General features: G+C 40.7%; 2 protein-coding genes across 6 annotated transcripts in view; both read left to right on the forward strand.

Annotated features, from left to right (window-relative positions):
* The first annotated feature begins 24,148 nt into the window (after positions 1 to 24,148).
* On the forward strand, positions 24,149 to 120,845 carry CHST9 (carbohydrate sulfotransferase 9). 2 transcript variants are annotated; one of them, XM_005433880.3, is made up of 5 exons: positions 24,149 to 24,431; positions 24,541 to 24,651; positions 31,854 to 32,062; positions 97,893 to 97,930; positions 117,011 to 120,845. In XM_005433880.3, exons 3-5 carry the CDS (start codon positions 31,963 to 31,965, stop codon positions 118,106 to 118,108), a joined length of 1,236 nt encoding a protein of 411 aa, XP_005433937.2. In that variant the 5' UTR covers positions 24,149 to 24,431; positions 24,541 to 24,651; positions 31,854 to 31,962; the 3' UTR covers positions 118,109 to 120,845. The 2 variants fall into 2 exon arrangements, with proteins under 2 accessions (XP_005433937.2, XP_027653555.2); XM_027797754.2 differs by having other exon boundaries at positions 24,149 to 24,347.
* A 15,738-nt stretch (positions 120,846 to 136,583) lies between these two features.
* Positions 136,584 to 144,179, forward strand: part of AQP4 (aquaporin 4) — a 13,027-nt gene continuing 5,431 nt past the window's right edge. Inside the window, exons 1-4 of one of the 4 annotated variants that reach the window (XM_005433879.3) lie at positions 136,584 to 136,811; positions 141,058 to 141,472; positions 142,390 to 142,554; positions 142,924 to 143,004. In XM_005433879.3, the coding sequence (XP_005433936.2) occupies positions 136,738 to 136,811; positions 141,058 to 141,472; positions 142,390 to 142,554; positions 142,924 to 143,004 (735 nt within the window). In that variant the 5' untranslated portion in view covers positions 136,584 to 136,737. Of the gene's footprint in view, positions 136,964 to 141,057; positions 141,473 to 142,389; positions 142,555 to 142,923; positions 143,005 to 144,179 lie in introns of all 4 variants that reach the window. The other 3 variants (XM_055706164.1, XM_055706165.1, XM_055706166.1) reach the window with 3 other exon arrangements.

Here is a 144,179-nt window from a genome sequence, read left to right on the forward strand (position 1 = left end):
GTACAACTTCTTTTAAGTTTCCTGGCATTTCCTGCATAGTGGCAACTGCCACATCAGCAGTACTGTAAACCTGGAGTGTTCATGTATTTCTCTGCTCTTCTGACATGCAGCCAAAACCTGAAGAATAAAAATAAAATGTTTAAAACTATAATATTTTTTTTTTACATGATATCCTGGCAAACTCAAACCCAGAATTTTTAATGAAAAAGAACTCATTTCCTCCACAATGCAGAGTATCACATTTACTTTGTCATGAAGGTCTGATTAAAGTTATAGGGTTCAAACTGCTTTTTGAGGAAGTGTTGTGTCTGGAGGCCTAAGGTGGGATTGGATCCTAGGTGTGCTATATGCTGTAAATAAACATTGCAAGTGATAGTTCATCCACTGTGGAGTGAATAAGCAAGGTGGAGATAAACTATTACTATCCCCATGCAGAATTGGAAAGCTGATAAAGGTAATAACTAAATGACTTGCCTCAAGTCACATCAGAGCGAAACTGAACTTCAGTGTCCTGAACCTCATTTCTGCCTCTTAAACATCCTTTCCTTTATCTGCTTACTCCTGCAGTGATGATCCAAACTGTCACATGGAGCCTGACGGATGTACCTTACTGAGGACAGACATTGTGTCGGTGCCCTCAGGAGGAAAGGTGGAAAGGAGCCTCTGAAATGGACCTGCAATGTGCCAGCTGCTCAGAAAAGAGCTCAGGCTGAAAGCTTCATAGGAGCTGTGAGGTGAGGAAAAAAGGAAAAGTTTATACTCAATGGCAGGGGGAAGGAAACTCACTTGATAAATACAAACTCAAGACATATTTAGAAGCTGGGTATGCAAGCTGAACTTTCCCTAGGGCTAATTGCTGTAATGGCATGTTAAATAAATTCTTTCTAAACTTGGCTGTACCACAGGAACACTGTTTAAATAATGAAGTGCTCATGGACATATTCTCAAAAGTATTAGCAGAAACAGGCTTTTATTTAACTTGAATTGTAATGTATGGGGGTTTATTTCCATCCAGTTATTGTGACCATCACAAATCAGGTCATTTTTTTCTCTTAATTTTGGGGCTGCCTCTTTGTTCTGCTGTCCTTGGTAACCATTAACAGAACAGACGCTTCTCTTCTTTGCTTTTTTGCATTGTTCCACAACAGACACAGGAACGTTCTTTGTCCTTTATTGAGCAGTTGGTAACTTCTGGGCCTTTCCTTTTCCATTATGCATATGCTCAAGACAAGGCAAAGCTGCTGGGAAACGGAATGTATTTATGAAACAGTAGTCTCTGTGGCCAAGCCTCTTGAAGAAGAGTACTTCAGCTGATGAGTTAGAACAGCATGTGCCTTAATTAAACCTGAATGATGGCAGCCCATTCTGAGGAAAAGATGAAAGAAAAAACAGAGGAGTAAAGGACATTGCTAAAATCTAAAATTCTTAAATTTGAAAAGTTTCTCTCAGTCTGTGTATATAGAAATGGCTAGATATGGTCACAGATTTCCTGATATGCTTATTGTAACAGAGAAATTACTCTAAAAAGGAATGCAAGGGCTCAAGTGGCTGATCGCATTGGAAAAATGTTTCAGAATGTCATCTAGGGTTTTGACAGTTTCTCCACCCAGTGAGGCTGGAAACATACCAGTATCATCCTTTTTCTGTAGTATTTGGGGCATTTCTGCTTCTTGTCCATTAACTGGGATGAATGACCTCGTAGATGACTAACAGACCACTAAGAAAATTCTGAAATCTTTGTAAAGGTTTCCCTTTTCAAGGAAATTAAAGGAATTATTAACCTAACGAGAACCGTGTCAGTTGCAAAACCAATCCAATAAGAAGAGGTACTTCCCTTCCTGATTCATCCCCATTCCTTCTCACTTCTGTGGTCATTTGTGTTGGCATAAAGAAGTAGAATCACCATTTCAAATATGTAGCACATGAGTGTTCTTTGCAAGAGGTATGAAGCAGAACCTCTCCTGAAATCAGCCTCATGACCAAACATGATGTAACTGAAGTAACCTGGCAGACTTATGTCTTTTAGTGTTCAGAGATGCCTTTTATTCAAGTAATTAAAAGGTAAAATTAGGAATGTATATGTCCACTATTTGAAAAGCTGCATTATATTTGGTGGCTTTTTTTCAGGAAGCATACACATTTTATTTTATTCTGTAGATAAAATATTTCCTTCAAGCATTTTCAGAAGAGAACAGAAATAAAAGTATATGATTCTTCCAAGCCTTAGAATAATGTGTTTACATATGAAGGAATCTATTTCATAGAAATCAATATCTTTTCATTTCATCTGGGGAAGAATAATATTAGACACTTGCTGGTTCTTGGCATTCTTAACACTCTGTTTGCAAAGGGAAACAAAGAATTTTACAGCTGCTTCTAAGACAGCATATTATTAGATCTCAATACTTAACTGAATTTCCTCACAAACATTGATTTGCTGTTGTTATTGTTGTGACTGCATCCAGGTGGCCATATAGTTTGAAAGAAATATGCAATTAAATTAATACCACAAAATTATACTTGGTATATTTGTGTCTGCCTAGGTCTCGGTCTCAAAAGCAAGTAATTTGATTTTTCTTCAGAAATGGAAAACTCAATTTCCTCTTATGAACTCCTTGACTGTTAACAACCCCCAAGTGATAGACAGGGGGGCTGCTTCTAACTGAGAGGCTTGCCAGGGGGGTGGGAAGGGCTCTTCCAGATCTTCAGCATCTGTGAACATCATGGGAGACATCCCTTTTTAGATTCCCCTGCACATTCCAGGAAAGCGCCACAATCACCAGGCATTGTTTGGGCTGGGTTGGGGGTGAGAAGGGAATGTAAGGCAGAGGAGCTGGAGGAAGGTACTGTCCCCCTCGGAATGTCCCCCTCAAAGTGCTTCCCACTGCAGCCCAGGAGTCCAGGCACTCCTCTCTGAGTTGGAGGTTCAGGTCCCTTGATGACATAAGCTCTATTAAGGACTCGAGCCTTTCTGTTCCCCTTCTCCCATGGGGACTGCAGCCAGTGGATAATTGGTTATACATGTACCCTGACCAGAAATTCTTTCCACACTGAAACTGTATAGAAAGTATTGATAAAAGCTTTCTTTCATGGACTGATTTTTCTGACTGAAAAATGACTTCCTCTAAACTTGCCCCGCCATCTCCGTTGTGTATTTGCTGCAGACATGAATACATATACATTTTTGCTTCATTATTATTGGGGATTTCTTTCTGTCAACATTTGTTCTGTGTCTGTTCTGAGAGCAGAATTACAAAGACCATATGATGTGAATAATGAAGTTACCTACCTAGAACACATTGCAAGAACCTGATTTTCAGAACATTGGATGCGCGGTTTCCCAGCATCAGCTGTATTTAGAAGTTTTGTTGTCCAGTTGAGCTTTTAGGCAAGTAGTCACTCCATACATTTCTACACATGTTGCAGCAAGGACATGAATTTTTATTTTCTCTAAATATCCCTGTGGATTTTAATTGTACAGTAGCAGGAATGTGATATTCTTTTTTACAAAAGATTTGTGCTTACACATTAAAACTGATCACAGCCAGCAGAAGACTTGTCCAAGAAAAGAGCATTTAAACCAGGCCTTCGCCCTATGGTCTCTGACAACAGTCTACCTGCGTGTATGGTTACTGCATCTTGTCTTTCACCTGCTAGGGCAGGAGCTCTCTGCTAACACTGAAGGGTGGTGGCAGCAGATCAGCTTTGTGCAAACTCATTTACTTCGTTCTTAATGTGAGGTTATGCCCCTGCTTATAGACCACGCTCTGCAGTGCCACAGCTGGACACTTGGCAGTCTGTGGGCAGGGATGGGTTTCACCAAACAGCTGTGTTGGTTCTACCCTCAGTCATCCACCATGGCGGCAGCTGCAGTTTGTCACCTGGGCTGTTGACAAAAACAGGCTCCATGAACACGGGCAGATCGTATAAGCTGAGGTATCGATGGCTGGGCAGGCAGATGGGCAGGGAGGTTGATCCCTAGTGCTCATGAGTCTGGGCACACAACGACCATGCTTGCAGCTAGTTGGAGCACATCATGTTTCCTGGCAGGGCTTCGACTTGCAGAGTTAACTTTACTCGAGAGAAAACTATGCCAGATTCTGGCCTTTGAAGATTTCGGTAAGCTCCTTTTTCAGGGAAAAAGGGTTGCCAACTGGGATTTTTCATGAGTTGACTGCTTTTCAAAGATCTCTGTAAAAGGGGCTTGGTTAAGGGCATTGCTGGGGGAAACCAATTATAATTTTCAAATATGTTAGGCTTAAATAAACATTTCATTAAAATAAGACCAGCTCTTTCAGCCATTGCCTGTCTTCTCCTGTTTGTAGAGTTGGGGAGTTCTGGGGAATTCCTGATGCTACACATTTTTTGACAATGTCAGCAAACTCTTCAAACTAACCTTCAGTACTTCCTTTCCTTTCTCTTCCCTCCCTCCCAACTCCTCAGATGCTTTATCTTACTTTTTAGTCTCCCAGTTTTCTCTTTTCCCCTATTTCTTGCAACCTCTAATTTTTTTCTAACCTTTCCCTCCTTGGCCAATACTCCATGGTCCCTTTTCCATGTGTTTTTTCCCCAGCCCAAGTGAACCTCACCACAAACCAGGTTATGTCCGCAATAGCCTCTGTGTAACGCTGTGAAGGCATACCCTGAAACATCAGCTTTCAGCTCCTGGGAGTCAGGACATGTATATGTATATGTGACATGCCTTTTCATCCCCTCCTCAAATTTCCATCACTCTTCTTTAAATGTCTGCCTGGTGACGTAACTGGGCTAGCAAGAAACAATGAAAAAAAGAAGACAATTTTGTCGCTTGTTGAGCAGCTCCAAACCACAGCTAGGCAGCCCAGGAAGACCTGTGGGGAGAGGTGAGGTGACAGAGTCAGGGCTGTGGGAGGGGGGCATCGCCTAAGTGACATGCAGCATAGAAAAACCTGTTTTCACTACGGTATCATAATGCTGTATTTATGGCATTATCAGCATTATAACCACAACAGACCATGAAACATTAGATGCTGAGTGTGAATCTTTGCAGTTATTAAAACCTATAAATATAATCAATGAAAGGAAAGGGAAAATATTGGACATATGATGTTTTTCTATCAAAAGCATCCAACTGCTATGAGTTTGTTCCAGGTTTAAAGTTTCCCACCCTCTGACATAATTAGATTTCAAACTGTCAAATTTTTCTTTTCCTTTTTCCCCCCTTTTTCTCAAGGACTACCAATCCTTAGGTTTGCTTTCTTGGTAGGACATGATTAAGGATCATGATACTTCATTGAGATAAAGTTAAACAGTATTATCATGCCTATTTTGCAGAGGGACAAAGAAGGTATTGCGCAGTAGCTGGTGACACTGCTATTAGATGTGCATTAATGCAATAAATTGTAACTATTGTTTACATATCTTCTACAACACAAAAAACACAGCTTAGCAAACATGGCCAGCAAATACACATGCTTACCAACTAGAAACATATAAACAAAGCATAGCTTTAGCCATTCCTATAACTTTTTTAGAGTTATGGCATTATTTGAAAAATAAAAAATAATAATTAAAACTACCCAGTAGAAAGCTCCAATTCTATTTAAAAGAATGTGACTTAATTATCATATACAACTTGTGTCATATGTACATTTCTGCTCAGACTTGTCTTTTTCCTGCTCCATGCAAAAAATAAAACATGACTTTTCTTTGCTGTTTTGAAGTACGCAAAAAGTACAACAAAATCCTGTAAACATTGCTTGTGCACCTTAACTTCTAGGCTTTTCGAACTTCTAAATGTTTGATCTCAAAAACTACTTTACCATTAATCTCAGTGTTCTCTGTCCTTTTACTGTAATTAAAGTTTGGGAGACATTTTGCTTTATATCTGCAGGTATTCTGTAAAGAACTATCACTTTGGCTGCAAGCACGTTTCTCTTCATTTTCAGAGACACACACACGTTTTGTAAAAAACTCAATTTTATGGTAATCTTTTAGCAGATATATGTTTAGCTATAATAAAGAAAAACAAAACACAATACTTTTCATTAATCTTCTCCACACCATGAGACAATGTAACTCCTGTCCCTCTGATGAGGATTAAATTCTTCCATCTGTTAAAATTCAAAATGTAATGTAGTTTAAGACCTCATAAAGAACAAGACATGGAGCATAACTCCTGTTTTTCAGTTTCAAAGGTAAATTGATCTATAATCAATGTGGGGGCTTTAGTCACATTCGCGGCTTTACAATTGAATGAAAGCAATCATTTCAATTTTCTCTGCTTTCCAGACACCATTAAAATACAGATTCAGTGTTCTGTAAATGGAATAAATTTATTTATTATACCTATTAATATACATATGCATTATCTTGAATTGCACATATCGGTTATTACATAGTACGGATGAATCACTAAATACTTAATATATCGAATTAATTTTTCACCTATGGAAAATAATCCAATGCCTGACATTTACCAAACTACAGAAATTTGACACACTAAGCATGTCTAAAAGCGTCTGTTCTGTCTGATCAAATAACTACATTAATGATGCAATCATGTAAAACATCTCATTCTAGTTAAAATTTTCATCATATCTTAATAGACATTTCATATGTCATGTCCATCATTTAGAGGGAATAATTTCCATACAAGCCCTGAATAAAAAAATAATTCTCCTGTATTAGTAGCACAAGTCTTCATCTCATATTATACTCTTCCTGCTACTAGGAATTCACGTATGTGAGTAAAGAATAGCAACCTTACAGTATTTTTAAAACTCAAAATGTCTTCCCCAATGTAAGGAATTAATAGCCAGTGGGAATTGCTGTATTTTAAAATGCGAATAAAGACGTGGAGCTGTATCTGAGGAATTAAGACCTTGTAAGCCATGTGTTTCTGTGATTTTTATAACTTTCAGTTTTGACATAAAAGTTCAGAGAATATTATACCCATCTCTGAGGGCGTGTTTTGTTTAGTTCTTAAGTGTCTGCATCCATATTTCACTTACAGCACTTTTGAAAAATACTGCCTTCAGCAATCTGAGAGCTGAAGCCGCCTTGCAGCCACAGCAGAGGGGCAGCCCCAGCAGCAGCAATGGGAGTTTACTCTGACTACCCCACAACCACATTTCAGTCCTCATCAGTCAGTAGATACCCGCCTCCCCACCCCACAATGTTTTTGATATGTCTTGCAAAGTTGTAAACTACTATAAGTAAGACAAGGCTTTTAGATGGTGAGTACTGTCTTAAGAACTACAAAACTGCCTTTATCTATTAATGGCTCCACTGGTTGCCAAACTGCGCTAAATTCACACTAAATTCTGACTGCTGGCAGTAAAGTATCTCAGCCGATGCTCATACGACTCTAGGATTTTGTCCTTAAAAGAAAAGTTGATGTTGGCTAAGATTTTTGTCTTAGGCATGTGCGGTAGTGGCAGATGTTCTTGGCAATTGTTAAATGAGCTCCAGATGGTAGCTTAGAAGTTTGACCTTAAACATTTTCTAACCTTCAGCTGTAATTTTTAAATGAAAGGATGTGTAGATGCATGACTTGTTCAGTTTTTCTCCTGGATTTAGACTGAAGATAAAATGATGAGGTTCATCAAGAAGATGAATGATGATATTATCTTGTCTTGAATTCATCACAAGTGAAGTTTGACGGAATCATCTGTTCACCATTATCTATAAAAAGATTTTAAGGGGAAAGAAATAGCCCGGTAATTTTGTTCTTTTTAGTCCTCATAGAAACTAAAGAAAACCAATTTTCTGTTTGAATTTTTTATTCATTGTCTGATAAAATTTCATCTATTTATGCAGATTGTTTTCTAGTAGGCTGCTCAGAGTAAACCCTAACTTGATGTGTTTATCCTAACAGAGAACAAACCACTCATCTCTCAGGTTTAAAGAACTCTTTTACTTTCCTCTTGAAAGGTGTTGTACATATTTTTAGATCATTTACTGCTCTTAGTAATCAGCAGATAGCTTACCAGAGATTGTAAGAATCCATGGGAAGCTTTATAATTTAGAAAATAACATCTAAAACATTGAACTCTCCTGCCTACTAGAATTATTCTCTATGTGCAGAGTTAAAGGAGGATAACTCATTGTTCATTTCCTCATTAGAAAAGAAAACAACCAGTCATTGCAGTAAAAATTCCATATGCCTCTTCCAGAATGGGTATGTATAGTAAGTGGGTGATATTGACTGCATGATAGGTATGTGCTGTAAAATCATTCTCTGATTTCAAATTAGTTGGATTTGTCCATTGATTTCTTTCCACCCTAACACACCCACAATTCTACCATTTACACTGAAAATTATACTCTGAGGTCGCATTCCTTCCAGCAGAGAGCAAGTAAAAATCCATCTCAGAAGGGCAGCAGGCACAGGGCAGGAGCTGTGGGAGTCTTTTGGGGGCACAGTGCCAGGGCAGAGCAGTGAGGGCATACTGCAGCTGGGGACAGCACACCGTGCTTCCCTCCCATGGAAATGAAGGTGGTGGGAAAGGATGGGGCTGTGCACATGTCTAACTCCATGGGGCTTGAAATCACAGGGAAGATGCATCCATGAGCAAGACTGCAGGGTACTACTGCATCTGGTAGTTTAGATGTAGCTGTAACAATAAAAACATCAGATACAGCCTGGACCTGTAGACCTGCCTGACTAACCTGATCTCCTTCTATGACAAGGTGACCTGCTTAGTGGATGAGGGAAAGGCTGTGGATATTGTCTACTTAGACTTCGGTAAAGCCTTTGACACCATTTCCCACAGCATTCTCCTGGTGAAAATGCCTGCTCATGGCTTGGATGGGTGTCCTCTTCACTGGGTAAAAAATGGCTGGACGGCCGAGCCAAAGAGTGGTGGTAAATGGAGTCACATCCAGCTGGAGGCTGGTCACAAGTGGTGTTCCCCAGCACTCAGTACTGGGGCCAGTGCTGTTTAGTATCTTTATTAATGATCTGAATGAGGGGGTCGAGTGCACCTCAGTAAGTTTGCAGATGACACCAAGTTGCTGGGGGTAGTGTTGATCTGCTGGAGGTTGGGAAGGCTCTGCAGAGGGATCTGGACAGGCTGTATTGATGCACTGAGGCCAATTGTTTGAGGTGCAACAAGCAGCAGTGCTGGGTCCTGCACTTGGGTCACAACAGCCCCACACAGCGTTACAGGCTTGAGGAAGAGTGGCTGGGAAGCTGCCTGGTGGGAAAGGACCTGGGGATGCTGGTTGACAGCCAGCTGAACCTGAGGCAGCAGTGTGCGCAGGCATTCAAAAAGGCCAACAGCATCCTGGCTTGTATCCAAAACGGTGCAGCCAGCAAGACTAGGGCAGTGACTGTCCCCCTGTGCTCAGCACTGGTGAGGCTGCACCTCGAATGCTGTGTTCAGTTTGGGCCCCTCACTGCAGGAAAGACAATGAGGTGCTGGAGCATGTCCAGAGATGGGCAATGAAGCTCGTGAAGGGTCTAGAGAACAAGTCTTATGAGAAGCAGCTGAGGGAACTGGGGCTGTTTAATCTGGAGAAAAGAAGTCTGAGGGGAGAGACATTATTGCTCTCTACAGCTACCTGAAAGGAGGGTGTAGCCAGGTGGGTGTCAGACTGCTTCCAAGTAAGAAGTGACAGGACAAGAGCAAATGGCCTCAAGTTGCACCGGGAGAGGTTTAGATTGAATATTAGGAAAAATGTCTTCACTGAGAGGCTTGTCAAGCACTGGAGCAGGCTGCCCAGGGAAGTGATTAAGTCACTGTCTTTGGAGGTATTTAAAAGATGTGCAGATATGGCACTTGGGGACATGATTTAGTGGTGGACTTGGCAGTGCTAGGTTAATGATTGTATCTGATGATCTTAAAAGTCTTTTTCAACCAAAATGATTCTGTGATTCTATATCCTACTGCTTCTACCACATTTAGCACCAGAACCGCTGCACCCAAAATAATGATTTTTAGAAGGGAGAAAATGAAGCCTAAAGAAAGCCTGTAAGTAGAATCTGGGCCTTTAGTTGTAAAACACTTCTAGGTCCTTTTGAATGAAAACTTCTCTGGAAATATTGACTTGGAAATATTTAAAGACTGCCATTGATCATATCTTTGCTCTATAGATAATTCAAGAAAATAAGATCTAACAACATATCTTATTAAAGCTGATAAATGTAATCAGCAGCTTTCAGCCTGACTGAATATTGAATGCTCCTTTATATAGCGATAACTCAAAAGAGTAGGGAGCCATGGCCCAAGGTAAATGAAAATAAAATAGTGAGGCCAAAAAGGATTCCCTGAAGTTAATTGTAAAACAGTCGGGCTGCATTATTGATTTATGCAAATGCCTGTTCCCATATGCACATCAGGCAAGCTGAAGGATCTGTCATTGAGGGGGTGACCCTGGGAATAGTCAGAGGGCTTTGGGGAGAGCACCATATGGCTGAAACAGGCACCTCGATGCCCGTTATCCATGCCCCATGGCTTCAGGGCATAAAGGTGGACCTTCAATGCCCAAACAACACCTGGATACATAATCTGTGTCTCTCCACCACGGACACACACATGGGGGCTGCAGCCAAATATTTCCAGAGTGCACAGATCAAAAAGCTGTAATTAAACCTTTTGCTGTTAGTCTTTGCTACACTTCACACATTGCCTGCTTGTTGGTGGGGGACTTTGCCCCATACACGATGTAAGAGGCCCCTTACACAAATACATAACCAGCACCAATATGATTTACCTGTCTTTAACATGCGTCACTCATATTTTGGAGACTGCAGATAGAAGATTTTCTTGACTTTGATGAAATATTTGGAAAGTGATTGAAATTTTGTTCAAAAATACTAACTTGTACAATGAATCTAATCACAGTTTGCTATAGACATATTCATAATTGGGTTCACAGAAACAAAACCAACTGTTCTTTTCTGCCTTTTCTCCCCAGAGACATCATGCAGTGCAGCCCAAGGCCAGCTGACCGCTCCCGGTGAGGGCAGTACGAGTTGAGGGCAAGTTTGGCCTGTGCAGAAGGGAGGAAAAGCAGGTTCTCTCTTTTTCAAGTTGCTATCTAATGGAAGTGTTTATATCAATAGTCATGACAAATTCATTAAGTATAATTTGAAACCAGCCTGGATTCAAAATTGTCCAGAAGCCTGTTAAAATCAATGTAACTATGGAGTGAGTAATTAGAATTCAATCAACAGGGAAAGTTGCTGATTCTTAAGACAGAGAAATCAATATATAGTTTGGCAGAAATCATAAATTGCAATGGCTACATTCAGAAGGCAACCTGTTTTATACTTTTAATATTACTAATTAGTTACAACTTTCACTTGCACACACCCTGTGGGCCTCTACTCAGTGCACATCGGCCCCTCTCTAGCCATACGTAGATTCTTTTTCCCTTAATCACAGAAACTTGGCTCATGATAAGCAATTTTAATGTTCTGATCAGCTTAGGAAAAATGTCGATTTAAAACAAAGAAGCAGACAAAGACAGATTTCTTCATGCAAACGAAAAAATCACTCAGGCAGATCACTTTAACACTTATGTTAATCATTAAGGTAGATACAAAAGTTAGTCTGAAGATGTCATCTCACAAAAATTGTTCTGTTGGTATTTCAGGGATCTGAGGCTCTGAATAAAGAATAAAGCTGCATAAGGTTCTGTCTGATGTGGGCCTAGAGGTGTGGAGACGGCAGCTAAAATGGTTACTGCCTCAAGGTAGGAACTTTGGTGCTTTAAGAGGGTAGAACTTGAGTACAAAGTGTGTAACTTCTGAAGCTGTTAAAATGACCTTCTGAGATTTCAGGGAGAATGTGTTGAGATGTTTGTGTCAAAGCTTCACTGTGAAGCTTTGACACAAACTTTGACACAAGCCTCTATGTTTTATTTTTGTTTTTTTTAAAATAAAAATCTCACTTACAATACAAGCACAGAAAAACTACATGAAATTATATGCAAATCTATTTTACTACCTGGCTTGAGCCACTTCATTAAGGATTAGCATTAACAATTATAATAAAAGCATAGAAAAAAAAGTGAAATCATATATATATATATAGTGCTACCTGTGTTAAGCCATCTCATCAAAGATGAGCATTAACAAATTTAGGAGGCTTTCTGAGCAAAGCCCACCAATTTCAGTTGCTGAAGTTCAGCTCTGGAAAATGAGAGAAAAGCAAGCAAATTACTTTCTGGAAAAAAATAAGTAGGAAAGAGATGAGAGGAGAGAGTGGCATGCAGTATGTTAACCTAAAAAAATGCTAAAGTAATAGATTTTATTTCTGTGATCTGTAGGCCATCCTCAGTTCATCTGCACACAGTCTTGCTTATAAAACAAAAAATCCATTTCTCAATCCTGCAAGCTAAGCTTAGCAGCTACTCCATCTGTTGAGCTACAGCAGCAGGCAGAGGCCGTACTCTCTCGCTGGGTGTTATTTGTGTCCAGGGTACAGTGTAAGGTTGTAATTGCAAGCGGTGACCTCCTTTTCAGCTGCCTGTATGGGGATTTGTACCAGGGACCTCCAGACTGAGACAACATTCTGTAGCTGGGCACTGCCACCATTCTTCTGTTCCCTGGGGACAGGGTGAAAAAGATCAGTGGGTTGCAAGTAGGTCCTGCATTTCTGTCCTGGGCTGGTCAAGTCTTTCTTTTCTTTAGGCCAGAGTTTAAAGCCTCACTTCTTTGAAACTCATCAGTCTCCTATTCAGGTCAACTGCGTGACTAGAGGCTGGTCTGTGCAATCATGGAAGTTATTGCTGATCCCAGGATGCCCTGGTCCGGCATTAAAAGTAAACCATTTTAATAATCTAGTGTAAATCTCAGGTTTGTGCGTGTCTTCAGCTCCATCCTGCAGAGAAGCTCTTAAACTCTTTATGAGTCTCTGCCATTGAATATTATACTAGATAGGCTCAGCTTGCAAAAAGGAAAGTACATTGGCACCAGCCTTTTATTTTTTTTTTTTTATCACTGCTAAATATCAGACTGACAAGACTGATAATATTCCCTGATTACTTCCTTCACGTTTTATTAGAACATGTTCCTGCATTCATTCAGATATTTAATTTCACTATTGATAGCTGCTTCCCAAAACATAAACAATTCTGCCTCGGTTTGAAAAAAGGTTTATATGATATCCGATAATTGCCTTAAGTGACGGCTAGTGCTCAATGCACTCTCCAAGGTTACTGGACTCAAGAGCATTTTCAACTGCTAATTGTTTTTCTTCATGCTTCTTTGTTTTTCCCTTGGTGTGATAATTAATTTCTTCATTCCTTCCTCAGGTTTTCATGTTCACACACTAATTTTCTTCCTTAAGCTCCTGAAATGTTTTTGTGTACCTTAACCTTTGGATAGAGCCACCATCCTCCTGAGCATGCACCCGTTTCTTACACGGGGCTCTGTTAAATGAGGTACCTCTAGAGCTGCCCCACCAGCCTCAGAAGAGTCCCTGCAGATTTACACAGGTATGGCTAAATGTGGCATTAGTTATTTACCAATATAATGCCTTTTCCCTTGCAGTTCCTCCAAGCACATAGCATTTCATTGCTATGTGTAGTGGGAAGCTCTAGGTTTTTTGCACCAGCTTCCTGGCTGGCCACTGTCTTGTCAGAGAGCCTGAAGACCTGTTCCTTCACTGCTGGAGCAAGGGTTTGACAACAGCTAAAGAGAATTTCTAAATAATCATAGCATCAGCAGGACTTACACTCCCTCTGAGACACAGTCCTGGAAGAAACAGATAAAGATCTAGATGTGCTCCAAGGGGAAGAAGCAAGGAATTGCAGTGGCTGTCAGGCTCTGTGGAAATAATGACTCAGCCTCTATGAATATGGAGAAGGGCACTGGCCTGGGAGATGAGTGAGCCACAGCCACCATTACCTTCAGGATGCTCAACCCAAAGCTTTTGGCAGCATTAACATGACGGTTACTCATGATCATGCAGGAGAGCACAGACATGCCAAAACAAGATGCGTTACCTGTGCCCATTGCAAGCTGTTGGCCCGCAACAGAAGCTCCACCTCCCAGCACTGTAAACTGCTACTTCTGCCCTGGCATGCGTTCCCCATAGGTTTTGCAATAGCTGCGAAACACCTGCGAATATTTACACTGATTTACACTGATTTACAATAACACTATATGCAGTGGAAATCAGAAATGTGAAATTTGTTGACCTGCTCTGATCAGCAATTAATATCATCTCAAATTAAAAAGTGTGTTCTCCTGGAATATAGGATATTTCATTATCTTATTTAGAGGAAAAATTTGTGTTATGATGTGTCAGACTTTGTGGGCCTGTCAACTAGAAGAAAGCCATTGTCTAAATATTCAGTCTACCCCTACACCCAAAGCTACTATACATTAAGAGGGTGGAGAACTCATTTTATCTGTTTACTTCAAGATACTAAAGTGCATGCAGTTGATATTGCAGCTTTTCCTGTCAAATTGGTCCATCTTCTGGTCGTGGTGGTAATAGAGGTAATGGTGGCAGTTCTGGCTTTCAAACACTAGAATAGGGGGAAAATAGGGACCTTACTGAAGCAGAAAGTGTGATCATAACAATGCAGAAATGAAAAAAGATGCTCAGGGGCAAATGTTATACCTAAAAGGTGTTGTAACTCACTTATCGAAAATGCCCAGGTTTCATGCTACCATCATATTCTTAAAGGATTCCATTCAGTCCTCTTTGATGGCTTAGAAGTCTGTTTTTCTATATAATGTAATCTTTACAGGCAGCTGCTAGAGAATGCAGCATAATGAAGGCAGGTGCTGAATACAAGATACATTTATGTTGTAAGGTGAATTTCATACATTTTATTTGAAGTTGATCCCTCAATTGCAAACCATGATCTGATGCAGCTAAATGAGAGGCCACATTTTGCTAGTAGGGTGGCAGAATAGAAATCATATCTATAGCCTGCAGCCCCAGAACAGTATTACAGCGCTATGCATGCACTTGTTGGGGACAAGGATACCTGAGCAAACTGCTAACTCATTCACTCTGACCTTGTATAGAGGATACCTTGTCCTTATTTAAAAAAAAAACATGCCCTAAAAGCATATTTGCAGACACTCGGAAAGAAAAGACGATCTGAAAACAAACTGCCCTGTATCTCATCTGCTAAATATCATTTACCTCCTTTACTAAAACATCTCTCCTCTCTTCCTCCCTTCTCTGTCCCCATCCTCAACATGTAAATTGGCAGTTGGTTATAGTAAGACTGGTGATTCGGTGGGACACTGAATTTTTCCATCTTGTTAGTCCCTGCTGATGGTTTTGGGCCAGTCCTCCATAAAATCTGTTGTTTCACAGCTAGCAGCTAGCAGCTGGCTAGTTACTCTGCCTGGAAGAGAGGATGTGGCAGTAATTTTCTGCAGGTCCTGTGGTGTGAGACAAGCAATCGCAGATGAAAACTCTGGAGTGGCCCTGGCTGCAGACACAATAGGAGCCAAGTTTCATGTTGTGGAGCACTGGGCTTCTTGGTTAATAAATCCAAACTGCAGCGAGAGAGTGTATTTGGTTCTGTGTGGTCTATGGACCTCTGACAGTCAACGGGATTTACTAATAATGGTTTCCCCGTGAGTACCTAACATATGGGATATTTTTACAGCAGACAATCCTGAAAATCCTGATTATTTCAGTTTATTTGCTTTTGAAAACATAGCTTGGCAATCAGTGTAATTACACTGACACAAGCAGCAACTGTGTACCTAACACCAGTTTGATGTCTGTGAAAGAGATTAAGGAAAGTAAACAAAAATTTCTGCTACTTTAATTCACTGCTGGAAGTTTTAATTGGTTTCATAAGATCAGCTCTTTTTAGATGACCTGCAAATTTGAAACAAAGGAACATATGGATATATTTATAAATCAAAAGAATATACAAGATCATGTATGTGTGTAGACTTAAACACGTATTGCTTTTAACATATGTGATCAAAAAATAGTTTAAAACAGCTGTGGTTGGAAAATGTGGTCAATGACAACCCACAAATGTTACGTTAAGGATGCTAAGTGTGTACAGGGCCCACATTTCTTGCAGTTTCTTCTCCTGTCTAACATTCAAATAGAGAAAACTTCAGTCTCTACTGGCCAAGAATTTTGCAGTTTGTAAACAACACAATAAATAGTTTTTCTGTGCTTTAGTTCTACAAATACTGTCACATAGTTGCCGTGATGACTGTAAAGCTTTCCTTAACAATACATTTTGTACATAAGCATTTAGCTTTAAAGGAGTAATTACGAAGTAGAGCATTTATTTGTGAAGCAAACAAATGAATAACAAGCTGCTTTGTTAATTTTTTAGCTGTTTTCCCATAGTAATTAAGATAACCCCAAAAATCACAAAACAACAAAAACATTTAAGCTTTCCCATTTCCAAAATTTGATTAAATTCCCCAGCACACATTTTTTAAAAAACACTTAAAAATAAATATAAGCAATCATTCCATTTGCGAAGTCCAGATCAGGTGTGTACTAGCAAAGGCACTTGAGAATATGCCACAGTTCCACTGGTTGTTAGCAAGTGCTTAATTGCGCACATAGATGTTTTCCTGCATAAAGATGAACCTTAAAATTGTTTTAGATTCTCTTATGGGGTGGGGTGATAGATCATATTCCCCTCTCCAGATGTGAAATAACAGTCTCTGTCGATGAAAGCACTGCACAAGTACATTTGCGGAAGTTTATAATCTGTCCCATGTTACTTATCAAGTATTCTTAAATTTCATTCCAAAGACAGAGAGATGGAAAATTATTATACCATCTGGAAAAGGTGAGTTTAGTAGTCGCAAATCTAAAGAAAGCCCTGGCCAGGAGAATGGGTCATTTAAAGCATCCTTGCGAAAACCACTTTTGTTCAGCAGCTTACAATGAGACAAAGACAGAAAGAAGGTGTCCTACACTGAATTCATGAGTAAGATAAATGCTTTGCAGAATTCAAACACAGGGTAAAGTATGATTGCTTCCTATTAAGGAAACTATCTGCTTTGGGTCGTGGTTTCCTTAGTAGGAAGCAATGATTTACCATGTGACAGGTTACCACAAAGAAAGTAGTGAGCTATTCTGTATCCTTTGGGAAAAGAATAAGAAGAAAAGGGCATGAAACCAATGAGGGAAAGCCAGATTGGTTATGAGGAAAAGTTTCCTAAAAATAAAGAAAAATGTTCCTGCAAAACCTAATTACTAGAGAGAAAGTAAGCCAAATGCTGGAGAGCATGGTTTAAATACAGTTGAGCTGAGCTGAGCCAAGGGAAATCAGCAGGAAACCTGTGAGATGTGTTAGGATTTTATGATCCTGGGGCTCCGTCATGGTATTCATTTGCACTTTCTTCTACAGCATTTTGCAGCAGTGGAGCCTGAAGGCAGGAAAAATGGCTGTGGGTATGTGACGGGAGGGAAATCCCATCGGCTAGAGAACTTTCTGCATCACCCCTGTTTCCAGAATAGCTCCAAGCCTAGTTCCCGGCGTGATCTGAAACAGTTCTTCCAGTTCTCCTCCTCTTTGAACAGCCCAACATTAGAGGCATGTTTAGTTTTCCCAGTCTACTCTTCCTTTTAGTGTGTAGTTATGCACTTTTGTGTTTGGAAAGCTTGATTATGTTGTTATGAAGATACAGACTTTAATTGCCCTTTAATTGCCCATGCATGCTGCTGACTCCCAAATCCATCTTGTTTCCCAACCTTAACAAGAGCTTTTAGTATGTGAGGATGTTCCCAGGACGAGGAGCACACATAACTCCAAACAATGATCTGGTTAGGAGGAGGGGTAAAAGAATGAGATCTGCAGCTTTATCCACCCTCCTAGATATCACGCAAAACAGCACCACATGATGGTCAACACCATCAGATACTGCCAACAGATCTAGCTACATTAGCATACTAATTAGACTAAAAGTTTCTAGCTAGAAGAAGATGGTTCACCAAAGCAATCACCATTGTCTCAGAGTAGTATCTTCATCTAAAAACCCAGCTGTGAGAATATTTTTGGCTGAAAACAGGCAATCATAGGCACCTCTTGGTTATGCCCCCTCAAAAGCTATCATTTTTTTCATATGTATCTCAACTACCAGCTACAGGGAAGTGTGTGATGAGCAATGAAATTGCTTCCAAATCTTAGGCTAGCCAGCATGTATTCGGCATCCAGTATGGGATATTTGACCTAATTTTCCATAGACTGCCCCTGTAATAACACCTTGCAGAGGTGCAAAGGCATAGGACAGTACTGACACTTGGCCATATATTACATGATGATCAAACAGTTGGGACTAATGCCTTCACTAGATTTAAAAAAACAAAAAAAAAAACCACAAAAAAACCAAAACCCACAACAAACTGTAGTTCTCATTCTGTCCCTTTCCTACTACATAGTGTCTGGTTGTCAGTCTGCCTTGTCTTTATTCTACTTTCCACCCTCATTTGCCTTAGAATTTCTCAGTAACTTTTTTTTCCTGGCACATATCAATACCATAATGTCATCATTTGCTCAATGTTTGAATCCAGGCTGTCAGAATGGGTTCAAAATATGTCCATTGGTCCTAATAAGCAATGCAAACATTCAACATGTAGTACACCGATGACACTGACTAAGAAAATTCTATACCATTTTATTTCATACAATCCTCCTTTATCTGTGCTTCAGGGCAGCTGCCAGACTGTCATGTCACTGTATTTCTGCTTTTTATTCCAGGTATTTTAGAATAGAAGAGGAACTAGAACACTGGAATCACATATTTAGTGGTATGGTGTCTTGTTTCAACAGATTGTGAATTGCTTTGGAGGCACACTCAGCTTCATGTATCAGTTCATTTCTCTGTCAATTCATATAGACAGCTTGTCAACAGATGTTGAATCAGTGCAGAACTTTCTACCACCAAAGGGGCTGTGGGGAGTAAGAAAATTTTGTTTGTCTCACATTCAGGGGTTGTGTAGAGACCAAAACACAATATCCAGATTTTACTTCTCTGACATTTAGTACTCGTGTAAAAGGTAGTAAAATTGCTCAGAGAGGTGTTGGTGGGGGGGGTTTCAGTCTGCATTATACCTAAGGATGGAGAAAATCTGCTAATGTCCCTTCAGTCAAAATTGAAAGACATGCATGACGATATCCTTCAAGATATGAATGCCTTTAAAGCATTTAAATCAAAAAGTTAAGAAATTCACGATTAAATCTGTGTGAACACCGTGATACTGGTAACAGAAACACCAAAGAAACCATCTCTCAACTAGGCACTCTAGCACTAATAGGCTACCCTTTTCCAGGAGGTGCCATAATCAAGCATTATTTGGCAGAACAAAGACAAGTGTTTCCCCTTCTCCAGAACCAGGTGACGTAGAAATTACAGTGTTATGTAACTTTTACAAACACTGTTCAAAAGACCTGGAAAAACAGACTTCTTTTGGAATTTTCTCATGAAAGTGATGAAGGCTTTCAGAGGACCTTCCTCCTTGCTTTACAAACTCCTTTTCAAAGAAAGCCGTCTGATGCTAGTTAAGGACCTCATTGATTCCTTTGTTGTCTGCTATTCTGTGGCAGGGTAGCAGTCTTCAAATCTCTTTTTTGGACTGAGATGTGACTTTTTGGTGGAAGTGTGACATCCTGATTTTTAGATGGGCTATCCAGGCACAGGACAACTCACATAAGATGAGATCATGAGAAGCCTGTAGTCCAACCTCCAGCACACAACCAGGTCAGCCATTGGGTCAGGCCAGGTTTCTCAGGGTTTTATCCAGTCTTGTCTTGAAAGCCTCCAATTAGAGTCTGCAAAACTGGATATACTTTGATCTAAAATGCAAATGTATCATATAATAGTATGAGAACATACATGCACTTTGCTCTCCCAGTGCTAGGGTGGAGGGAGTAAGAGAAGGAGAGCTAATCTTAACCCTCCCATTTACACCTGTGACTGGAAGCCCTCACCAGCCTTTCAAATATAGAATGAATTCACTGCTTCAGAAAATCAATTTTCAGGATATCCTGAGTCATTTTCTAGTCCTGTGTAGCGCTTGACAGAGTAGTAGCTGCCATTTGAAGCACATTTTAGAATCGGAGTAAGATAAGGCACTAACCTTCAGAAAAAATGCTTGCAGCTTCTGGGGTTTTTGGCCCGTCTTTTGAGACAGCAGCCCATTAGAATAAAATAGCTTCACAGTTAACTCATTGAAGTATATAAGTCGACTTAAAGTTGGGTTTGGTTTTGGAGATTTCTTAAAAACAAAACTTTGTAATAGCTGAAGAACTACACTTTGAATTGCTTAATATTTTTGAATGAGCACACAACTTGCTTAGAAAGGCTTTGATAATTACCCCAGCATGCCAGTTACTAAGTAAATTAATTTTATACTAAGTTGCTAGCAATTTTTTTAAAGAAACAAGCAAATGCCCGGTAGCAATGCTTAGTAGAGGCAAATTTTAGCCTCCAAACTGAGAAAAAGCACATGTTGTAGGTGGTATATTTCTAGCTAATTAGCTGAAAATTAAAAAAGCTCAAGGAAATAAAATGAAACTACTTGCTGAATGGTTTACGCCTTGGAGCAAAAGACACCTTCATAATGATAGAATGCTTTTAATCACCAAAGGTTTGTCTAATTGGCTCTATATTGATATATAACACACAGCACGGAAACTGTGCCAGTGTGGCCCGTCCCAAAATTCACTGCAGTAAATGATAATGGCACTTGGAATGAAATTGCCTAAGCTAAAAAACCCTCTGTAGGTCTAATCCTTCCCTTTGGAAGAGGATCAGGCCAAACAGGCACAGTTTTGTCACAGCTGCTACTTGAATCATGGGGGTTTAATTTTTCTTTAAACGTAAGAATCCCAACTTCTGACTCCTTGAAATGTGTGCATCTGTGTAGGTGGCTGAGCTAGCTTTGCTGTAAACTTTGAAAAATGTCAGATGGAAACCTGGGCTGCATGGAAAATTCAGCGAGAGCAAGAGGGTTTCCTAACAGCTCACTGTAGTGGTACACACTTTCTGTCTCATAGGGGAACGGGCCGAGCGCCAACAGGGGTTTTAGGGCGCTGATGCAGTGCACGCTGGCAGTTCACAAAGGAGCAGTTGCGAGTGCGGGTAGCTGTGACCTATTCTCCACACCAAACTTTCCTCCATGGCTGTCACTGCTAAGCTGAGATGAAAATCTACATAGAAAATGTGCTTAAAAGAGCCTGAATTGGTTTTACTGTAGAGTAAAGGTGGTTTTATCCCAGCGAATTGACCTGCAGGTTTTGGCAGGTTTCAGTTTCAATTCATGTCCTGTTATCTTTCTTCTCTAACTGCACTGACTACTCCTGTTACTGTGAGGAGGCATCACCACATGGCTGAAGTCTCACATGCCTTCAGAAGATGACTCTGCTACATTAACCATTGAGCTGCTTATGTAGCAGAAGTCGTAGGAAACATGCAGAAACCTGCCAAGAATAGGGTTTCTGATGCAGGCGCTGGCTCCATACCAGCCTCGCTGACACAGACAGACTGCCGCCACCTTTTCGTAACTCATTTCTTTTTTGCTACATGTCAGGCCTCAAAAGGTGCTGATTACATTTACGTAGTTGTTTAGCTTTCTAATCCAGTGTCTAATTTCACCTGCATGTTGAATTTTTAAACTCGCAAAGATTCTTAAATCCATAGCTGGAACCTGTGGTGGAACAAGTATTATATAAGCTAAATGCATGGTCTGTTGTTGGGGTTTTTTTTATTATTATTAAGTTGAAAAATAAGACTTGGCTTTATCCCAAAGCAATTAATTTATTCCTTTAACTGAAAAAAAAATCATCAAGACATCTGATCTTTTCAGTGTTATATATAACTTTAATCAGTTGATGAGTACAGTCTGAGTAGATCAATCTGAAGAAATATGTTTGCAGCATGTACTTATTGAGTAAAATTAAATCTGCAACACTCAGAAGGTTAATCTGTGTATCCTTATTAGAAGCTTCAGTGACCTTCATTACAATCTTCTGATTGTATTACCTCAGGAAACTAAAATTCAGTAGGCATCTTGTTTTTCTCTAAAATCTCACTGGCCAACAGGGACCAACAGATCTGTAATTTAAATACGAGGCTGCATTTTTTTGTTAGGGCATATGGTAATCATAGTATCACATGCCTCCCAGGTTGCCTAGATTGGGAAACATGCTTAAGTCTGTGGAACAGCAAACAACTGGCATATTCTGCTGTTAAACCTATTTCGCTTCTTCCTTCATTCCCCCTATCCCTTTCTTTTTCTACTAGGGAGCCAGACAAGCTACAGGTGTGAGGGATAGTCTTTGCACACCAGAAATTCAGAAGTGGATCCATGATTGGCTTTAAAGGAAAAGGAGGGAAAAGTCTGCTCCCTCGGTCTGTACTAAGCTGCTAGCCTCTATAACGAACTGTGACTAGGGAGATCCTTACGTGAAATAAAAGAGAGAAAATTCATAGCACCACGGTGAGGCTGTATGTCCTCACGCAACCCAAACGAAGCAGGAGTGAGATGGCTTAGCGCTTGGATTGGAAATCCAGAGGGAGCACCACTGCACACAGGTCTTGGCTGCCTATGGCTGCTGCAGCTATGGATCCTGGAGTGCTTTCCAATGAACACATGTTATCTCCAAGGTCTAAGCTCTGGTCAGGGTAATTACACTCTGCTTAGTTAAACCCCCTTGGAAATCAGAGCAGCACACAGCTCTCTGCTCTGAAACAGTCTTGAGCTGGTTGGCGATGCTCAGCTTTATGCCAAAGGTGTTTGTGCTTCGCTGGTTGCAGAAGCGATCCCTGTGTGCTGGCTTAAGAGTGCGTGAGATGATTTGAATCCCGTTAGGGTGAAAGATGTCGTAAAAATGTTAATAGAAAGGCCTTATGCCATAAGTGAGCAATGGGGCAGCGACTCAGGGAGCATTTCAGAAGTGTGTGCTGGGGTAATCCTAGGAACACGGCACGGCAGCCAGACGTCCGAAGGGGAGAGAGCCGGGCAGAAACGACCTGAGCACAGCTCTGGGAAGTCAGAACTCCTTTGTGCTTACCCCACCTCCGCCAGACCTAGGGCTGTTTCTCCAAGGACTTCCTTGAAGAAAGGTAAACGAAGCGATGCGGCCGTTAAGGAGGGGTAATGTCACTTATCTACATGGCCTGTCTACTGTGACAATAAGCCGATAGTGATTGCAAGCACATATGAAGTGCTAATAAGCACCAATTAAACATTCTTCTCTGTCATCCCGTTTCCCGTAGACGACAATAAAGTTTCGACGCTGCCTGTTTTAGTAGCTAATTACAGCTCTGAGTTGCCTCTGCCTGGCAGCTTAGATACACATTTATTTGCGAGCAGAGGGAGAGCCTACCTCTGGGTATGTAACAGCAAACTAAACCTGTTAGCAAAGCGCTTAATCCCAGGGGCGCCGGAGGCAGGGACGGAGCGCGGCTCTGCGCGCAGCCACACGGGCTCCGCCGGCAGCGCCGCCCCAGCGCGGGTCGCCCTCACCTGCGCCGCGGGGCCGCGCCGCCCGGCTCCGGGGGTCCCGCGCTGCCGGTCAGGGCCGAGCCCTCCCCAGCCCGCCCCGCTCCAAAGTTTTGCGGTGAAAGTTTGCGTGCCGGCGCCGCGGCGGAGGCGGCTCCCGGGAGCGGCGGGCAGGTGAGGGGCTGCCGCGGGGCCCCCCACCGGGGCCAGCGGGCGGGGGGCTGCCGTGGGGTCGCCTCCCCGGCTCCGCGAGCAGCGGCTGCCCTAGCTGGCGCCCCGCCGGCACCGCCCAGCCCCCGGGCGCCGGGGGTTTCACCGGCGGCGGCGGGAGGCGGCAGCGGAGGCAGCGCGGCCGCCCCGGTACGTTGATGGCGGATCGCCCCGAGGAGGCGGGGGTGGCGCGGGCCGAGCCGCTGCTTCGCCCGGCCCGGCTCTGCGGCGCGTCCGTGGCAGGGGGGCTCCCAGCCCCGGGGGCGGGCGCCGAGGGTCGGCTCCGCTCGCAGAGGGGCTGCGGCTGGGCTGCGGCTCCCGAGCGTCCCAGAAGTTGAGCTGAGGGGGACGCGGAGCCCCCGGCTGCGGCGCCGTGCGAGGCTGCGCTCCGCGCGCCGACCAACTTTTCTGCTGACTCCTCACCACCCCCCGCCCCCCCCCCGCACATATTCCCCCACCGTCACACAACGGGAATCGGGAATTCAGGGCATGTCTCCAAAATAAAGAAAAATGGCTTGTGTTGCCTGTGCATTTTCCAGCAGCGGACTGAGCGACTGGGGCGGACGGCACGCCTGCTTGGCATGCTGGTAGCACCCCGGTTCACGGCAGGCAATGCACGAGATCGCGTCATTTCACCAACTTAAACGAGGGAAGATCTCGCTTTGACACGGTCCTTTTCAAGAGGGGGAAGAAAGTCTACCTCCAGTCCTGCTAGAAGATTGGGAGCCATCGAGTTGCTGTCTGGTGAGCCCTGTTTCTGTTTAACTGCCCCAAATCCAGGTGACTTCCATGAGGCTGCCCGCAGACCTCCGGCAGTGCTTCAGGCAGGTAAGAGCGCAGCGTGCCAGACCTGGCTGGCTGCTGGGTGCAGTAGGGTCCCCACTCCTGGCTGGGAGCCCTTATGAAAAATAATAACGTTTTTTTTTCCTTTTTGAAGCGAGATGCCCTGCAGCTGCAGAACGAGACCTGTGGTCTTGAAAATTCTGGTAAACTGGTGAAGTTCCAAACCCATCACTTTCAGTACTGGAGTGTTTCCTCTGTCCTCTAAGTAAGCAGAACTTTTCATGATGCTCATGTATTAACTTACTCGTGGGTAGGAGAACTCTGTGTTTATCTGTTGTTAACACAAGCATTGCTTTTGTTTGTTTCTTTATAAAGAATAACTGTTATAACTGCAGCTTTAAATTAACCTACAAGTGGCTGAGGGTTGCTCTGTGGATTAAACTACCGTGGTCTGAAGTTTGATAGAATTTATGGTTGAGGAGCTGAACCAGGTAAGTCATTGTATTTGTTGCATGTTCTCAGAAGCAATGCAGGTGCTATGGACTGCTTTCAGTCGTCAGCTAATACAGTTCCTATAGAAAGATTTAATGGCACCAGAAACCAATATATGCTTCTTCACTAAAATGAGTCTTGTTTACATCCATTGCTTCATTAAAAGGAGTTTTTCCTTTGGATGTATATTGACAGGATAATGAGGAACTAGTGACTTCAATTGATTAAAATGGCCAATCAAATGCAAACCATATTTTCTTTGCCACGTTATTAGTTTTGTAGCATACATGTTGTATGCTATAAAGTGCATTAATGACAAAACATAATTGCTATAACAACATTGTGGTCTGCTGTGTAACAAGGCAGAGTGAAGTAGAAAAACGTTAAATATGTGCAACTTGGCGGGGTGGGAAGTTACTTTGTTGATGTTGATGTTTGGAATTTCCTGAATGCTCTTGAAATTTTAAATTTTTGAGCTCTGTTTTTTTAGAGGGGCTTTGTTGTTTCAGGATTTTCAGTGGATGAGTGGAGGATGCTCACTTTGTTTAAAAACCTCCCTCCTTTGACAAGAAATCCATATGTATTTCCTACAAAATATCTCATTAGTTTTGTCGTACGGAACTCTAACAAAATTCTCAAAACTTGATTTGCAGAGTTGGTAGTTAGTAATCTTCTGTTATTGCCAGTGATAAAAGTTGGGCAGGCCAGATGGTGTCTTCCATTACACTTTGACACAACCTTTTCATACGCAGCTCTTCAGGTGAGGAAGTTGCCGAGGTGTCAGCAGGAGCGATGTACCGGTGGGCATGGATGCTGGGTATCTCCCTTTATGGCAGCAGGCACTGAAATACTGTTTGTCAGGGGGTGAGACAGAAACTCGTTGATACGCTGCCCTGTCTGTACTCAGCTTCTGTAGTGAGGCCTGCCAGATTGTTAACCATTCCCCCTTCCCCCAGTCCCCCAGTAGATTCCTATGGACAAGAAGGTCTATGGTATGGGAATTTTGGTTTGTTTGTTTTGTGTTTTAAAATTACTTTATTTTTTTTATTTGCTCAGCAGCACTGAGTTTGGTTATCTTGATTTGGTTACACACTTAATTCAGAGTTCTGTAATGTAAAGATTTTGACTTCACCATCCATAATACTCAGCATGACTTACTGGAGAGAGAAAATGGCAAATACTGTATGTTTATTCCTAGCAAACACTGGAATAAGCCAGAACAAAGAGTAGCACTGCCTGATATGAGGAACTGTGCAAGCTTTGTTAAGAGCTGGAGCTGTGCCTTGTGCTAGTTGTTGTGAAGCCAGAAAGTTGAGATGTGGACAGTGGAAAGGTGATCCTGGAGGATCACCTACGCGTGAAGTAGGACACAAGCTAACAGATGAGAAGTGAAGGGAGGAGGGGGAGCATTGAAGATATCCTTGCCTCCTTCTGCTGACTGAGCTGAAAGTAGCCTGGACCAGTGTTCAGCAGGACATTCCTCGGTGTGAAGTTTTCTTGCTGTGAAGGCATCATAAAATATAGTGCTTCTTGGGGAAAGAAAGGAAGGAGGGAAGAAAAAAAATACGTGTGGGGTTGAAGTAGCTTTCTATGTCCTTTTTCCCATTTTGCTTTCATTAATTCAGTTGTGTCTAAGGAGATGCTGAGTGGGTGGGAATTTGTGGTAACCCACAGTAATATGAATGCTTTAACCATTGTAAAGAGCATCTGTTTTTTTCATCAGTATTCTGCCGGCTAATCACTCATGTTGATCATCTGGGTTTTTTTCAGGTGAAAGAAAAAAAGGTGGAGGGGAATTTAAAAGGTTTCTAAATAGTTTGAGGCAATCTAATGTTTTCCTTTTATGTTTTTGATTTTGGAACTAGGTGGTGGTGAAGGTAATAGTGGCAAGGAAATCTTAGGTTAGCCAAACATACGGCAAGCAGATGTCACTAGTCTTGTGTGGTCTGGAATAGGAAGAAGCCAGGAATGGTACCTGAGTGCTGGAGGTGCCTCTCCTCAGCTGCAGGTGTATTTGCCTGCCAGGAAAAGAAAGGTGGATGATGTACTGAGATGAGGAAAAGCAGGAGATGCACTCTTCCCCATTTTTGGGTGGCTGTGCTATTTCAGTTGCTTGTGTTGGCCTTGTACAGGAATGTGCCTCTTTGAACTGGACTCAAAACGCAATGGCAAAAATGCAAAGATTTTACAGTAGTGGAATGTGGATGCCTGAAAGTCTTAAATTTGACAACGGTATTAAACAATTTGGCCTCAGAACTGGATGATTGTAAACTTTTCATGTTCCTAAATTTTTGCTGTAAAAAGGTTTGTGGTGTCATCTAAGGCATGTAGTGTTGTTGTCTGCCAGCTTAACTGTTATCCATGATGGATAAGAACAATACGTAGTAATCTCTTTCCAGTACTCTAAAAGACTGGAAATCTTGGGATGCGTGGGTCACTATGACATTTTCTGTGAAGGCGTGAGTTGAAAAGGATGGGACATTGGGGTCCATACTTCTAAAAAGATGGAGTGGGAGGCTGGGCTAAAGTGGGAATGAAGTTCAACATGGGCGAGAAGGACATGGCAGTTTCTTGGACTACATTAGTTTCCCTCTGGCAAGCATCCTATCCAGCAAGATGGTCAAGCTGGCACCCAGTGGAGCCATGTTGCCCAGGATTGGGAGCAAAAGAAGATTTACAGCTTAACTAGGGATGCTGAACCTCTGTCTGGATACAGCTGATCTCTTTTGAAAATACTTAGGTTGAAAGTAATTGCTTGTTGGCTCTTTGTTCACAGCCACAAGAGAGCATTCATCTTGATTGAAGAATATTTGTAGGTATTTCCTCTTTGCCAGGATGCTAGAGAGTGTTATCCATGACTGTTGCTTTTTACTACTAAAAAAGCAAATTTGTCAGTGTTTTGGGACCATTTTTCAAGTTCTACTAGAAGACTCATAGGCACAGACTTTTTTTTAATGTCGCTATCATTTTTTCATATGTGGGTTACAAATCACTATGTTAAATAAATTAAACTACTTATTCAAGCTGAAAGGCCTTTAAAAATCTTATAAGGTAGCAGAATAGCTTCAGATTTTTGGATGGGTTTGATACATTTAGAGTCTAACCTGTGCTAAAATAGGTAGTTGTGATTAAAACTGCTATTACTGTTGTTTAAAACTAATCTTAAAACTTAGCCAAATTATAAACAAAGAATAAAGTTTCATATAAGTTAAATTTAAATAAACTAATTGCAAGGAGCATGAAAACTCTTGATACGAAGGTAATTGTAGTGGCCATGATGGTGGAGTAAATTTAGTGTGTTTGGTAGTTTTTTTAAAAAAAAATGCACCTTGAACTACTGTTTCTTTTCAGGAACTTCTGTCCACTCAAAACTGAAGCTACCATAGCAGAAAACCATCTGTTTTCTTATTCACAGATTAAATTGCTTGAAATTGTTCCTGATTTTACTGTGCATCTGAAAGGTGATGATGCAGGGCTTGTAGGTGTTGCTGCATGCAACCATGATGGTGCTTGGGCAAGGTCACCTGTATATCCTATGACATCGAGCATCAGGGATGCATGCAATGGCTTGTATTGCTAAAGGAAAAACCATCAGCACTGTTCCTTGGGTAAATCTCTTGTGGGATGTAGTTTGAAACCAGAGTTTCCTTACTTCCTCTGGCAGTAAGGTCCCTTTCCTTCTTTTTGGAGCAGTTTTTAGCTGGATGAGCTTTCTGAATGTTACTGTGCAGGTGTGTAAGCCCTCATGGTGGTGGCAAGAGCTGGGCAGTCAGGGATGATGAGAGCAAGTGGCTGAAGACAGCAGCAGTGTCAGCCCACACGTGTTGGAAATGTTTGCGGAGCTGTGCTGTGAGATACTTTGCTATCAGCATCGTCCATATGGCCTGAGAAGGCTTTTCTTGCCCACTCAGGGACACTGGTTTTTGGAAAGGAGGGCTGAAAATGTGAGAGCTTTGTGTAGTCTGAGGCGGAAACAAGTGACAAAACCACAAAAATGGGCTTATTTGGAAGCATGCCACTATTCATGTGCGTGTCTGCATTGCACGCTTTTTTTATGATGAGAAAGTTATGAAACCCAAACAACTTTTCCAAAAGAAACTGATTCCTGCTTTCTAGTACTTGCAATGTAATTAATTTCTTTCAAAGATACTCATTCAGACCTTCACGTCTTATTTATTTGGTTTCCCCCACTCCCCAATCAAGATGCTGTCAGTGTCCTGTTACGTGAACTGCACAGCTTTGGTCTGGTGGAAAACAGAAGAAGTTTGCATTTGTTGGTCCTTTGACTAATGTTCTTGAAACATTGCTTATGCTGGGAAGCTTCTCTCTCATCAGCGGAGTGCTTTCTGAAGTGCATTTGCTGCAGGACTGAAGTTAGGTGCAAAGGCCTAAGTAAACATTTTAGCATAGATAAGGAAGACTGCAAGTCTGAGAATGCTGAGGGCACTGTAGGAAAAGTTGCAAGTGATAGCAGCTAGTGAGGAGCTGGCTGAAAGGAGGCTCCACGACCCACACCCTCACAAAAGGTATTTCACAGAGAATTCCCCGAGCGTTTTCTTTGGTCTTGCCCAGTCTTTGCTGCTTCCTTCCGGTCCTATGCATCGTCACAATAGCAGCAAATGGGTGCAGGTACATGTATATAACACGTAGGAAATTCCATCTCTGCAGAATCAAGGCAGAAAGAACTAGATGGAATAAAGCACCTCCTCACCATCCTTCTGTGTTCCAGGTTCAAGCCAGACACTTCATGACCCATACAGACATGTACTTCAGACAGAACATCTACATTCTGTTAATGTCTAGCTATCTATCTTGTACAAAACAATTACATATAAAATGATTAATATTTAAACTCAGGTTTAGATTTTTTGCGGGCATGTTTGTGCTTCAGCAAAATGTATAGTTTTAATGGCACAGAACTGGAAAAAAACCTTCAAAGTTCTGAGCACAGTTTTTTTGTTCTTGAAACCTTTTGTGTCTTTCTAAGATAGTTACTTTGTTCATTCAACAGCTGCTTTTAATGGGAGTTTCTGCTAAGTTTTGTGTGTATATGTCTTGAGAAACTCAGCAATTACAGGTGTAACAGTGCCGAGTTATTTAAAATACAAACTTATGGAACAGGCAGTACTTGTACCTTTCAGAATAATTGTTAGATACCTGCATTTTATTTTTCGGTTTATTTGGACACTCATGTATGTCAGCTCCTTTCTTTTAACAGATTTCATTCCCAAATATTTTTCAGTAGGCTGCCTTTAAAAGCTTGAGTTTTTCTTTGTATTTTTTGTGGTAGTTACCAGACACTTCTATCAGATATGCCCTTACAAAGGTGTCCATTTATTGTTTTGTAACTCCAGCCAGCAACTAAGTACCATGCAGCTGCTCACATGCTCATTCTCCCCTTCCCTTCCTCCCGTCCCTGGTGGAATGGGGAGGAGAATAGGAAAAAGGTAAAACCCTTGGGTTGAGATAAGAACAGTTTGACAATTGAAATAAAGTAAAATAATAATAACAACAACAATTTATATATATATATACATATATATATAATAACAATAATAAATGAAAAGGAGAGGGGAGAGAGAGGAATAAAACCCAAGGGTAAAAAACCAAGAGATGCTCAATACAGTTGCTCACCACCTGCTGACCAATGTCCAGCCAGTCCCCGAGCAGCGATTGGTGCCTCCTGGCCAACTGCCCCCAGTTTATATACTGAGCAGGATGTTCCCATGGTATGGAATATCCCTTTGGCTAGTTCTGGTCAGCTGTCCTGGCTCTGCTTCCTGCTGGCTTCTTGTGCATCTGCTCACTGGCAGAGCATGGAAACTTGAAAAGTGCTTGACTTAGGGTAAGCACTACTTCACAACAACTGAAACATCAGTGTGTTATCAACATTATTCTCATATTAAATCAAAAACACAGCACTGTACCATCTACTAAGAAGAAAGCTACCTCTATCCAGGTGAAAACAAAACACCATTCTGTTGAATTTTAGCATTTTTTCTTTTGCTGTGCAGGCCAGTTCAACAGCTGCTCTTTAGCTTCTGAGTGAAGTGCTTTCTAAGTGAACATGTTCTGATTCAGGCTAAGGAGCTGGCTTTTTTATGATCTGCAGTGTTTTCTATGTTCTGTTTTTATAAACTGAATTTTGTGGCACTTTGTGGCAGGTGCAGGGTATCAGGTAAATTACTTCATTTTTTCTGGGCCCTCTGCTGTGCAAGGAAGTAATCTTTTTGATAAAGTTTTACATTTCATCTCATTTACATTGAACTTAGTGTCAAGAATTGGATTCTTGACAAATCCTTCCTGTGTTGCAAAATAGCTGAGCAAAACCACGGTCCATTAATTCCCTTTGTGTTGCATTACTGATATCGTCTTAACTGACGTTCCCTAACCCTGCAAAATTCAACTTTCACTCATGTTTGAGGGTAAACATCAGAGTATGACTGCCCAAAGCGTAGCCTGAACCAATGCTGAGGGACTGCAAGCAGAGATGTTGTGTTGTGGGGGTGACTGGAGGTAACCTTCCTCAGGCTCGCAGGGTTGCACGGTCCAGAAGGAGAGGTGCTGGGCTGCCCATCACAGGGGACTGGTAGCACCAGGGTGCAACCCAAACACCTTGGGGGACCTCCAGTTGCTGCTGTAGCTTCTCAGCTGTGATGGTTGGTGGGCAGTGGTGTACTGGTGTGACACCTGGGCATCTCCTTTGGGGTCCCACCTCCCTCAATTACAGCAAAGGGCAATATTTGGCAGCGTGGAGGTTGAATGGTCTCTGCAGCCACTTCAAGAAACACTTCTGCTTGGAATTTGTCCAGGGGCAGAAGGATTGTCGGGTTGTCAAGATTGTGGACAGAAATCTAAGTGCTGAAAGTAATAGCTTGTAAAAGCTCCAGCTTGTATATAGTATGCTGTTTACACAGTCTCTGGTGAAGGATAAAAATGTAACATGAGAACTAGCTCCATCTCTTTTTATTCCAGGTCGGTGTCTCAGGGGAAGATTCTACAGAAGATGCAGGCATGCTGAAAACTTCAGAAAAGTGAGCCATGCATCATTCTGAAAGCTGAAAAGTAGCCCCCTGGTAGGGTCATGAACCTAATACAAGTCTTTGTGTCTGTACTGATGTTTGGGGTAGCTGGTCTACTCCTCTTCATGTATCTGCAAGCTTGGATTGAAGAACAACACACAGGTACAGTAGGTTTTCTTCTTCTTTTTTTTTTTTTTTTTTTTTTTTAATCGCATCCATTATTTAAAAGATGAGTAAAGTCTGTTGAATACATGTGGATAGTTGTGGGGGAGGCCCCCTATCTGGCAGTAGAAGGACACTGGAAACAGATATGTTTCAATTGCTACACTTCATAAGCATTAAGAAATTTGAGCAGCATGAAAAGATGTCCCCAGCTACCTAATTGTATTGTATCAGCTTCACTTCCAAAGGCAAGTATTGCAGAATCATATTGTGTATGTGTGAAGCCATGCAAGTCCAGTTTAGAAATAATTCTGTATGATGATTTTCTGTGGGTTTTGTACATTATATTTGGTGTGGCAAAGCAATTTTTGGAGAATTACTGCTAGGCCTTGTAGACAAAAGTGGTCTTTTGAGCAACGATGCCCATGTGGAATCATCCTGTTCCTTTGTTGTTGTTGTTGTTGAGATAGAGTTAGATACTGGACTTACAAGACTTCTTTTATGTAGCATCAGGGTCGTGTTGCTAGTTTGGGTACATCTGTGTTAGCACTGGCTCAGGATTACACTTGAGCACTTGAGTTGAATTTTTAGTGGTCCCCTTTTACAGTATTTTAGTTTGCGCCACAGATTGATCTACATTCCTTTATGGATGAAACGAAACCAGGCTATTTACCTCAACCTCTAATGGATGCTCAGTTCACAGGACCAGTCTAGAGCTAGTCTGAAGTGATGCCCCCACCCTCCCCGAATGTGTATAGGGTGGATGTCAGTAAGGTCCGTAACACCCACCCACTGTTTTGCTCTGAAGATCTACTTCTGTTGTGCCATGTTACTTGAAGGCATATCAGTGATTTTAGTTGAATACATGTTTTGTCGTGGTGTTTTGGTTTTCTTTGCTTGTTTGTTTTCTAGTGTGTTTCCCACCCCCACCCCCCACCCCCCCCCACCCCGCCTTAACGATACAGAATGTTCCCAACTTGTTAAGAAGTCCTGACTTTTATGGCCTCTTGTCTCTATTGCTCAGCTTCCATTTCCTCTGTAAAACTCTTTATAGTATGTTGAAGAAATAGATCTGTAAAACCACATTAGTCTTCTGGCTTTATTGATCTGTGTGTTTGTTCCGTATGAGCTGCTAGGGTCTGCTATGTTTTAGAGAGCCCTGGTGAGAGGGTGAATCTGGTGCACCATTCCTGCAGTTCTTTCACAATGGCCTCAAGGATTTTTTTCAACTAAGTGTAATGTTCACAGCATTAATTTCAGCTTGTTGATGTTTCTGGGCTGGTCCAAGGTGTTTACAAGGTTGTATTAACAAAACTGTTAGAAGAGGTAGTCCAGACTCCCTTCAGAAAGGTTCTCTTGTAATCTGCTGTTGACACAAGGGTGCTGGCAGAAACCAAGAGGTTGGAGGAGTCTTCCTTAATCTCTACTGTTGTCAGGAATGTTAAGGGCAGATATCTTTGCTTTCAAGGTAGTTCAGGAATGTAGATGGTGACTGTAGATTATTGATTTATTTACTTGCTGACATTCTTCACATTCCTTGCATCTTTTCTTGTGCTGTAATTAACCTTTCTTTCCTTGCAGTGCTCCTTGTTGCTATTTCTCACCATGTTTTTTCCACTCCTTTCTTTCGTCTGTATCTATCTACCATTAAAAAGAAACAGGAAAAATATAATAAAAGGGGAATTAGAATGTACTCTATTCTTTTGGGTAACCAGATGCTTTCTTTGGGGTTCTTTATGTATTGCCATAATCTTCAGGAGAGAGGCTTCTCCTTGTACACATAAGTCATTTCCATGTGAAAAATTTCCATAATAAAATGGAAGCTATCAGAGAATAATAGAGTGGTTAGTGAGCTTAAAGTGTGACTGCTATTTTGAGTGCCCTGAATTTTGGCATTCTCTATAGTCATTAGGTCATGCACATCAGAAAGAGCATGGTGAAAAATCATTGTTTGGTGTCTGCTCTAGCCTCTGCTTTTTCCAATTTAAAATGTAAAGCACCATTCTTTTTTATTTCAAACACCTGTATATCCTCTAAACCTTCTGCAGCTCAGTTCTCTAATGTTCCCCCCTTCATGCTGCTTAGGAGTTGATACGAAATAACCCATATTTGCATATTTGCAATACCCATAACTAAACTGATGTATATTTTGTACTTTTTTTTTTTTTTCCCCTCCCCTTGTCTGCTGTGTTTTTCATTTTGCCATGCTTTGTACACTGTGGCTTTTTTGGGGATGAGCTGTGTCTCGAGAATCCCAAATTGACAAGTATCTTTACAGGATTTTATGTGCTTCTTTAATCCTATCACTAGTCACACAGCTGTAAGACAGCTAGTTTTAATCTGCAAGTGGCTGAGCATGTGATTTGATGTTCTATTAAGAAATGGAAAGTGCGCCTTGTGCTTCTCAACTTCGGTCCTGTGAGCCTGCAGAGACAAGTGTTTGTTGTAGGCAGAACTATTTTTATCTTCCACGGTGCCCTACTCAAGACCTACATCATTGGCATTTGCATTTTGTTGCTGAAGGATGCAAAGCTGGATGTGTTTGCGTTGAGGAAAGTAGTTTTGCACCAGTGAGGTGCTGCTGCTTACCACCCCATTCCTCTGAATAACTGACTTGGAGCCTTTATAAATCACAATCACTGGAAGAGATAGTGTGTTTTACTTGATTGTTGTTTGTAATGTTCATGCTTATTTCTCAGGCTCTCCTAGCTGTGCTGTGAATGATTCCCAATCAGCTGTAGATTTTGTGGGGAATCAGAATTTTGTATGGTAATTTACAATTTCCTTGTTAGTGTTTGTCCTGCTATATTAAAGTCAGACCATTTTTCTTCACATGCACCATCCTCAGTGCCACCTTTTCTCTTTATAGCTGTTCATAATTTTTCGCACTAGACTTAATGCCACTTTTCTTTCCTAGTTTGACCCCTCTCCATCTTTTTGGCTTTCTTCTTTCTGCTTGCTCTTCGCATCTCAGAAATCTCAACTGTGATTTGATTCCTTCGTTTGTCTTATTTTCCACTAGACTTGGTCTTATGTGAGCATTTTTTTTTTCTGATTTACTTTTGCAAACTTTCCTCATCATTCAAATTTATCCAGCCCAGGAACACCTTCCCTAATCCTTCATCCTGTCTCACTACTTCAGATGCTCCCGCAGGCTCAGCAGCTGGATGCACCTCTCAGCGCAGCCATGTCTTCTGCTCCCTCCCATTGTGCTTGGACTCTACAGATTATTTCTAGCCACGTTCATCATCCCTATACCTTAGAAAAGAGAAAATTTTTCATTTAGAGATGCCTAAAAAACCACTGCTGGCTACATGGTGGGCCTCTTGAATGGCTTTTCAGAGATATTAGCAGGCTGAGAGAACAGGCGAGTTTCTTTGTTTGGCTCTGTGCATGGAGTGTATAAAGACAGAATGATATATCCTTACTTAGATGTAGCAAAGCCCTTCTGTTGGGTGTCTTCAGTTCACCTCAGTAGACCAGCAGGGAATGGACTTGTCAAGAATAGTCCAACATGAGTGTCAGCACATACAGACTTCATCTGGCTGAAAACTTCACTGATATCAACATTGATCATGTCATATATATGGAGCACTTCAAGTTCTTCATATATAAATATATGCACTTATATATAAATTCTTATACATAAACGAAGCTTGATGTGAATTGAACTAAATCCTACAGCTTTACTTGACAGTTCTTCATACAGTCTTGCATTCTTCAGTGAAAGCATTAAATATTATGGCACTGATCAATAAGTGCTTACTATTTATGACATGCTTAGTAATTTCTAGCACTGTTAATCTTATATAGGGGAAGCAAACTGCTGGGTCTTCCGAGCTGAGTTTTGTATGAGGATGTTGAGTTTTATACCATGAATCACCTGAATTGGGGGAGTGTGAGGTGCAAAGGACACTTGCATTTTAATCCTGCTGTGTTATAGATGTGAACTGGAGTTTTAAGTTGCAAATTCTAATTCTGTACTTGAAAACTTCTTTTTGGGGGACTGATGTGATTTAGTGTGACCGATCCCTACAAAATAGTCTGAAAATGTCTTTGTCCATAGATGTGTATGCTGGCTTTGTGTGGGGTTTTGTTGTGTGGTGGTGTTTTGGCTTTTTTTCTCTTAAAGTTTATGTTTTCTGTGAAGTATGCCTAGGAAATTCATGATTATGAAGGGCTACTTTGGTGTTCCATGGGGTGCAGTATGGTTGATAATTAATGTGAGGAAGGCTGTACTGCCTCTGTCCTCCCATAGATCTCTGGTTCCTGAGGGTGTGAAAGTCTGCCTCTTTCCCAGCAGCCTTGTGTCTCACCTTAAGGATACTGGTTTGTTCTGCATGCTTTCTCCTTGCTTTGCAGGGTGCCAGTTTTGTAGTAGCCTGTGAGTACCCAGGCATCCTTCAGCAGTCTGTGTCATTTCTTGCAGTTCCGTGCATCCACCTCCTGAGTAGCTCCATCACACAGGCCTCCTCAGGCCACAGCTCTTGGTTTTGTAAAGAAAGTTTGAAATTCCATGAACAACTGGCATGAGCTTTCTCAGTTTAGTCTGCTATTGCTGTGGCTGTCTAGGCTGTACCCACACTACTCAGCATAAGGAGCAGGTGGGCTTTTTTCCCCACTTTGCCAGATCTGGTAATCCAAGGGCATCTTTGGGGGTCCTTTAGTAATCTGGTGAGATATTCTGAGTGCATGGAGCGAGTTTCTTCCTTATCTTGACACTTTAAGTAGCAAATGAACGTGTGCATACACATGGTAATATTTAGTCTTTGCTGTTTGTGTGGGTTGATTTTTTTTTTTTCAGACCTTGCCTAGGTGGAGCGATACTGATGTGGCTTAAAGGACAGCTCATACATAATGGATTGCAAAGGCAACTGTTTACATGGAAGTCGTAGTTTTCCTAGGCAGTCTTCAGTAAATACATTAAACTAAGTAGAAACCAGGTTTTTAAATACAGGAGAAAAGGACACTGCTCAATATCTGTTATTAATCATGAATAATTTAGTTGTTCTAGTAACCTTGGAATATTTCTGTTGTCAAAGCCTTGGGGTAGTTTATGGGAGTCTGGCTAACTCTGATGGGAGAACACGGCTGGTATGCAAGCAAATCTTCCTGGTTTACAATGCCCAACTACTAATAAAGCTGTTCTAATAAGTTTGGGTGTGTTTAGGTTTTACCCTTCTGGTCAGAATATGCAGTCTTCGCTGCGCAAAGTGTTTTTCTTTCTTTTTTTTAAAAAAAAGAAAGGAAAAAAAAAAAGTCTGCCTCATTATTGGAGTGAAGCACAAAAGAAAGCTGATTCAATAGGGTCAGTAAATGCTGCTTGGTGACCAGTTACAGACTTGAGGTCCCCAAAATTCTACACAATTTTATTAAGTGAATTTTACCACATAACATAGAATGGGTGACCCCCCCATTCCCCACCCCTGTCCCCCACCCACCCCCTTTAAGTGAGTGCAAGCTGTAGGGAGAGAACAATTGTCTTTGCACAAAATATTCTATTAAGAAACAGGTAGAGATTGATACTTTGTCAAACCATAATGACCTAAAAACACAAGTAAAAGTCAAGGATAAGGAACGGTGGTTTTCAGAACTAGTGATTGTAGTCTCACCCTATCTTCAGCAGCTGCAAAACCCAGAAGCTGTAAGAAAAAGAAGTTAAAACTTAATATTGCAGCATATAACATTTAAGGCTGTATTTATCTGTTTGTGAGGATGTTCCTCCTAGGTGTGGCTGTTTAGCAGCCCTCAACCTTGCATCTCATTCATTTCACTTTTATTGCTCCTATAGCTTAATTGCATCTGATTTTACAAATCCTTCTTTCTCAAAAGAAATTCCTGTTGTGCTCTTTTCTGGAGGGTGTAGTGGAAGAGCATTTCTGAGTTGGTGGTATGTTTTAATCCTTTGGAGTTGCAAAACCCAGAAGCTGTAAGAAAAAGAAGTTAATATTTTGTATTGCAGCATATAACATTTAATGCCGTGTTTATCTGTTTGTGAGGATGTTCTTCCTAGGTGTGGCTGTTCAGCAGCCCTCAGTCTTGCATCTCAACTCATTTTACTTTTATCATTCCTATAGCTAAATTGCATCTAATTTTAGAAACCCTTCTTTCTTAAAAGAAATTCCTGCTATGCTCTTTTCTGGTGGGTATTGTGGAAGAGTGTTTCTGAGTTGTTGCTGTGTCTTAATCCTTTGGTATTTAGCTTCCATCTTCCAGTGGTTTAAAAGAAACTAAATAGGATGAGGCTTTGGAAGCTTCTTTCAGCTATATATTCAATAACATGTTTGAGCAGAAGCTGATGACATTTTGTTTATTATTGTGTGTAAGCTTTTGACAACCCACCCAACCTTGTTCATACCTAGACCACAGAGGTCTACTTCTAGAAAGGTATAGCTCATATCTTAATTGTGCTGAGGGCACCTGAACATACACTTTCTTGCCTATTTTCAAACAGGATTTTCAAAAGAGGCTGCTCTAACTTTCTTTTATCTATAGGTGTGTAACTGAACTAACTTGGGAGTTTGTATTGTAACTACTGCTGGAGGGTTTTTGGCTTACTATTGGAACACTTACGAAGTGGGGTGTCCTCTTTCCTGGGAAGGTTGTGTGTCAGTCATGCTGGCTTCAAAATGTCCTTTTGAATTGGATACAAAACAGGTGTAGGTGGTCTTCACACTGGTTTTGAGTTATTCAGATCCTTGGAGCCAAACATCTAGGTGATGTCTGTAAATTTTACATGGAGCCCATAGCAATCAGTCTTTCTGTTAAATAGCTATGCTTTTTTTTTTTTTTTTTTTTAACATGATATATTAGTTATTCATCTTTTGTTTAAAGATATGCTGTCGTTGACTGAAGTGTTCAATTTTCAGTTATTGCCCACCATTGTTGTTGCTTTTAGTAACTTCCAATTCATAGCACCTCCTCAGTTCCAGAAAGTCCTTTCCTCACAAGCTGAATATGCAGGCAGTGAAGCTCGGCAGTCTTGTCTCTTCAGTGCACTGATTGTGTGATTCAGTACTATTTAAGACATATGTATAGCCTTACAAAACAAGAAGGCTGGAGACGTAATTTTTACCTGGCAGGTCATCATTTACAAGTAATAGGAGAAAAACTTGGGAGATAAAGGTTTCTCTGTTCCTGACTTGTTCCATTTTCCTTAAGTGTGCTGCACATTGTCAGAATAGCAAGTGGTTGCTGCTGGAGTACATTTAAGGGTGCTTACCTCTGTGTCTGATGTTGAACAGCTTTGATGTGTCGCTTGATTACAAACAGTTCTGTTAGAGCGTGTGATGCGTAGTCTCTGCAAAATTCCAGGGGAAACCTTTGGTTTCTTACTAGAATTAAATTAGAAATTCTAGTGTTTGTTTTTAGTGTGTGTATATACCTATATATGTATATGCACGTATCTTTACTCTTAGAGTCCTCTCTATTTTCCTTTTTTGTGTAGTAGGGACTGCTGGTAGGAGAAATGTTTTAGACAGAAACCTATCTTCTCACTGCAGTTAACTATTTGGATACATGGGGATTAATTTATATGGAAGAATTGTTTTGGTATTCAGTCTCAAGAGCCTTTCTGTCTTTGCCTCCATTTTACTCATTTGGTGTTACTGTTAATAGGTTACTGCTATAAATTCGGGATAATTCTTGAGTATTTTGCAACATCTGTGAAATAAACATTTACAGATCAGAAGGCTGACAAGTTACAAGTAATGAGAGCCATTTCAGCGTACAAAGGATTAATGTCCTATAGAGGATGTGTATGATTTAGCTGGAAGTAAGTGATGTATGTCTCAGGGAAAAAAGGTTCAAGGAAGAAGAAAATTTCCTTCAACTTTATTTTTTTAAACATGGAAAACTTGTTTTATTTTTGGTTCTTTTTTATTTTTAACAGTTACCATTATTGCACGGCAACATGGAAATTGGCTGGGCTTTCAAGTTTGGGTCCCAACTGCCTCAGACAACTGTCTCACTTTTTGTGTATATTTTTTGTTGTTGTTGCATTTATGATAATGGCATATTCAAAGAAAAAGAATGTTGCTACATTTTTACAGTATTTCTGTGGCAGGCATTTCATAACTGTCAGTTTGAAACTGAGAAGATTTATGTCACATCAGTGTATAGTGTTTTCTTTCCCAGCTCCTCCAACCTTGAGCCTTGTGGCTGTATCTTTGGGATTGAATGTTACCGTCTTCAGCTACAATGGAGAGTTAGTTGGGTACTATCAAATGCTACATTTAAACAAACAAAAAAACCCCAAACCCAAAACCAAAAAAACAAAACCAAACCCCTCCGAAGTTTGTTCATTTCTATCCAAAGTCAGGGTTGGTGACCAAATCAGCTTAAAGGTTCTTCTTTTTTTAAAACTAAATATTCCTTACTCAAGAAAATTGCAAAATATGCTGTATTTTAAGCATTGCCCTGTATATAGATGAAACTGTTCCCAGGCATGTATGAGCCTCACTAGATGTAAAATGATGGGGTATAAAATATCACACACATCCATTTGCTTTGAATTTTGATTGGTCCGATCTTGATTTGCCAAAGATGTGCAGCAGCGTCCTGTACTGCCTGGAAAGCCATAGTTGGCGGCAAGTGACAACAGTATTTTGCAACCTAGAAAATATTAGCCCCTGCAGTAGTTCATTAGGAATTCCCACTCCTTCCAGTCCCACTCATATCCACCAAAAATGGTTGTTTCCTTACCACATTGAGAGCCTCCCCCGGGTAACAACATCCAAGGCTATAATTGACCTCTATTAAACCTGTGTGATACCTGCTAGCAAACACAATTTGTCCCTCACAGCTTTGTTGTTTCAAATGATTTAGCTTATATTGACCATGCAGCTTTCTATCACACAGTCCTGGCAGAAATTCACACGGCATAGCTCTAGCAAATTCAGGCTGAATAGGCAGTTTTTATCTCTTAATCCTTTGGCTTCCTAGGAGGTACACTTAGTACCCTCTACAAGGGACAATGACATGAGTTATCAAAATATCTGAGGAATGATAGAAATCTTTTTTTTGTAGGTGACTAAGGCTGCTAAGCAAAGAAGATTCAGGACTTCACATCATGTATTTAATAAACATTTTCTTGTTTACAGTTCTGTAATACTCCAAAAAGGAGGACATGGTAAAAGCTAGCCCTTTCTAAACTAATAATACTTTGGGGTTTTGGCTCAGGGAAGCTGTAGCACAGAAGCTTCTGGAATGGCAGGGGTGGGATACAGGGTAACTGGTGTTGAGTCAGTGGTTGTAAATTCAGTTCACATGGGCAAAACCTGCTGTGAGCCAAGCAGGCAACAGGGGGCAGAAAGCTCAAAGAAAGTCGTTGACTTGGGAAAATTGACTTTCTTGAGAAACAGAGATAGCAAGGCAATACTTGTCTCCTGGAAAAGAATTTCATTGCCCTAGAACATAATGAATGATGGCCTAACAGCCACAAAATTTGACATGCACTTCAGGGGATGACTTCTGCATGTCATGGACACTGGGTAACACCTGGAAAAGATCAGCAGCCAAAGGTTAAGAATAATCAGAATCAATATTAAATTTCACTGTGAGCAAATGCCAGGTGAAAGAAGAGGTGTTAACTGATTTTATATTTAATATGATTGGAGTGGGGCAGGTGATTTCAATACCAATTATAATCTAGTGATAGACGAACTTGCCCAGCTGTACATACGTGTAAGGGCATAGATGGAGGGCGAAGCTGTTAAAGGTTTGTAATACTTTCTTCTACAGGCACATTATAAGCTAGGCTTAATACAAGCATGCACTTAGAAACAGCTCAAGTGAACTTGAGGTTGTTTAAGAGTCATGCAGTTGTGCCCTAGGTATGTGCATAGTGCCTCTTAGTAAATTATTTACAAGAGAAAAGAGGGTTTGAGGGTTTTTGGTTTTGATTATGATCAACTAGGGAGATGTGGTGCATGAGTTCTGTTAGCTGCAGCTGGAAGCACTCAGTTGTATTAAATAGAAATGGGAAAATACCAGTGCCTGATGCTTCACTATTCATCCACAAAATAGCTCTGTTAAGGAAAGAAAAAATGTCTAACAGGAAATAATAAATGTAGTAAACATTGTGTAGAAAGGCAGTTTCTTTCTGACTTTTGATCATACCTGATATTCTTGCTTAAACTTTTAAAAATTGCAGACAAACCCCGGGAAGAGAAAGAAAGACAGTTGTTCCTGAATTGTTTCCAAAACCTCGTAATTTTTCTACTGTTCAGATGTGTATGCCATGAGAGGTTAATTTGACTTTGTATAACCATCCTGTTTTCAGAGAATGGTATAGATAGGAGATAATGTTACCTTTAAAAAGAAAAGTATGTTCTTGCTCTCGTGCAGCTGTTGATAGTTCCCAAACACATGTCTTTGCAAGCCTTAATGTGAACAAGGGTCTTGCTTTCTTGGGTTAGGATGGGGGCCATGGATCTCCAGTCGAGACACCCATTTGCTGTGATGTGCAAATGGTGTTTTCTCAGTGTAGCTGTGAGTTGTGGCACGATTCCCACCATTCTTGTTTGCTCAGGAAGCTGTCTGCTGTAGCTACTTTTGGCAGCATTTCAGTGGGAATGAAAATAGTAGGGTGTGCGTGCTATACAAACATTATGGAAGGGTCAGCTACTCCACTGGAGGGGGCCCAACATCAAGTCCGTGCTCATGAAGGACACAAACAGTAGAGTGCTAAAAAGCTGGTACTGATGGGGATTGGCAGGGGAAAGGCCACCAGCTTTGTCCTTTGTCTCTAGAGGGCTTTGAAGACAACAGTGGAGTAAGGAAAATGGTAGCTCTTTCATTAAAGGATGGCTACTAGTCATGGAAGCTTTTGGCTTCTTCCACCAAATATCCTTGAGCTATGTTACTTTTCAAATTCATTCTTTCTGACTTTGGCCTCACAACAGTGGAAGTTGAATGAGAGGCTTTAGTTAGAAAAAGCGTAATAAAGCTGGGTCAATAGAATTTCACTTTTTGCTCTGCTGATCTATGCAAAATTATTTCTTTATTCCTGGCAAAAACATTTAGTGGCCAAATAATGCAATGGAATCTGTGTTGCAATAATGTTATTGTATTCAAAACAACATACTACAGTATATTAAAGTATTACAGTACACTCTTCAAGTGGAGCATGGCGAGATACATGAAGAAAACACATGTAAATGCATTAATTTTATTTTCATTTCTCTTTGTTTCTGGCTCCTTCTTGCCATCATTAAAGATTCATTAATGCACGGTATGCTTTGTCCACTACTGGGAACTAATGGGCTGCAATCTGTTGACAAAGGTCATGACACTTGAATTGTGTATAAAATGCAGCCTGATACTTTAATCATGTTATGTACGTAACTCATTGAATGTCATTGCTTTAAGATGATTCTGTGATTGTAGTCAAGAATTATGGTACACTCTCCAGAAAGTTCTGCAACACTGTTCTTGATGTAGGGCCAAAGAATCAAGGCATTTCATGAACTTCAACTTGATTTATAAGCTGTTTAGAAAAACTCAAGCCGAGCAGCTCCACAGAGCAGTTATTAATAAAGGTGACAGAAGTTTGTTTTCCTTAGAAACTGAAATTTCCATACGAATATAAGATCCTTAAGTTGTCTAACCTTTTGTAACTCATAGCAGTCCTCTAAGAGGTCATTGAATTTGTAAAATACTGAGACTGGGGAAGAAACAAATCTGTCATGTTCTGTGATGGGAGGCAAAGAAACAGGGCAGGCAGGTTGGTAGAGGGACTGGAATTTACTTGGATGTGTTTTTCTCTTTTGTACTCTTTTGCTGTAGGAATTGCTGAATTATTAATGCAATAATAAAGTCCATTTGATATGAATAGACTCCTAATCACTAAAGAATTTACTTGTTAGGAGCAAAATCATTAGAGTGAGAGCTGGGTGACTGGCCCCTGATTAAATGATACGCAATGAAGCAACAAAATGTAAAAGATATTTTTACAAGAATACGTCATAATCTTTCTTGCTCTGTGTGATCTTATGTCAAGTTTGTTGTTGCATTCTTGGGACTGGTGGCAGAGAGGAGGAGATGATAAGCCATCTCTCAAAAAAACCCAGTTTTACCCCTGACTTTCAAATTAGTTTCATTGACTTGGAGGGCCAACACAAAGTATATGTGAAATATAAGAATAATATGGACATAATTATTGTACTACTTGGATTTTTTTTATTTATTTGCTTTATCCTCTTACAGATGGCAAAATTAATTTCATTGTACTTCTTTCCTGTTAGATTTTTTCACTTCAGTGTGTCTGTTTTGAAGATGAACAGGCAGATGGGGCTGGGTTTATGTAGGCTGAGGTAGCTGCAGTGAGGTATAAATACTTCATGATTTATTTAACCTTTGAGCAGAAATTCCTTTCTGGTAGAATTAATCTGCAAATAGCTGAGGTGTGCTACCATTTAAGTTATGATTGATCATGCAATATAATGAAACTCTGCTGGGATTGGATTTAGGACTGATATACATATAACCCCGATAAAACTGCCAGATGCTGTGACTGACAGCTGGGTTCAAGGTACTCTAGGCAAGTAGAGTCATTGTTGCCTCTCCAGCTACCAATATACTCATATTGTGCAGTTGGCATTAATACGCTGTAAACAAAACATAGTTGAATGACAGTTGGGAGTCAGTTTAAGCAGACTAGTCTGTGATGGCCAATGCCACACTACAAGTAATCTACTTTCAACAAAGTTAGATGTTAATCTTGGTACTTTAAATGGGCTAATCCACATAGACTAGCATCCACTTAAGACAGTCATATTAATTACTTAGGGGAGGTCATTGTTTTGCAAATATTTGCTATCCTTTCAGCATTCATTTCTGCCTGAAAGCCTGGTATTTCCTCTGGGTCAGAGGACTGCCAGAATATCTAACTGCAGAGATGGTGTCACAGCACCTTTTTGGTTTCACCTCCTCTACAAGGGCCAAAGAGCCAAGAAAGGACCAGAAGGGCTAGTTCATTCGGTTGAATAACATTTTCTGAAGTTGATGTGCTCACTAACGAATGTGCTTTGTTACTGTTTACCACCTGACATAAGCCATAGAAAAAAGAGATTCAAAAAATGGCAGAGAAAAGCAAATGGTTTTTTGATCCATGATGACAGGGAAGGAGGGTAAGCCAGATACTACAGTTGTTACAAGAGATGTGCTAAATTTACTTACTACTACATGTTTATTGTACATGCTAATGTTTTTCATGATTATGTTTTACTTTGGTCCAGCTATTTCTTGGCAGTTCTTATCACTAATTTTTTTTTTTTTGTTCTTTGACTATGCTGTTTCTCACATGTCAGTCATTGGTTAAATTCTCTGTCATTAAATCATGTTCCAGTGGCACCATTAAAAGAAGGCTGTCATTACACAGTCATTCTGACAGGTTAAGAATTGTAGAATTCATATTGCAGGGGCCATATGACAAACCAGGCTATAACTGTGGGTTTGCCTTGAAAAAAATTTTGGTATTTCAGGTTTTTCCAGAACTCCAGTTCCTACTGCGTCTTTTCCCGCCCTCCAAATACATGGAAGAAGCTAATGTGGCTGCAGTTCGTAAAGGCTCACACTGGGTGAATGTGTAGGAGTATCATGGTTTTTTATAGTGAGAAGTAAAAACATCTTCCTCATGTAAGATCACCCAGTGCCAAAAATGTCTGTGCTTCAGAGACCGATGGTGGTTCTACTGATCATACAAGTGGTCAGCAGAATTAACAAAGAACTATTTTGTGTGAGAACACTGAAGATGGACCAATTTAAATTACTTAAGCGTTTGTTCCTCCTTTCTTTCTAAATATTATTTTTCTTTGTTTCTTGTTGTTTTGCTCTGATATGATAGTGCACTTGTGTAACAAGTGTTTGTGGCGTAGAGGTAATGTTTCAGGTAGTTACATTGCTGCAGACAGGCACATTTTATTCTTAAATAAATAGCAATAAAACTGAGCAAACATATTTGTTTGCATTTCATGTAATGTCAAATACTTTATCATCAAAATGTTCACTTGAAACTGCACCTATCTAGGAACGTTTTCCAGCTACTAATAAAAAAAATATTTGTTGTGGGGGAGGGAGGCCTAATCTGATGCCTCAACATCTAATGGAAAGTAACAGTAAGCATTTGTATGTGGAGGCATTGCCTTGTAATGGTGCTGTGAGCTGGGGAATGAGGAATGGTGGAAGAAGGGAGGGAAGGCAGAGCCTGAAAGAGAGGTAAACGGTTTGGTGGCATTCAGCCCTTGGGGCGGGGGGGGGCAGGAAGCCTGGGACTGAAAAACTGGGTGGGTCCAGAAAAGCAAAAAGCCCAGATCAGACTCCTGTGAGTTTTCTTTTTCGAGCAGGACAGTTTAATCAGGTGGATCATAAATAGTCTTCTAAATGAAGACTGACTGTAGGACATCATGACGTAAGCTTAGACTGCCATGAATACCAGTGAGAGGAGGCATTCAGACCACTACAAACCTGAAAGCTGTAAGTTTCAAAGAGAAATGCTACTTAAGCCAAGCAGAGGGTAGCATGGTAGCAAGGTGATCACCCTCTGCAGCGTAACATGTATCAGGTCACCTCTATCTTCATGTATCTCAAGCAGAGGCTTATGAAGCCAATAATCTCTGGTAGAGAAGAATTAAAACTAAACCAGGTCAGGTCCAAAGGTCTCTCAAGCTTAGCATATTGCCTCTGCAACAGGGCCTAGAGTAGACTACCTAAAAATAAGGCAAGTTTATAAGAATAATTTGGAGAATTTTCTTTGCCCTTTATGATTTATAATTTAGAGGCTTCCTGGATTGGAGATGTGTTCAGTAGCCCTGGATTATTCCTTCTCCCATCAATTTGTAGTGTCGTCTTGACTGATGTCTTTCCTCTGGAATTCAGGAGTGTACTGGAGACTCCTAGTAGCATTTTTCCTATGATGCTGTTTAATCCTATGGAAGTATTCACCAGGGCATGGTATCATTGCATCACTAAAACAGATTTTCCACCTTCTGTTCCAGTAAGAATGTCATTTACTGATCATAAAATAAAAAAGTGACTGATGGGTGACTGGCTCAGCGGAATATCCTGGCTACTTTTTTACATTCTTGTTACTTTTCTGTGCTTTTCTCTAGCAAAAACCATAAGCTGGGAATGACTGTATCACTTCAGTTTCATACCTATCAAAGAACTGACAGTAACTTGGAGAACATTGTTTTCCAATGATTTTTTTAGAAAGGGGGAAGATAGCTATTTAACTGTGCTCATGACTATTCTAGGATTGACTTCCCACATGTGTATATAAACTGTCTTTCAAGGAAAGAAATTTTTATAAGAGGAGGTCAGAGATCTGATAAATGTTTGAGGGGAGGAGGCGGTTGGGTATAAAGCACTTTCTTTGTAAGAGGAAGATCAGTATTTTTAAAAAATGAGTAACAAGTACAACTGCACTTCTCTGCCAGTGTGGTCAATAACATGACTGAAGTAATGATTAGTGTTTCATTACATGGATATTTTTTCCATGCTTTTAACAAAACATGCATCTCTTAGTGCCCAAGATTGAGAGGGAGAGAAATAAGTGAGGATTTCTGTGGTTTTTCTATAAAGCATCAAGTGTGCTGAATGCCACATTTGCTTAATGTTGCTTGAACCATGATTAGAAATGGAGCTGACAGCGAGTTGGGCAAAACATTTACTGGGTATGGATAGAAAATAGAATAGTAAGATAGCCTGGAATTCTTATCACCATCTAGAATGAAATTTTAGCGTATCAATCAGCTGCAACACCTTTGGGGAACAGAATAATGATTAAACAGTGTGTGTGAAGCTGTTGCCATCGCCCTTTTGACTGCTTGGAGGAGCTGACCTGCTGCCATTTCATCTCAGAAGAGCTGTCTGTCATTAGTGGGTATAGGTATTCCAGTTCACTTCTTCAGCTTAGAGAAACTGAGCATCTGACAGCAACTGAGGGTGTTCTGGCTAGGAAGCTGCTGTCTAAACTTTAGCAGACAAAAATTCAATTTTCTTGTCTTAGCTGACAGTTAATGAGGAGGGTGTCGCTAGTGTCAAATGGTCACTGTTGAATTAAATTTTTCAGATATGAGGGATGCATGAATGGAAAAAAGTAACTTTACTAATTTGAAGCAATCTATCTAACCACTAATAACAAATTTTTTGAGGAAACCCCACACACACACGTCTAGGTGGGTGAAATAGAGGCTCTAAGAGATGTTTAACAATAAATAGATGCAAGTAGCTACATTAACTTTCATAACTGTTTTCACTTAATTTACTGGGAAGAGTTTACACTTGAAAAAAATTTTGGAATAAAAATATTGTTAGAATTTTGTAAGGATATGTTTTTCTTTACATCCCAGAAGAATAATGATTAAGTAACTTAGGGTTAAGACTATCTGTAAATCTTTCAGAATGAATTTTGCCAGAAAATATAATTTTATCAAAGTATAAACTAAATATAATAAAATAATAGAAATAAAAACTAGAGGCTCTATTTTGTTTATCTCAGAGAAAAATGTAATAAAAATATAAATTATTTAATCACTGGGCTTCCTTTTTAAGGAACTGTTTGATTCAAAGCAATATATGATGTGTAGCTTAAATTCAATGTCCTGTTAAAAATGGCGAAAAATTAGAATGTCAGACTTTCCTTCAGAAGAGTAATTGAGGTTTTAACTAGCTGTAACGAAGGGTCCTTAAACTCATGCTGATATATTGGAGATTCATTATAGATTACTGTATTTGAATTTAAGAGTGAGAAGACAAGTGATAATGTATCAATTTATTTGACAAATGTATTTTGTTTAATTAGGTATGGTACTTCATAGACTATTAGCAAATATTTTGCAGTCTGTCCTCTAAAACATGATTTCTCCTTGCAATCGATTAAGTTTTGATTTGAGATGAAGAGACCTCAGAATTTTGTGAGCAAAGTTTCCCTGTGCAGTTTATTGAAGCATGAATTGGAGAGCTGATAGAGAAATTGGTTATGTCCATCCTTCATTGAATGGGGGAGGAGTATTCTACTTAGTTACATTTTCTGAAAGAAACTGTACTGTCTTTTGTTTGAACTGTTGCATAAAGGTTGCATTCCTTTTTAATTCAGTTCCTGAAAGTAAGAAAAAGGCAACATTCAGTCACAGATTAAACAATCTCCAAAGAAGATGTGATCAACCATTGTAAAGCTTTCACAAAATAGTATTAACCCTCTCACTCTATTATTCCTTTCTTTTATGCATTTTTTGTTTGGAGAAACCTTGTGTGTATAACAAAATATATCCTTCTTCAAGAGTAACTTTTCTTGGGGAAGAAGTCCTCAAGAAGTCTGTTTTAAGTAAATGTCCAGTTAAGAGATGCAAGAATATGTATTTCAGATTGCTGAATCTCTGCTGAAGAAGTTCAAACACTTGGTTCGGTTAACAAAAAATCAATCAAACAAACAAAAATCTAGCTGTTGCCTAAGCACATGACAACTGTTTTGAAAATGACTTCTAACTTGGTAGTTTCTATCAAACAGCCTGTCCTAGTGAGTACTACACTGAAACAGTAAAGGCTCACTGTTGAATATAAGACAGCATTTGAGAAGATAAGAGATCACCATGCCTTCCATATGTGTAATGCAAATGGATAGGAGACAGTGACATCCGCACTTGCTTTTCGTTGATACAGTGACAAGCGGTAGATGGGACTGCAGGTTTATGCATGCTTCATACTTTTTTGCCTGACAGTAGAAATGCCAGTATAAATTTGACTCCTTTCTTGCTTAAATTGCAAAATGTCAGTCAGTAGTTGCAGTGGTTTATGGAAAGGAGGGTAATGTCAGCTTACTTCAGTGTTAAGCTTTTCATGCTTTAAGGAAATAAGGCCACTTTCATAGCTCATTTTTAGTCTGAAAAGTTTGAGGTGTTTTAAATGTGAGCAGTGATGCATTGTACACATTTCCCACAGAGTACTGAACATGACATGACTAACCCTAACCCTAACCTAGACATCGGAATGCTTTCTGCCCTTGATTATAGAATCCCAAATTGAGCATCTTTAGATGCCCTTAGGTGGTAATAGTCCTGCAGTGGATGATGCTGCTCTCCCACCCCTACTCAGGTACATGCTGTTCCTCTTACAGTTCCTAAGTTAAAAAAAAATAATAAATGGAGATGTGCTGTATTGTTTTAGCCAGGGGCATTATAGTAGAGTATGGTTGTGGGGTCATTTGACCCCCAATTTAGTTTCAGATCAAGATTTTCCATGCTCTATTAATGTGACGCATGAATAAGGAAGAATTTTTTTATTGGTTTAAGGGGATTTATGGAAGGCTTTGTAAATTGAGTATGGAGATTCATCAAGGGAGTTGTAAAGACATTTCAAACTATGATTTGCATCTTAAACCTAGACAGAAGTCATGAAATATAGGAGAAAGAAGGAGTCAAGATGTGTAGTAGGGAGTTTGGAAAAGAAATGTTAGGGTCAGTAGGGTGATCTTCCTGACCGCTGCAGTTCACGGAGAGGGGCACACTCCCTTTTGCCCTCCAAGATAACCTCAGGTCTCAGTCTCACCTGCGGTGTAGTGTCAGTGAGGTTGGCGTTATGCAGTGGTTTGGACTAAGGTCAGGCCAGGGAGTTGGTAGTACTTGTTGTTTGGAGCATGGGCAGACTGGGGGGAACAAGAACGTTTGTCTGGATGAAGCTGAAAACTATTCGAGAGCAGGCAGGTACAGATGCAGGTGAGTTACTGGTTTGAAGTTTCAAAATAACGAGGGGAGGGGGGGTTCTTGTTTTTTGCTGTTTTTTAAAATTAATAAATATTTATTAAAATATGTTTAATTAAGTCCAGTTTAATTATTATTTTCTGAACATTTCCTATGGACCCACTGTCTTCCCAGGGGCTTAAGAGGTTGTCTAGGAAGAGGCTGGTTTCCTCTGCCTAAAATTCACTTTATGAATACCCCTTAGGGGTACTACAGTTTGTATTCTCTCTATATAAACATTTTAAACAGAACGTGCAAAGGAAATCTAGCCAAGAATAGAAAGGGGTTTCATGTTGCTAGCTTATATAAAACTGTAAAGGTTTGCCAGGTTCTTCCACGGTTATTCTGCTTAGTTAACCCTTTGTATGCTGTGCAGTTCAAGTTAACATTTTTAAGATCCTTTTGAAAGACCTGTTTAGATGCTGATCAGTGAAGTACAGATGCTCCTCTGTGAATATAGGAGGGGAAAAATAATACAAAACAGACCTGCAACATAAAACACTGTGAGCAGAAGGGTTATACACACCCTCTTTCAGCCATTCAGCCGTTCAGGAAGCTTCTCTCTGTTTTATGGAAGTAGGTGGCTTTCACCTGACATTGATGTGAATACCTGGTAAACAGCAAATTCAGAGATTTATGACATCAAACTCTTTTGCCTCCCTCTCATGTGGGAGGAAGGGTGATCTCTTAATTGATGTCCTAGATAAGGTGGAAGAGAATGTGTTCTGTCTGAGCGTGCCCTAGATTTCTTAGGAAACCTTGAACAATATAGAAAACTTATGCCCCAATTCTCTGTCTACAAAGTGGGGTTGATCCAGGTACTACTTTGCAGGTTTTCACTGGTATTTGCATCCCATACTAACAGGGACATATCATCTTAGGTTCAGTAGAGGGGTTTTTTTCATGTTTGGTGTGCTTTGAGACCCTTCCTTACAAAGGCAAGAGAACAAAAAGATTAAATTCTCTTTATTCCATTTCTTCTTAGTAACTCTGAAAACCTGGGTCATTATGAATTAAATCCTGAGAAGCCATTCCTCAAGATTTATGCTCTGCTTTCATTGCTTACAAAGTTCTTATAACGAGTTCATTTATCTTACCAAAACGTATTATCAAGTCAGATAAAATGATTCCTTGTAAATGGTAATGGCCACTGTATATAGGCTTAGAAACTGTGGTTGCAGAGTGGACAGGTGGTACATAAAATCGGAACTGTATAAATACTTCCTTATTTATCCTAGTTTAAGAACTGTCAGTAACTGGTATGTCAGTATGAATATGTAGTTCACTGTATTTAGAAGCCAGTTCTGTTCAATGTCTCAAATTTTCTGGTTTTGTATGTCTTTTCATATTTGGCCCGATAAAGCAAAATAAAAAACCCCAAACTCAACAAATATATTGTGTAGTGCTTGGTTTAAAATACTAAATTTTTTTTAATAATTGAAATAGTAAAGAAAACGTATTACATTTAAAAACATAAGTCTAATAAACTAAAAATTCATTAAATATTGTGTCAGTATCTGTGAGGCGGTTGTGTATAACTTGAGTATTCACATAGTTAAAAGCCAAAACATGAGGAAAAGTATGATTTATAGTTCACTAACCATTTAAACCAGAAACACATACAAAGGTTAGAGTCTTTTATTTCAGCATCCACTCCCTCCAAAAAAATGGTGATAGATGTTTCACTGCTGTTCATATTAAAGTTATTAATGTTGTTCACAGTGGTCTAACCAAGAGTTGTTTCCTAAGCCTGATGTATTATTCTTTACATATCATAGATCTGTATTGTATGTTTATTTTGGAGTGTGTGTGTTAATTTAATATTTATTTTGCATCATGTAGATTAAGTCCTAATACAGTCTGCATATTTCTGCATATAATAAGTTTTTACCGTGTTCTGTTTCCCTTTTTGTTGCCTCTCATTATCAAAAGCAAAGTAAATGTATTTTTGATGGGTTTTTTTTAGAGCCTAATACAGAAAAATTTATGGATTTGTTCATGTTTTCTACATGCTTGAGCTGTAAACTGTTCACTTGAATGAAGGATTGTTCTAAAGTGGCAAAGAGCAGAGCAAAGACAGTGGCAAACGCACCTTGCAGTGGTAGAGATGGTAATTTGTGTTGTTTAATACCCTAACTGGACATGGCTACAGGTGCTTCTGACTATCAAGGATATACCTTCTCAAGACGAAGTTAAATTTTCTGTGCAATATCCAAACTATCAGCCATAATTCTTTGAGTATTCTTTTTATCTGGGCTTGACAGATTCACTGTTTCTTTTTTTTCTTCCATTTCTCTTGCAATCCCTCAGGCAGAATGTTCTTTTCTTACAGTTTTAATTCCAACAGCTATATATAATAAGGTATATTAAAGTAGGAAAAGAAAAATATTCAGAACCAATAGGCATGAATGAATAGAGAACAGCACATTAGCTAAGCGCATTAACTTCCTTTGCTTTTCTTACCTACACCCAACAGCCTCCTCCTTTTATACATATTGCTAGGATGTTGGTTTGTACAAAAAACTTTAAAAGAAAATGTTTACAATATAAGCTACAGTGAAAAATGGAGTCCAGTTATACCAATAATCAGAGTGGGGGGAAACTATGTTCTTACTAGTGGTCAGAAGTACGAAGTGTGGCTATTTGTATGTATCCTCTTGTGCTGTCCAAACTACTGTCATCACAAATTTGTTGCCAGAGCAGTTTTGTTTTAACAACACAACTCATATGTCCTTAAATTAAAAATAAATGGTGTTTGACCTCTGTCTGTTTGCCTTTTATTTATTGCTGTGTGTGCTAGTTCTGTATCTGGTTAGCTTGGTGATGTAATGTTGAAGATCTTCAAGGACTTGGATTCTTGCTAGTTGAAACTATGGATTTTAATGCCTGCTAGCCACTGGCACTGTAGGTCCAGAGAAAGCTGTACCTAGAAACCATTACTAGGATAAATTTACTGATTAAGTTACAGAGCATGAAATAATACTAAGGTTTTACATACACAGACCTTAATTATAAGTATAGTGGGGTTTTGCTTTGAGTATCTTTCAACCTTTTCCCTAATACCAGCCATTTGATGCCTGGCTCAAGGTATCTGTGAGACATACAGCTGTTTTATGATTTTGAAGGTCTCTATTATCCCCACAAATGAGCAACAGTACAGAAGGACGCTAGGAGTCTAGCAAATGGCTCCATGTCATGCAGACAAAGTGAAGACGTAATTCCTACCACCCCAGATTTTTTGCTTGTTTGGGGACACCTCAATAGCTCAGCATTTTCTGCAGGTAATCCCCACACTTCTCATTTTGGAAAGAAATGTGGTGATAGACAGACAGGGTCACTAAATGAAACATCATCAAACGTCTTGCACATGTTGAGTTCCCAATGGGAAATAGCAGGAAAACTAACTGTCCTAATTCAGAAAATGGGCAAACAGCAAGAGCATTTAGTTCTTGGTAAGAGAAGAATTCTGTTAGCTGTTTTAAGCATAAGACAGTAAAGATCTCTGGGCTGGGTTGTTTTGGGTTTTTTTTTCCTCTTACAGTTGGTAGCAGGATTTTTTTAATCTGTATACACTGTTACTTTATGCACTATTTCTTGTCCCTTTAATCTGTATATGCAGTAGGATCTTGGGGTACCGGGAAGAGAGTATATTTTTGTAAGTAGGTGAGATATGGATAACTTTTTTCCTTTTGCAGCTTTTTTTTGACCTTCCAGATCATCATAAGTTTAGCACAAAACTTTTGTGGTTTGTTTTCTGTGCTCTGGTGCATCCATAACTTAAAGCTGTTCAAGGATTTACTTTATTTTTATTATTTTTATATACAAGTGTGTATAGTTCATTATCTTGTCATGCTTTATGAAGGGAAGTGTTTATTTCTTATCAAGAGCTAGATAGCTTCAGCCATGCTTTTAATTTTTCTTTGAAAATAGAACTTATGCAGCATTGCAAGTGATGTAAGAGTTAGAGGTTGGCAGACAGAAGTCTGCTTTGTTCCTTTTGGCTAGCAATTGCAGGATTTGTTCTCCCACACCCTTGCTTTATGTATGGAGAGGAGGAACTGAATGTAGGAAGACACTTTGAATATAAAAAGATTAAACTTCTGGTAGTTTAGTGGGTGGTTGGCTGACACAAAAACACAGAGTACACTTTGCTCATAGGTACTATGAAAATAATGAAGTGTAAAAACAAAGAGCAAAAAATGAGGATGGAGCTATCCACAGATGCTTTGTTATATTATACTGCATTCTTCATGGGTTACTGAGCTTCTCTGCAACTTCATAGGAGCGTGAGTGTATATAGAACAAAGCAATTAAAATGCTATTCTTACTCTTTTTGTATCTCCAAACATAGTTTATGCATTGAGTACTTTGGCATCCTAAAAATACATAATTTGGGTAAAATATCTTATTAGTGATTCAAGCTTTCTGTGACATTTGAGATCTAAATAGTCTCAAAAATCACCCCCATGTTTACAAGGAACCTAAGAGACAAAAAACAGCAAAGTTCATGTTTTCTTGTACTTGGAACATAAAGTTGTTATATTGCTAAATTCCTCACTGGATGTTGAAATCTCAGAATACAAATGGGGTTTTAAGTCTCCCCCTTTCTTTCCTTTAGAAGATGGTGGCACACCTCTTTCCTTTTCTGGGTATCAGCTAAGCCAGTGGCTTTCTTGATGTTCAGTTAGTTGTTTTTGTTGTTTTGTCATTGTTGTTCTACTACTTATTTATTGGCATGGCTTTGATAGTCTATAGGGGACTACGTGTATTGGAAAGCTTGCTTCTAATTTATTTATACCATTTTTATAGTTGTCTTTCTGCAGTACTTTATTTTTCAGAGGGATTTGTTTTCCTCTAGATCTTTGGTTTTTTTCTGTAGCAGCAGTAAAACCTCCTGGCTTGGAAGAATCTTCAGGACACTGTAGAAGTTTGATGATAACATCTATCTACAACTGGCATATTTGATTTTCAGCAGAGTTTCAAACATTACCTTCAGGCAGGTATTAACAACATAGACACTGATTCTTGAAGTATGCTTAAAAAGGTACTTTTAATCAGACTTGAGTCCTGTTTTGATGTTTTTCACTTAATAGATGTACTGATGGTTGGATGTTATTAGAGCCCAGTACTTCCTGGAAAAATTGAAACCCTTTGCTCTTTCTGCATTGTCATTTCTCTTAATGAATTATAGAATTGCTATACAGAGGAATACTGAAAAAAATGTGCTGTGAATCTGAATGGAGAGAAGGAAAGTAGTGGGAGAAAACCAGCACTGCAAATACAACTAAATTTAGTTAGTCATCAGTGCTACTTCAATAAACACTTTGAAGATGTATAGTCCATACCATAGTATGTTTTGCAATTAGGAATAATTGAATCTAAAGCATGTTGCGAAGCATGTCCTAAAACTTGTATGCTTGTAGAGTACTTCAGAGGTTAAAATCTTTTTGCATTTATTTTACTATGCAGACAAGATTTGTTACAGTCCTCTGCCTCTTAATAACAAGTATTTGTGGCTTAAATTATAATCGTCATTTCAGGCTGCAGTTATTCTGGTATGAACAGTACTACATGGCCATCAGAGCTCAAATGCAGTATCTCGCGGCCAGATCTCAGGACCCAGTGGAACAGGGATTGTTTGGATGGAAAGTACAGAGGGATGCTGTCAGGTGGAACCAGAGTGGAATTCAAGTGGAATGAGTTTTCCAGATGAGGAGACATATTTCATGAGAGATGAAGATAACAAAGGTTGAGAAGGACAAACTGTATTTGAGAGAACGAATTTTCACTTAAGGTAGAAGAAAAGAACCACTTCTCAAACTTGGAGCATGCCAAGACGTCTACACGTTGGTGTAAGATGGGCATAGACTCTGGAAAATGCACTTGTTACTTTTGTAGCAGGAACCTGGAACTTCCTGAGATGTTGAGCTGCATGCACAGAGCTAGCAAGACAGGAGACACTGAGGGTCTTTTGTGTATCTGAGGAAACAGTGAAGGGAACAGACCCGAAGTCTACTATAAGAGAAAGAAGAAACTTCTAGACAAAGCCTATACACAAAGAAAGGACTTCACTGAGTGCATTGTTACAGGAAGAGCATTTTGTTTGCTTGGTTAAATGAGTATAAAGAGCAGTGAAGTCTGAAGGATGTCTTGGTGATGTCTGTAAAACAAAAACTGTTCTAAGCCCTTAGAAAAGGTCAAATGAGCATTTTTAGCTGAAAATGGCAAAAATTTGAATATAAATTGTAAGATGAGAAGTGTGTCATTAAAATAAGGCATCGTTACTCATGTGGAGAGCCTCAGTGCAGTAGGTGTTACCACAAAATTGAATACTTGCAGGTAGGACTTGGGCACTAAACCTGCATGGCTAGCATGGTAGTATAAGGAGGTTCATACCACATAGCTGAGTCTGTAAAAATTCAAGTCAAGTCTGGTTGTTCAATATACCAGCAGTAGAGGGGTTCCTCATTAATTACGCTCTAGTGAGTCATCTCATTAGGTGAAATAGTAGGTGTCGTGTGCTTGGGTTCTTGAAGAACTAGCTGCTCATTAGAAGATAAAGTTATTTTAGTTAGCTTACAATCACTCTCGCAGATGCTTGATTGAGGGATACTTTTTTGAGGAGCCACCGGCCATAAATTGGGCAGTCTGGAGGTCTGTACAAGTTACTGGAATGTTCACAGGCTGCAGAGGATTCCATGAGACACTGCCGACAGCAGCACCTCACTGGTGCGGTCCCCGTGTCGGGGACTATGGGATGAGAGGAAGTTACCTTCTGGCTAGGGAGGGAACTATCCACTGCTCACCCTCTATTGTATTTGTGGGTGCTGAGGCTGCAGCAAATGTGTCTTTTACTGAATTTGCCCTGAATGTTTTAGTTAGGGTTACTTACAACAGGATGCTACCATGTAAAATACTGCCACAGTTCCAAATACTGTCATTTAAATAATAGAAGGGACAGAAAACGATTGATTGTGGGGGTTTTTCCAAGCACTTAAAGCAAAGCAGCTATTAAACAGAACAGGATCCAGGTCTGTGGTGTACTCCGATCCCTTGCCCCTGTGCCAGTTCTGCCTCCTGACAAGGTGATGCTTCTTGGGAATCACTGCACCTACTCTTCAAAGTGCTCATATCATCTCTATTTCTGTCATCCTAATATCTTATTTCTGAGACAGCTACCAACAGTTATAGGAGAATATGGTAACAGGAAACCTAAATTTGGTGAACGAGATAAAAATCTGCATGCAAAATCTTAGGGTTCCTTTCTCCAAACCAGTAAATCCTTTCCAATAAAAGCCATGTTTATCTCTTCCCACCCATTAAGCACAGTGCTACTGACATGTGGGAAAGCAGCCACTAAGCATTGTGAAACTTTACAGAGTTTTAGTCTGGGTTCAGGCTAGTTGTCCCACTGTAGTGGCAAGAAATGCAAATTGTTCTTTAGCTTTTTAAAACTCAGCTGACCTATCCGACACAACTTGTGGGAAAAATGGATGAGACAATTCAGGAAAGGACGGACAGGCCAAAAAAGAGGAGTAAGCTGTCAAGTAGTTTTCTCTTAAGACAAAGTGGGAGTGGAGACCCAGGAAAAGAGTGTGAAATTAAACAGTATATTTGTTATCTATACTGTAAGGGTTTTCCTGTGCTGTACAGATGAATGCAATACTTGTTCCTGTTACATGCTACCAGACCAGATGTGGGATAATATCTTAGATCTCATATTTCTTAGTAGTAGCTTCCTTTTTTCTTTTTCCTGCATAATGTCAGACAATGTTAGTACATTACTCCATCATTAGTTTTTTTGCCCTGGAACCTTAATATTGCTTTTGCCATGCTGTAGTGTAATCTTTATTTGTGCTCTTGACTGAGGCATCAGGACACGTGGAGAGGTATCACATGATGACTGTAGCAGCTTGGTTATCAGACTACTAGGCACAGGAAGATTTTAACTTTTTATATTTTTAAAACTTTCAGGGTTTTTAAAGTGGTTTTTTTTTTCCTTCTGGGGAAATGTAGTTACTAAAATGTATTTGTTGCCAGCTACAAAACTAAAACTAGATTATACATACACAAATATCCTTTTTACCTCTTATAAGTGGGATGTTTTGGTATACTTTTCCTGTATTAAAACTGACTGCGATAAGTTAGAAATCAAGGCTTTTCTCTAACTGTATCTCATATCAAGAAAGGATGTTTTGTTGTGGTGTTTTTTTCTCCCTCACACACTTGGAATCTGAATTACAAGGGAAACATAACATGGGTAGCAATGTGGAGTTAGTACTGCTACAAAGCGTTATTAAAGCAGAACTACTAAACCAGAAAGCATAGTCTTGTAAACTTAAAGCAGTGCCACATCTGTTCTAAGTGGTTTTCTCTCTGAAGAAATGCTTGATCTTCTAAATAAAACTGAACTTCTTCTTTGAATTAATTTTTTAAAAATACTGTAATCTCAGAACAATTTATATGTAAGTTTTTACACGGAATAGATCTTCATTGATGAAATAGCTATCTGGTACAGTTTCCATAAAAACCAATACCAGAGGTACAGGTCCTCATCAATATGACTTTTAGTACAATGTCAGCAAACATGTATATAAAAGCATTTGATCAATAAAGCATTTTGAGGTTGGCATGTTTCACTTCTAAAATCAAATCTAACTTATTTTTTAAAATCTAACTAGTGATACCTTTCTATAATTGTATATAAAATAGTTTTTATATGGGACAAGTCACTTGCAGGATTTGTATACATTTGTGTTACTTCAGGCTGCAAGAATTATTTAAATACATATGAAGAGTGCAAAACAACCACTAGGTTGTTTGCAACTAGATACTTGGCAACTACTCTGTGCTCTAAATCGCATCCACAAATAGCAACTTCACTGTGTTGGAGACACCCTTGGGCTAGCCTTAAGCTAGGTAATTTGTGTGTAAGTGGCAGTCCTGCTGCAGCATGAAATAATTCAGGGCTCACGACTTACCCTGCTTCCCTAGCTATGTGGTAGGCATGATTCAACTTCAGTGTGGTTTTCTAGTCTTCTGAAATTGCTGCTCTATCTCTGTGTATATCAAGCAGAAAGATTTTTTGAGCTGCCAGAACTTTTTCCCCTGTTGAAGACAACCAACGTGTTGTAAGTTACCAAGCCTGTATTGCATTCTCTTCATCTTTTCCTAAAAAACTTAACAGGTTTGGTCTCTTTCCCTAAACTGACATGGCTTCTGTCCTTTGGGCAGCTTCTGCAGTGTGGAGGAGATCAGATCCTCACTATTTGTGTCAGGCAACCAGTCCTAGCTTTGTGCAAGCATATTGCACGTTTTCACTCAACATTTTTGAATGTCAGTATCCAAAGTAAAAAGTATTACTTCTTTCTGGTTTTCATGCTATTTGCAGTTGAGAATTTCACCATGGAATGATGGGGATACCTCTCTAACATTAGGCACTAAACATAGCCTTAAGAGACAATGGATGAGGTGCTGTGAACAAGACACCACCCTAATGCTTGTGATTCTTACTCTGCATGTCTGTATACTAGTCGAGGTTTCTAAAGCTCTCTTCCTCTTAAACTAGAAAGGTTATGCTGTCATGTCCAGGACATTCTCTTCCTAGCAGAACCATAATGAACAAAACTTGTTCTGCAAGAGCAGCTGCAGTCATTTGGACCTCTCCAAACATGCGTGAGAGAAGGATGCTATTATAACAAGTTCTCAGATAACTTTTGTCCTCATATTTTCTGCTCTTAAAGGCATGAAATAATTTGTCCGTGATCAAACAACCAGAATTGTTATGATGACATCACCAGCACTAACTTAGTTCCCAGCGTTGCCTGTTTGGCTTCATCTCAGCCTTCTCAAAGGGAAGTTTGACTTGACAAAGGGAAGATTGGAGTCTTAGACCAGAATTGGTACCGGAAACATGCCTGCAGGCTTTTACGTTCCTTTTGGACAACAACATTTTCTTGTCTTTTTTAACATGGAGAATAAATAGAAATGAATATTGATTGCAAAAAACCCTCTTTTTAAACTAGCAAGTAGACACTTCAAAACCCAAATTGCATAAACCCAACTTAAAAAAAAAAAAAAAATCTACTTAGGCATGTAAGAATCCAGCGCTTAGTATTCTGAAAACACCGAATGCAAACTTCTCTGTGCCTATAATGTTAGGGCAGAAATGAAAGTTAATTGGAAATAATTTCTTTAAATAAGGAAACTGAAAGATCTCTTACTCTTCCATACTACAGACGTTTTTGTACTGGTTTTTAGCAAGACATGAATGCTCTATAGTAATGTCTTCCAGAAGTATTTTGCATTTGTTTTTCCCATGAAGAAGAGAACTGTTGTCAGTTGTTATTTGGAAGACACCAAAACATCAGGTAGCAGCAGTTAAAAAGACTCCAGTGTCACTGCTAGTCTCTGAAGGTAATTTTTGGTTTCTTAATTCTGTAAAGGGTGAAGGGTACTTTTGATGTCTGTCTCCTGTGATATCCAGTATCCAAGCCAGGAATCTGTATTAAAAACTCCGTAGCACTGCTTTCTGTTGCTTTGCCAAAGCACTAGGTTCATTTTCAGGGCAGAACTTCAGAAAAAGGCTTACTTTTCCCAGAAACAGAATAGTTGCCACTCTGTGCTGACATTCAGAATTTTTGCATTTCAGCAGAACAGATGAATTGGGATGTTACGAGTGCTCACTGTGTTGAGTGGGTACCAATGCTTAGGCGTACAACCCAAATTTCCAGATGAGAATATGTAGCAGATATTGATACTCCCAAAGCTGATTCTTTCTGTCATCAGTGATGGAAAGGCACCCTACAGAGATGGAATTTATTCTCATCCATTTCAACTACTATGGGTATCAATACTCCAAAGTTCTTGGAAAGTCATTCAGGTAGGTCCTTTTATTTTTCTAGCCAGTGCTCTGAGTAGGAGTGATGCATTTCAGCTATGTGCAGCAGCCTCGTGGTGTGAGTTAATTTGCCTTTAATTCTGCATAAACAAGCAGGGGCAGAGTGGAAGGGAAACTGTGTGGACTGTCTTGCTTCAGTTCACTAACATGATTTAAGCTGTAACATAGACAAGGCCTTTTGCAGATTTTTAAATGAGAGAGCAAGTTGTATTAAAGACCTTGAGAGAGTCAAAGAACTTCATCCTACTATCCTGGAGTAAAATTATTCATGGCCTTGTCTGTGCTCAGATTTTGCTTCATGTTTTCCAGTTCAGCTGAATGACTGCTACTTAGTAGGTAAAAAAAAAGTCATTTAAGTCTTGTGCTCCTTAACCTCTTGTTACACAGAACTTTTGTAACATGTAACATGTCAAGCATTAGTAACTCTTCCTAGATGTGGCAGATACCTGAGTAGGATATCTGCAGGAATGAGTGGCTACGCTAACATGGTGCCACTCAGTGGGTGAATGTGGAGTGGTGGGTATGGCTGGTGGGATTTCATCAAGTTGTTTTACTTGATGAAATGTGTGAAATAAGTATGTTGTGTTACGATGTAGTAAAGGTATAGAATGAGTATGAATTTATATGCAGAGGCGTAAGTCTTCACATACGCTTATACTAATTGATACTGAAAAAGTCAAGTAAAGAGTTAAGAGGGAAACAACAAATCAGCAGACGATTCATGAAATTATGTGTCTTGATAAACTTGTCCTTGCCTGAACAGACATAGCCAATAGAAATTAGTGCTGTAGTTAAGATAAGAAAGTATACTGGTTGGAACTGCTTTTTGGTTTGAACAAAGGCCTTGAAGACACTGTGCATGCTTCAAGGAACAAGGTTAAAAGTTCAACGTAGAGGAAGACTTTGAGCCTTCATCTTTAAAACTCTCAATGAAGACCACCAGGAGACAGTGCGCAGGCCCAAGAAGGAGTGGCTGTGTTCCAAGAAATGTTCCACCCCTATAATTATGTATGTCCTTCCCATGAATATGTGTGTTTATGCTATATAAATTCCTAGTAAAGTGCACAGTGGGTGTGCATGTTAGGCGGAGCAATCCCCCATGCACCCAGCACTGAATAAGCAAATACCTGCCTAATAGTCACTTCGGCTATTGAGTCATTTATTCGGATCTTTCCTGGCATCACAATAAACTTATAAGCAGTATGCTCATTTACCTAGGCATATATGGTATTTTTCTTTAAATTATATGTAGTAAATATGTTTCTGTTCATTTCACTGAGTATTAGATAATCCTCTCATTGCTGAATTATTGCTATTAAAGACATTGTGATGTCTTTAAAGCTCTTCCCAACAGCTATAAGGCTGAACATTTAACCTCAGTTTTAATTCTTATTGTGCATCTCATTTATCCAAAAGGTCCATGTTCCAAATGGATCTGTACTATGGAAACCGTAGACTATGCTGGGATGTTTTTATTTTTCTTGTTATTGCATATCCTGTTATGAGAGTCCTGAATTATATTTTTTTTAAGCAGCTTTTGCAAGGTAGTTTTCTTGTCTCAAATCCTCCTTGTGGCACTTTTTAAAAAAGAGAAACATTAAGCTTAAATGAACATCTCCAGGTAGCCTAGCAACAAGATATGATTAATAATACCTTTCACCTAACTGTATGCAGATAAATGTCTGAAAGTGAAAGCAAATTCAGAATTGGTTGGCCAGAGCCTGACAGTGCAGTGAGACAGAAAAGGTAATATGATAGTATCTTGCGATCTTTGTTAAAAAAAGGAGAGAAAAAAAAAAGATATATTTAATGGGTTGGATCTGCCTTACGGAGTAAAATACAGAGCATAATGGATTTTTTTAATAACAATTAAACGGTGTACGAAGAGAAAGCATAAATGCCCTTCCTTCTCATTATTGGTTATCATCACTAATTTATCAGCCATGCTTTTTCATATGTGAGAGATCAGAAACAATCAGGAGTAATTACTGGGCCATCACAGCTAAAATAAAATGTAGTATAAATGAAATGTAGTATAATTTAATATACAGTTAATGCCTTTATAGTACATACCAATGTTTTTTAGGCCTGAAGTGGACTTTTGTACCGAGTGCTGTACTAAAAAAATACACAAAACATTGGATATAGCATTAAGTTTATAATTAAAGTTTTCTAGTGGAGAAAAGAAGGGGAAGTTGCTATGGAAATTCTGTCTTAAATGACACTGCATTTTTTTGCTTTTCCTTAAAACTTTGTGTATATATATAGTTATATGTAAAAATAAAAGGAATCTGAATTTTAGTTAAATATATTTTTTAATTTTATGTATTTATAACAGATTGGAGGTAATCACTTTTCAAGTACTCAAAAGGTGTTAGAATATGAGTTGGCCATACAAGCTTAATTCTTTCCCATTTTGTATTCATTCCGTATGAAGAAGAGACACTGTGGGAGTAAGGTGAACACGGGATTCATTGTATGCTCATTTTGTAATAGTGGAAAATTGCTGTTTGTATAGGAATAAAATGGAGTAATGTCTTTGTGTGCTGATGTATTTGTGTACTGAATGCTGAAGATCTAGTTATCTTCAGACAATCCAAGGGACTGGCATAAAATCATAAACATTTGCCTTTAGAAAAGAAATAACCTATTACAATGCAGAAGCACGGATTTCTGTCCTGTGCTTCAAAACCCACGGAACCTGCTTTTTTCTGTTTTCAAATTACTTAATTATACCGATGATGCACTGTCTTCTGTGTGAAATCAGTAGAGATGGTTTTTTTCCAGTTCATCAGATGGTATATATTTGTATTTGCTGCTCAATGACAAAGTGAAACTTTAAGTGTATTATAGAAGTTGGAGGAGAAATGCTGTGAAAGGTTGGCTGTTGATTGTGCTCCCTGTAACTGTCTTGATGCATTTTCATGGGCTAACATCCATCAGCAGTCATTTCAGTCTTCACTTGTTTTTCCTTTGCACAGTTTAATTTTTAGTGTCTGGTGGGATTCCAGGTTTTGTTGTTGAAAAGGAGAGGGAAGATTTCCTGCATTTAATAGGAAATTTCCTTTTTTTGTTGTTGATATTTGGTAGCCTACTGTCAAAGTGTGGTTGTTCTTCTGAATTAGCAAGTAGGTCTATTTAAGTCCTGACTCTTTCAAAGGAAAGTTGCTGTTTTTTTCTGTAACAGCTACCACCCCCAGTTATTGTGTAAAGAAGTTGGTGTAAGTGTGTTATGGTGTTTTAGGGGTGTAGCAGGGGATCTCTGTCTCATACTTCAGAGGGATGCCCATCATTAGCTGAAATGCCTTTCTGCAGCACGCTGGGCCCCAGTATTTGGCTTCTGTTAGAGCTGAGAATTTTCTCTGTTGGAAAACTCCTTCTGTGAGATTTGCCCCCCCCAAACCAGCTGTGGCCTTCTCTTGTACTCCTTTCTTGGTTAACTGATATTCCCTCTTTCACCTTTTAGTTGTCACCTGAATCCATTTGGCACTTGGCTGAGACCAGCAGGGGTACCCTTACCCCCTGCTACATCTCCTCTTACCCCCTTGTGAACATGTCGCTTAGTGGCTGTGCAGCTCCACAGCCATCATGGATGGGCACCAGCGAGTGTGACAGGACCCTCATGGAAGAATAGGTCTGTTTGCCTTTGGTTTGTCACCGTCAGGGTTGCAGCTGGTAAATACCAATTTACATCACAGGACTAAATGATGGGGCAAAACGCTATTAAATGCTGCCTAGTGTTATTCCTTGTGCCTTCCTGAATATGGAACTGGAAACCACTAATCCTTTTATCAGTTGCCTACAGCTACCTGTTGCATGGCAGGCATTAATTTTGTTGCCTGTTATTCAGTGTGTTGTACAAAAGGATGTGGGCTGACCTCATGGTGATGACATAGGCATAAAGGCATGTCTTTATTTTTTCTTTCTTTGTTTAAACAAATAACCAAACCCATCATTTTTGAGGGATTTCTCTGACATGTCTCTTCAGTATTAGTAGAAAGAAGAATTCCTTGTTAGGAAGCAAATACTGTCCTTACTTTTGAGGTCTGAGATGACTCTTTTTGAAATGACCGTAAGTTTTGCCACTAATTTACCTGAGAGAAGATGGTGCCCTTACTTCTCTAGTTCTGTTGAATGAAATCTCTTTAGATCTCTCCTTGTAACCTATCCTAACTAACTGGTTGTGCAAACAACTTTTGATGCTTTTACTTTTTTAAAACAGCATTCAGCAGTGACTGTTCACAGAACTAGTTTGACTTGTATCTCAGGTAATTACTTGTTTTCTGAAAATTACCGCATCTAGTCAGTGCAAGATATTCATTCAGCTGTTTCCCAGCTTTACTGACCTTCTAGTTTGTCAGCTGTGTTTGCTTGGTCTTCTGCCCTTAAATACATTTGTAGGTTTGTGGTTGAAAACCACCAAAGAAGAGAAGAATTAAAGTGAAATCCCCTTCTCTTTCTGGACGGCAGTTTCAGGGTAGTGTTTATTTTGCTGGTGAATCCCATTTTCAGCTCAAAGAACAGAGATTTTCGTAGGGTTTTTTTTTTAACTTAAATGAGATCAGAAGTGATTGTTTTCAGACAAACTTCATTTTCCAACCAGTCAATTTTAAGATGGAGTGTAAGTAACAAAACAGCTGTGTGCTACAATTTTGTAAATGGGTAAGATTTTGTTGTATAATGCAGCTCTGAAATATAGTACATCTAAACAAGGAAAACAGTTCTGAAATTAAAAATTGCTAAAGTTTAAAAAGAAAAAAAAGATATATAGCTTCACACTGACTAAAGCCAGCTATGAAAACATTTCTGTGCAGTTCTTCTCCACAACCCATTTTATTTAAAGAGGTAGATGCAGTAATTGTCAATGAAATAATGTAATTAATTTCTATGGCCCCTGAGTAATTACTAATGAAAGAGTAATTACATGTTTATTACACATTACCTAGTCTAAGTTTTCAGAAGTCATGTGTAGCCGGGAATGTCTCTGTCTTTTTTGTAACTCAGCTGAGACACCTCATAGGAACCTCATTTTCAAAGTGTTGTCTATGTTACCTGAATTTTGAGGCAAAGTGGTAATCGTGTGAAGCTGCATCTTTTCTGCCTTTTAGTGTGAACCATAGTTGTGGGTCTTTTTCCATACAGAACTGAAAAGGGTCAGGAGACATGTTTGGCTGCAAAACAGCCAGGAATTGTAAGTGGGATTTTTTGTTTTCTCAGTGTGTGTGCATGTGTGTGTTTTGCCTCTCTCTGCCCTCAACCTCAGCTGCCAAAACACATTAGCATGTGTGTCTCTGACTAGCGCTGAAGTGCTCTGTACTTCCATCAGTGAAACAGGTGTCCCTGTGTTTCGATTGGCAGCTGCTGTGCTGCAAAATGCCCTCAAGATCCTTGCACTGTTGAGAAGGTATTGCACCAGCCAGGAGATCAGTTTCCTAAATTGCTTGTTACCAGTTGGCATGACCCCACACTCCACGTGTCTCAAGTAGCAGGAGACAGAACTAGAGGTGCTCATGATTCGAGGATCCACTGGATCTATTTGGTGGCATAATAATTAAGATGCAATCATTAATATTTTCTTTCTTGTGGAGGTCAATGACATTCACAAAAGTCTGAGCAAATCTGTTTTGTTCATTGAATCCTGTTCAACCTATCCACAGTGTTCCTCGATGGCCTTGCAGAGTTTTCCATTTCGTAGACGTCTGAAATGTTGAAAGTTTTTTTCTTTTTCATTTTAGTAAGCAGAAGTGGTTAATTTATTTAATAAATGAAAAAGAAAAGGAAAGAAAAAAAAAAGAAAGTAAATACAGTGGTTCAAATTGCTTCTGCACCCTAGTCAGGCTGAACACTGCTGCTCTTCTTTTATCACTGCTTGTTCATCAGCATTTGCTTTAGTATTCCTTCATTTCAACAGTTTCTGCACTGTATTCCATTCTATTTAGGTGTATTTTCTTCTAGACCAGTCCCTGTCATGATTATTTTTAATATAATGATTCTTTTATTGTTTTGATATCGTCACATCTCTTCTGACTTCATCTCTTCAGTCTTTCTCCTTTTCCCTCCCCAACTGTGTTCACACATTTCTTTAGCTGAACTTCCAATCATTTGCTCTTGTTGCTGAAAACACAGCTTTTGGTCAGAGATTCTCTAACTGGCCTATAGCAACATCATCCTTCCACTGCCAAGAGAAGAAGCCATTTTTTCGTGTGAAACCGAATTGGCAGATGTTGTTACCCTTTCAGCTTATAACAACTGATTGATATTATTTGGGTTTCCTTGGCCATTAGAGAAGCAGCATGGTATTATTGTAGTGTAGCAGTGGTGGGTTGATGTTGTCTTGGACTGCTGGGCTGGGTTTGTGGTTTTTAGCAAGTTGGGGTTTTTTTGGAGGTGGCTTAGTATTTTGCTGGGAAGACTTATTTTGGCTCAAGGAAAATATACTTAAGGAAAAATGTTAGAGGTGTACTCAGTGAGTCTCAGTGTCTAATGGGACTTGCAAAGTGACACATAAAAAATGCAGTTCTTAACTATCGGCTCCATTTGGTTGAGTAAAAGTTCTGTGGAAAAGGTTGATATGCCTATTTAAAACAGAGACCCCCAATTCCTTTACTTTTGATCTTGTTTTGATGACTGAAGAACCTCGACTTGGCCTGCAGTGTACAGAGTAACATCTCAAACCAGTTCTGCCATTTGCAGGTGCAGAGGGGGCTGTGTGTATACCAAGCTAGTAGCAAGGGGAGAGTCTAACAGGGAGGTCATACAACAGGTCCTCCCAGGGAATGGCAAAAACAAAGCTCAAGAACCCGACAACAAGCAACAAAGAGAACAAGGAATATGAATGAACATTTGTCAAGAGGTGCAACGGAAAAAGGCACGAGAAGAACTGGGTTGTGCAGAGCCAGGCGTAGACCTCGGAGCTCCTCAGTGGCACCAACATCGATGCTTTTTATTCTTTCTTCCTCCATCTTCAGGAGGTAGGCCCTCAGAGCTAATGAATGAGGCTTGTGATTTAATGTAGTTGATTTTTTCCTTCTGTGAATCTTGTACTTAGCTTGTGACACTTGAGTAGACCCTGAAGTCAAGAGAGACTTCTTGTGTGGTTAGAGTTGAAGGAGTGCTGAAGTGCTCTGCCTGGTTGATTTGTGCTTCTTGCTGCAGAAATGAATTTTAGCGCATACGGTTTATTAAGGGCAGAGAAGGCAGGTTTAGGAACAAAATTTGCTATACCTGGGGTTCTGTTTCTGTGATTCTTTCCACAAACCTTATCCCCATTGTGCAGATGCTTCTTTTCACATTGCGGGGTCCATTTTGGAGAGTGTTTTGTGACTTTAACTGCAAGAGTTAGTGAAATTAGAACCATAAAAAGCAGGCAAATGATAAATGCATTGAGAGGTGGAGTAAAGAAGATTATTCTCCTCGTTTTAATAATGGAACCATAAGCAATAAGACAAATAGGCTTAGAAAGGATAAATCTAGCCAGATTGCTTTTTTACCTTTCTGATAAGATTACAAAATAAGCAGATGAAAAGCAAGTGATATAATACATGCATTTTAGTAAACCCTTTGATACCATCTCACCAAAGCACATATGAATAACTAATGCATGTTGGCTTGGATAGAAACATGGTTATACAGACTGTAGATGAGTTGAAGGACTGTAAATAAAGAGCAGTTATGAATGGTAATAGATTGAGACAGGGTGAATTGTACTAATGAGACTCTGCATGAGTCAGGATTTAAGCTCAAGTTTTTATTCTTTGACATCTTCATTACAGCATCCTTTCAGCATGCTGTTGATTTCCACCCCTTGTCAAAAGTGCCGGTGAGGCAGATAAGTAAAATATTGGCACCAGCTGGGATTAGCCCTGGACAGAAGACAAAATCAAGTATTTATTAGAAATGCTCAGACCTTAGAAGTAAGGAAGCTAAAGAACACCTTTTTTTGTGTGAGTATTTTTTTATTTTTATTTCAAGAGGAAGGACTGAGCTTCCTAGCAGTGCTGTGGTAGCCAGAGAAAGGTTTAGCGAACAGTGGGTTAAACAATTGGGTGACTGAGCTGTAGCAGCAGTGTTCAGCTAGGTTCCAGGAATCCTTAAATTAAGGGAGTTTCATTTTCTGTCAAGGATGTATCGCAAGTTACTGAACAGCTTCCTAAAGAAAGTTACTTAAAGCTTTGCTGCTTGAGACATCCCATTCTGCACTGGAAAAAAGCAATAAAATGTGCTGAGTGAAGGAAAATGGTATGAGTAACTTCTCTATATGTAGTCTTTGTCTACAGTTCTAATCCCCAGATAGCCAGCTAATAGTGTCCTATATAGTGAGTGCTACCCACACTCCAGCTCCCACCCCAACACGGTCCTGTCCTCCATACAGACTCTGATGCCACTGGGTGTGACGCTCAGTAGCGCAGCCAGATATCTGGTGCTCTTCCCTGGCTGTTTGCACCTTCTTTCTTGAAGACATGGAATGAAACTGAAAATGTCAGCGTCTAGTTAGCATTTCATACACGCTCTCTGCAGCGCAGCAAAAGTGTTCAGCTGTGTTATGAAGAATGACCAGGAAATAGCTTAGGCTGAATAACCAGTTTTGGAGTGCTGTTGCTCAAAGATGTTAACAGCAATAATACAGCAGAATGTCTACAAAATGATCCCATACTAAATACCATCAAAGAAGACAGGAATGGATTATGCCTGCTCTGAATTCTTTTGTCAGGTTATTTTCAGTGAAAAGTGCTTTCCTTGTTAAAATCAGCACTGCTGGAAAAACAGGGGTTTTTTTTGACAGATTGCCACTGAGTTTTGAAATAGTGATTTCAATTTTTCTGGAACTTGTATTTTTTTTCTGGAACTTTGTATCTTCAAAATATTATTAGGCAATAGCTAATAATTCCCTTATAAATCACATAATACATAACAAAGTGAGCACATAATGGTGTGTTACAAGTGGCTTAGATAAAAGCCTGTGTGAATATGTCAGTGAAACAATAATCAACACAGTACTGGGGGTTTTTCACATAAGTCTGTCACACCTGGACTGTAATGAAAGGTTATCACTTACACCTAAATAAATGTGTACAACTGCAATTGACATGTTATGAAATAGTTTAAAATTTAAATGAGCAATAAAAGTTTCTTTAAAATTGTCATGTGGGATACTATGGAAATACTTTTTTCTATTATTATTTATTTCTCCTCAGTTTCTGTGCCCAGAAACCAGCTTGTCTCAGGTTTCCTCTGTGGATGAAATTGTGTATTTCAGCTAGTTCTGAAATTACTGGTTTACTGAAGTTGACAATAAAATGTCTTGTCTATGCATTGGGAATTAAACAAGGGTATCAAAGGACAAAACAATAACAGTATTTTATCCTGAATTTTAAGAAGAAAAAAGGGCAAACCAGTTGATGCAGAAATCTGAACTTGTAAATGCAGGCTTTCAAATCCCTGAGCATTGTGAGGAAATTCTGAATTTATTAGTACTAAATTCATCAAACTAATTTTGCTATCAATTTCTTATGGCAGTTGTGATATGTCTATCAAGCTGAATAGCAAATATGAACCCTGTATGCAGGCAGCAAGCAATTAATAGCACTTCTATATTAAAAGTTTGGGAAATCTGGTTGATAACTTTCCTCTAGTGATGAAATGTTGCAGGTTCTTTCTGCCACTTCTTGTAATTAAGTCTGTATGAGATGTAATTAAGCCACATTATATGTGTCTCACGCCGCTGCTGCTTGTCTTCTTAAATCTAAATCGAAGGTAAAAGAAAAACAAAACTGTTTTCCTCCACATCTTTTAGGTTGAGTTGGAGCACATTTAACACAAATGATTATGAAATTAATCAGATGTGAAAATATAACTTTAGTTGTGTGTATAGCTTGAATTTAGAAAAAGGAAGAAAATACAATTAGAATAGTACAATATGTGAATCGCATATAGATTATGCATCACTGTAATGCCAAAAGGAAACTAAATAATTACTTTGAAAGACTGGCAGACAGTGACAACTGTTTTGTATTCGAAGTATATCTGGTAGTGCCATAGACTTCTACAATCTCAGTTGTGAAACAAATTGTTTTGTGATACTTTATGTTGGCACGCTTAGAAGCAGTTGTTCGATGACTTTGTAATGCAAATGACTTGGTGCCTAATCCAATAAATCAGCATGAACATTTTGCTTTACTTTTTCATGGATATTAAGCCAGTTATCACCCACTGTCATACTAACAGCAGAGTGTAACTGATGAGGTCCTGTTGTATGTCTAACCCTTGCATCCTTTTGGGTTCAGGAGAAAATGGCTACCATCTCTTACAAATTTGGTACCGCAGTGTGTTGTCTATGATGCTGTTCAGCAAATAAAGTCCTGTATTTAGAGTTTCTGAAGAAACTGAAGTATATATTAACACATAGGCTAGTTCTTTATCTCTTTAAGGCTAGAGAGGCTTATGACTTGAGATGCTATTTGAGATCAGCTGGAGTGGTGGCATACCACAGCTAGTGGTCAATGTAGACTACCTCTTTTCTTGAAACCGCTTTGGAAAAAGTCGTCCCAATCCAGTGTTAAGTAGAAGGAACTGGCTGTGGTCGTTTTGGTCTTAGCTGTTAATTGAGATGTGAGAACATCCAACAGAAGAACAATCCTGTTTCTTGAACTAAAACTGAAAGAAAATGGAGTAATTTTTTATGTTCATGCAGAGCCAAGCCCACAGTAGGACCACAGCCCTGATGAGCGTAGTGGCCCTGGTATGTGCACCTTTCACCTGATCTGCTTTTGGTCAGCTGGAAGGTGTCTGGTTCCCTGGACATGCTTGAAGTTACCTCCTTCCTTGATTACCATGCTGTAGAGCACTGGCCAGAAACAGCATCTCCTACTCAGTCCCACAAACTGTGCTCTCCAAGCTAAATCTAGATGTCTTGTGACTGGGATCGTGTGGTGGGATTCAACCCATTTGCCTGTCCTCCCCATCTTCCCTTATATCAAACCAAGTTTGGAAATACAGGTTTATGTGGTGACCTCTAGGCTTTCCTAAAGCAAAAAAAGAGTTTATTCAGAAAAGAGAAAACGTGTTATAAATGAGCTACATGTATGCTTAGTCAAGAACAGGCCACCTGTCTTCTACACTGTGAGAATTAGTTAATACATATTAAATAATGCATATTCTTGTTGGAGACTACTCTGGTTATGGTATAGAACCTGCCTTTTCTGGTGTTAGTATCCCCAGCCTTCACTGATCACTTCTTCCTGCAGTAACTCATCTCCTAACCACTTAGGCAGTAATACAATCACTAACAAGCCCACGTGGATAAGTATAACACTTATAAAATTAATGCAGTAATCTTCAAATGTTCGGTGATTCCATGGCATCTGTCACATACTGCCCCTAGCCACACTGTATTGTAAGTGCTTAAAAATAATATCGGAAAGTGTGTTTTATCAGGAAGCCATTAGAAATACAGATTTACCGTAATTCATTCCAAGCTATGAAATGAGGATATAGGATAATTAATGCAGTAAAATGGGAATAATCAGGTAAGATTAGACCCTTGATACATAGAAGCATGAAGCTAAAAAATCAAGTATGACACCAAAAGATTATTTGAGGGTAATACTAAATACTGGTTTATACATTCATATATAGTGAATATCTGCTTTAGCAACGGGAAATGAGTTAAAATTATACAGATGAATTAGTACTTTAGATTATAATTGAGCTTTCACTACAGTCAGTTTAGTTATCTATTTTGTGCATTTTCTTTGTAATACTCATTAGTTCAGGAAGTTAGAGAATAGAAAGAAGCAGTTAAGATGCTATATTTTTCTTCCACTCCCCCAAATAACTTTATACCTTTTCATGTCAGTGTTTTTTCCTATTGAATCCTGTAGCAGCACCAATCCTCAGCTTGATAACTGTACCTCTGTCTGCAATTTTGCCATTCTTACCTTGCATGGCTCGAGCCCGCATGTTTTCTCGCATCCCTGCCTCACAACTTAGCAGTTTTCTCAGGTAGGTGAACCCAGGGAGCACAGCTGTGCCGTACTGCCCTAGGGCCTGGGATCACAGGCAGATGGACCCCAAGGAGGAGGGCTACATACTTACTGTAGAAAAACATTTTTTCAGGCCTTGATTCTCCTGTTGCTAAAATATAGGTAAGCGTGGAGCCCTAGAGCAAGTCAGGGATCTTTCTGACAGAATATTCTCCTTCAGAAAGAAATGCTGGTCCAGTGCAACAGTGAAACAGTCTGTGGGAAATAAAGTTTCAGATGAATTTTCTATTTAAATTAATTTCTTTGGAGAACTGTGTTGACAATATTGTTTTGACATCCTCTGAATAAAAGGATCCTTTCTTAGTTATTCTAAATTTGTCAGAGTCAGCAGCCTAAGAAAAAGGACAAAATGTTTTCAAATTGAAAATTTCAGCTAGTCCAAAGTGCTTTTTTTTGGTTATAAAATCATTGTAATCTTACGCTCTTCTTCCTGATAAGGAACAAGAAAGTTTTTTGAAAAATTCCAAATATTTTCTCAGGATAGAAAACGTGTTTCTTAGCTCTCCAGGTAACTGATAATTAGGAACATTCTTGATAATACATACTTTTTTTAAAAAATGAAGGCATTGAATCTAGTTTTTTTGTCTAGCAGATGAGAAAGAGATTAGAGATGAAATCTTCTGCTACCTTAAAGAGGAAGGAGGGAGATAAGGCACATATGCGCAAACTCCAGAGCTAGGAGGCTCAGGAGAGGGGTCTTTCTTTTTATGATGATGGAGAGATGAAAGGTCAGTCATGGCTGTTCTCATTTTCATATTACAGCTTCATCCCAGAGCATTTCTGTCCAGCATCCTGTCTTTTTTATGAGTTTGCGTATTTGTTCTCTGTTTTAAAATACACCCATTTTACTACTCTTAGAAGATCCAGCTGCAATCTAGGCAAGTGTAGAAACTGGTATTTACAGCCATTCTCATGCTTTCCTAATCTATGTACATTGAAAGCTACCTATCAAGGATTCTGCCTCTTATGGTGTGTTTATGCTAATGCAATATACTTATTTAAAATAAATCTAAGGGAATTTTGATAATGATAGAAGAAAAATTTCATGGAAAGGTATAAATTAGAAGACAGTTTCTTAGAATAGCTTCTGTGCTCTCTGCACCTTTTTTAATCTTGGTTACTTGGAAAAGACACTTATTCCTGATATTAAGACATCAATTTTATCATGTTCTTTCTACTTTTGACCAAAAAATTATGCCCCAAGGAGGGATATCCTCAAGATAGCATCAGAGAACAACGATTAGACAGCTTGGACCCATGCATTAGGGTAACCTTTCCTCTGAGGAGGTTTCCCATCCTGCTGTGTCACACAAGCCCTGGGGTTGGATCCGAGCTCATTTTTCCCTGCCTTTCTGCCAGGTAAAGAGGTTAGATGTAATTGTTTTGGGTTGGTGCTAACAAAGGGAAGGGTACAAAAAGAGGGCAAAGTCTGCACTGGAGTGCTGCGGGAGGAGGCCCATGGCTCTTCTTCGTGGCTGGTGCGGTTAGCTCAGGGGGACACAGGCTGACCTGACAGGTGGGCAGACCTTCACACTCCTCCGCCCACACATCCCTTCCTCTGGTCTTGGCAGCTCATACGCAGTCTTGCTTAGCTGAGCAGCCACTCAGCCAGAAGAGACGCTGTGTCTGGGTAGCTGAAAACCTGGGAGGCTCTGGGTAGGTCATGCAGCCTCTCCAGGCTCAGCTGCAGTGTGCCAAGGGCAGATGCCACCCTGTGTCCCACGGCTTTCCCCTTAGAGAAAAAAAACAACAAGAAACTGTCCAAGCCAAGCCTGGAGTTGACCCCATCCACTTACGTCCACTTATACAAACTCAAAGTTCGGAAATTTGCTGAGACCATTGTTCAGAAGCATTAGCAAAACGTTAAAAATTGCTGAGCGCATCTGGGGTGTTTTAACTTAATATTTCCATTCTTTCTTATCAGTAGGAAGGAAGGCTTTATATCGCTTTATTGTTAACAGCTGTACTCTGAGATTATAACATACAGGTCTCTGCCTCTAATAGCTGAAACAGCAGTTTGTAAGTGTACTTTAAGGTAACAGAGATGGATTTCTTTTGTTAAAAACATGGCTCTGGAACACCAGTTCTTCTATTAGATGGCCCCTTGTCAATGGCTTATTCCCTTGGCATCACATTGGAGAAGAAACGTCCTAAAATTCTTATGCTGGGTGAAGAATATCTCTAGTAGATGAGTAAAAATGACAGCATTTTCCCCTGCTCATCAAATTGACCTCTTTCTTCTGTATCCAAATATAACTCCTTTTGCTTTTTTGAGTTAAATTATGCACAATTACAGCAAAACACTATTCTGAGTTTTGTCATGCATAGTAATTTCATGATTAGTACTTAGGATGTCTTCACACTTGGGTATTTACAAGTTGATTAAATGCCTTGGTTACCTACTTGGATAGCAGTTGTTACAAAGTTGCAGCATTTTGAAGGGAGAGGCTTTCTTGTTTCTTTCTAAAAATCTCACAGTGCTGCAGAAAAGGTACGAATGTGGGAACCTTGGCTGCAGTGATGAACCAAGTGCAGGCAGCAGCTTTTCTTCTCAGTTTTGCTCCCCAGTGCAGCGTTTCCCTGCTTGGGACCTGAGCGCCTCCGCTCCGCAGCGGCTGGGCTGTAGTTGCGTTGGGCAGTGCCACTGCTCAGAGGTATCTATAGCTTATGGTAGTAGTATAGGATTGAAAGGGAAGAGAGGGCGTGATGCAGCGAAGAGGCAAGTGTCGGTGCTTCCTCTCCTTGTGCTGGAGCTCAGGGATGGCAGCAATTCCTTTCCTACCCCCGTGGGCAGGGCTGTGTCAGGGCTGCTGGCACTAGCATTTAGAAGATCAGTCTGCCAGCAGTTAAAATGTACTCTCTTCTGTGAAAGTGCTGGTTTGGTTATCTGTCCCTAAGAAATCCAGAAGTGAAAGTCTGCTTTAAGAAATTTCACCTTCTGCTTTCCTTAGCAGCGGTTGCAGTTTAGGCTTGAGAATGCCTCAGTGGTGCCACACATTCGTTTCCTTAGGAAGCTAGAAAGTGCCTCTCTCCTTCCCAGAGAAAGATGTAGTCATTGCTGTTTAAAAGGAGAAAATACATTAAAATAACAGTCTCAGAGTTGAGGGAGTTTTATCTAGCTGCCCTGGGTTTTATGTTTGGTGGCATTTTGGGGCTGATCTGAGATTATATGGGCTTCCACCTTCTTTCCAAAAACAAATAGTGTTGCAAAACTGTTTGTTGTGTTGTTTGTGGGTTTTGTTTTGTTTGTTTGTTTGTTTGTTTTTAATTTCTTAGCCATTCAGTAGGATAAATGTCCCTTCCACTGTCTATATACAGCCCGGCATCAATATTGTATACATTATAACGTTTATGTATATTTACCATGGCTGAAGACTGACGTTCTCGAAGTGTTACTACTCCCCCTGCTGGTGTATTGTAGTCATGGCACTTAGATATTCACCCGGCCTTCCAGCGGTAAACTGCTTACTATTTGAATTCATGAGGATGACTTTATGGAGAGACACAGCAAAATTTAAGAGTATAGGGTCTTGTCACCTTTCTTACGTCGTCTGACTATTAAATGAATAGAATGACTTTCACTTCTCTTCTTGATTTACACGGGATTGGACCTCGGACATGTAGACTTACCAGCATATTTTTATTTGTGGTGGGAGCTATTTAAACAATGGCATGATAACTATTTTAGCTGCTTTGTTTTTCAGAACGATTAATTCCCCCAAATGAAAAATCAAAAAGGCTTGGAGACATTTGGGTAAAGATTTACTGATATTGCTGTATTATGGGATAATAATGATAATTAATTATCTGAACCTTAAAATCTGGAATTGTTTAACATGGTAATTGTGGGGGGTTTCAGGCCCCATGTGACCGATGAGATCAAGTGTTACTATAACCCCACTTTCAGGTAAAATCAATTCTTCCTCATGCAAATAGAAAAGTGTGTACAGCTCTTTTGCCTCATTGTACGAATCGTGAAAATATTAATTTACAGACAAGAGATGATAAAGAATCTAGACCAGCTTTTTAGGGAAATTGGGACCTTTACAAGAAACTTGCGGGGGGGTTTCTTCTTTTTTTTCATACCTTGAGAAAAGGTAACAGAAACAACACAGAGCTACATTTCAGGAATTCCATCAGCTGCAGCTCAAAATAATAGTCTCCTCCTGCATCTGGTGTTGCACTGGAACAGCTTTCACATGATTTTATATAAGTAGGACATAATTTTGTTACTTGCTTGCTGAATGGTAATGGGCTGCATGGGGCCAAACACAAAATCTGCTGGGTGCAGTTACCTGGTCTCCAGCAGGTAACCAAAAGCAGATAGCAAGGGAAGAACGCAGGGATAAAGCAAACATCGGTGGTCCCTCCTTTCCCCAGGGCTCTCCCAGTTCCGCTTAGGTAATACTCTAATGAGATTTCAGAATAACTTTTTTAAAAAAGGATTTTTTTAATCCTTGTTCTTTGGAGCATGGCCCAGCATGGAGGAAAGTTGGTGTTGTTTCTGGGAATGGCACTGAAATATAGCAGGACTTTAGGAAAGGTGCAGGCAACTGCCCACAGAGTGCTGGTGCCCTGGGCAGTGGTAAAACATATACAGTGAGATGAGACTTATGGGCGCTACAGAGTCTAGTCTTGTCAAGCCACATCAGAGCTTGTGATGTGCGCCCCTCTGGCTTCTGAACACTGAGCCGGAGATGTAAAATCTAAATCTCAGCTTTTAATTTTCATTGTAGTAAACCAAACCATTTCATACATGGTGCTTTGTCTTCTTTTGTGTAGGCTGTCCAAGGTGTTCTCACCATGCAGGGGCTGTGGAGGTGCCTGACAGGGACTTTTTCTGGTTAAAGCAGGTGAACAAGTCGGGGGAGACTGTCACCCCCATCCTGTCATCTGTCACCTCAGGACTATGTCTGACAGGATACACTGCTCTTATTCTGCTTTCTGCTACAAGCAGTGGATTTTCCTTTCTCAGGACCTGACTTGAAGCTCATCTGTGGGGGAGTCTTTTCCTTATGCCTATTTAAGAGCATTCCTGTTTAAGGAATAACATTATCAAGTTAAGATAGTTAAAATATAAGTTGAGACTTTTTTATTGTTTTTCTGCCTGGCTTTCTATGGCAGATTGGGAAAAATATTTAAGAGATCTGTGTCTGCAAAGGTTTCTGTTTGAATGGGTTACCTTGCCTCTTTTCTTAAAAAAAACAACAAAACCAAACACTTTAATTAAACCCCCTGAGGCTAAATGTGGCTAGTTGAAGGCACTATGGGATTGTAATCCAGAAACACAGAACTAATTTCCTTGTTTTACTTTTAAATTAGTTTTTTTTCCTGTTAACTAAAATTGAAATGTTTCAATTATGAATAATGCCAGGAAGAACTAGCACACTTGAGTGGGTTTAATGAATTGTGTGTGTTCTTGCTGCTTTGTGAACGTGTACGTGGCGGTGGAGTTTCTGAGACCTGTCACTTAATATATACTGACATGCATGTTTTATTTATGATGTATTAATTTTAACTATCCTAGCTTTTTTGTTTTGTGAGCAAGGTTTCTGTAAAGCCCTAAGATCATTTTAGTATGTTCAGAAGAAATTTCCATAGACACAACTGCAGAGCTTTGTGTCTCATGAAAGTGTAAGAGTAGCATGTTTCTTGTCTACAATTATTAGCCTTAAGAAGGCACTGGATTTTTCTGTCATGAGTGAGAAAATGCTGAAGTGTGGTTTATTCCTTCCTCTGGGTAGACAGTCTGCATTTATGGTCCTTGATGTTGTATGCTGATTCTAACCAATATTAGATAGCCAATGTTGAATAGGAACAGACAGCAATACAAGTACTCTGCTGCTCTGCTAGAAGTTGAGAACAGGTACCAACAATAAAACTGTACCTTTTTTGACAGTAATTTGAAAGGTCAAATTGTAATTTAGAGCATCTTAGTATTGGTGTTTGTCGTTTTTAAGGAAGCAAAATTTCCCTAGGAGATTTGAACTTACTTCAGTGCATTTTTATGTTGTCTGCATTTGAACAATTTGTTTCTTTTGCCATGTCTTTTTTTTGTTTTACGAGCTGTTCTTCTGTAAGAAATTGCTTACTAAAAAGCTATATTTTAAGCCTTCAATTTAATGTTCCAGAGGAATATATGAGTACTTTTGACTAAAAGCTCAGTTTTACAGAAACCTGCAAGCACGTAGGTGAATTGGTTTTCTAGTGAACATCATTGATTGCAATAGTGCGAAGATGGTGAGTGTAGCAAAGAAAATTAATGTGGTAAGGTTATTATAACATTAGAAAAATTATAAAATATAATTCATGCTAATTAAATGCAGAGACAAAAAAATATGTTTTCACTGAAGTGACATCCTCTTAAAAAAACCCAAAACACCATAGCAGACAACAATATTACTTAAATTAGTCATTGTTGGTCTTTTAAAATATGACCCAGAGCTGTTTTACAAACTGACGGTAATTGTCAGTGTGAGATTCTCCACATTAAAAGCCAAAGAAAACATCTGAAAAAAATGGGAGAACTCGTATTTACAGAAGAGCAATTAATAGTTTTGAAGTGGCATCTGTGTGTGTGTGAGGAGGGTATGTGTGTATAAATACATGTATATACACACACAGTTTTCTTCTGTATTAAGAACAGTTTGTGAATCTTCAGCTTTCACCTTAATGAGTAGCAGTTGGTATCTTTTCTGTCTTTTCTCTAATTTCACAAATTTAAAATGTTTGAGGGACAAAAAAACCCCAGGATTTTTTTTTCTTTTGGAGGTGTTTTTGTTTTCTAAGAGCTCATTTGTAAGCAAAATTCCCTTAAGTACGTGTTTTCTTCTGCTTACATCTTCGGAGAAAGTAACTGTGCAGATGAAGCTATGTGCGTGCCCTTCAGCCGTGTTTGCTCCAGCGAGTAGGTGGGCTGTCCTGGGGAAGGAATGACTGATTTCAGATGGGCGTCCGTGTGGGGTGAGGGATTTGTAGCAAGAGGCAAGAGTTGTAGGCCTGGCCCAGAGTTAATTCTCTCTTCTACTTTTGCAGCATCACCACTCAGTGGCAGGCAGCTCTTAGAAGCAGCAGAATGTATCAGTTCGTTGCATGTTGTGTAATTTAAACAACCCACCACGAAGCTGACTATGCACCTCTCTTGAGCTATAGGAATATTCACGTTGACTTTGATGCTACCTATGCAGGAAAAGACCAAAGCATTTGGAGTCATGTTTCAAATAATAAGACGGATTTTATGGTAACACAGTGATTGTTTTTTTTCTGTTTGGCTTTTGGTTTGGTTTTTTTGTTTTTGTTTGTTTGGTTTTTTTGAGGTAGAGTTTGGTTGGCTGTTTTGCTTTGTTTTTTTTAAACAAAACCAAATTAACTAACAAAACAAACAAAAGATGTTTGAGATACCGAGAACCAAAACTGTGTAAGGGTTGGAAGTGGCTGTGAAAGTTATTTGGAATTGGACTTTGTCACTAGGGGGCACTTAGTCACACAAAATTTTCTGTGTGTGGGTTGGTTTTTTTTTTTTCTGTAAAAGCTTCTTTCTTTAAAATATCTTCTAAAAATAACTGTTGGGACATCTTTTTTATTATTGATTCAGGAGTATGCATGTATAGCTAAATGTCTGCAAACAGAGTGTCAGGGCAGAGATCTACAGTGAAGTATTTCCTCTGGGACAGGGGAAGCTATGGAGAGACTACTGTGCACAGGATTCAGTGCAAAAACTACTCAGGCTAAAAATATACCAAAAGGCTGCTCAATTCGTATTGACTTAATTAATAAAACCTGAACTGGAATGATTTACCATATATAGCAGCGGGGGTATGTGTGTGTGTGTACAATCACAAATACAGATATGTTTCTTGAGTATCAAAATCTCTCTGCTGTACTTTTGCAAATGCAAAAACTATTGTTAAAACCAAACAAAAACAGAGCCGTCATTTACACGTATCGATTCTGAAGCACCTAAAATACCAAGTGGAGTGCACTTTTAATCAAAGAATTTAAAATTCTTGACATTTCATTGCAAACCATCTAGATTCATTATGCTCTGAGGGTGGTTTGTTTTGTCAGACCCCGCTGTACCCCAGTGCTCTTCTGATGCTTACGGTTCACTTGCAGCCTGGCCACACACGGTATTGGCAGCTCCCGGTCCGCCTGTAAATCTGTCTTTGTGTTGAGAAATAATGCATTTTTCCTACTGGCTGCATGGCTGTGAGAATTTGCCACAGGGGGTCTTCTCTCCGTACCTCTCTGATGGATACACAGCATCAGTGGGCTGGAGAGTGAGCCAAAGGGTGCCCCAGGTAGGTGGAGTTTGCTGTAATTTTTCTGGTTGTTACTGCCAATCACAGAGAGTAAAGAAGGCACTCGGGGACCACGTCTGCCAGGCCAGCTTAACGCCAAGGCATGCAGAACGCAAGTATTAGTTTACACATACTTCCAGCAAACACGGCGTGTAGTTGTAGCGTGCCTGTTTGTCAGCGTTGTCCTCAGCTGCTGACCAAAGCCAGCCATGGAAGTCCTTGGTTCAGTGCTGCCTGGGCTTTTTTAGCTGTCTGGGCAGTCTGACAAGTTAGTTACCAAATTATTCAGCTGTAGCGAGAGGATGGAGCCAGGGGTGAATATTCCAGGTGTGAGCCTGAATGAGTCTGGGAATGGGAAGGGATGGTAACAGCCAGACCACTCATGACAGAGCTTGGGAAGAAGAACCAGCAATGACAAGGACCTAACATGCTGGAAGTATATGGGGTTTTGTTTTGTAAAGTGGTTGCCTCAGATCAAGTCTTTGTCGGAAGCATACTGAAGCTTGGACATATGAACAGGTTCAAGTAGCTACATACCTAAGTGGGCATTTATATTTCCCTGTATCTCCTGCCTCACATGGAGGGAATGCTACTGTGGTGCATTTTGGAAGACCTGCAGGTGGGATAATAAAATCGTAACAACTTGCCGTGATTTCCTGTATCTTTTAGTTTTAGAACCATTGGTCACGATTAATGGATATGTATACCCAGATACAGCATTGCCTTTGCATTCATGGACTTGAGGCCACATCTGGCTCTCTGAGTGTCCTCTTCATGGCTTCTGTCCCTCCACAAATGGACATGGCAGTATTTTCTATTCTGTAGGTCAGAAGGAAGCAGCATTAAAGTCCAGAGGTTAGTGCATATGTGTAACCTCTAACAAAACCCAAGAGAATAGGTTTCCTGTCAATTCTATATAGCTAAGGAATTTCAAACAGTTCTCTTGGGCAAAACTGAGAATTTAAAATGCAAGTCAGAGATGATAGCTGTGGATTATAGTAGCATTGCTTATGCTGAATGGCAGGTCAAAAATATCGAGACAAACTTTTTCTGGGTCCCCATTCATCATGCTGGCTATATTCTGTGGCTTATAGGAACTTTTTCCTTTGTGGTGCAGTCTTATCTGTGCAGGCAGCAAGGTCTGCCCTTCTGTAGTATGTGCCAGGTGCTCAGATGGCCTTTATAAGTGTTTCCTTGCACAGATCATATTGCAGGACAAAGATTTACGAGCTGAAATTCTTTTTTTCTCTGTCAGTCACGGTGAACTTCACTGCAATGCGGCTCCCACCACATTTCCTGGGAAGATAAGGTGGACATCTGAGTTCAAAGTCTAACTGAATGTTGTGAAGGGAGATTTAAAATTAGGCTTTATGAAAACAGGATAGAATTAAGTAAGAAATAAGTATCTGCGCATTTCACAATGACATTCCCTCATGTAGCTTGCAACCTAGAAGGGAATAACACTTCTTACTCTTGTAATCAAAAAGAAATAGATTAGAAATCAATTATAATGAGGGTGGTTTGACCAGCTTAACTATGAGACTGAGAAATTAAAAACTGGAAAGTGAAGTTTCCTCTGCGTGCTTGCTGCTTAGGCATTTTAAGTGAAGCAGGTAGAGGGCAGTAGGTGCTAATATTCAGGATATCTTCTCCGTTGTACAGGTGCTGGGCAAATCACTTGGCTGGTCTTCAGCCGGGATTGTAGGTAACCTGATTTTACATCGAAATAGACTGGGAGCTCTCACACAGTCTGTTAACACAAGTCAGCAGTTGGAGCTGTAACATCTTCGACTGCTAAAAGTGGGCCTTTTGGTGGGGCTTAAGAATGAGCAATGAAAATAGTGCAGGTGTTGATTTGGGGGGTTCTCTGTGCAGGTGAACCTTAAAGCTGACAGGTGATTTTTGGCTAGCATAACTGAGCTATTTAGTGTTTTGTGCAGATTTTGTTTTTCGCTTCTAAAATAAATGAAGTGATAAGCATTATTTGCCATGAAAATGAATCTCTGGAAAAAGAGTTTCATTTCTTCCTCTAGAAGGAGAAAAAACATGGGAGGACTACTATATGAACAAAGCTTAATTAAAATGTAATTGTATTTAATCAATGCAGTATAATTAGAAATAGTGCTTAAGAGTTCAGTTTAATGGCTTTTGGGCTATTTGTATTCTTTAAATTAATATCTGCTTTGTGAACAAAAACCCAACACAGTGCAGTTCTCAAAAAGGCTCGTTTGTTTTTCTCTAGTGAATTTTGTGCAGTTCCAAGGGAGCAAAACCAAATCCAGCAAATTGACAGGTGGTAAAAAATTCCTGTAATACCTCCTAAACACTTGGCATTTCCAGCCTGTGGCATGGAAGAATAGTCTGGTGTTAGCATGTGGCTTAGGTTACTGTGGGTCAGTCACTTGCTTTCAGTACACTTTCTAGGTAACTTTGGAAGTCACTGAGGCCTCTCTGTTTATTTATTTTTCTTTGCACACAGAGCCTAATACTTTCAATATTCAGTAAGTCTGTTCTTCCTTTTCCTTGGAAATTTATCTAAGTACTGGTCCATCTCCTGTGGTTGGAGGTCTGTATATCAGCTCAACAGGAAAAGTATGACACCCTGGTAGGTAGGGCATCCCCCCCCAGAGCAGAAGGACATCACTGTGCTCTTTCGGGAAAGGAGGGAGACATGCTGTCCCATATTTAAGGTCTCCCACATGTGCTCTAACAACAAAACTGTAGGATCAAAAAGAGCATTGCTCTGAGACCACCCTCTAGCACGGTCCCTGAAAGCACAACCAGTAGAGGGGAAACATTTAATTTGTGAATATTTTCAGGGGAAACCTGAAGAAGCTTAGGTATAAATGAGCTGCTTCACTGCTCAGCATTGCCAGGGTTTAGGGGTCCTTGGCATATGTGCGAAGGATTTGAGGGGTGAAAAACAGGACAGTAAACACTTTGTGTGCCTGGGGGTCAAGAACTGAGACTGATTTCACCCTGCTGTTCAGAGCAGCGCAGGATAAAGAACACAGCTTTGCCATGTCAGTACGCCATGGTGGATGCACTTATTGAGGGTGTCCAGGCTCTGAAGCATTTTAAACTGGGCCTGTTTTTTAGCATGTTGCGCTGTTGCGCGTGACAGCGGCAATACTGGATGAGGCCAGTGCTCTGTCTTGCTCAATATCCTAGCAGCAAAGTGAAACCTCTTCACGTGACTTTCCCAAACTCCAGCAGTTTGTGTTTCAGGGACTTCCTGCACCAGAGGTGGTTTCTGTTTGCTTAGCAACCCCCAAAGGACTTCCCACCTCTCAGCTTGTTTGGTTGTCCCCTGAATCCATGTAAAGTTTTAGCAGCCATTAACATCCCCTTGCAAAGAGTTCCCGAGTTTCCTCTCCCAGCTGTGTAGAGAGCTGCTTCCTCATGTTTGTTTTGAGCCTGCCATCTGCCTGCTTCATCTGATGCCCCCAGCCTTGTGTTAGAAGAGGCAGCAGTCGGTTCTGATTCACCACTTCCACGTCACTTAAGATTTTACAGATCTCTATCATACCTCCTTTGAATCATTGCTTTGCTTTGCCAGGTTTTGTAGCTGTTGCTCCTTGTAAGCCAGTCTGTACTTCCAGTCCACCACCTTACCCTCTTTTGTTCTTCTCCAGTTCTGTACGTGAGTGGAAGGATCAGAATTGCTTATAGTATTTGACATGCAGGCGTGTGTATATACAGAAACACAATGGTTTCTTTTCATTTTTCCTTCAGTCTTCAGTTTGCTTTCTTTAACTTGTGAGCAACGGAGATGACGTTTACACAGAAGTTTTACCACCCCAAGATCTCAGTCCTGAGCAGCAGTGTGCTCAGAACTCATTTCAGAGTCCAGCACTTATAAGTTCTGATTGAAAGTTTTCCCCTAAATGTTCCCTAGCATCACTTTGCATAAATTGCACTTCATATGTCATTTTATTACCAACTTACTCTTGTAAAAGGTTCTTTAGCTTCCATAATTTCTGACCCAAATAATATCAACAAACATTGTCATCTCGCGGTTTGGTCCCTTTTTTGGGTGATTGTAAGAACATGTTGAAGAGCATGGGTGTCCTCAACATGAGGCAGTGCGACTCCACTGGTGACTTTCTTCCGCAGCGAGAATTAACTGTTCTCTGTCATATGCCTGTGCTCTGTTTCCCATCTTTTAAACATTTGCTTTTCTAAATCTGTGCAAAGATGTTCCCTCCAGTTCTGTGCCTGTTAAGTTTCCGTAAGAAATCTTGTGAGAGAGACCTTACCAAATACCTTTTTGAAAGCCAAATAGATAATGTATCTGAGTATAAAGAAATATGGAGTCCCATACAATGCAATCCCCGAAAGAAAATAGCAGGCAATCAAGAGACGTTACTGTTGCTGATCTGAACTATTCAGTCACTTGCGACAAATCGTAGTGTTCTGGTGCTGACGGTTCAGTAGCAGCTGGGCAGATGGGGGCTCTGAGGATATGGATTTACAGCAGGTTTATGCTGATCCATCTGTGAGCTTCCCCAGAAGAGGGCTTCTTGCCCCACTTGTTCCCAGCCACACTTCTCCACCTGCACAGCTAATGTGGCTGATCTGAGCGGATATGGTTGAAAATCAGCCTATTAAGCAAGATGATAATTTTTAGCTGAATCAGGACTGTGATGCGACTTGGCCCCGCAATGCAGCTGCACTAGTGCTAGCTCAGGGGAGGAGGAAGAGCACGTCACTACAGCTGCAGCAAGAACCAGGCTCTCCGTTTCTGCCAGGCATTGAGCAGCTTAAGCCAATCATGAAACCAGACCCTAAGAAAAGTTGTCTGTCTGTAGCTTGTCTAAAGTGGTATTTTTAGCTAAGATTATTTGGGTGTTGAGTATGAGTAGGTGGTTGCATAATGCCGTTTATTTTCCAGCAAAGAAATAAGAGTCCATGTTGCATTAATGTAATTGTTCTATTCTCTTCTCACAAATGAGAACTAATAATTGAGGGATTTCTTTATGACTTGCTTTCTTTGTGCCTGTGCGGCTTTCTCCTGTGATCAGTAAGCCTTGCTTCCATTATTCCAGTGGGTTTGTTAACTATGTTTAGCAAGTTTGGTGCTATACGGTGGCAATCAGCAGTGTTTCCATTTTCTGCTGTGATCCTGGGAGCTAGTTATCTGTAATCCAAAGAGCAAAAAGTATTGTTGAAAGTAAGGATTTTACTGATATGTTTGTATGAACAGAAGCAATCTGAAAGTGTGAACTGTTTGCAGTTCAGCTATTCCAGAGTCTCTGGCTGTACATTTAATTATCCATCCATTTAAAAATGCTGACCACTCCCTTCACTCCCTGTAAGCAACATCAAGATGTAAAATTAATTTTTCTGAAGATTTGTATCTCATATACTTGCAATAATTGGGCCTAGCCTTTATATTGCAAACAAACCAAAGTACACAACTCACTTTAATTATGGTAATAGGTCAATATATTAGTGATGCCCAAAAGTTGTGTCAGGGGGTGGATGCTCAATTATCACATTTTCTGTTTTAGATTCCCTCAGAAGGCAGGAAATTCAGTCCTGTCAAATTGGGTTTTTTACTCTTCACTAATTATTTAAGTAATAGCAGTTGGTGTGGCTTTAGTCCAGAATACTTCCTAATCTGAAGAGAATTTTTCCACAGTTCCTTTGTGTCTCTTTTCACATTCTTTAATTAGATTTCATAAAAAGAACTGTGTCCATTATAAATAAATACTAAAATTAAGCTAAATAGAAATATGCCTTTTCCCCTTAATCTGTGGAAATATGCGAAGACCTTGCCCCTGCCATTAGCAAGAAGCCAATAACAAGTTTTGTTGATAATCAGATGCAGTATGGACTGTGTTCTCCTGTCAGAAGAAAAGACAAATGTCTCATCTGGAGAGCTCAATTCAGTAGAAATTAGTAATTTACATAGGAATAAAAGCACCATATTATGACTATGTCACTTAGTATTTGCTGAAGCTACCTTGGTCAGTAATTTACATGCCGATTCATGTCAGGGACGCAGGATTATTTTTTAATGCCTTCACTGGGGAAGAATAAACAAGGTGGGTTTTTTCAGTCGTAAAAAAATATTTGAATCAGTTGATGCTAAGAACTGTATTGGAATTCCTTTTTCACCTTTGCAGAAGACACATTAATCTTACTCTCTCTTTGGGGTATTGTCGTTGCAACCAGTACACACCCATGGTTTGCAAACCAGGACTGGGTAGACTTGTCTCTTAAATCAGTCTGCCAGTCGTGAAAACGGCTGCAATTTCAGCTGTAAATTCTGCATCCCCTTGCTGTACCTGGCATGGCACATCCTACAGGAAAATTACTTCTCTTGTTTTCTGAAAGCTGCTATGCAAATAGTAGTTGTGTGCTGTACGGTCACGTTGTTCTCATAGGTCTCCATAAAACTGCACCTGCACATTTTATGGATGCAAATTGTACCTGGGTACCAGCTTTTGGTACATACATATGGTCCTTTGCAAGCAGCAACAGTATATTTTGCGGGCAGAAAATGCTTGTGTGTACAAAACCTGCAGGTGTGGTTTTAAAGTCTATTTGACAGTTTGCCCTTTGTGCATGAAAAAGGTGTGCTCTGCCTGAGGATGTCTACTCAGACTCTGCCCAAGTGATCAAATTGATACAGTGCATCATTTATGCTTTTGGTGTTGGGGTACTTTGCAGTTGCTGGGTACTGGGTACCACCTTACTGCTGTTATATTCAGTCTCTGTTTAATTAAAAGGGAACATTTCACCATGTTTTCAGTGACATATGTGAGTTCAGTTGTCATAATGATTTCTCCAGCTGAACTTGCTTCACCGCCCCTGCCGCTTTCCACTTTCGAGCACTGCCAATATCCAAGTTGGCGTAGCAAGGATGGCACACAGAGGGAGGCACAATGGGCATTTCTAAAGTAAGCAAAAGGCTCCTGCCAAAGCAGATTCTAGTGCTGTTTGTTAGGCTTGGAGCATCAGGGTTTCTCACCTGCAGGAAAGGAGGCAGTTGCAATTAGCCACAGTATGTGCAATATACACTCAGTTGCTACTTGGCTAGCCAAAGTTAGTGGTAGGGCAGATTGCAAGCTTGAGCTGCAGGTTTGGCTTTAAAGACATTAAGCATACAAAATTATTTTATTTTATTTTATTTTATTTTGCAAAAGCATAAATGTGCTTTCATATAGTGGTGGTGAATCCTTTACAGACTGGCCTTCACAACTGGGTTTGGGTTTTTGGGGAGGTGGTCTCATAAGACCTTGATCAAACAACTACTAGCAGCTCTCTCTTACATGAATTTTCTTTTACTTCCACCCATAAACTATTGTATCTTTTTTTTTCCTTGTCAATATTGCAGATACAGTTTGAATTTTCTGATGTTCAAATGACTAAAATGTTTTTAAATGTCTGTTTTCTTGTTGAGGATTGCTTGTGCATCGTTATAGCCTTTGCTTGTGAGGAGCTCCTTAAAATACCACCCATTTAGTACTGTTTTGAAAAAAAATAAACAGCACCCAAAACCAAACAACAAAAAACCCAAGCAGTACTAAAGTTGCGTAAGCAGAAAGTTTGGTATAGATGTTTAATAGGACTATAAACTATCTTTACCTGAGAACCTTATTTCTTTATAACAATAAAAATTGAGTGTCCATAATCTTTTCTTAGAATGGAGAAACAGTGGGAAGAAGAGGTTTTACAGTGCTCTAAACATGAAAAATTGTCTCAAATAACAATAAGCAAATAAGTAGCCTTTGGTAATGTAACCTCCTTTGGTAACATTTCCATAAGGTAGTCATCAATGACAAACGTAAAAGCTGTGTGTTCTCTAATAATGGACATTGACATATGAAAAATTGACTCCTAAGATTAAATACTCCTGTCAAACTATCCAAATCTATTTGAGAGCTGAGTCTGTAGCAGTGGTTTGAGCTTCCCACCCTCCCTTCTCTCTCCCCAATTTCTTCTGAGTAGCACAAACCTGAACCCTTGTGCATCTTGGATTCATATTACATTCTCAGTCATGGATGACCTTTTACAAATGACTTCTAATAACTACAGCTGGATTCAAGCACAAGAGTTGGGCGCAAAAGGTCGTACTCTAGTTATACAAAAGTAGATAAATTTGTACTCCCTGCAGCAACTGATTGCTATAGGTGTTTGGTTTGTATTTTGACCGATCTTAATTCAGAGCCATGCACTAAGAAATGTTATGTTCTAGCTTTGTTCCTCTTTACCTTTCTCCTCCTAGTTTTCTTTCCCTATAAAATTATCCTGTTCAGAGAATTTTTTTAGTTTTCCAGGTGGTAAGGTCCTATTTCAGATCCCTCCTATTTCACTTTTTCCTTTTCCCCTCTGTTCTTTACTAGTGGATTAATTCCAGACTCTCCTGCATGTAACCTTCCTTGTAAACATGAGTAGTGTCTTTCTGTAAGTGTCTCATTCTCATTGGGGAATATTTTACTTCCAAATGGAATAATTTCAGGGAAGTTATTTGAGGCCAGTGTGCTAAGACCATGCCTTAAAGTGGCACATTTAGACCTTAAACAAAGAAACATGGCAGATTCAAATAAGTATACTTTATTTATGTTGGCATAACTCAGGATGAGTAGTAAATTGAAAGAATATTTGCTCTCATCACCACTGGTCACTTCCTGGCCTTATGTTGTATAGACAATTCATCTTCTTTTTATTTTTGAAATACAGAAACTGTAGACTAAGGCTTCCCATGGAGACTTTGCTGTGGGATTCTCCTTTGTAATTAATGCCAAGAAGCTAGATTTTTCCACCCCTGTTAGGGCTTGCTGCATGCTCCTCTTGCACACACCACTGCTTCTGAGTCACACCAGAGAAGCTTTGTAGCTCAGCTGTTTGTGGTGCAGTTGTCCTAGCAGGTAAGTCAAAATAAGTGGACGTAACCCTGTAAGAGCTTGTGTGCTGCTTCCCATTGCTACTGGCACCTTCAACTGTCATTTCCAGGGTATTCTAATTAAGATTATATGGAGATAGTGTGTTTCAGAGATGGGTATCAACTCCTCTTCGCTGCAAGTGAAAAACCAACAGCTGACCTTCTTTAGGGTATGCCAGGTTGGATGGTCATGACTCCATGTGAATTTGCCTCAGCATGGTTAATCTGACTGCCAGTTTCAACTGCAGTCACATTCCTTGTCTGGGTGGGGGCAACCATATGTTCTTAATATGGACAGAAACCAAGCAGGAACCAAACCCAAAGCCAAACTACTGCAGTGTTCCAGCCCTACTGTGAGTGCAATGCAAAGCTCCAGCTACCTAAGACCATAACAGGGTATATTACAGAGATAGCCGTATGTCCACAGCTTTATTTCTGTGGGGGGTCTGTGTATGTAGATTCAAGCTCTAGTTGCTCTCCATGGTCTTTTCCATTATGACAGTTCTTACTGTGCTGTTCTTAGAGTAAACACCAGATAGTTTTCCTTCAGCAGAAAAAAACAGGGTCAGCCATCTCTCATTTAACACACGCTAAGGACCTTGTATAGGAAACTGCAATGGACCAGCTGATGGGTGAAAACAGCTTCTTTCGTGTCAAAGCCCAGAAACCTATTTTGTGGAAGATAACTGCATAAGCAATTGAGCTCAACACAGGAGTGTAGTGAAAAAGGCATTTTAACAGATGATGTGACCTGTCCTCTAGATGATCATAATGTAAGGCACCGTAAAGCACCATACCTAACTAGCAGCATGCAAGTGGAGGCTGGTGGTCCATGTGATTTCAAATGAAAAAGCAATGGCCCTTGCAGTGTGAGATACGAGGCAGTTTCTACCTTAAGATTTGGATCACATTGTGATAGAGTTTGAGAAAATGCATCTGCTAAGCCAAAATTAACTGACCTTTGCATGTCCAGTTGCAGATGAGTAGGAATCCACAATTTGTTCCATGCAGTTCCTTAAGAGAACAGGAATCTGAAAAAGCCGTGAAGTAGTTGGGTAAAAGGAAAAAGCATTTCAAAGCGGTTGCATAGTGAGCAGTAAGACAAAATGGAAACAAACTATTTTTGTTGTTAGATACAGGATGAATGCCAAATAAGCATTGAAAATATACACGATGTTCAGCTGGAAACGATTCAAACCGTGATATCAATATTGTGTTGATATTAAAACCAAATATGCTGTCTGGCATGTTTCCATTATCTCAAATCTTCCATCCTTAAATGAAAAAGGTGACAAATTTTTGCTTTCCCTTTTCCAGATATATAAAGCAAAACTTTCTAGAAGAAAACTGGCAAACAAGCCTGCCTACTAATTCTGTTAGTGGGCATCCTGGCAATTCTGTCTCATTTAAAAATATTTATCAATGCTGATGAAGCAGAGGACATGTGAAACTTCACATTTTTAATTAACTTATATTCTAACATCTTTCCATAAGTACAGTTACACAATGTTAGTCAATGGAGGATTTGGTCCAGGAATGAATTTGAGTTACACCCCCACCTCCTTTTTGCACACAAATAAATGAATGAGGGCCCTCGTTCCTATTAAGACTAATGTTTCTTTGTCAGTCCAATTTTTTTTTTCCTTTGGGGTTTCTACTTGTTATGACTTTGTTAGGTGAAAACTGAATGGTGTATGTTAATCAGCACAAGACATTTGGCTACTTGAGCTTTCGTAAATGTTTAGTTTCCCAGGATCCTTTGAACCTCACAGGGAACAGTTCTGCATCCTTATTAGAGACTGACAATTAAAGCTCTGTTTTCATATCAAAAGTAATCACGAAAAATTAGCTAGGGAGACCTTGGAATTCTGTGAGAGTTTCACTGTTTTGAGATGGCCAACTTTCCTTCATTTGCTTCAATCAGTATCAACTTGGGTTTCTTTTTATGTTTCCTACTGCCAGGGCAACTTATGAGCTGGCATTGTGACAACTTAAAAGGATTATGCAATACCATGAAGATGTGATTAATACATTTTAGGCCACTGTAATCATATTCGGTTGCATAATTATGGCAGAGGTGCAAAAGTAAGCTAAACTAGGTTTTGAAGGCAATGCTATAAAAAACAAAGCAGTTTCAGTTTTCTAAGTTCCTTGTGAGAGGGAGGAAATACTATGCACATCAGCGGGAGCTGTGTTGCTTACAGATGTCGGAGATTCTGTGGATAACTTATAGGAAATGTATGGTTCTGTCCTAAATATTTTAATCTTTTTGTGCCAAGTTATAGGCTTTCACAGAAGATAATCTGTTAGTGTCACACCACCTCTGTTACAGGTCTGAAAAACAAATCTGAGTGTTTCTTCCTCAGGCTCTGGTGGCATGGGAAACTGCTGCCCAAGTCTGTCACGAACAAGTGCTTTGGTTTCCTTTCAGTTCTTAGAATCTGCTCTGGTAGATTAGGAAACCAGTAATGGAAGTGGAGTGGATCATAACTGAATAGGTTGCATACGTGTTTGTTTAGGTCTGTAAAAATACAGTAAAATCCCAAGCTGTTAGTGTTTCTGTCACAAACTGAAAAAATGAAATTAAACTGATATTAGAATATCGCATTCCCTCTTCAAAAACTGATTTTTTAGTAGTGCTATTCCCACTCGCAGTCACATGAATATGGCTGTTGTGGACTATGCATATGGCTGTTTCAGAGCAAGGCTGAGGGTCACCTTTGCCCCCTGGTATTCTCCCCACTTTTCTTGGTCTGCTGGGAAACCCTCAGACCTTTGGGAACGGGTAGACAGACCCATAATTTCTGTCTGTCCCCTGCCTTGCTTCTATGCCACAAATACTAGCAGGATTATCAGAAGATTTAAGGAAACAAACTTTTCATTCCAAACCCTTTATTTTATTGATGTTGATGATGGTTGCTTAAAATTATAAATTGGTATTTGATTTTGGGGAGAAAAAAAGAAATTCTTTGTTGCTAGGACTTGTAGCAGTCACGTCACAGAAATTGGCAGATCTGTGTATTTAAGGGATTTTACACTCTTAATTAAATGCAGTAGTAGTGTTTTGCCTTTTGAAATGCAACTTTTTTTTTTCTTCTCCTACATACTTAGGGAACAAACATGCTGTCAAAATCCTTTAATGTATCCAACTATTTGAACATAAGAAACAACATCAAGCTGTTATTTGTTCTGTTGGAGTGTACTCCTATTTCCAATCTGAATCTTTTGTACCTAGTGATCTTAATTATATTTGAGCTGGAAGTAGTTTAACATTAAAAGGAATTACAGCAGATTAATCTGTAAACCTGCACAAATATCACATTCCTTTGTATGGAGGTAAGCAGGGCACAGTGTGCATAATTGCGTATTGTTCTCTGTGTAGGTTGTGTGCGTAAGGCTGAGCAGTTCTTCGTGACAGCATCAATTATGGCACCATCTCGTGTCTTGCAGTGGTCAGTTTTACATTAGAAAACATATGTTATTGCTTTCAGTAAGGTAATCTTATAATAAGAACAAGAAAGCAAAAAAAAAAAATTGAAAAACCCAACTTGCCCTGGAAACAGGAATTAGTGTACTAATTAGTGTATGAAAATACAGAGAAATCTTTTAAAGAATGTTTGCTGTAATATTTTTTTTCTAAAGTGATATAGCTTGAGGTCAGTGTAAGAAGACCATTTATCTCAACCATCCAACCATCCATTACACTTATTTGTAACTGGAAAGACGAAAGAAAATCACTAAAAATTAATTAGAAGAGGTCTGTGTCTCCAGTCCTGATGCAAAACCATCACTGGAATCCAGTTGCACCAGTTTAGCGTCTCTCAGGGTGGCAGGAGAGCAGAGCCTCAGCAAATAAGTATGGTAGTTTGTACTAGTAAATACATCTCTTGACTCAAAGTATCGTTGAAGCGTAGTTGTCTGTGATTTAAGGCCTTTTGGTTTGCTTGTGTTTCCAAGGCTGGTCATATGGCACTATTGAACCCATTTAGGAATATTTTGCCAGATGACAGGTAGAAAAAAGAAGTTTTAGGAGAAGAGCAAGCCATTCACATGCAGTCTGAGCTGCAGAAGATGTGTCTCTTGAACTACACTGGCTACCTGCTGGGCAGCTTCCATATAGATTTCCAGATGGAAGTTGGCTTGATGTTCATGCATCCGTTCATCTTGCATAAGCTGCTACCTCATTGCAACGGGTCTGGAAAAACTGTCGTAAATTTTGAATTTAGCATGTGTAGGTCTATCAGTAATGAAGCTTCTGGCAAGTCTCAAGAATTACCTGCATTTTGTGAGACTAATGCAGGTGTTGCCTGTGGGACTGGCTGACATGTTCTGACAGTTCTGGTTTTATCAGTGTCCCGTTGCCTCATGCCCTGTGAATTTGGAGCACTCTCTCTAGTGGAGCTTCTTGAATCACTGTAGTGAATGCTAGTGGTCACCGCAAGTGATCACAAGGCACCTAAACAGAAACATCCGCCTCAGAATTGAGGATGCCATAAATAAAATACAGATCAGTGACTAGTCATTGTAAGACAATTCTGGGGATTTAAAATAAAAGAAAATAAAAAAGGGACAAACAAAATTCTGGCTAATTTCAATGACAAAGCCTCCTACTGCCCTACTGTTAGCCATCGGCTGGAAACTGAACGCCCTTTTGGCACTGTAGGTGGTGTTCTTGCTTTTTCATGGCTTTTTGTACCTTTTCTCCTAAAATAAAAGAACAGTACACACCAGGACTTTGCAGGGTTCCCCATATAATGGTGCCAATATATTTCCACCCTAATTTGCAGCACCTGTCTTATTACAGACTTTGGTTCTTCTGAGCACAACTGCTGACTGTGCCAAATTCAGATAGTTATTCTGTGAGGAGGACAAGGATCATCTAGCAAATAAATGGAGAACACAGTACTCAATTTGCTGGTGACCTTGAATTTGATCTCACTTCTACCCTTAACAGCCTAGCCAATCTCTGTCCTGTTTAACCCATGTCATCGTGCCTGGTATTTCATAAAGTCACTTCTGCAACTGCCTTTTCCTTGATACTGTATTATTTAAACCACTAAAAGAGAGAACTAAAGAGTGAACAAGGAAACAACTACTGTAAATTCTTCCTCACCTTTTCCTTAGCAGTGTCAGGAATGGCCACAAAGGTCTTTCCCAGTCTTTCTGTTCATTTTTTGTATTTGTCTGGGTAGAAACTGCAAGTTTGATTGATAATGCAATTTGCATCTTGAGGCATCACTGGAAATACAATGGCATGAAAGGCTACTCTGGCAGAGCGCACTTTTCCCCCGGGGCTGACTTTAGAAACTCATTGATGTCACTTCCTTCCTCAGTCAGCAAGTGAATTTTCACTAATTCTCAAGACCAGCTGTCCATGCTGTCAACAGAAAGTTATTAAAATTCCTTTAAAGTGAATCAAAATAGCCTAAAAACAAATGTACTGGGAAACAGGAAAGCATCAGTATTCAAAGTCCACAAACCTTTGAGCAAAATAGTGTTGATCTAACCAGAGATTTCAAACACTCTGCTTTCCTAGCAACTTGTATACCATTACAGAATGCTAACAACACATACTCCTTTAATCTTCCATTACCAACAATCTATTTGGTTAAAATACTAGTTACAAGAATAATTTCTTTTTCTCCCAAAGATGAACTCAGTGAACAAGGGAATACATTTTGAGACATTTGCCCTAAAAGATAGTTGGGAGGTTAGCCAAAAAACCATAATTTTTGTATGTAGCAAATAAAAACACAACACAAGCATGCAGGAAATAATTATCATAAGAGACAGTCTCATAATATAGCCTAAAGCGATTATCTTTATCTGAATTACCTATAATGCTTTCATTGAGAAGAAGAGCATTCTCAGGGACAAGTAGGGAGGATCATTTTCCTTTAAACAGAATCTTTAGTCTTTATTTTCACACTTAAAATATTTTAACGTCATTTTGAAAATTCTATCTTTGTGCCACACATACAGGTACAAAAAATTCTATTGAAATGGAATATCATTTCCAGTGCTGGAGGTGGCAGCCACTCATGCTAGGCAAGCTCCCATGACAGTTAATAGTGACACTGACAGGTTGTAAGTAGTGTCCCGTCATTATTACTTAAAAAAACCTCTGGGTACATGTAGCCTAACTCAATAGGTGAGTGTGAAATTCCCGACTTTCCCTAGTACATGTGGATAGTCTCCAGTAGCAAAGGGAAGGTAATCAATACCAGCTGCCCTTTTGACAACTAGTGCATGAGGTCAGTGAATGAGGCAAAATTACTGTCCCTTTTGATCTAAAAGGAAAGATTAGGTTTGAGGTGTCATTGCTGCTAGGGTCCCAGACAGCTATAGAAAAGCAATGTTCTGTCTAGGCTTTGATCATGTCTTCAGGAGCAGGCTGAAGGACACTGCAGAAGGCCAGAATAAGGAAACAAGACCATAATTCAACTCACCACTTTGTGGATATTACCAGGATAGAATTTCTCCCTTGAGCCAGCTGGTGCCTATCCTCAGTCTTGACACAGACACGTAATTTTATTTTAGGGTAGAGGCAGAAGCTGCTTTTCTCCTCCAATTGCCAAATCCTGAGATGGATGTTACCAGCCTCTCAGGCATGTATTCATGCAGCACTACGTCTCACAACGTAAGATGCTTCATAGCACGTATCTGAAATTTGTTGTCTTCACTTTGAATGTTGTAATTTCTTGTGGGGTTCTGGGTTAAGAAGATTGGCTACCTATCTCAATCTTATTTTTTAACACATGTTTATTGAGAGGGGCTTGTCCCTCTTTTACTTTAGGTGGATTTCCATTTTGAAGTTTCAAGTAATTTGTACTTGTTAAATTCTGTTTCTTAACTATAAAATTTGATTTTTTTGTTTGCTGAATTCAGTGGGTTTTGTTCTGTGTGTACACGATGGTATTCTTTAAAATATGTACAAACTAATTTTCTTTCTTTTTCAGTGTCTGGAGAAACATTGCAACAACAGGTATTTAATCAGGTATTTTGACACTTTCATACTTCTTGTTACTTAATTTTTCATGTAGAAGAATTGTAACAATTAAAGGGGAGAACTCCACAGGACAGGCTAATGTTAACTATATAGGTGTGGCTAAGGACCATGTATCAGACAACTGCCTGTCTCTGCAGTTGTGTCGAATTCACAACAGTAGCCATCATTTTGATTTAAACCTAAGATTTGCCATTTAAACAGTTTAATTCATCTACTTCTCAATGTGTTGATGGTGAGGATAAAGCCTAGAGGTAATTTGTTCATTGGTATCAAATTTTATAGCACAGAATTGTACTTTTAAAAAAGTAATATTTCTCCTGTTTGCTAGTATTCCTTTTAAAAAACAGAAGGCTATTGATATGAAATACATGCACAGCACATGTTAAGCACATTATCTTTTAGTGTTGTTTAGGTTTTCATTTCTACTATGAATTTTCATGGAGGCTTCACTAAACTGTGACATTGCTTGTGGAAGCATTTTCTGTTTGTATTACTGTATCAGTTAGGAGTGATTCAGAAAAAAAAAAAAAAACTTTCTATGTTGAAAGTTAGCATTTCAGCATCAAGCATATAGGAACTACAATGAAAAAAAATTTCCCCTAACCAGAGAGAGAGGAGGAAATCTAGAATTTGATTTCCTAAATTACATGCTCTTCCAGATTGAAAGGACTTGCCCGACTTGTACAGAAGCATTGTGATGCTTCTCATTCTTGGCTTCTTGTCATCTTACTGAATGCTGTTATCCAGATGGCATATAAACAGGTATCTGGATTGTTTGTGAGATTTATTTTGATAAGTCACTTAAAAAGCAGTCATTAAAATATTTGTATTCCAGCAATTACACACCCTTAAGCAGTCTTCCTTCCAAGCTATAAATTGAGGCATTGACGTCATTACATCACTGTTATCTATGAATTCATCATCTAGATGGAGGACTAACTCGCCAGGTGACTGACCACCTAAGGCAGCCTGGTTTGGGTCTAACAGCATTTCCCCTGCCGTGGCAGAGCACAGCACAGATGTCACTGTGTCACTTTCAGTGGCCTGAGCTGGCACTGCTCCTGATTGAGTAAGCCCATAAAGCAGAGGACCAGCTTAAGGGAAGCCTGGTCCTCTGACACCAAATAATATCGAGGGTTGTTACAACCTTCCCGTTATCCTGAGAAATTGATGGGTGTATACATTCAGCCCAGAATATGGCATTACATAAGCATAGGGAAATCTTCGCTTTTTCTAAATAAGCGTAGAAATGTTTTGAAACTTAATGGTAATTCTGTGCTTTGACTGAGAGTTTGTATCCTAAACCAAGTCTAATTAAGTTTTATAAACCAAACTGTATTTTAAAATTAGCCTGAGATGTCTTGCAAAGCCACTTTTGGCAGCCTTTGCTGGCCAGAAGGGGGGGCAGTTGTATTTTTAAAACACAACTTGAGGCTATATTGACAGGGCTGTGAATGGATGACTGGAGATCTAATTCTGCACATTTTCTGTGTGACAAAATCAGCTCTGTGGATGACATCGCCCTTTTCTGAGGAAGAGTGTGTTGTGCTAAAAAGGACATTTGTCGCAGTTGCAAAAGGTGGATCAGGTGCCATAGTTTGTGTTTGCAGTCCTGGTCTTTTCCTGCATGCCACTGCCTTGCCCTCCTCAAATTGGTCACCTGTTCTGTCTCTCCGCAGTCAACTTCAGAACAGCTGATTTTGCAGGAAAATTGCATTTTTTTCATATGTGGAGGGTGTTTCTAAATAAAACTGTAAAAAGTTGATTTGGGGACAAATGGTAGTTGTTCACTTTTAAATGGATACTACTGAAGCTGGTGATGTCTCATTCCATACGAACCTCCTGTGGACTTCCAAGAAATGGGAGAATGTTTCAAATTAGAAATTGGTTTCATTTTAAAGTCTATAATTTAGGGCACAATTGCAGAGGCACTGCATATTTGATCTGTAGTAATACTACTACAATAAAAAGATTTGAACGGGGTTTGATCCTCATGGAATATCTCCCATAGAAGGATTCTGTTTATTTTCAATACTGAACTTGAAATTTTATATGCGGGATAGGGTACTTATCTGGCTTAAGATCCTGTAGTCCTTTAAGTCAGTGCAACAACACTGTGTTACACTGACTGCCAGAAATTTAAGTGATAGAGAAGTGGCTCTGCAGAAGATAAATGATGTTACAACTTGACAGGCAGGAAATGTCTTGTTGAGAGGTGAGTGAAACAGAGAGGGGATGGGGAAATGCTGGAGCTGCCATCCTAGCGATCACCTGCTAAGTAAACCCCTCACTATCTGTGGGTATCTGGGACCTCTAACATCTTGATGACCACTGTTGTTTCTGTGCAGTTCCTAGCTCTTTCTAAAGCCTAAGCAAAGTTTGGTCACGTATGACATAGATAAAACACTAAGGTAGTATCTGCTTCCAGAAACCTTTGTCTACAGTTATCATCTTCACTGGTTCCTGTTCCCTTTGATCGTAAGGCATTTGCTTGTTTTCCTTGAGCACCTTTTTTTGTCATTTATGTATATAGGTATGCATGTTCACTTAACAGCAGTGGTCATCTACAACTCTGCCTGAGCAGGGACATCCAGAAATGGTATGCACTCTGCTTTTCAATACCTGTTTTAACTACCTTTGCAACTTCAGGGTAAATCCTGGCACAGATGTACAGCCTGATTAGCTGTAGCATGTTAACTATTGCTAAGGGAAATGCAAGGCAACCAGAACAAACCCTGTGCTTCTAACTGTATAACTGTCTTGGCTAAAAGACACGTTACAGACTTGCCAATCAAAATGTGTCTGAAGGCAATCCTTTATGTTTCATCCTTACTCACACTCATCACACTCAGATTTGTCTGTGTTGTGGTCTTAATGTATACTCCTACATGTAGTTTTGCTCAGAAGCTCTGAAGGACTAACAAGAATACACCTCCATGCATTTAGAAGCTGAAGTTGTTTGCACAGACTTTCAGGTTAAAATTACAGCTGTTTTTGAGCTCAGACTTGAGCCTGTCCCTTCTGCAGTGAAGCTGCAGGTTGCATCAGGAAGCTGGTGAGAGTGTTCCACGATATCTGTCCCACTGTTCTGTCCCTGAGGAGCTCTTCCCTCAAGGCAGACTCTCTTGCAGTCTCTTCGTCTTTTGACATCTCTGTCAGGGAGTATTTCCCTTTCTGCACATGGGGTTGGGGAAGCAGTGACACACAAAGGACAGTGATGAAGCAATGTACTTGCTGGAGCTAGGCTTGGACCGGGGGTAACTACAGCTCTGATGTACTGTCAGTATGTATGCGCCTTCTGCCGAAGTAACAAGGCGAAAGAAAACTCAAACCTTTATTAAATGACAATGTAAGTTTTTTGCACAGACCATGTGGAGGAATGACTTACCACCCGAAGGATGCTTCAGATACACCCATGGTGTAATAAACCTATGATAATATCAGCAAAACCTTCATGTTTCAGTTTTCCTTGTGCACTGCTATAGTTTACTTCAGCACTCTCCTTTGTCCCCTGCTTTCTCTCACATGACCTAGCTAGGAAAAGTTCAGTCCATGTATGCCAGCTTCCAAGTGCTGCAACGTCATGTTATCTGACGGCATGTCCCTTGCTCCTGTTTTCCCAGTCTGGGGCCATATTCCTCAATGTTACATACTTTGTTCCCCCAAAATTAGGAGTTTGAAAGTCTTCAAGAGACACAGGCATATAGCCCACTAAACAAACTTTCACTTTCATGTGCTTCATAGAATCGCATAATGGCTGAGGTTGGAAGGCACCTCTGGAGATCATCTAGTCTAACCCTCTTACTCAAAGCAGGGCCAGCTAGAGCAGGTTGCCTAGGATCGCATCCAGCTGGATTTTGAATACCTTCAAGAATGGAGACTCCCAGCCTCTGGGCAACCTGTGCCAGTGCTCAATACTCACACCATAGAAAAGTATTTTCTTGTATTTAGATGGAATTCCTTGTGTTTCAGTTAGTGATCACTGCCTCTTGTCCTGTCACTGGACACCACTGTGAGAGGAGTCTGGCTCCATTTTCTTCACTCCCCCCCCACTCCCCCCCTCAGGTATTTATATACATTGATAAGATCCCCCTGAGTCTTCTCTTCTCCAGGCTGAACAGCCCCAGCTTTTTCAACCACCGTTCGTATGTCAGAGGCTCCTGTCAAATACCTTTGTGGCCCTTCACTGGACACACTCCAGTATGTCTATATCCATGTCCATTTATACACTGGACTTATTCCAGTATGTTCATGTCTCCTGTACTGGGAAATCCAAGACTAGACACAGCACTCCAGGTGTGTCTCACCAGAGCTGAGCAAAAGGGAAGGATCACCTCTCCTGATCTGCTGGAAATGCTTTGCCTAATGCAGCCCAGGAAGCTGTTGGTCTTTTTTGCCATGAGGACACATTGCTGGCTCACAGCCAGCTTGTTCTCCAGGACCTGCAAGTCCTTTCCTACAAAGCCTCTTTCCAGCTGTCCAGCCCCAAGCCTATACTGATGCCTAGGGCTGTTCTTCCCCAGGTGCAGCACTTTGCATTCCCCTTTGTCAAATGTCATGAAGTTCCAGTTTACCCATTTCTCAAATCTGTTGAGGTCCCTCTGAATGGCAACATATCCTTCTGGTGTGTCAGCCGCTCCTCCCAGTTTTGTGTTGTCTGCAGACTTGGTAAGGGTAAACTCTGTTTCATCATCCAGGTCAGTAATGAAGGTGTGAAACAGTGTTGGACCCACTGTCGACCCTGTGGCACTAGTGATTGGCCTCCAGCTGGATTTTTTGCACAACCATTTGATCCTAAGCAGCTCAGCCAGTTTTCAGTCTAACTCACCGAACACTTATCTAGTCTGTACTTTGTGAGGACATTATGGGAGACAGTGCCAAAACCCTTACTAAATTTGAGATAAACAACAAGAAGTACTCTCCCCTCACCCACCAAGCCAGTCATCTCATGGTACAGGCTATCAGACTGGTCAGGCATGATTTCCCCTTCATAAATCTATGCAGCACGAAGTCCAGCTGGAGGCCAGTCACCAGTGGAGTACCCCAGGCGTCACAGCTGAATAAAATACTGTTTAACTTCTTCATTACATACCAGGATGATGGGACTGAGTGTTCCCTCAGCAAGTTGTCAGAGGATTCAAAACTCAGGGGAGTAGTTGAGACATCAGATGGGTGTGCTGCCATTCAGAAAGACCTCAACAGGGTGGAGAAATGGACAAACAGGAACCTCATGAAGTTCAGCAAAGTGAAATCTACCTGGGGAAGAATAATCCCCTGCTCCATCATGCTCCCAGGAATTGAGGTGAAGCTGACCAGCCTGTAGTTTCCTTGATGCTCCTACTAGCCCTCTTTGAAGACAGGAGTGACATTTGCTTTTTCTAGTCCTCAGGAACATTCCCCCATCACCACAACCTTTCAAAAATAATCAAGAATAGGCTCACAGTGACACCCTCTAGCTCCCTCAGCACTTTTGGGTGCATCCCATCAGGTCTATGGACTTGTTTATCTCTAGTTTATTTAAAATTCCCTAACTTGATACTCCTTCACCAGGGAAAATCTTCCTTGCTCCAGAATTTCCCATAAGTCTCAGGGGCATGGGATTGTTGAAGGCCAGTCTTACTAGTAAAGACCAAGGCAATGAAGGTGTCAACTATTTCAGCCTTTCCATGTCATCTATCACCAGGTCCCTACACCATTCAGCAGTGGGTCCACGTTTTCCCTAGTCTTCCTTTTGCTGTGGGTAGACCTGTGGAAGCCTGGTTTTGTTGCCCTTCACATCCCTCCCAGGTGAGTTTTGGCTTTCCTAACCCTGCATGATCAGGGTTATTCTATATTCATCTGTCCCAGCTTCTATCTCTGTTAAGCTTTCTTTTTATGTTTAATTTTTTTCAGAAGCTACTTGTTTGCACATGCAGACCCCTGCTACCTCTGCTTGATTTCCTTCTCTTGGGGATAAACCGTTCTTGAGTTTGGAGGAGGTGATCCTCTGACTCCACCCAAATGTCCTGGCCCTCTCTCCTCTCCAAGGCCATATGCCATGGGTTTCCTCTAAGCAGGTCTCTGAACACCCTAAAGTCTGCTCTCCTGATGCCCAGGGCTGTGATCCTGCTTTCTGCCTTGTTCCCTCTTTTCAGGATCTTGAACTCTGCCTTCTCATGGCAAATACCACCACCCTGACATTCAAATCTCCAGCCAGTCCTTCCATGTTTGTAAGTGTGAGGTCCTGCAGCCAACCTCTCATTGTTAGCTCTTTGATCACATCCATTAGGAATTTTCCAGTAGTGCACTCCCCAAACCTGGATTGCTTGTGCTCTGCTGCTCCTCCAGCAGATACTCGGGTGGTTAAATTCCCCTCTGAAGACCGGTCTGCAAACGTGAGGCTTCTTCCCATTGTTTGCAGAAGACTTCATCTTCTACTTCTTCCTGATTAGGGGCTCTGTCACAGACACCCACCACAGTGTTGTTGGTCAGCCCTCTAGTCGTGACCTACATGCTCTCCACCTGTCCGTCTTGTCTTTCCAGAGGCAGAGCTCCATGTGTCCCCACTGCCCTCTGACTGAAAGGGTGACTCACCGCCTTGCTGTCCCAGCCTGCCCTTCCTGATGAGCCTATACCCACTCATGACAGCTCTCTAATCCCATCAGCTGTCCCACCACATCTCTCTGATCCCAGTGAGACTGCATACAGGCCTCTCATTCCTCCTGTTTTCTCCCTGTCCAGTGTGCAATAGCATATGTACAGGCACTGTGGAGAGGCACCCAGCCATGCTGGTTTTCCAGAGAAGATGTGAGAGCTTCCCCCATCATGCTGCCCTGTAGGTACTCACCCGTTTACATGCATATGCTCGAGGTGGGCACCTCTGAGCCCTGTCTGGTTGATGAGATCCCTCCTGCTCCTCCTGCACATTTTGTTTACCAGTAAGTAGAAGTTGCATTTTTAAACGATTAATTTTTCATTCATTATGCAATATCTGATCAAATAGGAAAATCAGACAGGAAAACCTTTTCAGATTTGTTCTGCTCATAACATTTTCTTCCTTCCAGGTTGATCAGGGCTGCTCCTGAGAACATATTCTGTCCCCTTCAAGTTCAGATAACCTAACAGTCCTTCACTAATTAAATAATACATAGTACTAAAGGTGGTGAATCTCAGAAAAACACAGGAGAAAGTATTATTCAAATAAGAACAGCAGACACTTTTATTTGACAACCTTTTCAGTAACCTTTTGGAGGAAACCATTTCTCAGACTGTATAGACAGAAACATACATGCAATGTCTGAAGATAAAAATGTCTTCAACTTTATGAAGAATGATTCTTCTTGTGAAAAAAAACAGGCATTAGAGTATGCAACAGGCTTAAGAAGATTGGATGTTCAACAGAAATACTAAAAGAAATGGTGTAAGGTTTGAGCAATGAAAGGCAGTACAGGCTGGGAAGTTGGGTTGCAGTCCTGATTCTCAGATTGCTGAGTGTCCCTTCTCCCTCTGTAAAATGGCAAGAGTTTTCTACCAGTGTTAATCAGAAATTAGGAATCACAATATTCACATGGGGTAGGCAATTATTATCTTTCCTTGTTTTGCAGACATGCAAAAATGTAGTGTGAAGGTCAAGAGACCTGCTCAAAGTTACACAAAACCAAACACTGTGCTTCTGGCCAGTGCACCTACCTTTAACCACGACACGTTCTTTCTCATTATTCCTCTGCTTCACAGAGGGGTGGCGTTTGAACTAGATAGTGTTTGGATGGCACACTGATCATCTGTGACACTGCTTGCAGATTAATGCATGCCAAGTGGATAGTTACACAAAAAAGCTGCTACAGAATAAACTAGGGTATTTTCTTTTACCTATGGTAAACATGATTTACCCCCTTGAGTGAAAAAAGGGTACGCTACATTTCAGTCAGTGTGAGGAGGGAGTGTGCAGTGAATAATCCCTTTTGTAAATTCACAACCCGTTTTGTCCCACGGTAATTTATGAACGCAATCAATTCTCAAGTATTAATATTTTTTTGTAAAATTGAACACAGGAATTTGTTTAAAAGTGTATGAATGTAAGCAAACACAGATTTGAGATATTTGCCAATCTAGAGTGCATTATACATTTCTATTTATTTTTTATTTACTAATAAAGTTATCTAATTTGAATTAAATGCTAATTGTGATGGAGGGAAAAATGCTTTGAGACCGCTAGAGATCTTACTGTCTCTTCCAAAGCAATTTAGGGGAAACTGAATTCTTCATGCCTGAATATATATTAATATTCTTCAGTTGAACCTAGCTTCATTTGAAACTTTTCTTACTATTTCTGAAAGAGCAAGATGTCTTGTTTATGCTGGAAGATAAGTGTGTTTACCTGCAGACAGGATAGAAATGCTGTTTACCAGCAAAAAATCCCTGTGGATCTTACCACGGCCACTAATGTGAGAAATACTGCCATGTATGCAGAAGCACAGCGTTACATTGCAGACCTCTCTTCTCAGAGGGGACGGTGGGTCTTGTGGGGAAGGAGTACAGTTGTTTATCGTCTTCAGTTTTACATTTCACTAGGTGTAAATGCCCTGGGTGCCCCAGGGAGACCTGTCCAGTTATGCTGCCAGGCCATCTCCCTTGGAGCCGAGGACAATTCCAGCCAGCTTTGACACAGCTGTAAGATAAGAGTCCAGCAATGTGAAGGGTGGTGGCTGGTCAGAGGGGAAATTCTGTGCTTGCTGTGGAAAAGGCAGTTGTTGGTATCCCAGCTCCGTATCCATTTCAGGAGAGGGCAGAGGGCTGGCTGGCAAGCACAAATACAGGTGGTGAGCCACTGCATTGCGCACTGCTGCCAGTTGGGTACAGGCAGGAACTGGAAGTACTGGCCAGGCAGTGGTGGGATGGGGAAACATGACTGAAACTCCTCCAAAACTAGGCTACTACTTAGGTCACCACTTGTAAGAGCATCTTGTCAAGCAGCTTGTTTGTAGCTTGACATTTACAGCTGAAGCAATTCCTTTAAAGTAATCGAGGGAAGGATTTGGTACTCAACTCAAAACCTTTTGGGCTTAGAATCACATTGTTTCCCTGTTCCCAAAACATGTGCATTTTGCCTCATTTTTATTCCAAATATCTTAATGGGCACCCAAGCTCCACATTTGGCTACTAAGAACAAACATCTTTAAGCAGCTGCATCTTCATTGTAGTTGAGGGTGAACAGGTTTAGAAGGAAACCGAAGTGCCTAAATTCCACTCAAGTCCAGATCTGTGACAGCCTCTGCGTGTTCATCACCTCACAGAGGAGGAGCTGAGCCTCTTAGGCTTGTTCTTCTGCAGGTACAGGGTGCCCTAGTGTTGGCAGGACTGATCTAGTCCAGGGACTTCTTGTCTCAGTGTGGTGGAAACCCAGAAACAGCCACCTTTCTGGGAAAGCTCACACCTGCCAGGTTGGACTGCATGAGGTACAGGTATGCCCGGCAGTCATCTTAAAACGGTGTTGGGATATCTGTGAAAACTTAAGTCAGTGATTCTCTTAAGTAGGGAAGTCTAGGTTCATTTTCTTCCTCCACCTACTCAAGCTTACAACTTCTGCTACCTGTGAGACCTGTGTCATATCTCTCCTGTATATAAAAGTGAAAGAGAGAGACTGAGGCTCATCCATTGTCTGGTGGGGACAGCAGTCCCTGGAAAAGAGGAGCCAGCGGTTCAGTCCCAGCATGCAGCATTACTTAACCTCCGGGATTAATGCCCAGGAGTTAGATCACCCTCCCAGGAAATACATCTCCTCATGCAGGTGGGGCAGTGGGGACTGGGGCTCCCCTGTGCAGGGTGAGTGTTGATCAGCAGGTGCCAAGACATGGTCCCTAATACCTTAGGATAAAGAGATATTGGCATCTAGCCTCAGGTATCAGCCCTTGTCTTTAGAGAGGAAAATAGATGTTGTTTAAAATATGAAATGTGCTCAAAAATGCCTGCCTGGCTTGCGTTGTGAACATGCGAGAGGCATTATTTATTTTCTTTTTCATAAAATGACTGTGTATATGAAATATCATGCACTTGGAAGTAACGATTTTGAGAACTGCATTTGTAAACAGAGGGAATGGTTTAGGTTATTTGACTTGCTTCTGTGCTTTAAGTTATAAGAAAGTAGGGATGTTAACTTTATTTAATGAACTCAAGTAAGAGACCAATATGTAATATGCAGAGATTACCTGAAAGTGTCATCTTCAGATTTAAGCTCCCTGTATACACATAATAAACCTGCTAGTCAGTGAAACCTGGGAGTTTTTTTCTAACTTTATTCTTCATAACACAAGTATTGTGTGCTTAGTTTGAGTCCATTTTGAATTTCAGGTTAAGCTGCTTTCATATGGCTCTGTTCAGTACAGAAATAAGATTGAGTGCTGATGAAGATCTCTGACCATTGACTGCAGTGGCTGACTTAGGTTTTATTAACAGATTACACAGAGAGGAGGAGGGCTGGGCTCAAAATTAAATGCTGTTTAAACATACTGGTTTACCTATACCCAAAATGAGTGCAACTGCATAGGAAGGAGGTTGGGCTAAATATGGCCCAGCGTTAAGTGGTCCATGATCTGAAAGTTGCCTTTTATTAGCAGCACAGCTTAGCTGCACACCTAGAGCCAAGCACCCTGTGCAGACTAGGTGCAGGCTCTGTCCAAACACAGGCTGTCTGGGCTGCAATGGCTCTGTGCTTATTCACAAGTCTGTAAGCTATACTGCAAAGAGCCAGCCCCATGAAGCTATTGTCAGAAAGCTAGAGAAGCAGTATCAGCATTGCACTATCCAGAAGCCAATTTGTCATTACCATCGATAGACATTGATGATGATTTCTTTATTAGTAGGAAGGGGTGGGGTGCTTGTTTTTATTTGCAATACTTCGTTGTTGTACTAGTCTTGGTGGATCTTTAATCTGTCATACAAACTTACATGTTACTAAGCTTCTGCTAATAATAGCACTTTATTGGTATTTTTTCTATTAAGCGTGCCCTGATCATTCTTATCCTTCCCATTCTGAGCGTGTTTTGGAGAAACCCAATGTTTTGACTGTGAGGGCGGAAACAGGAGGGAGTTAATTCTGGATTTGAACAAGAATTGGCAAGTAAAATTAGAGATTAATTTCCTTTATCCAGGTTGCTGACCATATGAATCAGCTTGTGGAAGTGGCTTGTGCAGCCTGTCTTGCCTCATTAGCATGGGTGACTTTGTGCTTTCTGTAGATGAAGGCAGGGGGCAGGGAGAGGAGAGAAGCCTTGTGCAAAGCCAGGAGTCGTGTATCTGTGAGGGTCTTGGACAAAGACAAATGGGTTCCTCCTGTCCCCTTATTAAATGGGGACAGGACTCCTGCTATAACCCTGATAATGTTACTGTTTATCTTACCGCATTGGGACTCCTTGCCACTTTCCTGGGTTGTTCTCCTCCAAAACCAGCTCTGGATTGGTGCTGTCCTTTCAAATTTTTCCACACCAGCTCATTCACTGACACTTGGCCACACCACATAAAAAGAAAAAAGTCTCTTTCCCTCTGTCCTTCTCTTCTTTACTTGCTTTGTCTGTGCCCTTGCCATAACTTCAAGCCACCCTGCAAACTTTCTACTAACAGATTGAAGGGGAGTGGTCACTGATTCACAAAGTTGTGTTTTGAAAAGCAGTATTTAAAATTAATGGTAACTGTTAATTAAAATTTAGCTGCAGTGGGGTTTTTCCTTACTATGATCAGTTATTCTGATTTGTGTCTGGCTCAGTGTTCGAAAGGACTTCCCTTGAACCTGATTGTATTTCAGCTACAAAGTTTACCTCTTAGTCTCTGCAGGAAGCTCTGAGCATCTCATATTCTAATTTCTTTTTTCTTTTTTCCCCTCCAACTAATTTAGTAATCTTAGAGATGCTTGGTACAAGTATATGTGTTTCAGGGATACGTAGCTCACGGGAAAATGTAGTGTCTGTTATAGTAAGGTTTTGCCTGTCAGGATTGATGGCTCCACATACAAAATATTCCCAGATCTTAATCCAGAGGAAAGACAAGCTTGCTGCTATTTTGTGGGTTTTTAAGAACTCTGAGGACAGAAAGAACTATGAAAGTTCAAAGCACAGTTGTTTCATTCTTCCTCTTCCATAATGGAATTGTGTTTGAGCCACAAGGTATCTCTGACAGAATTACCTCTGCTAAACTTGCAGTTTTCACAAGGAATACATATGTCAACTCTGGGTTGTGAGGAATGTAGCAGTGGTGATTTTCCCTGAATAAATTAAATAAGCAAAAAATAAATGACTCCACTGGGAGGCGAGAGGTTAGTGGTGCCTATCTCTGGAAGTAGCTGTTTTAAGCACAAAAGATAAATCAAGAGGTTTGTCTCCACTGCACAGAAGCTGAAGCACCTCATCAGCAGATATTTCCTGTCACTTGTGGCCAGCCTGGATAGTTTCTCCATTGGGAGCTCCCGCAGGGATTTGTTTAGCTGGCTGACATTACACTACACAGCTGCTATGATAGGAGAAAGTTGGGAGCATATTTACATGTCAGCTCAGGTAACATACTAGTGGAGGAGGCTGGCTGTTCTGAATTACGCTTTGCAAACAGTCTTCTGGCACAAAAAAGTTAAGGATAATCCCTCCTCTTGGCAGACTTAAGAAAACTTGTACATACATGTGTAAGTATAGTTTTACATGTTTTTACAGCTAAAGTGAGGTAGTAATAGCTCCAGGCTTCACTGGCTTGCTGAATCATAGAAATGTTTAAGTTGAAAAAGACCTTTAAGATCATCAAATCCAGCCTAACACTCCCAATTCCACCACTAAACCATGTCCCCAAGTGCCACTTCTACATGTCTTTTAAATACCTCCAGGAATGGTGACTCAACTACTTCCCTGGGCAGCCTGTTCCAATGCTTGACAACACTTTGGTGAAGAAATTTTTCCTAATACCCAATCTAAACCTGCCCTGGGGCAACTTGAGGCCTTTTTCTCTTGTCCTGTTGCTTCTTACTTGGGAGAAGAGACCAACACCCATCTGTCTGCATCCTCCTTTCAAGTAGCTGTAAAGAGTGAGAAGGTCTCCCCTCAGCCTCCTCTGCTTCAGATCAAACACCCCCAGTTCCCTCAGCCGCTCCTCATATAACTTGTGTTCTGGATCCTTCACCAGCTTTGTTGTCCTTCTCTGGAGACACTCAGCACCTCAATGTCCCTCTTGAAGTGAGGTGCCCCAAACTGAATACAGTATTTGAGGTGCAGCCTCACCAGTGCCGAGTACAGGGGGACAATGACTTCCCTATTCCTGCTGGCCACACAGTCTCTAATACAAGCCAGGATGCTGATGGCCACCTTGGCACACTGCTGGCTCATGTTTAGCCAGCTGTCAACCAGCATCCCCAGGTCCTTTCCCACCAAGCAGCTTTCTAGCCACTCTTCCCCAGGCCTGTAGAGTTCATGGGGGTGCTGTGACCCATGTGCAGGACCCAGCACTGCTGCTTGTTGCACCTCATGCAGTCGGCCTCAGCCCATCAATCCAGCCTGCCCAGATCCCTCTGCAGAGCCTTCCTGCCCTCTGGCAGATCAACACTTCCATCCAAAAGTGATGAAGATAGCAGTAGTCATGCAAACTTTTCCTCGTATTTCAGCTGCCTCATATTTCAATTCTGCGCCATGTGCCACAGTTGCGGATCTCTGCTGAAGAAATCCTTCTGTTTCCAATTATGTGAAAAACTTGATGTTTTTAGCAAATGAGGTTTAGGCTGAAACTATATATAACCTTTTCCAAGACTCATACATACCTACAATCCAAGTAAGAGGATCTTTGTTTTATAGCCCTCCAGTATTCAAGCTACCTTCATCTAAATACCTAAATTAAGAAACTGATCTCCTGAGCTCCCTGATCAATGTAGAATCAGAAACTGAATCGGAAAATGAACCTTATGTTAGAAGACCCTTTATCTGTCTGCTTTCTACAGACAGGTCCTAGGTAAACAGGTAAGGTCTTGACATTTTATGATTATAATACAATCCTCACATAAGAAGCAATGTACAGTAAAATAAAGTGTCTAGTGCTCTCAGTTCATGCTGAACTTTGGCACTGCCAAACATGTCTAGTACCAAAGGACTGGGATGTAAGCAAAGTCACAGTATACTCCAAGCATATATTTCAAACTCCTGTCATTTCATCATTAGGCACCTTTGCTGCTTCTCATGGGTAAGTTTCTGTAAGTACTGCAGAACCCCTGCCTGGCTTGATCAAAAACCACAAATGCTCTGTCCTTCTAAATAATTGTTTTTCATAAGTTTCATCAGCAAAAAATATTTCAACCCGTTCTTGTCTTAAGCAATTACATTTTTATCATCTTTGAATACCCGTGTGTTTGCAGAGCACTCATATTAGCTATTTAGAATAATAGTGCTGAGAGGGTCCCCAGGGCCCTGAAACCTGCAGCAGTCAAGTGCAACCCACAGTAAAAAGCAGAGCACTGTTGGCTCCCAGGTGATTCATTCAGTTGCTGCTAAGAAGCATCTTAGAGGACTATTTCAGGAAGCATGTTTTAGGACAGAAGACATGTTAGCTAGATGTTGAGAACCAAACCACACATTACTGATACTTACAATGTCGTTATTTGGCAGCCCAGAAAAGCATAATAAAACAGAATATTTCTTTCCTTCACTATTATTTGTCCTACATTTCCTGTTGGCCTTATTTTATTATAATTGTTAGTAAAAATTAAGATCCTGCACTAAAGCATTTAGAAAACACAACACTGCAGGCCTGTAAATCTTTGTAAATCAGCCTGGAATTTCATTCTTTCCAATACATCATTATCTCTTCTCATGGCAAGTTGCTCTAATTGCAAACTATCTAGATGAGATCCCACCCATGCATAGTAAAACCACCACAAAGCATAACCGGATGAGTCTTAACCGTTCTTGGCAGTAGTCAATCTCTCCTACCCCAGTGGCTTGTGGAGGTATTAAAGGAAAGGAGAGATTCAGTGTGTTTAAAAGAAGGTATTGGCTACTTATTTTTACAGTGAGGAGGAATCCTTTTGTGGATGGGGAGGAGAAGGGAATCTCCAGCAATAAAAATGTCAAAACAAATCCATGAACCCCTTAATGACTCAGAAATGCCCTTTGTTTCAGCAGCTTCACTGAGTTGTCTGCCAGTAGCCAAACACCACACTAACAGTTACATTCCTTTTTCCCTTGTATTTAAACTAATTTTTAAATCTGTCTTCCGTTTCTGCCTAGCTGAAGGGAAACAGAGGCAATATGCCTACTCTTCTAAATTGGGCTCATGGCCATTTTTTTACTACCTTTCAAATGTTTTAATACAAATGGAGAGCAAAGCACTCTGCATAATTCTTGGCAAGAGTGCAATACTTGACTCTCTTTAGAAAACCATGAGTAGCCATCGCTGCACTTGGGACACTTGGATCAAGGAGTTTGATAAGGACTTTTTGCATGGGAAGATCTGGATCCAGAGTTAGTGATTGATGTGCGTGCTGCCTGTTGTTGGTGTATGTTCAGACATTTTCCAAAATAATCGGGCTCAGCAGATTGTGGGGTGGACTGTTAGGAACATAGCTATAAAAGACAAGGTTTTTTAAAAAATGTTTATTACTTTTTCAGGTTTCTTGTTTTCCTGTTCCCGCTGTGAAAAAAATCAACATAACATGGAGATGTTCAGATCTTTAAAGTGTTATAAAATGGGCATGGAAAAGTCACTGGCAACAAGAGGAAGCCAAAGGCGGCACCTCACTTTGTGTAAACCTAGTATCATAAAACATGAAAATCCTTTCAGAGTGTGTGGCTTTCAGGTGTGTCACATACATAAGAGTGGTAGCAGCTAAATATGCCAGATTGTCAGGTGATTTTCCTTAAGAAATATAGCAGCACTATCTATTCAACAATTTCTGTTAATTTCCCATGAAAACTTCCTAGTTAAACATTTCTTATAAAAAGTAAAACTTGATTCATCCCTTCATTCATCTCACCTTTACTACCTACTAACCCAGTTACTCAGGCAAGCGTATAGGAAGATTTGATGTCTTTTTTTTTTTTTTTTTTTTTTTTGAGTTGGAAAACTTCCATGGCAATGTAACAGCCATTTACACCTTTCAAAATTATCACTATCCATTCTTGTTCTTACATGGTGGAAGTTACCGCCAGCATTGACTGCAAGCACACTGTCCCTTGTGGAGCTTATAGTAACATTTACTAGCCAATACTGTTGTATTCACAATGGGATATGTGTCTCAATGAGAAGGGGAAGAGGAGAGAGGAAGCAGCTAACAGTATTGTACATACCTAGGTCTTCTTTTTGTTGTCAGAACTTCCTGTGTAATTTTTTTTCCCCTAGGTCTTTTTTTTTTTTCCTTCTTCTTCTTCTTCTGTATGGGACTTTTTTTTCCTGATACATTCTTTCTTCTTTTGCCTCATCTCACTTGGAGAGAGCCCCTTTCAAGTGAGTCCCACTGTGCATATGCTGTTCCTTCAGGGTGTTACCTGAAATTTCTCTGAATAGTTCTGCCCATCCTTCTCAGAAGTCTTTAATTCCATGAAAAATCCTTCAGTAGCAGTTCCTACAGCTGAATTAACAGTTTCTGAGACTGAAAGGCAATCCTTTTCTGGAATCTCCTTGGGTTGGTCCTAGATCCCAGGCAGACTGTTTGAAATGGAATAAAATCAAGGCCACACACCTTTCAGTCTGTCCTTTTCCCTCCTGGCCTGGTGGAACCAAGGCATCATCCACTAGTTCAGGATTGCAGGCTGAATCCAGAAGGCTGAACTTTCCTCTGAAGTATAGGTCTCATTTTAGTGGCTTTAGTTTGAAATACAGGTGGTTTAAGTGTCTTTGCACTGAAATACCTCCTGAAATAGACGGCTAAATTCAGATTACATACCGTAGGAAGTCATGAGATACTGCTGCGCTCTCCAATCTTCTCTGCATTGGGGAACACCAGTGCAGTCACATACCACTGAAAACTGTCTTCTAAATACAAAATTCTCCAGAGCTGCACCAATGAGTTTACAATCTTTGGTTACTTTAGCATTGTAGTATAACTTTATCCCTACTTCTGTTGAGCCTGGTATTCTGTGTATCCCATATTTTTCATTTTCACCTTTTTCAGTTCCAGGTGTTCCTTTTAAGATCAAAGCATTTAATTTTTATTTATAAGTCTGCAGTTCTGCAGTAGCACTTGTAAGTTGCCATTCACTGTGATGCTGAAATTCCCATTAGGCTGATAGTCATCCCCTGTTTTACTATTAGTACTGCTTTCTGTTATTACACACTAGCTACGCTCCTGAATTCTTCCCGTCCTAGAGCAGAAGCGATAAATATCTAGGGACTTTTGGTTTGTTTGTTTTAAAGAATGAAATATTAGATAACAGAATTAAAGAAACAAATTATATTAGAAAAAAAGGACCACGTCAAATTGAAAGAGTTCAAGTATCCTTTTGCATCTCTAAAAACACCAACATGCCCTCTCTCACAGATGTACAAGTCCTTCATGGCTCTGTTCTTTTATTTGCTTTCACCAATACAAAAATAATTTTACTCAGTCCAGTGAAAACAAAGACCTGGTTGTCAGCAGTTTGCAGCAATACAGACAGAATAGCCTGATCCCCCAGCTTTGTTTTTGTCATTGGAAATTATTACACTGCAAGATAGGCTAACTTTTCTTGGAACTGCTTGTTTTTCTGTTATTTCAAATGGGAATTAAAATTGTGTTCCATGCGTTACCATTACTTACATTATTCCTCTGAATTTTAACAGCCTTGAGTCAGCCTATGAAATTTCCCATCCCCCCAAATCCACACTTATGGTCTGCCAGTCCACAAATCAACTTTCCAGTAAATGTTTAATCAGTTTATGGCAGAAGAGTCTTTTTGTGTAGGTTTCCAAAAAAGTTAGATTTAACGAAAGCAGTCAGACAGTCTGTGCATGTGTGTCCATCTAACCATTTGGCTAGCTGGTATTTGCAACAGGATGTTTAAATACCTGTTGACCAGCATCCCCCCCTCTCCAGAAGTGTCGTGAAAATAGGCAGTTGTGTAGATGTCCCAATGCAGCAGGCTTGCCTACTGGCAGAAAAAAAATCTACAAGCCTTAGCAGACACACAAGGATCCACTTGGGAATGAGAGAGCAGAAATACCCAGACTGCAAGAAACTCTTCAGTCAGCTTGCATGGTACAAGACCCTGAAGAATTTGACAGCAAAACACAGATCTGCGCTTTGCTGTTTCTGCAGCCTGTGGATTGCACAGTAGCCGGGGACATTGCAAGAGATGTTTGGGAGGAAAGTCTCATCTTTTCACATTCTTTGCAGGGTCACTAGTTGATATTTAGTGAGTTGATGTCATTAATGTTGATGTTTAAATAAGTCAGATGGAAGAGGCTCTAGAGGCACCTGTTTTGCTGTATCAGCTGTGAAGACAGCTAGCTCAGGTGCAGGCCTGTGTTGCAAACACCTGTATGTACATGCGATCCAATGCATCCCACTTCCATGGTCTGTCTGTAGAGGGGCAGGAATAGGACCTTTTTGGAGGGAGGCTTTCATCCGTCACTGTACCCCACTCAGACCTACTGATGTCAGTGGGAGCCCTAGGTTTGTCCCTTGCCACCACTGGGGGACAAGGCCTGCTCAAAGTCACAGCACTGGAAGCAGATCCGGGAGTGGTTGGCATGACTGCTGGCACGCTCCAGAGGGCTGTTAGTGGCCATGCAACTCAGCCGGTGCTGTGGCAGGGGGAAACATCTTTGGTAGAGAGAAGCACCTGCCCACCCCTACCAGGACTGTCAACCTCCTTGTGTGAACCTCTGCTGATTTCTTGAAAGCTAAGATGTAAGCTATTTATTTTTGTAAGAAGACTTACTGTGCGCTAACAGGTAAGCTTCAGAAGCATGTATTTCAGTAATTAGCCCAGCTTGTTGCTGAATCAGATGTATCCATCAAGTGGTTCAAAAAAGACTGTACTACTAACTGTGGCTTGGTCAAGAGCGTGCACTGCCATCCTTGCTGCTATTGCAGTGTGAATGGGCTGGGGTGGGCTGTGGCTGCGTTTTAAGCTCTTCTCCTCTCCATGTTTGCAGGATTTCACACTCCCACCTCTAGGGATGCCAAGGAGAGCAGCATGGAGAAGGAGCACTCCTCCTGGCCTCAGTAAGCACAAGATGGCCATCCCAGGTGGCACACACTGGCGGGTCAAGGCTAACCCTTTTGGTGTGGTGGCTGCCTCCTTAGTGAGCCAACTGTCTGGCCAGCAGAAGATAAGCGAGCCACCTCTCAGCCAGTTCAGAGGGGTGTATTTACCTCCTGCACCGCACCCTTTAAACAAGACGTTAGTCAAAGGTGGCAAGTGGAAGGATGTGGACAGCACCCAGGAAAAGCGCAGGTCCTTCCTGCATGACTTCTGCAAGAAATACAACAGCAGAAAGAAGTTGCAATCCCACCTTGTGCACCTGGTGTCAAGAATTTATGTTGAGGACAGACACAAGGTCCTGTACTGTGAAGTGCCAAAAGCAGGTTGCTCCAATTGGAAAAGGGTCCTTATGGTGCTCAATGGACTTGCTGCTTCAGCACACAACATTTCCCATGATGATGTGCACTATGGAAAGCATCTAAGGAAACTGGACAGTTACGATCTAAAAGAGATATACACACGCTTGAACACATACACCAAGACTATATTTGTACGTGATCCTATGGAAAGACTGGTGTCTGCCTTCAGGGATAAGTTTGAACATCCAAACAGCTATTATCACCCAGTATTTGGAAAGGCAATAATTAAGAAGTATAGACATAATGCAAATGAAGAGGCATTGAAAACCGGATCAGGAGTCAAGTTCAAGGAGTTTATCCAGTATCTATTAGATTCCCATCGCCCAGTAGGAATGGATATTCATTGGGAGCAAGTCAGTAAGCTCTGCTATCCCTGCCTCATCAACTATGATTTTATAGGAAAGTTTGAAACCCTGGAAGAAGATGCCAACTACTTTTTGCGGCTGGTAGGTGCTCCAGACAAGCTGAAGTTTCCTAAATTCAAAGACAGACACTCCTCTGATGAGAGAACAAGTGCAGAAGTAGTGAGGCAATACCTAAAGGAATTGTCTGAGGAGGAGAGACAGCTGACCTACGATTTCTATTACTTAGATTACTTAATGTTCAATTATACATCACCAGTCGTATAGCAGAGAATAGCTTCAGGCTTCTATTAGATATTAATCATTTTGGGATTCAAAACAACTACTTTGATATTAGCCCTGAAAGGAAACAAAGTTACTGCTAAGTGGAGTTGTCTTGACTTAGTGGGGATTTTATAAGCTTGAGTGATATCACTTGACATTAAATTATAGGAAAATGCACAAAAAAAAGACCTGTAAACAGCATAAATTGCACTAAAATGCCTGAAAAAGCTGCTTTTACCATTATGGGTTATACTGTGGAAGTGGTAGCGCAGCCAGCTGTTGCATTAGCTTACCTAATGTTCTTTTAATGGTTTAAGAAAAAAGCATTCAGAGTAGCATGATTCTTTTCTGGTGTGTCTGCTTTAGAAATTGGTTTTGAACTATTTTTGAATGTATTTTTTACTTTCTGTCACTTATTAATAAAGAAGCATCGGCTAATTTTCTAAAATGTTTGCAGTGTTCTCAGTTGCAAGGCTTGGTTATTTGATTACCATTAGACTGTAGCTGGTTTTAGACGTGATTGGTTTTTATTGAAGGATGATCTTAAACATGAATGCATAAAACTACAAATAACATAGCAGGTAAACTGTTGAGCAGAATAAATTTGGGTAGCCTGTGATCTGAAGTCCCAATCCACCGCCCCATTTTGATTGATGCACTAGAGTCAACAAACAACCCTCCTTTCAGAGAACTGCCACATACATTAAAAGGAGCATTTTAATTTACACTGGAGTCAACCACAAGATGCATGCTGTGGTCCCAAAATTCAAGATAGTCTTGATCTTTGGTGATAGGGCAAAGCCTTAGGGTGGTAGCAGTGGGACATTTTAAGGTCTGTACTAAGAAGCAACACCATTGCAACCGCTCTTGTTCTGCCAGTGTCTGATCATCAGCCCAGCTCCCAGCAGTTTGTTATACAGGTGTGTTTGTTATACATTGCCTCCCAAACCCATGGACTGGTTTTGTCCCCAGAGCTTCCTGAAGTCACCTGTGTTTTGCTGTCCTTCCTGCCTTGTTAGAAGCCACCAAACCCCAGGGGTGGGGTGAATGTGCAGTGTTATGTGGTGGGATGAGTACTGATGATTTGTCCTAGAGGTAGTTGTCCCACAGTCCTGGTTATAAAAGGAAAAGGTACCTTCTATCCTCCTCTTCCTTCTGCTCCCTCAAATCTTGTCTGACTAATCCACGCGGTCATTCCTGCAACCTGCAGTTGCACGTGGTATTGTAGGATAGGTGGCCAGGATGTCCGAGGAGCAGGAGGAGAAATTTCTGCAAAATGGATTGGGAGAAATCCCAATGCCCTTCCAAGATAAAGATGACGGCTGTTCTTTGCTTCCCCGAGTGGGCTGGGGCATCTAGCTCCAGTGTCTTGATATAGCAAGTTGCAGAATAAAGAAACAGCCTGGTGGGAAACTGATGCAAGTAAAATGTGCTTTTCCTCTGTTCCCAACCACTGCTCATGGCTAGTGCTATTGCTGTCCTTTCCCTCATCTCGGACAAAGGTACAGCTTCAGTCCTTCTACAGAAGTAATTGTGGGTCCCTGCTGGAAGGAGAGACCACTTCCTATGTGCCCTTGCTGCTTGTTTCTCCCTGAGTTTTCTCCTCAGAAGAGGAAAAAAGATGCCCCCATGGTGCCAGTGTGTAACTGAGCAGACTCTGCACATCTCTCCTCATGGCAGAATGAGTCGCTCCCAGGCAGAAAGGTAAAAGCACAATGAGCAGCCCAAGTGGGAGGGGGTGCTGTATGTGACTAGCAGTACCTGTAGCTGAAGCCAGCGTGTTCCCTGGGGCTGTCAAGCAAAGAGGAGGAGAAGGAAAGACCCCACAAGCCATCATCACCATGAGGTGTGGAGGGGTGCAGGGATGCCTTGGATAGATAAATGCACACACCGTTAACCTGTGTGAGCTGTTGCTGTGCCTAGACGGACCCATAGATGTTAACACCAGAAGCGTTTGGGGCAGGATATCCAACCACTGAACTGCCCCGATGCATGTCTTTCCTCCCATGAAAAATGTGTCCCTAAATCTGCCCTTTAGACTCAAGATGGTGTCTGACTCACACCTTCCCTGGCAGAAATTCCTCCTGATTTCCCTGTGGGATCCATCCCAGAGTAGAGAGCACTGGAGCTGCACTGCTCTTCCCGGGGCACCATGGGGAGGGCAGAGAGGTAGTTCCTTGCAGCCACCGTCATGCTGGACACCAGCACGCTACTGCTCCAGTGTTGTGCACCATGCTAGGTAACGGCTGTTACCCAGTTCCTATGTGTCTCTACCCATCATTTTTTTTTGTTAATTTGGCCATGCATTTTCATGACTGTTGCTCACAAGTGGGATTATGTATTAGGACATTAAAGAGCAGATCCTGCCAGAGTTTTGATTCTGTGTCGTCAAACCTCCTAACTCGTGAAAACTGCCTTAGATTTCACTTGGATTTGATGTTGGTGTAAAAAGCATCTTTTCCATGGGTGCAGTGGAGCTGTCTAGATCCTCTGCTCTTGTAAGTATTTATTCCCACCTCAAATCCTGAATGAGTCTCTCTTGCCTTGTAGGGAGGCCACTGAAGATGTTGAATAAAAAATAAATGGATGGTAACCTTTGGATGTCTATATACTTGCTTATTCTTGTCTGTTGTGGATATGTACTAATTATTATATGTCAATTGTTAATTGACAGAAATGAAAAAGGCTCGTGTACCAGTATTTTCTAAAAAACATATGAGGAAAAAAAGGTTAACATGCTAATAAAGAATGGAGGCCAGTTTATATATGTTTTGTATGAATTCTTTAATTCAGGGAAATAAATAGTAGTAAATGACAAAGTCTCTGAAAAACTTAAGTTTCACCTTGAGCTTGCTTTAGTGACAAACTTTCAGCCTATCTGATCAGGAAACAACAGAGATTCAGGGGCTGTGGGGTTGTAATTGTATTGAAAAAGCTGTACAGGCTCATAAGATTTAATCTACTAATGGGTTTTAGATAAAGCTATTGTTTGAGTCAAGGGGTGTGTGTGAGAGATGTTACTACAAATGTTGGCTTCTGCAAATGAGAGAGAAAATGACATTGATTTGCATGCATCCATGGACATAGACATCAGGTCCCTGGATTGTCATCTTGAAAAACTGGTATGGTTTGCATTTGTGATTTAAAAGGGGAGGACCCTACTTAAGGCCTTTAAAGCATGTATGTGCACAGAAGTGTAATTGTTTTAGCCTCACTGTTGTTCTATGGCTCTAGTGAAAGTAATTTAACTTCTTTGTATGCTCAACCTCAAATTTCATAGCCCCTAACTGCACTTAAAAATTCATTTTTTGAAAATCTAACCCAGACTTTTGTAAAGAAGAGCCTCTCCACAGTCATCTTCAGTGACTTAAGGGATTCAGATGATCTCAGTAGCAGAATCTAGATTGTATTTTGCCTCATTAACCACATTTTGAAAATCACCAGCCTGCTTTGCCAGGAATTAAGTTACATGATTTAAAATTAACATAAGAGTTTAGCATAATTGAAGTGGGACTGTGATATCTGACTTATGGGATTATAAGAGATAAAGGCATAATTTGCAGCATAAAAGATAACCTCTATTTTTAAAAGTAAATTTTAAAAGGTCAAAGTGTGAGTTTGGTCTGTAACTTGGCTTATATTTTGTTAGACTGGTAGGCGAAAACAAAAACTGAAGGTCATCCACTGTAAACTAGTATAAAATCCCACCTCCACAACTGTGCACAGATGTTTGTTTGTTTGTTTTACTCAGAAAATTGTATTGAACATATGCAGAAGAGGAATGAAGATACACTCCGCAACATTCAGTGTAATTAGAATTATACCAGAGATCAGCTGTGGCATGCAGAGCCTCTTGTAAGGGGCTTCATTACAGTAAATGTGTTTTAGTTATGTATGTTTCTTCATTTTAAGATCTCTGAGTACTTCTCTAATGCAGGTCGGTTGTCAGGGCAAGTCAAATGTGCTGTAAAGGCATTCCAACGAGGCCGTGGGAGGGCTGGAGCGGGAGGAGGGTGCTCCCTTGGCTCGTTTGTCCCTTCCAAACACCAGGCAGTCATGTTTCCCTCCTGAAACAAAACCTTGATTTTTGGACACTAACGTTCCATACTTCCCTTTCCTCTAAAATGAATCTGTATTAAATTATACTTTTTTATTTAATAGTAAAGTTAAAAGAAATTAAATGCAAATAAATTAAAATTAAAAGTAAATTAAACTTCATAAGTGTGCATTCTCAAATTCTGACATATTTGCCAATGTCAGGCAGCTTTGTTTTTCCAGGTAGGATTGGCTTGCAAAACTCAGACATCAGTTATTCCCGTCCCATCTAAATCTGCTGGTAAACTGTTGCTTGCTGGAAGTCAGAGGTGTGCAGCCACAGTGCAGTCAAACACGGCACATCCTCCTGAAATGTCCTCTGGTGTAACTCCCCCAAAAGGCCAAATTTATTGGAGCTGCTCCTGCCTCGGGCTGTTCTATCTTGGTGATGTGTCATTGGAGATCACCACTTTAATTTTAAACGTAGTTTAAATTTAAATGGAAATTACAGTATAACACTTTGCAGAAGTCTGAGAGGAAAATATTTTACTAGAGCTTTGTATTGTATATGTAGGTTATATGTAAAAGTCTTTGTTGTGTGTGCCTTCAGGCTAACAATACATCAGGTGAGTCTTTTTAACTGTAATGTTCATGCCAGTTTATTAGCTGTATAACCTGCTGTGATGCTTTCAAAACTAAATTACTTTGGCCTTGGAACCTAATGTCCAAAATCAGACTATAAATGATAACACTTTATAAAAAATATAGATGTGCCTGTCCTATATCAACTAATTCACCTACAGTTCAGAGGTCAGGGCAAGAACACAAAGTATGGGGTGTGTAACTGACTCGGCAAAAGGAATCTGTCCATAACCCCAGATACCTGGGATGGATTTGCTTTCTGAAATGTGTGTATGTGGGTGGGTGGAGGAACCCAGTCATATTATTTAGTTTAATGAGATTGTTTTAGATTAAATTTGGTGTTCATAAAAATAGCTGTTTTGGGGGAGAACTGATGAGTTCTTGGTGCTGTAGCTAATTGCGGTGAGTCCTACAGGTTTCTAGTTTGTTAGATGTAGCTCTGCTTGTGGCTGGCGTAACAGACTTGGACTTCGGAGACCTGGATCTTCTTCCAAGTTCTGTAACTTCATGGACATGTTGAACAAACATGAACTGCTCTCTGTCTCAGTTTCCCCACTAGTAAAATGGTCCTGTACTTTGAAGGTAATTGTACCATTTTCCTCAGATCATTTAACTATGTGGATAAATAGCTGTGGTTAGAAATTAGATATTAGTATGGAATTTAACTCATAAGATGGCCATGGCCTTTCTTTATGTTTTATCTCCAGTGGGTTGGAGGAAGCCGGGGACTTCCCAGCTTTGTTCCAGCCAAGAAGAGCATCATTCAGCTCTGTTCTGGGCAGTTGGCAGCCTTAAGAATGCAAGCTCTGTTTCAAAACACTGTCCATCTGTCAAGCCTGCCCAGGCACTGCCTCAGCATAAAACCAGTGCCAGTTGTCTGAGCAGGGAAAAGTGCCCCTCCGGTTCCTTTTGTACAGGGAAGAGCAGACAGAGACAGGGTGAGAATCTTGCTGTCTCACTTTATTCTGAACCCAAATAAAGAGAAGCTATTTTATTTTGGTGCAGTAGCTCTAAATAAAGTGATGCTCAACTAGAGAGTTCTGCAGAAACGGTAGTTCTCATCCATGTGTGCAAACTCTTGCCTTCTCCCAGCCACCAGGACTGCATCACCCAGTACCCAGGGCCATGTCCCCCTAGTCCTTCCTGAGGTCCTGCCAACTCTTGTGACAGTCCACAGTTTACCTGGCTGCTACAGACTCTCAGGATTTACCTGCTACTAACATAGCCTCTTTTTCTCTGGCTCTGTGGAGGCTACTAACAACGTGGAGACTGTATTGATACAAAACTATGTTGCTTTCTTCTATTTGTCTTCAGAAAGTGATGTGATTAAGAACCCTGAGAGAGGAGAAAAAATCCTTACGAAAGGAAAGGGAAAAAGGCCACCACCCTAACTTTTTTTTTTTTTAGTATATGTAATTGTTGCTTCCATTCTTCTGTCTTCTTGCATACATTTCCCACCCTCTTAACTATGTCAGCACAAGTGGGTGAGACCAATTGCTGGTTCGATCTCAGCTGTCAAGCATAAGCCAGCTCCAGTCCAACACATCTATGTTATCACGGCACTGAGGCTGCACTAATAAGCCTGCCTCAGAGTATGGTACTGTCAGCCACCATCTGTGCACACGTATCTGTCTTGTCCTCATCATGTAGAAATTCCTCCTCTCTCAAGAGTTTTTTTCTCAAATTCCTTCCAGAAACTGCAGTTTCCACAGAACTTCCCAATACTGCTCATTTCCCAAGACCTGCAAATTTAAAGTATCCCATATAACTTGCATTCAAGAAACAGCATTCTGAGACAAAAGGTGTAGGAGCAGAGCAGGTTTATCTGGGTATTTCAGCACACAGAGATGTAAATCAACACTCAGTGGATTGTAAATATATGTTAGGAGGATATTAAATGTTAAAGGTTTAATTTTTCCAAACTAGTTACTTGGGTGTAAAAACTGGATGTAGGCAGACTAGCACCTGCCTATTGAATTAGCTCATTCTTGATAAAAGCAGGCACATACAGAGACAGGTTTTTACATTTTAGGAATGATAATGAGTTTACAGTTCATCTGAGCAACAATGTGTGTTCACAGAGCTAAGTTCAACTACAATAGCAGCTCCCTCCCTACAAACTTGCACAAATGCATGTATGAATGCATGCATATGTTTTATAAATGCACATGCACACACAATATATATGTATGTGAGTCTCATATTCAGCCAGATGTTTCTCAACAATGGTAGTAGGAGCTAATTAGCTTAAGTCCTGCATTTGACTTTAAAGATGTTAAATGTGTGTTAAGATATATACTTTCTAAAGAAACAGAGTTCCCATTGCTTGGTACACACAGACAGAATTTAGATTAAATCCATTTTCATCTCTGGCTATAGCAGAGAATGAGTATGGTAGTATTGTATATGCAAAGGTATCATATGCTGTATAGGCGTGTAAACATTTTATTAGCATGTTGAGAGCCATGATGTTATTCCAAATGAACTACTTTCAGGGACTGCAAGTTTACCTCTTGCACAGGTTTTCTTTTGGCTTCTTTAGCTTGTGTGGGACAGGCTGCTGCCAGGTCTGTGGGTCTGCAGTTCGGGCAGCTGCAGCTGCTTCTGATGATGAACAAGCTACAGGTTTTGGGGGGAGGTTCCCTGGTGGGAAACTTTGTGGGCAAGGGTTTGCAGCATCTTTCTGCTTTGAAGGAAGTTATGGTGTTACCATCTATAATGCACTCCAAGCTATAGACACCAGCTGTCACCTTTGCTGTGACTTCCGCTATTCCCTTAAAAAGAAAAAAAAAAAAGAGAAGGAAAAAAAAAAAAAAGGAAAAAACCCAAAAAAGTGCACAAAACAGAAAAAGGACAGCGGAAAAAAACTCTAATGAGAAGGGGAAATGTTAATTGTGGCTGGAGGTGACAGTGCACAATAAGAAATTGCTGCTTTGCTATTGTATCTCTGATGAAAGTACCCTAAGACTGCAGCACAGCAAAAGCTCAGCTCCAAGGGAGGATGATGTTTCTCAAAATCCTTGTGATCCCTGCAGGTCCTGCTGAATAGCAGGGAAAACACAAACACAGAACTGAAGTCAGATGAAATTGTTCTGTGTCTCAGCCATGCTGCCAACAAATTCCCCTCTCCCATTTCTCCCTGAATCTTTTCAGCTGTCTCCAGCCGAGTGGCTGCAGTGGGTCCAGGAAGCTGTGCTGCCTTTGCGCACAGAAACTCCCCTAATGGAAGTGCTGTTACCAGGCAGAATCTGGCTCACAAATTATTTTCTGCCTTGCTTTGTTTAAAAGTGATGCTGAGACTGAAATTTCCAGCTTAAGCCGATACACATTAGGCTACTCAATCTGCAGGCTGGCAGCTGGAGATAGGCAAAACTTTTCAGGTGGGCTGAGCGACTGCTGCTGCCGCCACGCGTCAACAGGAGCTGCAAGGGCACCTCTGAAAAGCAGGTTGGCCCTAAGGGAGACTCCTCACTGCGGCTGAAGAACCTGATTCTTAGGAAATGGTGCCTAATGGCTTTTCAGTATAAAAAGATATCCCTAACCATACTGCAACTGGAAGCAGCAGAAACTACCTTGCCAAACCCATACCTTTCTGAGCAAGCCATGGAGAAGGAAAGGGGGTATTTAGGGACATTTCAAGAGATACTCGTTAGCATTTTCAGTTTTGCTTTCCACCCCCTACCCCTCCTGCAAGCACCAAGGCATTTCCTTAATATATTGCAATTTACCAAAATAAAACAAGCTCTCCCACTGACATCTTTACAGCTGAAATCTGCTCTCTGTGCTGTTTTAGTTGCAGAATCAGGCACAGGCTGAATGAGAGAAGCTGGGAACTCGTTATGTAAAATCTACAGCAAGTGAGCTTTTCTAGTGCCATTATGCCCTGACCCCTTATTTTGGCGCAGTAACAAAACCACTGAGACTGGAGAGATACAGGGTTTCCCAGGCTCTTTTTTTTTTTTTTTTCTTTTTCTTTTTGGCCTCATCACAAAACCCAAGTGAATCAATGGTGTGCCCAATCTTCTGAAATGGTCTAGGACTTTCAGTATATTCTACACACAAAGAAATGATGGGGAAAGATGTGTATTTTGTTTATTCATTGTTTAATCAGGACAGATTCCTGTCTAAAAATTCCTTGCTCTGGATCATGATAGAAATCTCTGACACATTTTTCTAACTGTTTGATATCTGGACTATACTATGATCCCTATTGCTTTACATTAACTTTGTTTTCTATATGTAGCTTCAATTCTCCATCTTTCCAATAAATTACACTTGCCTGTAACTCAGGTGACCATTTTCTGTCCAAGACTCAAACTTTGTTCTACTTCAACATCCTCACTTGAGTAAAAAATAAGAGTATAAATAAGTAAATAAATAAAATTAAAATAAGGTAAAATAAAGAAAGGGAAGGGAAGGGAAGGGAAGGGAAGGGAAGGGAAGGGAAGGGAAGGGAAGGGAAGGGAAGGGAAGGGAAGGGAAGGGAAGGGAAGGGAAGGGAAGGGAAGGGAAGGGAAGGGAAGGGAAGGGAAGGGAAGGGAAGGGAAGGGAAAAAAGAAAAGAGAAAAGAAAAGAAAAGAAAAGAAAAGAAAAGAAAAGAAAAGAAAAGAAAAGAAAAGAAAAGAAAAGAAAAGAAAAGAAAAGAAAAGAAAAGAAAAGAAAAGAAAAGAAAAAAGAAAAGAAAAGAAAAGAAAAAAGAAAAGAGAAAAGAGAAGAAAAAAGAAAAAAGAAAAAAGAAAAGAAAAGAAAAAAGAAAAGAGAAGAAAAAAGAAAAAAGAAAAGAGAAAAGAGAAAAAAAAGAAAAGAAAAGAAAAGGAGAAAAGAGAAAAGAAAAAAGAAAAGAAAAGAAAAGAAAAGAAAAGAAAAGAAAAGAAAAGAAAAGAAAAGAAAAGAAAAGAAAAAAGAAAAGAAAAGAAAAGAAAAGAAAAAAGAAAAGAAAAAAGAAAAGAAAAGAAAAGAAAAGAAAAGAAAAGAAAAGAAAAGAAAAGAAAAGAAAAGAAAAGAAAAGAAAAGAAAAGAAAAGAAAAGAAAAGAAAAAAGAAAAGAAAAAAAGAAAAAAGAAAAGAAAAGAGCTTTCTTGGCTACAGGCTACCAGGACTTCATATGCATTTTATACCTTTTCATCATTTTGGAAACTTGGAAATATCTGCAATTTCTTAGGTACACTGTCAGCTTTTTGAGGCAATGCAGTTGGGGTCGGGGTGACCTTTAGGGATTAATTACAAGTTTCTGACATTGGACATAAAAAAATTGCATTGTGAAACTGCATGGTAGTGCCCTTCTGTGCTTTTCGTACCAAGTAGGTTCAGTTCAGAAGTCAAAAACCATTTTTTAAGAGCCCATTCTGCAAATTCCACCCTGCAACCCTGAGGACCAGGCTGAGACCAAGCTGGGTGGTTTCCTGCCCCCTCTCGCACCCCAAGGACTGGCCACGCCACAGCGGGAGCCTCGCTGATAATGGTGCCGCTGAGGCGTGTAGCTGAAAAGAATCCCTTTCACTGGCGTGTTGGTTCTGCCGCGCTGCTGGTAAGAAAAATGTGCTCGTGTCAGTCAAGTATACAGGGTGAAACTGAAAATCAGATGAGGATTGTAGATGTTTGGCTTATACAAAAAAGGACATGTGAAACCATAAACCTCTCAGAAGTTTCCCTTTCTCTGCATGCATTCTTACAAAGGTAGATCTATTTTTAACAGGGATCAGATTTTTTGGCTTGTATCCTTGACGAGGCATGATTAGCCATGTCTGCCTCCATTTTAAAAACTAATTTAATACAATACCTGTTTTCAAAAAAGTAGTTCTCTCCACAAAACTCACAAAATCCAATGTGGACAGCAACTTATAGCAGGGCTACCTACAGTCTATCTGAAGTGTGGATGCAGGAGAAGATAAGACTGATGAGTCTAAAGAGGTAAGACATGGAGAATCATAAAAAATTAGTTCATAGAATCATTTAGGTTGAGAAAGACCTTTAAGATCATAAAATGCAACCATTAACCTAGCCAAGTCCACCACTAAACCATGTCCCCAAGTGCCATATCCGCACATCTTGTTAAGTACCTCCAAAGACAGTGACTCAACCACTTCCCTGGGCAGCCTGCTCCAGTGCTTCACAAGCCTCTCAGTGAAGACATTTTTCCTAATATCCAATCTAAACCTCACCTGGTGCAACGTGAGGCCATTTGCTCTTGTCCTGTCACTTCTTACTTGGAAGCAGTCTGACACCCACCTGGCTACACCCTCCTTTCAGGTAGCTGTAGAAAGCAATAAGGTCTCCCCCAGGCCTCCTCTTCTCTAGATCAAATAACCCCAATTCCCTCAGCTGCTTCTTATAAGACTTGTGCTCCAGACCTTCAACCAGCTTCATCGTTCTCTGGACACATTCCAGCACCTCAATGTTTTTCTTGTAGTGAGAGGCCCAAAACTGAACACAATATTTGAGGTGCAGCCTCACCAGTGCCAAGTACAGGGGGACTTCTCCTTGTTGAACCTCATACAATTGGCCTTGGCCCATTGATCCAGCCTGTCCAGATCCCTTTTCAGAGCCTTCCTGTCCTCAAGCAGATCAACACTCCCACCCAACTTTGTGTCATCTGCAAACCTACTGAGGGTGCACTAAATCCCCTTGTCCAGATCATTAATAAAGATATCAAATAGAACTGGCCCCAGTACTGTGCCCTGGGGAACACCACTTGTGACCAGCTACCAACTGGATGTAACTCCACTCACCACCATGCTTTGGGCCTGCCCATCCAGCCATTTTTTTACCCAGTGAAGAGTACACCTATCCAAGCCATTAAGCAAGCAGTTTCTCCAGGAGAATGCTGTGGGAAATGGTTGTTCTGTATTAATAAGTCTACAAAGAAGTAAAAAAAAAATATTTATTATCCCCGAAGTCTTCTGCAATAAAAGTCTTTCAGTACTGTTTTTAATTATTCACAGCTCACAGCTTTTTTTCCCTACCTTTGGCTTTGCAAAAGAGCAGCTTGCCAATCTATAACTGCCCATAGAAGGCAGTCATGGAAGTTAGATCAGAAAATGTTGTTTAGAAAGAAACATGAGGTGTAAAGGTAGCATAAAGCCAGGGAGCTCTTGGGCCCTGTGCTTGATTTCATTCAGTCTTTGTAGACTGCATCTGCCACTCACCCTCCATACCTGTGGGGTGCCAATACCTGTGAATACTGGAGCAGAGCTATGGGCCTTGAAAGACTATTTTCTATGGCTGGCTGTGCTTCCAGAACATGCTCACTGGAGCTCAGCAGCTGAAGACAAAACTTTGTTGACCGATCAGTTATCCTGTGTTCACCAACCAACCGTCCATCCATCCATGCAGTGGCTATAAGCTGGTATCAGTAAAGATGAAGTTGACAGCAAGAAGTGTTTGTTTCTTTGCATCAATCTCGATTATCTTTGTTGACAATTAAGCCAACACAAGAATCTCCAAAGCAGTACAGCCTCTGTCGTAACAGAGACTGAAAAACTCTAATTGCCATTTCTGAGTTTAAAACATTCCTCCTAGTCCAGTAAAAATATGGCACCTGTATCACAAATTACTAGGCTTCGTCTAATTCTTTTTCAAGCTGTAAACATGAAAAACTGTCAGAAATGAAACTAATGTTCTACAAAGGATTGCAAGAAAAACATGCTGTCAGATTTTCTTTAGAAACTTATGGACAAAAAAGCTTGAACTTGTAAATATTCACAGTTAGACCCTGCTTTTCAGTTAGTTCAATGAAAGATGAACCTTTGCATAGAAAAAAAGATCAACATCTTCACTTTTATAGCCTGAGGTTTTAGAAGGTATTAATGTTGGGAAGGAAGAAAACCCCTGTAAAATACATAGTGTTAAGAAGACAGTTGCTATTGTAATCTACAAAGACAACCCGGATGTTCTGAAGCAAAATTGTCTTTCTCAGAACATGCTACATAAGCCCATTCATGGCATACGTTTCCACTAGGTGTATAAATCCTATGAATATGAAGATATTTGTGTATTATGTATATCATCTTCATATTATGTACAGCGGATGGCTTGGACAAAGAACAAATTCCTAGCATTGGGCCACATGTCAAATATACTATACCACTGAGGCTCAGCCTTGCCAAAAAGAAAAAAAGGAAAAGTAAAAAAAGAAAACCAACAGAGGACAGATTTAATTTTTAGAACTACCCACTGGCTGATGGAGGTAGCTGTACAGAGCAATGCATTTGAGCGTTTGTGGAGGCTTTACTACAATACTGAGTGACTTTGTTTAAAGCATTATGACCATACGTTGGCCATGGAGTGGTAAACGTATTCAGACCTGGTTGATAGATCTCTGAAAGTACTTAATGGACTAGTCATGGCAGCAATTGGCAGGGATCTGAAGGAATCACTATGAGGCTTCATGTGCTTCTGGGTTTTCCTCAGTGAGTAAATCTGGAAGTAAATGTAGAATCACTGCCAGTATAGTTTGAGCATAACTTAAATTAGTAGGCTGAGAAAGGGATGGCCTTCTGTAGCATGAGCCCTGTCAGACAGAACATCTGCAAAGTTTCATGTCTCAGAGCAATCCAAGACATGTACAGAACGAGGGCTATATCCCGAGAAAGTCTGAGAGTTATTGTGAAGAATCAAGAAAGACTGTTTCCTCAACGTGATGCTGCAGAGGATGGCTAATTCAGTTCCTGGGTGTGCTACAGGAAATGTTTTTACTTCAGAATATGCCTGCTGAGAGTCCGATATTAAAAATGCATTTTTAAAAGCATGTTGAAAAAGTGGTGAAGGCACAAACGAGCTGAAAAAAAGAATAATTTCTTCAGAGCGAGGGACTTTGAAAGCTCAGTCTGCTTAGCTTATCAAAAGGATGATGAAGAGATGGCTTGCTCACATTATGTAAGTATCCTCATGGGGAGACAGTAGAAGTACAAGAAGCTTTCTAATCTGGGAGAGAACAGCATAATAAAAACCAATATATGGCAGATGAATTGATACAAACTCAGTTTAGAGACAAAGACCTTTTTTGGTGATGGAAACTATTAGTCTTGGGAATAAGCTACCAAGGGAATGGGTGGATTTTCTAGCCCCTAAGTTTTCAAATCAAGGAAGGGTGATTTTTGTAAAATATATTGAACCAAAAGTTATTGAACTCATGAGATGTGTCATGAGGTAAAGTGTAATGGTCTATGATATATAAAGTTAACTAGAAAACTTTATGTTGCCATAAACTCCATGATTCTTTGACTGAGCTTCATTTCTGCAGGATACTGAAGCAGTGGTGAGGGAAGAGGCTGAGCGTTCGGAGCGGAGGAGCTCAGAAACAGCAGCAGGACTGTAAGGGAGAGCAACTCAGGTCAGGAAAGCACAGCTTTCAGAAATCAGCAGCTGGATGTTGAGGAGCATACAACAGTGGTATATACAAAGTGGAGTACTACATTTTTTGTGGCTAATAAAATCTGTGAGCGCTTAACCAAATTTCAGTGTCTCACCTAGCAAAGTTAGGCAGATCTTTTTCGCCCACTGGCTAAGACTACACAACCCCCAGCACAAAGACCACCAGCATGCTGGGCTGTTAGTCCCTCCCAGCACATGCAAAGCCTCCTGCACCTTGCCCTGTGCTGCTGAATATTGTTGCCTGCCTCCACAAGAGAGCTACTATTCGCCCCCATTGCCAGTTGACCTGGGATTCTTCCCCCAACTTTCCTGTACTCAACATGAGTGCCAGGGCTGCTTTCCTGCTCCCCCCCTCCACTTCATCTAAATCCTGGCTGTCTCTGCCACTGATGCAGCTTTGCAACCAGAATTGTGGCAGTTTGTGGCAGGAGGGGAGAAAAAGGACTTTCTTTTTCTGTGTTCCCAGCACAGGGCCAGTCCATGCCATGCTGAAATTAAACTGCCTCTAATGATGAAAAGCCTCCAGGTGGTTCCTATACTACCTAGATCTTAATTTTGCTTTTCCAACTGTAATTGCTGCCTATTGAGGTGGGGAGAGAGAGCAAAGAAAAACCAGTCAATCCAAATTGTCTCTTGAGGGAGGTAATAGAGCAGGGCTAAGGAAGCTCAGTAGTCATCTAAGTGCACAGCTTCTTGTAAAATGTCTCTGAAAAGCCTGAATGAATCCCCCAAATGAATGGCCATTTTTTCCCTTTCAGTTCTCCTTCTCTAGCATGGAACTCAATGTGAAACTTGTGGACAGCCAGATTCCACAATAAATAGAGAAGGAGAGTAAAACTAAACCCGCTGGAGCTTGGCCAGCAGCAATGTCAAATCTCTTGACTGATTTCCCAGGGAATTCTTGCTCTAAATGTCAGGAGAACATAGCCCTGCAGTCAAACCTGGACCAGACTGATACCAAGGCATGACAAAATGAATGACCTAAGTAACAAGATTACACCGCAGGAAAATTAAAACTTCAGAAATGTGCAAAGATCACATTTCAGTAAGCGGTGTTTTATGTAAGATCCTTTTAGTAGACACAGCTTAACCCGAACTTATAAAACATAAATTGATGAGGGGAGGGGGATTTATTAATGGCAACAGAATGAAACTTTGAATCAGTCAGAAAAGAAAGTCTGAGAGTTTCTGCAAGCCTCAATGGTTTCTGAGAGGCTTACAGCCTGCTCTCAAACACTCTTTGGAGCCAAGGAAGGTCAAAGGAATTCAGTCTCCTAGGAGTCTGCACCACTATGAAAACAGCAGCTAAGTCCCTCCATCACTCAGACACTTCTGAAAATACTCCTGGAGCCCCTCCTGCCAGCGGCAGCGAGCGTCCCTTTGGCTGTGGTTACCTGCAGCCACTCAGGTTCGTGAGGCTGGCAGGAGCCTAAGCAGCTTTGGGGGTTCTGATCCTCCACCAGCTGTAGCTGAAACTGTCTGGTGGGTTCAAAATCTGTTGGAAAGGGCAGGAAGACCCGGAGAAAGAGAGGGGGAGAGGGGGAGTACGTGCATGTAAGCCTCATTGCTTTTGGAAACTGAAACCCTGAAGTGGTGCTGAGAGAGGAGCCGAGCGAGCTGAGGAGCTTAACAACAGCAACGTAAGGGAGAACAGTCCAGCTCCGCTGGGTACAAAAGCAAGAGAACTAAGGCACTGGGAAAACACACAGTGCTTCCAAATCATGTCCTTTTTTTTGGATTTTGGTCTTTCTTTTCTTTGCTTCAGTGTTGTCTGACACACCCCACAGTCTGACAGAGTTGCCCGGGATGGATATCCATGAGACACGCCATAGGAGTGTAGTACGTAGGTACTTCTCCCACACTGCTATTCAGTGAGGTGACAGAATCTAGTGCTGGGAGTTTTTCTGCCTCTCTCTCTCTCATATTGTTTCAGCTGGAATTAGCTGTTTGCACATTCCTTTCCGACTTTGGCAGCGTGCCCTCCCCTCCATAACAGACGAACCTGAAAACCCAGATCCAGGGCGCTTCAACTGTCTGGGAAGTCCATGTTCAGAACAGGGATGTGTCTTACATGTTGCAGCATCTTCTCACCATGGCTTACATTCCCATGGAGATCTTTAATTCATGATGCCCTAAAAATGACTGTAGAAACTCAGATGTAATGTTCAGTGAAGGAGAAGCAGAGGCACAAAAGGATTCCACTGCACATTTTCCCCTCCTCAGACACAGATTGGGCTTTAACAGCATTTTTAAATTTTTCATATATATGCTTTTAAAGTTATTTCCTTAACTGTGTTGAGCATAGCAGCAGGAGGAATATTTTGTCCTTGGCAGAAGCCCAAAATGAGTTAAGCCAGGTTTTATAAAGATGAAAATATATAATCAAAAAATAAGAGAAAAAAAAAAGAACCTATGTGGTCCCAACTCCCAACACTGACATATCTGTCTGTTTTTCAGTGCCATCTCAAGGGATGTCTTCCTTGTCTTCTGTGCTTCCAAAAGAACATTGTCTGTTTGCTTGATCAGAGCTGGCACAGTGCGGTTTCCTCCAGGTTTGTGCCTGAAGCATTGCCTTTCTCTGTTTATGTGGCCACAACCTTTGTCTAATCCTCCAGAATATCTATCACAATAAGAACGGTAGCGGTGACAGAAGCCATTAATGTTTTGGCTTCCCCGTGTGGCACTGACCTGCTCTGCAGATCAAAAAGAGCAGATGTAAGCTACCTGCAAGAAAAGGAAAAGCAATTATTGGTTTTGTTCAGCGAATTTTGTTTGTGAACAAGCAAGTGGGCCTTAGGAGCAGAGCCTGCAAGGTGACAAAGAACAAGTGTGTTGTCAGGGCAAAGCTATGAAAGCAAACTCAGCCCTGATTTGAAAGAGCCAGCTCCAAAACTGGAAAGAAATTTGAGGTTTGTACGGGTGCCTTTTGTAGCTTTTGGAACACCAGAGGAAAGGATTTGTATGACAGAAGTAGCCGTGGTATAGAAGGCTGAAATAATCAGATAATGACTTTGCCAAATGCAGGTGGGAAAAGATGTGGCACATTCAAGCCACATCAAGGGAAGCCACAGGTGTTTGAAGCAGAGCACTAAAAAGGAGCTTTTTTTACAGTAATTCCTGGCAGAGGGGAAAAGGGAACAGGGACAAAAAGTATGTAGAGGAATGTTCTAACTGAAATTCTTTCACTGTGAACAACCCCTCCTGCAGCAGCAACAGAAAATGTTGATCTGTGAGTATACGAAGTATACAATTGGCTTATGTGTCAATAAGACAGTACTTGAAGTTTCTGGAATCACTGTAGCAGGTTGTGAAGAGCATAGATTGAAAAACCAAATGGGCCAAATGAAAGAGCGGAGCTGTGTAATGATGGCTGCACCCCCTCTACACTAAGCTCAAAACATAAGCAAATGAAGCGAAGCCTGAAAATGAGAAAGAAAAACATCCAGCCAGCTGTTTTTCTTTTGCTAGCAAATTGTGAAAGTCTCTTGGTATCCTTTACAACATGGCTATAGGGGAAGAGCAGGCAAACATGAGAGAAACACCTACATTTGTACCTTATGATCACCTGCATTTACCATAAACTGTGATGGATAGTATTTAACACGTGGTCATTACTTTTTTTATTATTGTGTGTAAAAATGTGTCGAGGTCATCCAGAACAAATAGTGTTATACATTATACTTGCTTTTCACTGGTGTAAATTATTACCTACAAACCTCTAGCAGAAGCTAAAAGAGGACTTTCTGTCCAGGGTTTCCATGCCCAAAGCAGTCCTTCACATTTTTCACTGTTTCCTAATGGTCAGAAGGATTAGCTGGTACAGTGTGTCCCATACAGGCTGGCTGATCATCATGCCAAACTTTGATTCTTTCTCTGTTGCTACATGGATACACAGCGGTAGATGCAGTTTCTCTTGCATGCTGTTTTAACCTCGTTTGACACTTGCGACACATCCCTTAAAATGTTTTCTACCTAACTTATGCGCAGGTTCTTGTATTGGATGCAAAGGTCTAAGTCAGTGGAGAAAAAGGATTCTCCAGACACTCTGTCCCATTTTCACCCATCTTCTCCAAGAGGCAGTTTCTACGCATTCCCTAATGAAGTAATTGTGCCTGGAAACTTAGGCAACTTCGGTTTTTTTCTTATTACGTGAAGGGCTGTTTTTTTCATCGGATTGTTTTTGTGCTGTAGAGTCATCGGGTTCTTTCCAAGGTGAGGACCACCTAAGTTTCCTCAACAGCGTCACAATCTAATTTCAACAGTTCTTTTCAGTGGCCTCCATTGGCTTCCCACACTAGGCAAAACTTTGCTGAATTTAGCACTTCCAAGAAATAAAACTTCTTTGCCTCTTTCATAACCAGTAGCATCCTAGTAAGGGACTAGTAGGAATTTTTGGTGGATAAAGCTCCCCGGCTGTGGAGTCGCTCAGACTTTTTTTCCTTCCACAGTGCGTGGCAGAGAAGAAACGGAGAAACCGTTGGGTCCTCCCCATCGCTGCTGCTGCAGCGCAGTGGGCTCGCTTCGACCCTGGCTGCTTCTTTTAATAAGCAGCCGCGAACCCCCTGAATTAATCTGCATATTCACATGATCGCAAATGACCCGCGGCCGGGGCTCCGGCGGCAGTTCCTCGAGTCCCCTGCGGCCGGCCGGAGCAGCAGGTAGGGGACGGCGGGCGGGCGGGCGCTGGCCAGCCGCCGGGCCGGGAGCCGCGCCACCCTCCCGCCCGCGCCCCCGGCCCACCCCGGGCCGCGCCGCTCACCCGCGCCCGCCGGGCAGGCATGAGCGACGGAGCGGCCGCTCCGCGCCGCGGGTGAGTGCGCGGCGCTCCGCGGGGCGCGCAGGGAGGGGGCGGAGGGCAGGGAGGCGGGCTGGCGGGCAGGCGGGAGGGGGCAGCCCACCCGAACCGAGGGTGACTTTACGGGAAAGCCGCGGGGAGAGCGGAGGGGGGTGCGCGGCTGCGGGAGGGGCGCCCCTTTCCGAACCCCCGGCTGTCCGGCCCGGCGAGGAGTCGCGCAGCCGGGTCGCTCGGCGGGGGGCTCGGGGGTGCTGCCTTTCCCCCACGTTTTGCACCGAGGGATGGCTCCAAGGGCACCGGGCTCCCCCTCCCCGAAGGCGCTACCGCAGCCTTTCGGTCGTCCTTGCGTTCGAACACGCGAGGTGCAAAGGCGGGGGGGGAGGTGGGGTGCAGCGGGCTGGAAACCCCTCTCCTCGTCCGCACCCTAAAACGTCGTTTTATTCGCCACTTGCGGTCCTGCGACGAGAGACGTGCGTGCAGAAAGCCCAGCTCCCGCACAGCCCCCGGGCTGCGGCACCGCACTCCCAACCTCCGCTCCCCACCCCCTGCAGATCCACCCGTGTCAGTCCCTCATTCAACAGCGCCGTGGAAAATGAGGCGAAGCGGTGACAAGCAAGCCCTGCCGCCGTGCACTGGGCTCGCAATGACAGCCTGTCGCCCTGCTCCCCCCACGCTGGCAAGCGGGTGCCCGACGTCCATTTGAGCTCCAGCCCGCGGTGCCGGCGGAGGTCGGGAGCTACGTGAGCTTGCTGCGGAGGTGCCGCTGTAAATAGCCGCCGCACGCACGAAACTTGTGTGTGACAGTAGTGTCGTGTGGAGCGGCTGGCTGCAAGCCCGCATCCAGGCCGTTTGCTCTGCTCCTTGAAATGATAGTAGTTAGAAAAGGAAGGATTTTAAAAAAACCGTTTGACTTTTGCACTGGAAGCCTTTGTTACTGTTTACTTTGTTACGGCTTTGAAGCCATAACCATGCCTGCAGCCCTGATGGCAACGCGACCTGTAAAAACCCACCTTACATCCTAGCAGACACAGTCCACTCTATCATGCGTAGCGCAGACCAGCGAATTCCAAGCATGACCACAGTTCAAATTTATGTTGACCATAACATGAAAGTGTCTTTCTATTTTTCTGTTGTGTTTTGTATTTATCTGAAGCAACCACAATCAACAACCCCTCCAAAAAATTGTTTTGCAACTTTGATGGCCAATCTTAGTTGCTGGGAAGTCCCAGTTTTGGTTGCAGACCTGGCACAGACACCACTGTCTCATCTCAAGCCTTTAAATTAAATGCATGCTGAAAAAATAATGGATGTTGGAGATGGTGTTGATTTCTAAGTTGCAGATAGCCTTCGGATTTAAATGAAAACCTGTACTCAGGGCTCAAACACAGTATTGAGCTTGTGTTAGAGGATTTTACAGTGGAGAAGGTGGTGTGCAGTTTGAAAGAAAAATTTGGCCATGACAGCTAGGTATTTTGCTGGATGTTGAAATCATAGAAAAATAGGCTGCTTCAGAGAAACATGTATGCATTAAAAATAGAAGTGTAGATCATTAACTATCAAAGTATGGCTGACTATATGTATAGTTCTAATATTTTGATTTTTTTCCACGTAGTGTGCTGTTTTAGACCAACAGAAACTTTATGTTGATAAGCAAGCTTCTCTGTTTGAGTTACGCTTTTGGCTTGCATGCAGCATTTTTGCATTTTCAGGGCTGTAAATAGTATTGACTGAACTGATGGGATGTGCTCTCAGCTGGAGAAGCAGTACGAGATCTGCCTTTCATAAATGGTAGCAGCCTCCTTCTAGACAATCCCAGCAGCAGTTCAGTAGAAGGTGTGATCTCCTGGATCCTCATCTCCCTCTTGTACATACATTCACTCTTAATGTGTTCTTTCAAGATGTTCCGCAGCTAGAGGGAAGCTAAGTGCACGATTTTGATACCAAACACCCTTTTCTGCTCACTTCTACAGGATGAAGGAATGTAATTAATTTGGAGATCTCACTGTTCTCTGCATACAGAAAGAGATGGTCAGGGACACTCAGACATAGGAGTGACCATAGGTCTCTCCCATGCTCCAGAAACCTACATTCCCCCCATAGTGCCCTTGGTGGTTGGAAATTTTGCAGAAGTGTGGAATATAACACCAGGGCTTGCATTTTGCTTAGCAAGCAAAAAATCAGGGAAATCCAGGTTGCATCCCAACTGAGATGGGGGTGAAAGGGTGGATGAGTGCTGCTTCCCTTACCTGTGCACGCAGGTTTCTTTTCCATGGGCTCCAGGATATGCTTCATTCCTGTATGAAATGTCACCTGGGACATGCCCTGTGAAAACGAGCTTTTCTCAGGCCACTAAAATGAATTATTAGTGAGGAAGTAGTAAGGGCCAGAGGTAAGCCTTTAGGTTTCAGTGAGAATCGGGGCATAGGGTTCAAAGGTAAGGATGACCGAATACCTGTGAGCTTCAGTGTTGGGCGAGGCAATGATTTTGGAGCCATTTTGAACAAAAAGTCTCATCTAGATAGTCGTTAACTGACTGTTAATATCAGATCTTACAAAAACATCTTTCTGTTTGTCTCGAGTCCGACCCAAATCAGAAGATTTTGGAGATGAGTTTATTCTCTTTTGAGTTCTGGCTTCAGTTCTTCTCCAGCAGAGCAAGTCCCACTCATGCCTCTCCGATCACTTCACAGACACTTTTTAACAACCATTTGCAGGAGATAATGTAATTCTTGCTCTCATTTGAGAGTCTAGAGAACTGAGATAGAGTTCAAATGACCTATCCAAAATACGCAGTAAATTAGCATAAGAAATGAGACAAGGAAACAAATTATTTGCTCTAGTCACAGGATTAAATTGCCTTTCCCTAACTCACTGCAACTGTTAAGAAATTCATGGACCATTCCTCTTGCAATAACTTGAAAAGGGCGGACATGCCTTTTATGCTTCTTTCTGATGTAAGTGACATTAAATATGCATTGTAGCTCAGTTACCTTAGATAACTGAGCATAAATTCATCAGTCTTCCACTTGAAATTCTGTTCCCAAATGTAGCAGCTGAGTATTCTTTCTTTTGTTTTCTACTTTTTGGAGGGGTTGGAGGTTTTTTGCTTTTGTTTTTAGAGAAGAATCTTGTTAGCATTCCTTAGAAACTCATTAAAATGCTTCCCTTTTGGCTTATTCTCCTAATTTATTAATATCACAAATAACTTTTCTTTGGTGACCCACTTTCATAGGTATCTGAACATCTAGCAAAATTGTAACTCATCAGGAAGGCAGTGTAGACTAATAAATACACTCTCCAGACAGAGAAGAAAATCAAGACATTTCTTTCTGTGCCACACAGTTCTACACACCACACATGCAGAAATATTGCTCTATTCCACAGCTTACTCAGCACCCTTAGCCCAAAAGAAAGTGCTTTATTGATTGAGTGATGGATTTAAAGTTCAGAATTTAGGATTGCATCTATTCTTCTGGCTGAATTCAATTTTTACTCTACATCCACAGTGAAGAAACTGCTCTTTGCATAAATATAAGTTGAAATATGGGTTTGTGTGAGCGTTCAAACAAACAGAACTTCTCTTACACCTCCCAGGACAACCTCCTAACACTACACTGCTATCAAAACCATTAGGGCTTGACTAAGATACTGCTTTTTATTGAATTATCAAATTTGTTTTGTTGAAAAGTACAGATTTGCTTAGAAAAAGAGGATACCCACAGATTTAATGAATGTGATGGTCAACAGGCCACTGTATGTTGAAGGGATGTACAGACTCTAAGTCAGGCAGATGTCAGCTGGTATAGAAGAATACGCTTATTTTCATACTCACTTCAGAAGATACAGAGTTGCTTTCTGTGACCTGAAGCTATACAGACAGACTTATTGCAAGGGGTCATTAATTACCCCCTGTCCTACAGACACTCAAAACACTGGTTATGTTTTAAGGGCAGTCTGCTCTGAAAGTGCAATCTGTGGTCGTCCCAGCCTGAGGATACTCAGCATTGCCGCCTTCTCTCTGTCTGGATAGTCTGCTGGATAGCAACCCCCAACAGGAGAGCATAAGGCTTACTTGGTGACTTCTTATGAAGCTTTGTTTTTCTTTCCAGTAAGTGTGGACGTCTGTGTAAGTGTGAGAGCATCATGGTAGCGTTCAAAGGAGTCTGGACTCAGCCCTTCTGGAAAGCTGTTTCAGCAGAATTTTTGGCCATGCTCATTTTTGTACTTCTCAGCCTGGGCTCCACAATCAACTGGGGTGGAGCAGAGAAGCCCCTGCCTGTAGACATGGTCCTTATCTCCCTCTGCTTTGGACTCAGCATTGCAACCATGGTGCAGTGCTTTGGACACATCAGCGGAGGCCACATTAACCCTGCTGTGACCGTGGCAATGGTCTGCACGAGGAAGATCAGCCTCGCCAAGTCTGTCTTCTACATTCTTGCGCAGTGCCTGGGAGCCATCGTGGGCGCAGGCATCCTTTACCTCGTCACACCACCGAGCGTCATAGGAGGCCTGGGAGTCACTGCGGTAATCGCTTCTCCTCCAGCTCTTCAACTAGACTTAGAGCCTAAGAACATACAATCAGTGTCACGCAGCATAAAGAGAGCTCAAGTAGAGATTTCGGGAGCTTGCTGGTTTATTTACAACATCTAGACAGGGCTTAAAGCTCTCTTTAGGATAGGTTTATGCAGTGTAATATCTAAAGCTGTTCTTTTTATAGAAGTTCTTTTTCCTAGAACTTCCCCAAATCTGATGACAGCAGGTAATGTTAATTTACATACAAAATTTAAATAATATATGCGTGAAATGCCATTTTTATATGGGCTGGGGAGGGGGAAATTAATTCTATGCCATTATGGTGGGGGCTGAGAAAACATCAACTTAAAATGACATACTTTTGAAATAGATTGTGGCTTAGATTTCAGCTTTGTTCTAAACTAATAAGGAATGCCATCAGTTAGCCCTGTTGCAGGACTTATTAAAAATGCACTTGAGCCGCACACTGCTTAATTTTTAATTGAAATTTAAATTAATTAAGTCAGGGCTAATTAATGAATTTATAATTGAATAGTAAATTACAGTGCTCCCAAGAAAAAAAATGGTGAAGGGGAAGTGCAGCATTTGCAAATCCCTGTGTAAAAATAAACTATACTTCTGCAGTCTAACTTTGAAGTTCTTGTTGGATGTTACTGTTAAGCCTTCTGTTCTCAGTCCAGCAGTAATTTTCCATGGCTCTCAAAATAATAAAAAAAATTTAAAATTAAAAAAAAAAAGGAGGAGAAAAGTGTGGGAGGGGAATCTGTACCTCTAAAAGTTCATTGTTGCTTTTCACTCTGTACCATTTAGAAATAACTGTCACTGAAATACAATTAATGTCTGTGGTGGCTTTCTGATTTACGAAATCACCTTTTCTTCATTTCCGGTGTTTCTTTCCCTTCTTCCAGGTACACGGAGATCTTTCCGCTGGCCATGGACTCCTGGTGGAGTTGATAATTACATTCCAGCTGGTTTTTACTATTTTTGCCAGCTGTGATTCAAAACGAAGTGATGTCACTGGTTCAGTAGCTTTAGCAATTGGATTTTCTGTTGCAATTGGGCATTTATTTGCTGTAAGTTAATGGCTTCTCCTTAAAAAATAGACCCCCTTTCCCTTTATGACTACTTCAGAAGTAAATGGAAACTTCTGTGGCCTTTATAGCTGCTATAGCTGTATAGCTGCTATATTCTGCATGGATCCACACCAAAAACCTTTGGAATAGCAGGAGGGTCCCCTTGGGTAGGGTGTTGCATGAGAACTTTTCTGCCTGTTTACATGATGACTTTGTTAATTTTGTGGTAAGACTCAGGAGAGTGACAATACCTGCTGTCAAGATGAGAAGCCATACAAAACCAGGGTGTCCCATAGTACAAGGACTAACAGAAATTGATTAACTACCTTCAAGACTTTAATAACAGGTAACATTTTGTCTCTGCCTTAGATCAATTACACTGGTGCCAGTATGAACCCTGCTCGATCATTTGGACCTGCTGTCATCATGGGGAGATGGGAAAACCAATGGGTAACTCTGCCTTCATGAGTCCTTCACCATAGCGACAAACAGCTATCAGGATTTTTCATGCATCATTTGCTTTTAGTTATTTATCCCAGGATGTCCCGTAGAGACCATCACTGAGGAAGGCAGGCGCTGACCTGCCACAGGCTTAGGTATAGTTACACTCCTCGCCCAGGACTGTGGTGCAGTACGCAGCACATTGGAATAGCGTCTTGCTATTCGGGGGCTGTTTTGTGGAGGTAGTAGCTGGGGTAGAAAGGGAACCATACAAAAAGTTCAAAACCAAAAAAAAAAAAAAAAAAAAAAGCAATCCAGTGAGACTGAAAGAATTGAACTGCTAGAAAGAAAAATCCTCCGAGGCAGATTGCAACCCCCCCGGTCACGCTGGTGAGAAGTTATGGAAGTAATTCTGTCAGCTTCACGTTTCACCTGGTTCTGCAGCAAACTGGGGCAGACATAGAAAATGAGAGCAGGGACCCTCTGTGATCTGGTTCCCCGGGGAGGTTTCCTGCCTCGGTGAATGCCCGGAGTGAGAGATGAAGGGGTTGCAGTCTGGTCTTTGTAGACCAGACCAGATGTTACCTGCTTCAATTTGAAAGCGTCAGCTTAACTAGGAGTATTTGCACAGGAAACAATTTGATAAACAGGTTGTGAATGATGCAGTGATTTTCTATAGCATCCCATTATTAAACTTATTAAAAAGCAATTCACATTTTATAAGGGAGAGATGGATTGCAGCGCAGCCTCACCTAATTATAGACAGGGAAAGCACTTCTAGGGACACTTTCAATGCTAACTGTAAGAGCTGCATATTACAGTGCATTTAAGGATTTTCTTGATTTTTAAAGTATGAAGCCCACATTGCTCCCACTGCAGCTAATAACAGAAATAGCATTGTCTTCAGGCCCTAAGGCTCCAATTCTGCAAACATGATACCATGTGTAACTTTGTTCCCAAGTGTTACCCTACTGAGGCAGATTTACCCAGTTGTCAGTGAATGGCTGTTCATACGAAAAACTGCTGTAGTTTTTCACAAGATTAATTATCCATACTCTGAAGGAGCCTAGAACTTATAACTGAAGCTGTAAACAATAAACAGATGTACCATGGAGAAACTTGTAGGAGAAGCTTAACTACTGTCCCAGTTGCTTGGAAAGATGGCCTTTTCTTTTCCTCCAGAG

This window comes from Falco cherrug, chromosome 3 (genome assembly GCF_023634085.1).
Source record: "Falco cherrug isolate bFalChe1 chromosome 3, bFalChe1.pri, whole genome shotgun sequence".
NCBI lineage: Eukaryota > Metazoa > Chordata > Aves > Falconiformes > Falconidae > Falco > Falco cherrug.

Excerpts from the sequence above, each read along its gene's own strand:
- CHST9 (XM_005433880.3), top strand. The coding sequence starts at position 31,963 with ATGAACCTAATACAAGTCTTTGTGTCTGTACTGATGTTTGGGGTAGCT. Across the intron at positions 32,063-97,892 it reads GATTGAAGAACAACACACAG|TGTCTGGAGAAACATTGCAA; the intron begins GTACAGTAGGTT and ends TTTCTTTTTCAG. Across the intron at positions 97,931-117,010 it reads AACAACAGGTATTTAATCAG|GATTTCACACTCCCACCTCT; the intron begins GTATTTTGACAC and ends CCATGTTTGCAG.